General features: G+C 44.8%; 4 protein-coding genes and 1 pseudogene across 6 annotated transcripts; 2 read left to right on the top strand and 3 right to left on the bottom strand.

Annotated features, from left to right (window-relative positions):
- Window positions 1-26,593: 26,593 nt before the first annotated feature.
- Window positions 26,594-40,230, bottom strand: LOC120527068 (YLP motif-containing protein 1-like). Its single transcript, XM_039750106.1, has 5 exons — window positions 40,122-40,230; window positions 39,916-39,984; window positions 32,863-32,907; window positions 29,262-29,306; window positions 26,594-26,851 (listed from the first exon to the last, which is right to left on the bottom strand). The coding sequence occupies exons 2-5, from the start codon at window positions 39,967-39,969 to the stop codon at window positions 26,678-26,680; spliced, it is 318 nt and encodes a 105-aa protein (XP_039606040.1). The 5' UTR covers window positions 39,970-39,984; window positions 40,122-40,230; the 3' UTR covers window positions 26,594-26,677.
- An 11,918-nt stretch (window positions 40,231-52,148) lies between these two features.
- Window positions 52,149-68,362, top strand: LOC120527067 (sporozoite surface protein 2-like). Of its 2 annotated transcripts, XM_039750104.1 has the most exons (10): window positions 52,151-52,245; window positions 53,380-53,447; window positions 58,147-58,251; window positions 60,916-61,062; window positions 61,157-61,291; window positions 61,861-61,965; window positions 63,527-63,631; window positions 65,388-65,504; window positions 67,684-67,731; window positions 68,174-68,362. In XM_039750104.1, exons 2-9 carry the CDS (start codon window positions 53,394-53,396, stop codon window positions 67,714-67,716), a joined length of 801 nt encoding a protein of 266 aa, XP_039606038.1. In that variant the 5' UTR covers window positions 52,151-52,245; window positions 53,380-53,393; the 3' UTR covers window positions 67,717-67,731; window positions 68,174-68,362. The 2 variants fall into 2 exon arrangements, with proteins under 2 accessions (XP_039606039.1, XP_039606038.1); XM_039750105.1 differs by lacking the exon at window positions 63,527-63,631 and having other exon boundaries at window positions 52,149-52,245.
- An 8,035-nt stretch (window positions 68,363-76,397) lies between these two features.
- On the top strand, window positions 76,398-101,385 carry LOC120527066. Its single transcript, XM_039750102.1, has 17 exons — window positions 76,398-76,525; window positions 81,263-81,330; window positions 83,630-83,656; window positions 84,396-84,419; window positions 86,184-86,207; window positions 86,929-86,955; window positions 89,451-89,474; window positions 89,896-89,922; window positions 91,467-91,493; window positions 91,663-91,689; window positions 92,613-92,639; window positions 94,867-94,944; window positions 95,985-96,026; window positions 96,853-96,891; window positions 97,759-97,776; window positions 99,133-99,297; window positions 101,178-101,385. The coding sequence occupies exons 2-17, from the start codon at window positions 81,277-81,279 to the stop codon at window positions 101,241-101,243; spliced, it is 696 nt and encodes a 231-aa protein (XP_039606036.1). The 5' UTR covers window positions 76,398-76,525; window positions 81,263-81,276; the 3' UTR covers window positions 101,244-101,385.
- Window positions 101,386-103,368: 1,983 nt separating this feature from the next.
- On the bottom strand, window positions 103,369-110,634 carry LOC120527065 (annotated as a pseudogene).
- A 10,114-nt stretch (window positions 110,635-120,748) lies between these two features.
- On the bottom strand, window positions 120,749-136,171 carry LOC120527064 (calcium-binding protein P-like). Of its 2 annotated transcripts, none has more exons than XM_039750100.1 (10): window positions 136,069-136,171; window positions 132,738-132,820; window positions 128,710-128,754; window positions 128,351-128,404; window positions 126,117-126,500; window positions 125,980-126,027; window positions 125,754-125,879; window positions 125,377-125,415; window positions 124,007-124,099; window positions 120,749-120,971 (listed from the first exon to the last, which is right to left on the bottom strand). In XM_039750100.1, the coding sequence occupies exons 2-9, from the start codon at window positions 132,789-132,791 to the stop codon at window positions 124,046-124,048; spliced, it is 804 nt and encodes a 267-aa protein (XP_039606034.1). In that variant the 5' UTR covers window positions 132,792-132,820; window positions 136,069-136,171; the 3' UTR covers window positions 120,749-120,971; window positions 124,007-124,045. The 2 variants fall into 2 exon arrangements, with proteins under 2 accessions (XP_039606034.1, XP_039606035.1); XM_039750101.1 differs by having other exon boundaries at window positions 125,377-125,412.
- Window positions 136,172-144,179: the final 8,008 nt, after the last annotated feature.

Raw genomic sequence — 144,179 nt, 5'->3', positions numbered from 1 at the left:
GGCAAGGCTGCCTGTCCCTAACTGAAGCACGTTGCTCACTCAACGCTGTTAGAAATGGCAGGAATACACCAATAATACATTCTATTCACGGGGGATACAGGAACCTCCTATAGTCTATGCATTGTCATCTAGTAAAATATTCATGAATCTTATAGAACTAGGAAAATGGCTCCCACTATCATTTTTAGATCACCTACATTAAAGAACCATCAACAGCAAATCAAATGAATAAATATATTGAACAATTATGAATTTATAAATAGATTCTGAATTTTAGGAGAAATGGAGTTTCCGATTTAGAGTGACAAGTGATGTGTGGGAAAAAGACAACTGTGATGTATATATTAAAATACTTTGTGTTAACTATAATGACAATAGAAATGTATCTTTTACTTTTATTTGAGTTTGTGTATGCATTTTAAAGAAAGGTTCAGTTAAGTAAGGTGGAAAAGAAGAAAGTGCCGGAGACTGCATGAGAATCGAGGGAGGACTGGAGTACTGAGGGTAAAATGGCAGAAGAAACACAAAGCAAGTCACTTGTGCACATTGTTGGTCAGTTTGTGGAAAGGGAAGGTTTGGGATTTTAACAGATTTATACAAATGGTTCAAAAGAAACATCCCGTGACTGCTTCAGTATACGCTCCCATATTTCAAATTGATATTAAGAGAAGACCGACTGATGAGAACTTGTTAGTGTTTACCTCGGAGACGGTGGCATCAGGGTGGGTAGAGGAGGTCTGCCCAGAGCTTGGACTCATTTTGTTCTCATTCAGTATCTGCTCTATCGGGCATTTGTAATCAGAACATAAGTTTAATATGTCACTGTCCTCTGTGCCAATCTATCTTCTAAATCTGCACACATGCACAGTTGACACAGAGCCAGATTTAGCACAGGGGCTCGTCATTTAGAACTGCTAGGCAAAGCATAAGAAGACAAGACCGTTGGGGACAATCGGGCAGTCAGACCGATGACCACTGTAGACTATTGTTGTGTGTCAGAATCAGCTTGAAACTGGGTCCTCTCTGTGCCTTGTTTGGAGCGGCATGATTCACCAAAGTGGGGGTCTGCACGTGAAGAAATAGTATAAAGTGTTGGAACATTACCCGGCACACCTTTGAAGCTGACGTCATCTGATCCAGAAAATCCTTCCAACTCCAATGGCAAAAATGGCAGACTCTACACATCGGGCCCCCACTTCAGTAATAGTCTTGCCATTGGCTTCCTCGTCTGTTATGTCGCGTAAATCGTCATTCGAGAAAGAGAAGTTATTTCTCCTATGACCTTTCTAACCGCCGTATCACTAAGAGAGGGGTATCGCCTTCTAATATTATATGTATATAGCGGGGGTCTCCAACACGTCGCTCGCAAGCCACTCCTTTCCAAGTAGCTCGCCAAAGGGTTGATGAATCCTACACAAATTTGAAAACTTGATTAGTCAAATTAGGGGTGGGCGATCTTTCCAAAAATTCCTATCGCGATCCTTTTAACACAAAATCACGATCCACAATCTGAATTGCAATACACTTAAGAGAATATCCGGACTCAAACTCATCAAGACCCAACTAACACTTTATTTTAAATATCAAACAAAGTTATATTCAATTGTGTTCTCGTTCGCTAGCTAAGCGGAGTTCAGGCACCCCCCCCTGTAACTGGCGAGTGAGTGAGTGAGTGAGGCCCCGCCCCATGGATCTCGGATTTGCACAAATAAATCGAACTCTGATACATAGCGGAATGAGAGAAGTCGCAAAATCAACCGGAATGTTTAAGCAAATTCTAGAGAAAAACCCGATCTAATCCGTATTGTGAAAGCGGAGAGACATAAAGACAGACAGATGGACGTTGGATTTTATATATTAGTAGACCTTCAAAATAATCTGCAGTTAAAGTCTTAACAGCATTTCTGGAGCTTAGCAGAGCCAGATAACTAGAAGAATCTTCACCAAGCAGCTCTGAAAATGTCTGCTTTGTTTGGGTCTCCATACCTCTGTGAGTCTGACGTGAATGTCACGAAGTCAAAGATGAGAACACGACTGGCAGACGAACATTGAAGTGACTCCATCAGAGTGAACCGGAGTGGCTCCACTCCACCAGACACGTCTCCTGTTGAGTCATCTGACTCACTAAACAACACATCACACATGCGACTGGACCTGTGAATAAAGTGACACAGTGACATGTGACAAAATGACAAGTGAAGAAGTCAGATCTGTGGATTTGGAATTGCATTGTTTTGTTTTGACAGCATTCATGTTTCAATTCAATAGACTAGAAAATCCATACAGACTTACAAAATGCACTTGCAGGTGAACTCGATATTTTTTGTGAAGTTTGAAAGCAAAGTGTGAGTTGTGGACACCAACATTTTGTGAATGTTCAGGCAAAACAAGCGTATTCAGTTTGGGTTGAAATAAGCTACGAGAGTAAACGTTAGAAAACATGAGGGGCTCTCTGCCATTTTCATTTTGTAAAAGGAGCTCTCAGGGGGATAAAGGTTGGCACACCCCTGCTATAGGGGTGGCACGGTGGTGCAGTGGTAGCGCTGCTGCCTTGCCGTAAGGAGACCTTGGTGTGTGTGCCCTGTGGTGGGCTGGCACCCTGCCCGGGGATTTGTTCCTGCCTTGCACCTCATCGGGTTGGATACTGACTGACTGACTGACTGACTGACTGACCCCTGCTATGCAGAAACGGGCTAACACACCTCACTCACAAAAGAACTCATTCCATAAAGGGAGCTTACGCCCCCTGCTGGAGACAGCATTAAACCAGTAAATTCCAGATGAAGGCAAGATATATTAATAGAGATAATGCAACAGTTGTGGAAACTCATTTCTTATGGGTTCCTGCAAGTATAATAGGGAATGAGCTGAGAACTTGGCTAAGCAGTCACTTAGTAATATGCTTTATTGTAGGCACAGAGCTGGACAGTTTGACATCCGTGGCAGAGCGACGGGCGCTGAGCAGACAGGCTGCTGTCAATCATGGAGAATCCACGGCATCCACTGAACAGGATCATCTCCAGACAGAGGAGCAGCTTCAGCGACAGACTGCTGTCACCATCCTGCTCCACTGACAGACTGAGGAGACCCCGCACTATGCGACTCGGGGTAAACGTTAACATTATATAAAGTTATTATCTGTTATACCTGCATTGTTATCACTCTTTAATTTAATATTGTTCTTTATCAGTATGCTGCTGCTGGAGTATCTATCTATCTATCTATCTACAAATATAACTGTAACGGTGCCATTGCATTAAGGGGAAGTCAAAGCCTTAATGAAAAATCCATGAAGTTAATTTGGCAACAGCGCTGGCATAACACTAAGAAACAATGGCATCGGAGTGAAAGTCAGAAGGCAGTACAGGAAATAGAAGGTAGCGAGTCCTCATCAGAATATCACGGCTTGGGCACACAGGCTTAAACTCTTCACTGCTGAGAATAAACTAACGGGCAGTAAAGCATAAATTATGGAGTGCACTGCATCGAAGGAGCAAAGAAAAAATAATTAAATCTACGGGACAAGAAGTTATTACAGTGGAAAGTATTTTAGGACAATGTTGGCAATTTAGTGTCTCAAAATGCTTATTTGAATTTTTTTTGAAAGCTTGAAAAGTGTGTATATTGTAATCTTTTTTAGTTGGCCAATACAAGGAGTCATTTTGTTTGCCGTCTCACTACATTCATAATGGCTAACACGGCACAACACCCTAATATTAAAAATATTGGAATTATTGATCTTCAAATTTGAGCTTTTTTTTTGTGTGTGTGCTGCCACAGTCCAGCTCAGTAGGTGGCACTAATGCCCCATTTACATCAGTCGGCCAACCGCCACAAAAAAAACAGGATTACATGAGAAAATAGGGAAGAGGTTATAGAGTGGCATTTATTTATTTACTAGCCAAATACCCGCGCTTCGCAGCCTAGAAGTAGTGTGTTAAAGAAGGAATGAAAAAGAAAAGGAAACATTTTGAAAATAACGTAACCTGATTGTCAATGTCATTGTTTTGTGACTGTTGTGAGTGATGAGTGTTGCTGTCATATATATAAATATATATATATATATATATATATATATATATATATATATATTGTGAGCTGGAGGGCTGATCGCACCCCAAATAGAGACAGACGCCCCTGGGAAAACCACAAACCCTGAAACACTGACTACACATTGCTCCTTATCCTTGCACTATAACGCGTAATACAAGCCTCGCGCGGTACTCCGCCGACTTATAAGCCTTGCGCAGCGCCTGTCGGTTTGGGAATTGATTGTTTGCTTTTATCTCTCTCTGCTCCTAGCGGAACTGTTATATCTGACTTGTCATGGAGCACGTTTAAGCTCATGTGTTTGCGGTGTCTGAATAAAAATCCTTCTTTTTTTCTACGACCTTCTGTGTCTCTGTGCAAATCTGTGACCCAAGCGTGACAATATCCATACATATATACATATACACATATATATACACACACATCCACACATATATATAAGTGTATTTACATTTCTGGGGGAATGGCCTCCACAAGTCATGCAAAAAGACAATTTCCCCTCAAGGATTAACAAAGTATATCAAATCAAAATAAGCAGTTTAATGCTCATAACTAGATCTGCTCTCTTCTTTGAGCATTTCACTTAATAGCAGTTAATAAAATGTTTTATAATTAAAGCAGATTCTGCTTTTAAAGTTAATGTTTGTCACTAACACATGGACTGGACTAGACCAGCGCTTCCCAAACTCAGTCCCGAGGACCCCCGGTGGCTGCAGGTTTTTGTTCCAACCAGTTTCCTAATCCATGACAACACCTGATAGCACTGAGCTCATTGAATTAGCTGGGATTATTTTTCTTTTATTCTACATTCAGAAAACCATAGCAGGATGATTTTTACATTTATAAGACATTTAGAAATATTTCTGCTTTTGCTATCGATTTAAATGCTCAACTCTCTTTTGTTGATTTCTTTATATTTCACCCTTTCTCTGTGCAGTTTTTCCCCCTTCACTGCATCTTAATAATGACAATTTAAAACGAGCAAAGCAGACACCCAGGCGAGCAACACGGAATAATCAAAGGCTGCAACTACTTTAGAGTCAGAGCCACTAATTAGTAAATAATTTGTTAATTAAACGATTAGAACACCTTGAAAAAGTAGAAGGTCCTCCCTGCGTGGAGTTTGAATGTTCTCCCCGTGTCTGCGTGGGTTTCCTCCCACAGTCCAAAGACATGCAGGTGAGCTGCATTGGCGACCCCAACTTGTCCCTTGTGTGTGTGTGTGCCCTGCGGTGGGCTGGCGCCCTGCCCGGGGTTTGTTTCCTGCCTTGCACGTGTTGGCTGGGATTGGCTCCAGCAGACCCCCCATGACCCTGTGTTAGGATATAGCGGGTTGGATAATGGATGGATGGATGAAAAGTAAAATGAAAATCAAGATAAAAATATTGCTAAAAAGAAAAACCTACATTATTTCCATATAACTGCTTGGTACATTTTAATATATATATATACTCAGCAAAAAAAGAAATGTCCTCTGACTTTCAGTAAACTTAATGTGTTAATATTTGTATGAACACTAAAAGAGTCAACACCATAAGACATAAACTAAAAATGTTTCACAATGTGTCCCTGAATGAACGGAGGCTCAAAATCAAAAGTACCAGTCAGTCTGTGGTGTGGCCACCAGCTGCTTGAAGTACTGCAGTGCATCTCCTCCTCATGGACTGGACCAGATGTGTCAGTTCTTGCTGTGAGATGTTACCCCACTCTTCCACCAAGGCACCTGCAAGTTCCTGGACATTTCTGGGGGGAATGGCCCTAGCCCTCACCCTGCGATCCAACAGGTCCCAGACATGCTCAATGGGATTGAGATCCGGGCTCTTCCACCGCGAGGATGATCAGCTGTCCTTCCCGTCTCCCTGTAGCACTGTCTTAGGCGTCTCACAGTGCGGACATGGCAATTTATTCAGCAGTCCTCATGCCTCCCTGCAGCAGGCCTAATGCACGTTCACGCAGACGAGCAGGGACCCTGGGCATCTTTCACAGTCGGTAGACAAGTCTCTTTAGTGTCCTGCGTTTTTAGAACTGTGACCTTAAATGCCTACTTTCTGTAAGCTGTTAAGGTCTTAACGAACATTCCACAGGTGCATGTTAATTCATTGATTATGGTTAATTGAACATGCATGGAAAACATCGTTTAAACCCTTTACAATGAAGATCTGGAAAGTTATTTGGATTTTTAAAACATTATTGTTGAAATACACAGTCCTGAAAAAGGGACGTTTCTTTTTTTGCTGAGTATATATATATACACACACACACATATATATATATACACACACAGTCTTTGGGGTGCGAGCTACTGTTGCTGGGGGTGCCAGAATCCATGAAGGAAGAAAAATGAATTTGTACAAAATCTTAATTTATTAATCCATTCCTAAATAATTAAATGGGCAGGCTATTTCGTATCAGTGCAATACGCTGCTTGTTAAAACGGATGACAGAATATTATTCCGGAATAAATCAACTCAAACCTTAAATAACTTATAATATTTTGCTCTCCATAAAAATATATCCTGTCAAAATTATACAAATTCCAATATGAACATGGTGCATAACAAAACGTGGAAATATAAAGGGGACTCCTGTGTGCTGTTTTGTTGGTCTTCATGACTGAGAAGAGCTTCTCACACAGATCTGTGCTACCAAACATGCACAAGGTTCGAGCCGCATGTAGACGGAGCTGGAGCATTTCTGAGGTAATGGAGTGAATAAACTGTGCGGGCCCTGCAGTATCGTACTTTGCCTTCAGTGTGCCATTACACTGCAGCTCATCACCTCCATCTGAATCTGCACAGGTGCAGATTCCACATCGATGGCAAATGGGTTGCGAAACAACTCCAAATTCTTTTTTTGTTCTTCAAAGTCACCAAAGCGCCGTGCGAACTCAGTGTGCAGTGCGCTCAGTTTATCAGCAAAGTGCGTATTTGGGAACACCGTAGTGACGACTTGGTTTAACATTACTTGGCAACAGGGAAAGTGGGGCAAGGTGAACTGGTGCATTTGTGTCTGCCATAAAAGGAGCTTCACTTGAAATCACTTTGTGATTGTGCAGGGGTTAAAACGTCCGCTGAAGTGTCAGATTCTTCTTTAACTCTTCTGCTTTCTGTATCTTCTGCATTGCATTCAGGTCTTTCAGGTTACCCTGATGTTTTGTGTCATAGTGCCGTCTTAGATTAAATTCTGTAATTACAGCCACATTAGCTCCACAAATGAGACACACGGGTTCAGTAAACGTATACTAGCCTCCCATCGGTTTTTAAAGGCTCTATTTTCAGAATCAACTTTTCTCTTCAGCATCGTGTGAGCTAGCTTCGCAATAACTTGCAGCATCATAAGCTACACTTGATTAACGCGGTAAGTGTTCGGCAAGGCAGCTGAAGCGCTGCATTATGGGATCTGTAGTTTATTGTGTTACCAGCGCTTCATATACCCGAGCCATTAATAACAATAATATATAAAATGATCTCGCGGGCCGGATATAATTACACGCCAGGCCGGATGTGGCCTGCAGGCCTTGAGTTTGACACATACGGACTCAATAGAACTTGAAAAGATATATTTTTTCAAATGTGATCGCGCAATTCAGATCGAGTTGACGCGCACTACAGTACATCGAGCCCATGTGCTATTGTGGTTTCGCCTGCGTGCCTCAATAAGTTACCCTCCCCTCGCTCTTACTTTTTTACCGTTCATCTAATGAATACAATGAGTATGGCTTTACCAAAACAATCATTGATCGCGAATAAAGTATCCATTATTCATAAAGCTTCAATTGGTGATGTGCCTTTCTGCGTTAACCGCATATTTTTTTATACGTCTCAAACCAAGGGGATGGGAAGTTAAAATCAATCGGGAAGCACACGTACATATTCAGTGCCTGCCCTCTCGGGAATCGAACCTCGGACGCCGCTATTGCGCCACGGCGTGTGGTTTGTCTATTTGAGCGTAGAAGTGTAATTCAGTTTTTGTTGAGCACTCTTTGGAACTGTTGCTTTTTGTCTGCGCACTGCGTCAGTTCACGTGAGCCGCTGAATATGGTTTTATATGTCACTCGCTCGCTTCTAATTGTTTCGCTGCCTTCTTAATTATATAATGCAGGTTTTCTTCAGAGGTTTTTGGAGCTCTTCCTGGTTTTTTATGTACTGTGTGATTACGTCAGAGGCTTGATGATGTCACACGAAACTCCGCCCCCCACGGCTTTCAAGCTCAACTCTATTACAGTATATGCAGAAAAATAGCTTCCAGTTATGACCATTACGCGTAGAATTTCAAAATGAAACCTACCCAACTTTTGTAAGGAAGCTGTAAGGAATAAACTGCCAAATTTTCGCCTTCTGCCTACACAGGAAGTTGGAGAATTAATGATGAGTGAGTCGGTCAGTCAGTGAGTGAGTGAGGGCTTTGCCTTTTATTAGTATAGATTGTGAAAAGTTCCGTTATTGTGCTTGCTGTTTTTAATAAAGTACGACGACGCCTGTTGTAATCTGCCTCCCGTCTGAATTTGTGCGAAGACACAACAACTTATTTATTGTTCTGGCTTTTATGTTGATACCACCGTTAATGATTCACATTTATAGATCAGCGAGCCCAGGAAAAGGGATGCAGACAAGCGCCTTTTATTGATCAATTGATTGATTGAACGGGATTTCTGGAGAATAAGGATGGCAGCCTGGAAGTGACGTGTTGTAGCTGTCCGGATGAAGTGTCCGTGTACCCCTCAAACACCCGCTACTGAGAACTGAGGCGCACAAGACCCTCGGCAACATCAGAAATGAAGTTAAAGAGGATGTGATTGGCCAGTTAAAGGCAGGAATATTTCTTTGAAAAACAAAAATTCGTTTTTTTTTCCCTCGGGTAAGTCCGGTCGTGCGCGCAGCTGTCAATCAAACGTTTTGTCCTGCTGAAGGTTAATCCAGGCGGCGCTACAAATGGACAGTAGTTTTCATTATTTCCTGCGTTTATTTGTTTCCATCCATCCATCCATCCACTATCCAACCCGCTATATCCTAACTACAGGGTCACGGGGGTCTGCTGGAGCCAATCCCAGCCAACACAGGGCACAAGGCAGGAAACAAACCCCGGGCATGGCGCCAGCCCACCACAGCGTTTATTTGTTTTTCCTTACATATATATATTTTCACTTTTCAGCTCTTACCGGGTCACTTTTATTTCCCGCGATGACGCACATCAAAGAAAACAAGCGGCCGGGGTTGGGCGTGCAGTTTTGTCAAATGTCGTTTCCCGAGCCTGCTTGACTAAAGGGACTCCTTGATGGCCCCCTGGCGTCTTCAGCTGACAGCAGCAGGGAGGGACTGAGCATTGGAGCAGTGAAGGTGACGCCGGGCTGCAGTCGAGCGGGACGTGGAGACGACGATCATCAATGCTCCAACATTAATGGACTGAAAGCCAGAAGTCTACGTGACCATCATCATCAAGTCCTTCCATTAGAACCCTAAATCCAAAGAGGACTGTTTCACTTATGTTAGGTAGATTGCCCAGAGGGTACTGGACTGGGTGGTCTCTTGGTCTGGAATCCCGACAGATTTTATTTTGTTTCTCCAGCCGCCTGGAGTTTTTTTTGTTTGACTTATTCTATGTTAATTAATGTTGACTTATGTTTATTTTTTACTGTGTCTTCTATTTTTCTGTTCTCCATTTTGTAAAGCACTTTGAGCTACATTTTTTTTTGTATGAAAACACAACTATATAAATAAATGTTGTTGAGAGCGCGCCGGTGGGACTGGACGTTTGTGCGTCCCCCGTATTCGAACGTGCTTTTAAACATACATTTAGCTGCAGGTGGAAGCTCCACACAACTGTTGTTACGGCTCTTCCTTTGTCCAGAAACGGTTTCATAAGCTTTATGACCTTAATCTCGAAACATTTTTCTCCCGTGGGGTGACTGGGATCTTTTCCTGAATAATAAGAACAAACGCAGTTCGTGGCGTAGGGTGCGACAGGAGCTTCCACCTGCAGCTGACGTCACGTACTGTGTCGGCGTGTCGATCAAACAGAGGAAGCTCTGCAGGCTACTTGTGACTTTACGCTGTAGGAAGAGAAGTAAATAAATCGAGGATAATGACATTCTATCTGACTATTATACTGTATATACTGGACTTGTATACATGTTTGTATATAAAGACCACCACAAAATCTAATCACAGACAGGAGTTTGCACGATACCTTGGCGAGCTCTGTGCTGTGAAGAACAGGTGTGGGGTAGACTGACTGGCAGGATGACGCCCGACCTCTTGCTCTTGCCATTCAAAAGGTGCCATCTTTCGCCTTTACGCCTGGCGGGGCTCCGTTGTTCTTATGTGTGATTGGACGTTTCTTCTGTTCTCTTTCTCCGATGTTGACCCCTCATCACCATCTGAGTTCACCTCTACAGCTCGTCTTTATTTGAAAACTAACCGAGTCAGATTGGGGTTTACTGTGAACGCGACTGAGAGAATAAAACTGGATGATAACAACAACAAAAAAAAAAAAACAAAACAAAAACGCGAACCTTTACAAGTAGCAAAGATTTACAGCGGCCGTTACAGAGTCAAAGTCAAAGCGAACTTTATTGTCATCTCAACCATATACAAGTACACAGATAGACGAAATTGCGAAGGATCCACAGTGTAGCAACATTAAGTGCAAATAAAAATGACATTAAAAATAGAATTAAAATTAAAACACAAAAAAGACAAGACATTGTGCAAGAAGATAAAGAAGTAGCAGCAATATTGATGTGTAGTAAGCAATATGAACATTGATGCAATGTATGGTGTTCTGCAATCTACACACATAAATATAGTCAATAAATATGTAATATAATATCAATAATAGATCTAGATAATACAGAAATGATTAGTGTAAGATAGATAGATAGATAGATAGATAGATACTTTATTAATCCCAAGGGGAAATTCACATAATCCAGCAGCAGTATACTAATACAAAGAAACAATATTAAATTAAATAGTAATAAAAATAAAAAAAATTAAAATAAAATGAATGCTAGCATTTACTCCCCCGGGTGGAATTGAAGAGTCGCATAGTGTGGGGGAGGAACGATCTCCTCAGTCTGTCATTGGAGCAGGACGGTGACAAAAGTCTGTCACTGAAGCTACTCCTCTGTCTGGAGATGACACTGTTCAGTGGATGCAGTGGATTCTTCATGATTGACAGGAGTTTGCTTAGTGCCCGTCGCTCTGCCACAGATGTTAAGCTGTCCAACTTTAATCCTACAATGGAGCCTGCCTTCTTAACAAGTGTGTCCAGACGTGAGGCGTCCCTCTTCTTTAAGCTGCCACCCCAGCACACCACCGCGTAGAAGAGGGCACTCGCCACAACCGTCTGGTAGAACATCTGCAGCATCTTACTGCAGATGTTGAAGGATGCCAACCTTCTCAGAAAGTATAGTCGGCTCTGACCTTTCTCACATAGAGCATCGGTATTGGCAGTCCAGTCCAATTTGTCATCCAGCTGCACTCCCAGATATTTAAAGGTCTGCGCCCTCTGCACACAGATAATAGTTGTTTAAGACATGTAAACAATGACAGGTCAGAATGTTTCACAGCAGAAGGATATCAAGAGTGTCCAACTCCTTCAAGGTCGGTATGAGATTTTCAGTTCTTCTCTACCCGCCCGCTCGTCTTTACAGGAACGTGTCCTGCTGGTATAAAAGTTCTGTTTTTCGAGGTGGTTGAGGACGTGTGGAAGACCCCAGGGGGCAGCCTGGTGTTAAGGAGTCTGACAGCTTGGGGGTGAAAACTCTCCTGCAGCCTGGCAGACCTGGCTCTGATGCTGCAGTGTCTTCTCTTGCGAGTCCATGTGAGGGGTGTGAGGGGGTCCTGCTCAATGCTGCAGGCCTCACAGACACTGCGTTTGTAAAATATGTCCTGTAGTGAAGGGAGAGGCGCCCCAGTCATGTTCTCTGCCGTCTTCACTATCCTTTGCGGGCCCTTGTGGTCAGATATGTTGCAGTTGCCATCATACCAGACTGTGATGCAGCTGGTCAGGACGCTCTCAATGGTGCCTCTGTAGAACACGGTGAGGACTGAAGGGGGAAGACTTGCTCGCTTCAGCCGTCTCAGGATATGTAGTCTGTGCTGGGCTTTCTTGATTAGTGATGAGGTGTTATGTGCACACCGAGGAACTTGGTACTCCTAACAGTCTCCACATCTAAACCGTTGATGCTGAGTGGGATGTGAGCAGGATGTGAAGTCCGCTATGATCTCTAAAGTCTTGTCGACATTGAGAGAGAGAGAGAGATTGTTGTCTTTGTTGACACGTTTTCTATGGTGTTGTTTCTTGTGACTGAAGACAGAGAGATAGGACTAAAGTTCGTAAAATCTTTTATTCATACACACCAGGCAAAGGTTAAATGACAGAGAAGCAGAGTCCTAGGACACCTGCCCCGAGGGGTCAACAACAACAACAACATTTATTTATATAGCACATTTTCATACAAACAGTAGCTCAAAGTGCTTTACATAATAAAGAATAGAAAAATGAAAGACATAATTATAAAAAATAAATCAACATTAACATCGAATAAGAGTAAGGTCTGATGGCCAGGGGGGACAGAAAAAACAAAAAAAACTCCAGACGGCTGGAGAAAAATAAAATCTGTAGGGATTCCAGACCATGAGACCGCCAGTCCCTCTGGGCATTCTACCTAACATAAATGAAACAGTCCTCTTTGGATTTAGGGTTCTCACGGAAGGGCTTGATGATGATGATGGTCACGTAGACTTCTTCCTTTTAATCCGTCCATCATTGTTGGAGCATCATGAAGCTTTGAGTAGGTGGAGGTGGCGCAGGAAAAAGAAACAGAAAAGAGAGTAGGGGTCAGTACCGATTTTAGAGCCACCATGAATAGTTGTTATGATGAATTGAACATACAGAGTATCAGGATTAAGTTAAATTACGATTAAAATGAAGTTATTAAAAGGCCATGTTAAAGTAATGTGTTCTCAGCAGTGTTTTAAAGTGCTCTACTGTATCAGCCTGGTGAATTCCTATTGGCAGGCTATTCCAGATTTTAGGTGCATAACAGCAGAAGGCCTCGCCTCACCACTTCTTTTAAGTTTTGTTCTTGGAATTCTAAGGAGACACTCATTTGAGGATCTGAGGTTACGATTTGGAATATAAGGTGTCAGACATTCCGATATATAAGATGGGGAGATTATTTAAGGCTTTATAAACCATAAGCAGAATTTTAAAGTCAATTCTGAATGACACAGGTAACCAGTGTAGTGACATCAAAACTGGAGAAATGTGTTCTGATTTTCTTTTCCTAGTTAGGATTCTAGCAGCTGCATTCTGCACTCGATTTATATTTTGGGTAGTCCTGAGAGGAGTGCGTTACAGTAATCTAGTCGACTGAAAACAAACGCGTGAACTAATTTCTCAGCATCTTTCAGTGATATAAGAGGTCTAACTTTACTTATGTTTCTTAAGTGAAAAAATGCTGTCCTAATGATCTGATTAATATGTGATTTAAAATTCAGATTACAGTCAACAATCACCCCTAAGCTTTTTACCTCCGTCTTGACTTTTAATCCTAATGTATCCAGTTTATTTCTAATAGCCTCATTGTATCCATTATTGCTGATCACTAAAATTTCAGTTTTCTCTTTATTTAACTTGAGAAAATTACTATTCATCCATTCTGAGATACTAGTCAGACATTGTGTTAGTGAATCAATAGAATCGGGTCATCAGGTGCTATTGATAAGTACAGCTGTGTGTCATCAGCATAGCTGTGGTAGCTCACGTTGTGCCCTGAGATAATCTGACCTAACGGAAGCATGTAGATTGAGAATAACAGCGGACCCAGGATAGAGCCTTGTGGAACACCATATTGGATATCATGTGTCTTCGAGTTGTAATTCCCACAACTAACAAAATATTTTCTCCCTGTCAGGTAGGATTCAAACCAATTTAAGACACTGCCAGAGAGGCCCACCCATTGACTAAGGCGATTTCTAAGAATGTTGTGATCAATGGTGTCAAATGCAGCACTCAGATCTAAGAGGATGAGAACAGATAAATGGCCTCTGTCTGCATTTACCGCAAGTCATTTACTACTTTAACGAGTGCAGTTTCTGTGCTGTGATTTGTTCTAAAACCTGACTGAAATTTATCAAGAATAGCATGTTTATTTAGGTGGTCATTTAACTGCATAATGACTGCCTTCTCTAGAACTTTACTTAAGAAGGGCAGGTTAGAGATGGGTCTAAAATTTTCAAGAGCTGAGGGGTCAAGATTATGTTTCTTAAGTAGGGGTTTAACTACAGCAGTCTTAAGACAGTCTGGGAAGACCCCAGTATCTAGTGACGAATTTACTATGTCAAGAACATTATCAATTAGCACGCCTGATACTTCTTTGAAAAACCTTGTTGGTATCGGGTCAAGGACAGGTGGAGGGTTTTAATTGAGATATTATTTTTGTAAATCAGGTAAATCTATCCTAGTGAAAGAGTTTAATTTGTTTATAACAGGATGTTGGGGTTTAGGGGATCCTTAGTGTTGGGGAGATATACTATGTTATTTCTAATATCATTAATTTTTGATTAAAAATACAGCGACAGCCTCACAGGTTTCACTGGAAGCACTTAGGAGGCATTCCTTTGAGCTACCTGGGTTTAGTAGGCGATCAATTGTTGAAAATAAGACTCTGGGATTACTAGCATTGTTATTTATAATCTTAGAGAAATAGCAGCGTCTCTCAAGACGGACAGTGTTATTGTATTCTGTTATTTTGACTTTTAATATTTCGTGGTGGATAGTAAGTTTAGTCTTCCTCCATTGACGCTCAGCTCTACGGCATGTTCTCTTTAAATCAGACACTCTTTGGGTCTTCCATGGTATACCAATGCTAGAAGATTTTTTCACTGTCTTTTCAGGTGCAACTATGTCAACAGCAGCTCTCACTTTAGAATTAAATCTTTCCACCTTACTATTTACATTGTCCTCGCTATTATAGCTGGCACTATAAACGGACTGATTGCTTAAAATGTTTGTAAGTTTTAAAGCTGCTGCGAATCAAAGAAGCGTTTTTAACAATATGCTTCTCATGAGTGTTTTTATCATTATTTCTATATTAAAAAGTAGAAGAAAATGGTCTGATAGACCAATATCAATGATCTGTTTTATATCAACTTTCAGTCCTTTAGTAATCACTAAGTCTAATGTATGACCTGCTTTATGTGTAGGCTGATTTATGAGTTGTCTCAAATCAAAAGAATCCAGGAGGTTCATAAATTCTTTTACTTTTAGATCACACTGATTATCTATATGAAAATTAAAGTCGCCAACTATTAGGAGTGTGTCATAGTTAGTAATTAAAATTGACATTAAGTCAGAGAATTCCTCAAAAACGACGTTATATTTAGGAGGTCTATACACGGATAGTACTAGAACTTGAGAATCTCCATGAATAACAACGGCGAGATACTCAAAGGACTTGAACTTACAAAACTGACATCTTTACATTTTAATCGGCTCGAGTAAATGTTAGCCAATCCGCCCCCCCTTTTTCCCTGGCGGTTTGCATGAGTAAAACTGTAATCCGGAGGCAGATTCGATTAAAACTGCGCGCATCTGAATTCAGCCATGTTTCATTTAGTGCAATAAGATCTATTTTTTTATCACTAATAAGATCGTTGATAAAAAACGTTTTGTTAGTTAAAGCTCTGACATTTAATAGTGCCATATTTAATGTTTCGGAGGTGCAGAGATGAGTACTATGTGCGTTATTGTTATTTGGAATAGGAACTAAATTATTATTATTAGCGCCGCTCTGTGTATATTTTTTGTTTAATCTGTGATCTGTTTTTATAGTTCGGCGTTCCAGATTTTTTATAAGGTTTTTGTCTTATGACTTTAGTTACACAAGTATTTTAAAATATTAGCCTGAATCAGCATTACCAAATCCTAACGGTGGAGTACATCTGTTAGTTCCTTAGTTTTGGGGCTCGATGAGTTCACACCCCTGGCCTTCCATGTAGAAGCCCAGAAACAAGAAGTAGCACTTGTCACCTACACTATAAGCTGACTCCTGCCACATACACCATAGAACATGCTTTCTGTCACGTACACCAGATTTGTCAAGCACAAGTTATTGACCTGTATTTTTATTTTTTTACATCTTCACACCATGCGGACAGCCGTTCCACCTCAGCTCTGCATGCTGCTTCATCATCCCTGCTTATCAGTCCCAGCACCGTCGTGTCATCCACAAACGTGATGACGTGGCTGTGCAGTCGTGAGTCAGCAGGGTGAAGAGCAGTGGACTGAGCACACAGCCCTGTGGCGCTCCAGTGCTCAGTGTGAAGATGCTGGAGGTGTTGCAGCCCATCTGAACTGACTGGGGCCTCAAATTAAATGAATGTTTTTATTGTATAATAGTAACAGTAAGAGCAGCTCACTTCTCAAAATGGAGGCGTCTGGAATTGAACCACAAACGTCTTGATTGCCAGGCAGCAGTTCTTACCTCTGTGCCACCAAAGCGGTCATATTAAAGGCGTGTGAGTGTCGCACCGTAACGTGAGTTCATTTTCTGCAGTTATATTCTTGAACATACAGTAAGCGCACTTGTTCTGTTATATTTGTATCTTTTGTGAAAGTGTTTCTTTGATATCTGAACTTCAGGCTTCACACATTATACACTTCATGTCTACATTTTGTCAATTACTACTAAAACATGAAAATCGTTTCTGTTTTAGCGATGTGTTTAGATGGATTGTTGTAGACACGGATCACACATGACATGCACGTGTTCCAAATAACGAGATATTATTTCCTCTCTACAGCTGCAGGTACCTCACACCCTGATAAAGCGACTTCAGCTGAGAGAACCTTCTGCCCTTTCTGCATTGGTGGGGGTGATGGGACAGCAGGCTGCTTGTGCCGATCGACACATTTACAACACAAAAGACGCCGACGGAGAGGTGCAAAAGGATTTAAGGTGGGCCGGGATTATGCTTTGGTAATTCTAGTGTTAACAAAGTGGGGGTTGTGCATCAATTCAAATTAAATTTCATCTGTCACATACGCACAGCACAATAAGTAGTATGAGCTCTAGGGGGTGCCACAGAGCCCCCAAAACCCCAAACACAAGTCCCAGGTTCAAATACTTCATTTATTATACAAATATACCTTACCAGGTCCTTCAAGGTTACGCAATCCAAATGCAGTTCTTCCTTCTCTCCTTCGTCCTTTCTTTGTCTGCCCACCTCCCATCAACGAATGTTGATTTCCTTCCTTCCAGCTCCGACTCGCCGGACGGCTCCCTTTTATGTTGGACCCGGGAGTACTTCCTGTGTCAGGCGGCCTTACAATCCAATCCAATTTATTTTTGTATAGTAGCCCAAAATCACACAAGGAGTGCCGCAATGGGCTTTGACAGACAGACCCTGCCTTTTGACAGACCCCCCAGCCTTGACTTAAGGGAAAAAAATTTAAAAAGTCTCAGCAAAGGCAATTCATGGTGAGACCCCCTTTCCAGGTAGGTTGAGCATGCAGTGGGTGTCAAAAAAAAGGGGGGGTCAATACAACACAACACACAGAAGAGGACACAAGTCAACCTCCATACAATACAATAGTACAATAGAAATATTACAGGTACAGAGCAGAATGCAAGAGTCGATGACATCCCATAATACGATTACAATATGATAGCCTAAAGGAAGCACTTCCAGGTCCAGCAAAAGTCCCGAACAGCAGACATCGCAAATCTCTTCAGCACCCTCTAGCACCACTCATGGAACCCAACAGGGCTCTTCCATGAGACTACAGTTCCCAGCATGCCTTGTGGTTTATCTGTAAAGGTACCATAACCCTGGGGCACTGCCACCTAGTGTTCAAACCCAAATTGGCTGTCTTCCCCTGTCCTTCCATTACCTCCCGACCGGGTATACATCCTTGTACACTCCTGGCCATGATGCCAGTCCCTGGATGCCATCTCTTACATAGTGAAATGCTTAGTTGCTCGACTTCAGTGGCTGTGCCTATAAGAAGAATATAAAGAATAATAACAATATTACATAACTTTGCAAATATCAAAATCATTCTTCTTCTTCTTCTGTCAGCTGCTCCTGGTAGGAATGGAATTTAAATGTGGGATAAGCAATAAATAATAACTAGAAAGAACCTTAATAACTTAGTGTAAGAGGGTTCGCAATCGGGCCTGATGAAGGTGTAGACACTTTCCTCATTCAGGTTGTGAATGGACGGTGGTCCGAAGCTCCTCGTCAGTCTCTCTAAACTGACCACAGCACAGACTATTGTTGGGATGGCTGGTATTGTTGCTAATTTTCTTTGTCCTGATCTGATGTGGCTTGTTGTAGAAGTCGTCGTCACCCCACCCGACCTCACTGCTCTCTGCAGACCAAATAGATGTGTCTACTAATCGTGCTATTAAATTTGTTTTCTGTATGATTTCAATAATTTGGATCATTTTTATAGTCAAAATCACTGAATTTGCGCATTTCCTGATCAAATATAAGAGAGAAACGCAAGAAACCTTGGACTGCGCTCTCCCTCACTCACTGACGAGGTTGATGGGTGCGATTGGCGCGTGCCTGTTGCTGTCTCTCTGTATGTCGCCAATATAAGGCTTGCAGACACGTTTATTATTCATCCTGACTTTCCACAGTCTGCCTAATATCTTTAATGAATGTGTGTGACTTATTTAGTCTTACTGATCGGACATAAAACCGCAGTGAAAAGGCACAAGGCGAGGCAGAGAGTACCTTGTCACCCTGAAGGGGGCGCATGTGAGCCCAATAGGTGCTCGTCGCTGCTGTTCTTCTCCGCAGAGGTACCGATAAGTTAGTGACGTCGGAAGGTCAAGGGCACTGCAGCGGCCCGTTTCGTTTTCATATTTGTTCTGACTGCCTGCCAATATGGAACATTAAGGTTTTTAAAACTAAAGGAAAATAAGGAGGACTTTTACAAGAAAGTGACGGAGATTTTCGTGGAGACGAATAGGCGCATGGACTTCATTTACAAATAAAGGTAGGACAATAAATGGGTTTCAATTTTATAAAAATTGGGACCAGACTAAGAAAAAAAAAAAATCCAATATTTAAAAACCAAATTTTGACCTTAAATAAAATATTCTTTTTTTTTTATCCCTTTGTTGAACAGTCAGTATTAAAATTGATTAAAGCATCAGAATTAAAAGCTTTTAAAAATAACAATACAGTATTTCAAAATTGAAATCTGTTTTTTTGTACGCCACTTTATATGTTGTGATATTATAGCAATAACAGAAACCTGGCTAAATAAAATAGATAGGGATGAGTGTAACATAGAGGGATACACGTTATTAGGAAGGATAGACAGAACAGAACAGGAGGTGGGGTTGCTGTTTATGCCAAACAGGATTTAAATGGAAGTCCTCTGCAGTTGGATGATGAGCCCATCTTAGTGAGGACATCTGGCTTCACCTGGAAAATATTAGGGAAACAGGTCTTATTTTGGGAGTGTGTTATAGACCACCCAATTCAGACAGTAACTTCAACAAACATCTTTTTAGTAATATCAAAAAGGCAAGTTTACAGGGGGATATTATAGTCATGGGGGACTTTAATTATCCAAATGTTAACTCGGATAACCTTACAGATGGAGGAGCACAAGAGCAGGAGTTTTTAGAAGTAATCAGCGACTGTTTTTAACACAGCATGTTAAAGAGCCAACACGGGGTGACGCCTGTCTGGATTTAGTATTCTGTAATAATCAGGATAGAATTGAGGGTGTAGAGGTGATTGGACCACTGGGGTCACGTGACCAGAATGTCATACAATTCTCAGTATTTTGTAAGAGTGCAGATACAAAGTCTAAAATTGTTAAGTTGAACTTTGGCTAATTTTGAGCAGATGCCACAAAGTCTAAGTAGGATAGACTGGGATAAGCTTTTAAATGTGGAGACAGTCGAGGAGCAGTGGAACAGGTTTAAAAATGTAATGCAGGACAGATACAGACCTAAATGTGGAATTAATAGGAAACTAAGAAAAACGCCACGGTGGATTAATAAAGATTTAAAAAAGAAGCTGCAAAGGAAAAAACTGCTTTGATAAGGCATATAAGATTAATAATGACTGCAAAGTGAATCGTAGAGCGTATGAGAACATGAGGGCAACCATCAAGAAGGATATCAGGGAGGCTGAAAGATAATTGGAGAGGAATAGCAGATAAGGCGAGAGACGACCATAAGAGATTCTTTAAATAGTAAGAGAAGAGTCAAGGAGGAGGTGAAGAGCGTCAGGAAGAGTAAAAGGGAATTAAAAGACACAGACAGTGAAATAGCGGATGCCCTAAACTTACATTTTTCTGAGGTGTTCACAAGTGAGCAAGTGAATAACCTGCCAGCAGTAACAGGGACTACTAAGGAGGTGCTGAGGGATTTGGAAATTGTAGAGAGAGAAGAGCTGTGATGATTAAATAAGATGAAATCAAACAAATCACCAGGAGCAGATCAGATTTATCTTCATGTTCTTAAGGAGGCTGGCGAGTACAGATATAAACCCTTGAAACGTATTTTTAGGAAGTCACTGCACACTGGAGAGATTCTGAAGGACTGGAAAATGGAAAATATCATCCCATAATATAAAAAGGGTGACAGGGCAGATCAGAGCAACTAGAGGCCAGTAAGCTTAACGTGCATCACAGGAAAATTAATGGAAGGAATTATTAAGGACTAGCAAAATACCCACGCTTCGCAGCGGCGAAGTACTGCATTAAAATTTTTATTAAGAAGAAAATTAAACCTTTTAAAACTGAGGGAAAATATACCAATAATTATTTGTTAAGGATCTCTTTGTATGCCACATTGTGAGTTCGGCCCTCTGGTTGTAATCTGACCAAGCTGTGCGCTGAGCTTACTCTGATCATGTAACGTACAGTCGGCCATGTGAACAGTAATCTTGTCTCAAATCTCACAGCTTGGATTGCTGCTGTCATAATCGGTTTGAGTTTCATGGTTTGTTTCAATGACGACAGTATTTGTAGGATTTGTGTTGAAGTGACATTCAGCATCTGTCAAGCGCTGTAAGTATACAACCAGTTTCATCGATAACTTCACATCCAGCTTTTGAGAGTTTAAACATTCATAAACATCACAGTGTTCACTACTGAAATCGTCACCTGTGAGTCTAAGATGTTTAAGAGGCATTGGCGGTTGTCCAAAGGTGTAAAATATTTGGCCATTTCGGTACACTTGACAGCAACAACCGAACAATTCAGTGACAGCCATCAACTCACATGCAGATCCACAGGTGAAGGGCTTAAGCATTTCACTCTTCTAGTGCTCCTGTGTAGTCTAATTATCTCCTGTACGTCATCAGTCCACACCTTGAACCTGTCCAGTCATTCAATACATAAGACTCAATGGATATCAAGAGTGAGCCTGATATGGCCGTGCAATATGTAACACAGAGAATGGAAAAGGCAGGTGCCATCTCCGGGCATGGACACCACTCGGTAAGTGACAGTTCTTTGATCGATGGTGATCACCTTGATAGACATGTTAATGGGGGTACGGTTGGAATGATAAAGGAAATGGGGACCTGAACAATGTAAAGTAAGTCTAAAATAACTACACAATAACTATAATCGTAATAATCGAACAATAAAACAGCGGAGAAGCCGTGGATTAAATAAAAAGGCTGTAGTTATCAGCAGGGAGACGTGAATCCCATGGCAAAGCAAGGAAGGGAATGTAGAGACTGGAGCGACGGACGGCCTTATATAGGCAGGCAGCCAACAACGTGGGAGGTGATAAGATGGGGGACCCAACGCCGCCTCACACAGTGACCGAGCTGCAGGCTATGGACGTATATATGTACGTAAGTAGCATTCAGTTAGCGTTGGGAACCCGTGTACCAAATTTCTTGAAGATGAGTCCATAAGTAACAAAGACTGTTGAAAACTTCAATATGGCGGCCAACAGTGGCATCATACTACCGAAATAAGTACGTACATTGGTTTCAGTTAGCGCAGGGAAGCCGCCTACCAAATTTCGAGAAGATGGGGCCATAAATAAGAAAGTTCAACATGGTGGACGTTGTTGACCATTATGACTGTTACACATAGAATTTCGAATGAAACCTGCTTAACTTTTGTAAGTAAGCTACATGGGAAGTTGGAGAATTAGTGATGAGTCAGTGAGTGAGGGCTTTGCCTTTTATTAGTGTAGATAAGATTGAGCAACACATGGCAAGGACAGGAGTTATTCTGAACAGTCAGTGTGGGTTCAGAAGAGGGAGGTTGTGTTTTACTAACAGGCTGGAATTCTATGAGGAGGCAACAAAAGGAGACGATCAAAGTGGAGCAGATGAGATTATTAATGTGGACTTTCAGAAAGCATTTGATGAGGTGCCACATGAGAGGGTGGGCATCAAATTAAAAGAAGCGGGAGTTCAGGGTGATGTTTTTAGATGGGTGCAGAATTGGCTGAGATACAGGAAGCAGAGGGTGATGGTGCCAGGAACTTCATCAGAACTGGCCGATGTTCAGAGTGGTGACCAGCAGGGGGCAGTGTGGGGGCCGCTGCTATGTTTAATATCTATAAATGATTCAGATAGGAATATAAGGAACAAGCTGGTGAAGTTTGCAGATGATACCAAGATAGGTGGATTAACAGATAATTTGAAATCCGTTATATCATCACAGAAGGACTTGGACAGCAGACAGGCTTGGGCAGATTTGTGGACGATGAAATTTAATGTCAGTAAATGTAAAAAATGACACGTAGGAAGTAAAAATATTAGGTCTGAATACACAATGGGTGGTCTGAACATGGAGAGTCCACCTTATGAGAAGGATTTAGGAGTCGTAGTGGACTCTAAGCTATCAACTTCCTGACAGTGTTCAGAAGCCATTAAGAAGGCTAACAGAATGTCAGGTTATATAGCGCCTTGATGTGTGGAGTTCAAGTCACAGGGGGTTCTGCTCAGCCTTTATAACACACTGGTGAGGCCTCATCTTGAGTACTGTGTGCAGTTTTGGTCTCCAGGCTACAAAAAGGACATAACAGCACAAGAAAAGGTCCAGAGAAGAGCGACTGGCTGATTCAGGGCTACAGGGGTTGAGTTATGAGGAAAAATTAAAAGAGCTGAGCCTTTACAGTTTAAAGAAAAAGAAGATTAAGAGTTGACCTGATTGAAGTGTTTAAAATGATGAAGTGAATTAGTCCAGTGGATCGAGACTGTTATTTTAAAATGAGTTCATCAAGAACACGGGGACACAGTGGGAAACTTAAGGGTAAATTTTGCTCAAACATTAGGAAGTTTTTCTTTACACAACAAACAATAGACACTTGGAATAAGAAACCAAGTAGTGTGGTAGACAGTAAGACTTTAGGGACTTTCAAAACTCGACTTGATGTTTTCTTGGAGGAAATAAGTGGACAGGACTGGCGAGCTTTGTTGGGCTGAATGGCCTGTTCTCATCTAGAGTGTTCTAATGATAGACGGCCTGGAACCCTGCCCTGCTGGGATGCCAGGAGGAAGGAGGACCCGGGAGAGCAGCACTTCTTTTCCCTGGGTACCCGGCCGGTCCTTGATCCCTGGGGGACAGCACTTCTGAAGTGCTGACAGACCAGAGATGGTTTATGCCCGGAGTGCTTCCGGGTGCAAGGGTAGCACATCCGCCACACTGGGGAGCGCTGCCGGAAGTCCATCATCAGGCACCTGGAGCACATCCGGGGCTGAATAAAAGGGGCCGCCTCACTCCAATCAGGGAGCCGGAGTCACATAGAAGAAGGACAGAGAGTGCAAGACAGAAGTGGAGGTGACCAGAAGAACCAAGGACTGCATACTTGTAATTATTGTAAATAGTGGCTGTAAATAAATGTGTGTGTGGTCATCATTGTGTTGTTGTGTCTGTCTGTGGCCGGGCTATTATTTACAACGTTCATTTGTAGTTAATGAGTATGAATTGTGGAATTGCAACAGCAAATTTAGAACACATGGAGGGTGAGGAGCAAATGCAGTCTCTATCTCTCTCTCGCTCTCTCCATTCTCTCTCTCCGCTCTCTCTCTCCGCTTTTTCTCTCCATTCTCTCTCTCCGCTCTCTCTCTCCACCCTCTCTCTCCACTCTCCACTCTCTGTCTCTCTCTTTCTCTCTCTCTCTCTCTCTCTCTCTCTCTCTCTCTCTCCCCTCTCTCTCTCCTCTCTCTCTCCTCTCTCTCCACTCTCTCACTCTCTCCACTCTCTCTTAGCCAAATATGCGCCTTATCTGTCTATATGTGTGTAAAGACTGAGATATGAAACATAACCAGTAGTCAGCGTGCCAATTGAATAGTGAATAAGCGACTCTTTGTAACTCTGACTCTGAAGGAGTCACCAGCCATGAACCTCACCGCGTGTCACTGCCCTTCAGTCCTGGCAGCAGAAATCATCAACTTTCAGCCTACTGGTGCCCCTCATAGTGCCGAGGACCTCGTCTGTGTACCTGCATTACTGGCACTTGTCAAGTGAATATTTTTACTGTGTGGCTATCTGTGCAGTGGACGTCATTGCCACATAAACACGTCTCTCGAAATGGGTGCTTGTTTAAAACTTAACAGTAACGTCTTTGCACAGACTGGTTTCTTGGGTTGAAACATTTGATCCTGCCGACTACGCTCATTGGGCCACTTCATCTGTTTGATCTTTGATAGTCCGGCTGTGTTTAACGGCATTATGAACTGGGAGTGTGTTGTGTTGGCTCAAACATCAGTTACATTGAAATACGTGAAGGCCAACATCTGTGGTCTGGCGACAGAAAAATAAAAAAATAAAAACTAAAATGGTACTAATATTATGTAAAAAAGCCTGAGCTAAATCAAATAAAAACTGATTTTAAACACAGAACTGAATCAAAATAAAATTTGTTGACTCCACTGAAAACTAGAAGGAAATAAAAATTCTTTTTATAAAATAAAATAAAAACCAAAGCTATAATTAATATCCGAACTGAAATGTCACTGCATGGTTCTGTCCTGTGAAGTCTTTTTCATTTTGGGTCAGTTGGTGTCCAGTACTTTACTTTATTTTGCCTCCCACATCCCAGAAATGCGCCTGTTACTTTAACTGATTGTCGTGATGTGAAATTTTGCATACAAGTTGATAAATATTTTGTATGTCTTTATTTATTAGGGTAACATTAGTGAGGCGCATTCGTGTTCACCCCGCTAGGACGGAGTCTCTTTGTAATTTTACGGCAGGGTTGGGTGCTGAGCCTCAAACCAGTTTGGCCAGTGATTCTCTGCAGGACCCTCTCAGTCAACCCCCACAGGAAAGCCAGGCTGCCTAACTGGCAAGCTTCACCTTAACACGTGGTTTTGGGTGGTGGCAGATGCGAGGGTATTCTGTGCCCCATTGGTCTGAAGTATGGCTGTTTGGGATTGGCTCGTATCGGAAGCCTTTAAGTACCATTACACGCTATTGGCTGTAGGGGTTGGACAGGAAATCTATAAATGTGCTTGCTTTAACCCCCCTTACCAAACTGATGAAGGAGCAGCTCACACACTATGGACTGAGAAGGACAACACAATGGAGAGCACAGCTCACTTGGCGGCCATATCGAGACGGGCATGCGGCCTGTTCTGAAGAAAGCCGACCACCAATGATGACTTAACGAGAGACATTTTAAGTAACTAGCAAGTCAGAGTTCTGCCTGAGACACACATCACCATTTATCAGGTTGTATGGTTGCCAATATTCAAGTGTACTTTGCTTATTGTTATTATTTATGAATATTATCAGTAATGCATTGTTTAAAGTGTAACTCAACTCCTGCTTGTCTTTTACTACACCCAATTGCCTGAGGTTATAAATGTCAAAGGGAAGGTGGGGAGAAGTTATAAAGTACAATACCTTAGAGACAGTGGTGAGTCTGGGAGATTTGAGGAGTTCTGACAAAGGCTACACATTAATAATACAAAAGGGGAAAGTCGAGGAATAGACAACTCTACCGAGACAAACCAAAGATTTAACAGAGTCAGGAAAAAACGATAGAGAGAGCGAAGAGCTGCTTCGATTACAAAGGCTGACATTAAACGAGTCGCCCTGCAGGACCAGATAACGTTCAACATGGAGAGCTACAGGAGGCTAGCGAATACGTGAAGAAAGCCTGGATGAGTAGTTTTCAAAAATCACAGCACAACTGGAAAACCCGTGACTCTAAATGAGCAAATGTTGTCACCCAATGGGTGACAGGGCCGATGAAACGATTACAGATCAGAAGGCATAGCGTGCAATAGGACGATATTAATGACAAAAGAAGACCAAGTGTCACAGAGCAAGAATGGCCAAGGTTGGTGTGGCCTCTCACTTGGTGTCATTCGAGGGGACATCCTGCTCTAGGGGCCAGTGTCACGGTTATGGCGGGATGACACTGTTCGCCACTCAGGAAAGGGTAAAATAAGAACATGTGATGGCAGGTGGGTTGAGGCTGAAGTTGTGGAGAAGTTAGTTGGGCCCTTTTCACAAAGACACTCGTAATGTTCTTCACGTGGCTCATTTCATTAGGCAGCAACACACACAGACACGCACAGCAATGCAGCAATGTCACTTTATTGAATCTACAAGTCTACAAAAGCATCAAGATACAAACAGCCAACTGGTGCGGGAGGAACGTCTACTGTAGGAGCAGAGCCAGCCGTTCCAGAAGGGAGAGGTTTGGAGAAACTGGTGCCGATGGTAGGATACCAGGAGGAACAACAGGGGGGAAGACAGGAGGAACCATGTTAGGAACACCAGGAGGAAGAGCAGGAGGATACGGGTATGGATAGTTCATTGGCCTCCTGTATTTCTGCAAGGCAAAAACAGGGAGATTAATGCAGGGTTCGCTTCAAAATGAGAAAATGAAAGACAACATCATAGAAAACATAAGAGCGAGCTTGAAAGGACCAGGCCGCTAGGCCCCTCATGGAGGTCTGATGTTTGAAAACAAAAACCACATGGGGACCAACCTCAGGTCTGTCCTGCTGCGTGGACGTCTTCGACTTTGGCACAAATTGAGTTCTGTCTTGCAGTGTGTGGTGCAATAATGAGACCGTTAAACGCTCATCCCCTGACCTTACTGCCCTGACCACATCAGCTCCGTCAATTGATGACATTGGCACAGACTCCAGCAGCACGACGGCACCACTGAAATGTGACAGAATTGTGATGTGAGCAGGCACAGGAACTGCTAGTGCCGCCTCTCGGTAAGTCGGACATTTTGACAGAACACAGTCGAAACGGGCAAAATCAAGACATGCCCTGGTAAAGGACGTGAAGGTTCAGGGTGTGGTGTGTGTGGAATTGGCTCAGGCACAGGAACTGGAAGGCGATGGTGTGAAGAACCTCATCAGAATTGGCCGACGTTAAGAGTGGTGGCCAGCAGGGGTCAGTGTGGGGGCTGCTGCTCTTTTCAATATGGACTATAAATAATCTGGAGAGCGATATAAATGACAAGCTGGTCAAGTCTGCAGATGATCGAGAAACCTTAGAGTCATCACAGAGGGACTTGGACAGCAGACAGGCGCGGGCAGATCCAATTTAATGTCGGTGGATGTAAAGTATGACATGTAGGAAGTCAAAAATGTGAGTTTTGAATGCACAATGGGAGGGCTGGAAATGGAGAGTCCACCTTATGAGGAGGACTTAGGAGTCGTAGTGGACTTCCCAACGTGTTCAGAAGCCATTAAGAAGGCTAAGAGACTGTCAGGTTATATAGCGCCTTGATGTGTGCAGTACAAGTCAAAGGAGGTTCTGCTCAGCTTTATAACACACTGGTGAGGCCTCGTCTGGAGTACTGGGTGCAGTTTTGGTCTCCATATTATGAAAAAGACATAGCAGCACTAGAGAAGGTCCAGAGAAGAGCGACTAGGCTGATTATGGGGGCTACAGGGGATGAGTGATGAGGAAAGATGAAAAGAGCTGAGCCTTAAGGAGAAGAAGAGGAGACCTGAGTGAAGAGTTTAAAATGATGAAGGGGATTAGTCCAGTGGATTGAGACGGTGACTTTAAAATGAGGTCATCAAGGACACTGGGGGGGACACAGCTGGACACTTGTGAAGGGTGAACTTCACTCAAACATTAGGAGGTTTTTCTACAGATAGTAGACACTTGGAATGAGTGACCAGTGGTGTGGCGGACAGGAGGACTTTAGGGACCCTCAAAACTCGACTTGACGTTATTTTGGAAGAATTCAGTGGACAGGACTGGTGGGCTTTGTTGATCTGAGTGGCCCGCTGTTGTCCCGATTGTTGTGAAGTCCCACACCAGAGAGCACAGGCCCACTTCAGGTACTGCTGTTGGTGTTTTGATCAATGGCTGTAAATTCTGTGGCTCGATTTACTTTCCATATTTTTACTTTCTCGTATACGAAGTACAGGGAAAGTATTGGAATCGTCCAAAAATTTGATGTCGAGATTTTGACGAATCTCGATGTTTTAGACCTCCGTGAGTCTGAAAATACCATTTTTGGAATTACGCCTGTGTGTGTGTAAACATGATAACCAAAATTTTCATACAAGTATTTAGTACAAAACTTTGGGGCTATTTCTGCTAACCGATTTCTTCGGCTTCCATCATCCAACCCGCTATATCCTAACTACAGGGTCAGGGTGTGGTGTGTGTGAAATTGGCTCAGACACAGGAGCTGGAAGGTGATGGTGTGCAGAACCTCATCAGAAGCCAATCCCACCCAACACAAGGCAGGAGACAAACCCCAGGCAGGGTGCCAGCCCACCGCAGGGCACAAACACCAAGCGCACACAATTTAGGATGGCCAACGCACCTGACCTGCTTGTCTTTGGACTGTGGGAGGAAACCACGCAGACACGGAGAGAACATACAAACTCCACACAGGGAGGACCGGGGAAGTGAACCCAGATGGGTCTCCTAACTATGAGGCAGCAGCGCTACCCACTGCGCCACCGTGCCACCCCTTATTCAACTTGACTTTTATAATAATTGTTCAATGTATTATGAATTTGATTTGTTGTTGATGGTTCTTTAATGTCCATGATATAAAGATATAATCCTTGTCTCGTGGTTTACTCCTCAAATATCCATCCCCATATCTGAGGATACGAGAAGGTCGAGGGGAGCACTCCCAGTTTTTTTTTTATCTTTAGGAGCCTCCGTAAAGCTCATGTGAAAAGACAATCCCAGGGATTAATAAAGTGTACCAGATCCCAAAAAATAAATGAGGAGGAAATGTTAAGACTTACTTCTTTACTAGAGGATCGCGCTTCTCTGTTCAGCTTCTGTTCCACCTGCAATAAGGAGACTAAAGAATTACAACACATATACAGTATGATGACATCCAACACCAGCCAGCCTCCATTGTGGAGTTGGGGTGGGTGCTGAAACCTCTACTGGGAAAGTCTAGTCAGAAAAATAAATAGCGACCCACCATAAAAATAGGAATAGCTACAGATTATATGACATATTAGGGGGCTTCGCTTCCCTCGCCAAAACCCGGCCTGCTCTACGCACCATTGTGAACAAAGGGGGGCTGAACGCACCCCAAGGAGACGCGGCCGCTCCTCCGAGACCCCCCTTAAACGGTGATACAATTTTAACTTTACCTCCGATCCCCGTGACCCTGGAGTTAGGATATAGTGGGTTGGATGGATGGATGGATTTTTACCTCCTCTTTGCTCGAGCAGCTGCTGGCTTACTGCTCCTGTGGCCGTGGCGCGTGATCTGCATTGCGTGCGGCACTTTGCACGTTTAAAAGCCTTTTGTCTCACTGCCTTGTCTCTCTTGTCCCCCAGACATCCTCACACTCTATTCAATCTCTTTTCGCTGTTGTGTTATTTCACCGAGTAATGTTTTCCATGGGCAGCACGGTGGCGCAGTGGGTAGCATTGCTGCCTCGCAGTTAGGAGACCCGTCTGGGTTCGCTTCCCGGGTCCTCCCTGCGTGGAGTTTCCTCCCACAGTCCAAAGACATGCAGGTCAGGTGGATTGGCGATCCTAAAGTGTCCCTATTGTCTGTGTGTCTGTGTGCCCTGCGGTGGGCTGGCGCCCTGCCTTGCGCCCTGTGTTAGCTGGGATTAGCTCCAGCAGACCCCCGTGACCCTGTAGTTAGGATACAGCGGGTTGAATAATGGATGGATAATAAAGAGTAACCCACTAGGTGTCTTCAGCATCAATGATGAAAAGCACTTGAGGTTATGCAGGCACATCCACAGACACAAAATGGAGGTCGTTTTGTATCCAGCACTCTAGTTTTCCTCCCACATCCCAGAAATGCGCCTGTGACATTAACAAATTTAACAGATTCAGGAAAAAATGATAGAGAGAGAAGTGCTGCTCCGATTAAAGAGGCTGACATTAAACGAGCCGCCCTGCAGGACGGTCCGTGTACTTTTTGGTATTTGAAATTTCATTTTACAAACAAAAATGAAAAAACGAAAATGAAAGGAATTTTCAGATTTTTATTTTTGAGTAAAGAATAAAATGAGGGAAAATAAGGTCTTTTTTAATTCTGTGGTAACAAATAGCAGTCACAAACTTAAAATGACACATACTATTCTGGATTTATTTGTGATGCAAATAATGAAAGTGTAATAGCTCAAAAACAACAAAACAGACGTATTTTCGTTGTCTGAAACCAGAGGCATTTCTTCTTCTCTTGCGATTTTGGCGACGATGCGAACAGTCCTCCTCACAACTCATCGACCGACGGCCTAAGTTACACTGCATGGCATCAGCAGAGGATGGACCATCACGATGTTTTTCGGAACAGTAAAAGAGTGACACTCCGGGACGAGGACATGACTGCAGAAAAACTGAGTCGCATCTTTCCGGTAAAGAAATACAAGCTTTGCAAACTTTGCTTCATTGATGTTGCAGCTGTTTTATGAACGTTATTGTTGTTACTGACTGTGAAACAGCTAACACTTGGTGATTTCATTTACTAACACTAGGTCTGGCAATTTTTATAGTGCTAACATTTTGAATGGTTGCTCATTGACAAGTGTAACACACGTTAACACGTTGCTTTCCTAACGTGCTACACTTGTGCGCATTGTTAATACTCAAACGCTTACTAGCTTATAGCACTATAAAAATTGCTAGACTTAGTGTTAGTAAATGAAATCACCAAATGTTAGCTGTTTCACAGTCAGTAACAACAATAACGTTCATAAAACAGCTGCAACATCAATGAAGCAAAGTTTGCAAAGCTTGTATTTCTTTACCGGAAAGATGCGACTCAGTCTTTCTGCAGTCATGTCCTCGTCCCGAGTGTCACTCTTTACTGTTCAAAAACAACGTGATGGTCCATCCTCTGCTGATGCCATGCAGCGTAACTTCAAGGCCGCCGGTCGATGTGTTGTGAGAAGGAGGGCTGTTCGCACGTGTCGCCAAAAATCACAACAGAAGAAGAAGTACTTCTGGTTTCAGACAATGAAATTGCATCTGTTTTGTTGTTTTTGAGCTATTAGACTTTCATTATTTGAATCACAAAAAAATCCAGAATAGTATGTGTCATTTTAAGTTTGTGACTGCTATTTGTTACCACAGAATTAAAAAAGACCTTATTTTCCCTCATTTTATTCTTTACTCAAAAATAAAAATCTGAAAATTCCTTTCATTTTCGTTTTTTCGTTGTTGCTTCTAAAATGAAATTTCAAATACCAAAAAGTACACGGACCGTCCTGCAGGACCAACTAACGTTCAACATGGAGAGCTATAGTGAGTACGTGGAGAAAGCCTGCATGTGTCCTTTTCAAAAATCGCAGCACAACTGGGAATCTCCTGACTGGAAACAAGCAAATGTTGTCACTTTGTCCCCATAGTGTGACAGGGCCGAACAAGGGATAACAGACCAGTAAGCTTAACGTGCAGTAAAGGGAAATTTAATGGTGGGAATGACTAAGGAGAAGATGAAGAAATGCAGAGCAAGAGCTGTGTAGGCTGGTGAGACCCCCTCACTCGGTGTCACTTGAGGGCCAGTGGACCAGGGGCATCCCGCTATAGTAGATGACACCGTTAGCCATTCACGAAAGGGTGAAATAAGACCACACGATGGCAGGTAGCATTTCACTTTATGGGCACATTGAGGTTGAAGTTCTGGAGAGGTGACCTCGGCGTGTGTTTAGGGGTGACGGACTCACCAACACACCCAGACACACATCAGTGTCACTTCACTGCAGAAAACAATGGGCGTCTGTAATTATAGGCACGTGGAGTGTCATCTTATGCCTTATTTGATTCTTTACCGGTGGTCCCAGCCCTTTAAGACCCTCACCAGTGGGGTACATCGTGACAGATTTCAAAGGTAAGCATGTCGGGTATCGTTTTAGATTATTTCAAGGTCATTGATTACAAATATGAGGTTATTTTTGATTTGTGATACTTCGGTAGCCCTCTACGGACTTCAACCAGAGGGTGACAAGTGACAAACTTCTGTTACCATCGAGGAAATTTAGACTTTAAATCCATTTCAAATATCGGACGCAGTTCTTCTCGTTCATTACCTCCTTCTCCCTCATGAAGTAAATCCTAACATTTCTTATGGACACCACAAATTAGGGCAGACACTTTTTAGAGGGTTACAAAAAATGCCTTTTTATTGTACAGACGAGAGAAAAATGTGGCTTAAATGTTTCTTAAAGAAATCTGTGTGGTCAGGCTGAGCCATTAATGGTCTTGAGCAGGTAACAAGTGGTCAACGGATACGCAGCATTCCTCTATGGAGACCACTCTAGGGTTTTGATCAGGGGCCGCAAATTCACTTGCTGTTTTATTTTCAGTTCTTTAATTTATGAAAGGATTATCAAACCTACATAAATAAGGAAGAAGAAAGATTAAGACGTACCTCACTGCTAGAAGTTCCTCCTTCTCCATGCCACCACTCTTGCACCTAAAATAAGAAGAGCAAAAAATGATGTCCACCTTAATAAAAAGACAAGTGTCTGTGTATCTGTGTGCCTGTCCGGTTGCTATGTCTCTGTTACATGTCATTCAGTATGGCATTTGTAAAAGTAGTGTTAATGTTTGCGATGTACCATCTGTTGGAATGAAAACCGCAATGCATTACACATACATTTCAATAGATGGTGCACTGCAAACTTTGATTTCAAGCTGTCTTAGATAGTCAATATGTGTGTGTGTATAAAATCAGACACGTTGGCATAGGATGTGCCATGCAGGAACGGGTTTAGGGTAAAAATATGGGGAAGACTTTGAATGTAACACCTGCTTTAACCGGATTTTTGTTTGCCAAAGACTGAAGGAAGACTTATCCGAGGGTCTCCGACATCACTTCTGCTCATCATCCCACCTCGAGGGACCACGCGAATTCAGATAATCAAACCAATGGACAAGACATTTGAGAGAGATAAACAGCTGAGGCTGCCGAGGAGGATGATCGCCCCTCAACAGACACCCTGACCAGTCCTCCCTCTCATCCCTTATTGAGCCTGCAGTCACCCTTTCTGTGGAGTGGCGATTCCTTAAATTACACAAGTCGTCGCTGTAAACCGGGCTCTCACCTCAGACTCCAGACCGCAGGGTCCGTGACCTTTAGTACAGAGCAGCAGAACACCAGGGTGACATGCTCCAGGTCCCTCGCCCATGCCACCATGAGGTTTGTCGACTGGCACACACCAATCTAGTGGGTGAACATTGGATGAAACCCTGGAGTCAGGGATTATTGAGGAGGTCTGAGGATTCTGTGCGCATTCCCTTCCATCCATCCATTTTCCAACCCGCTGAATCCTAACTACAGGGTCAAGGGGGTCTGCTGGAGCCAATCCCAGCCAACACAGGGCACAAGGCAGGAACCAATCCCGGGCAGGGTGCCAACCCACCGCAGGACACACACAAACACACACTAGGGTCAATTTAGAATTGCCAATCCACCTAACCTGCATGTCTTTGGACTGTGGGAGGAAACTCACACAGACATGGGGAGAACATGCAAACTCCATGCAGGGAGGACCCGGGAAGCGAACCCGGGTCTCCTAACTGCAAGGCAGCAGCACTAACCACCGCGCCACCGTGCTGCCCTTCTTGCATTCCCTTGCTTGTCATCAATGTTCTATTCAAACACATAGGAACAGACATTTTTGGACTCCTTGGGCTGTTCGTCGAGGGAAAAAATATATCCTGGTAATTGTGGATTACTTCTTACACTGGAGCCATTCCATCTCATCTGGCTAATGCAAGTTAGTTAGGGTGTTTGCTCCAGTCGGGGTCCCAAAAGAAAGCCTTACAGATCAGGGCACCCACTTCATGTCAAAGACATTTAAAAAACTCGCCAGCCTCCTACACATTAAACATATCCGAACATCTGCTTATCACCAGCAGATTGATGGTCTGGTTAAAAGGTTCAGTCAGATGCTTAAACAGACGTTAAAGAAAATGGTCAGAGTAGTCAGACGGGATCGTGATCGGCTTCTTCCATATGTTCTTTTAATTTATGGAGAGGTGCCCCAGGTCTCTACAGGCTTTTCCCAATTTGCAGGTGACAGCCGAGGGGAATTCTGGATCTGGCCAAAGAAATGTGGAAGATTTTTCATCCATCCATCCATCCATCCATCCATCCATTATCCTACCTGCTATATCCTAACTACAGGGTCACGGGGGTCTGCTGGAGCCAATACCAGCCAACACAGGGCAAAAGGCAGGAAACAAACTCTGGGCAGGGCGCCAGCCCACCACAGGGGAGATTTTCAACTTGTTTATATATATATATATATATATATATATATATATATATATATATATATATATATATATATATATATATATATATATATATATATATATATATATATAATGTATATTATAGCACAAATATTAAGAATATATAGCACAATTGTGAGTCCAGAGCCATCTAGAAGGTGCACAGATGACCCCCATGAAGCCCTATTATCACAGATCCACTTTTATGAATTCTTGTCAGGGGACCACATCATGATTTTGGTTCCCTCCATTCAGTCAAAATTCTTATCACACTGGCAGGGTCCCTATGAGGTCAAAGAGCAGAAAGGATTTGTGGATTATTGGGTGAACCTGCCACTTTCATGTAAATCTACTCAAGCCCTTGATAGACCAACTGAAAAGATGTCCCACCGATCCTAATACCCTTGCCTTCTTTGTTGGGTCTCTAAATTATGGGCACATGTTAACACCTGACCAATGAGCTCAGTTTCAGTGAATACCTGAGCTTGACATTGATGATATCGATACCAAGCCAGGGTGGGCCATCGTGATTTTGCAGACCCAGCAGTGATTGCACCCCTATCAGTTACCCGTAGCTAAACATAAAGAGGCCAAGCAGTTAGTCCAAGCAATGCTAGAACAAGGCATTATTGAAGAGGATAACCGCCCATGGTGAAGTCCTATCGTTCTGGTACCAAAGCTTGATGGAACTGAAATGCTGTCCACCAGCTAAACCAGGTTTCTAGATTTTTGACACGTTCCCCAAGCCCAGTGTCAAGAATTTGTTTGAGAAGCTTAGGAAATACACGTTTCCTCACAACTTTAGACATGACCACGTGGTACTGGCAGACTCCTCTAACCCCGGAAGTCAAAGAAAAAATTACACTTACACCTTTTAGTGGCCACTAGCATCATTGTGTCCTTCCATTTGGTCAGCACAGGGCATCAGCGACTTTTCTGCATCTGGTGGACTGACTGTTACAACCTAACCAGACATGTAGTGCTGCCTACCTGACCTGGACGATGTCATTGTCTTTTTCAGCATATGGGAGGGACATCTACAGCAGGCCTTGGCCGTGTTCCCCACTTTCCAAAAAAGTGGAACTTAATCTTAAAAAATGTTATTTCTGGTCAACAGAACATCGTTTTCAGACTGTTTGGTGGGGCAGGGCCAGGTCAGACTTGAATGGTCAAAATGGAAAGTTATATACAGTAGTCTTGGCATCAACCTAAAATGAAGCATTCTTGAGATTAGCCAGCTACTACCATCCATTTGTGACAAATTATTCTGAAAAGGCTGCCCTATTAATGGATGTAAGAAAGACGTTTGCCTCACTACTGAGGTCTGGAATCCTACTGCACAAGCTGCATCCACTGACCATAATCAGGCCCTCATGACCTCTCCTCTCCCTTTATTCTCCAGATGGACATCTCTGAAATGAGCCTAGGAGCCATGGTGGGTCAGAAGATCAATGACGGTGAGCATCCCATTCAATATCTGAGCTGAGAACGGGAAACAGGGTGTGCTGCGTTGGAATGGGAAGCCCTGGTGATTAAATGGCAGCCTTTGGGAGTTCATCCTCATTATGGATTATACACCACACCAATGGATGGCTACTCACAAAGAGAGTAATCCCGGGGTCTTCTCTTCGCCAACATGGATGTCTTACCCATGGCCCACAGCCTCTTGGCCAGGTCCCATCCACCATCTAGCTATGAGCTTAGGTGCGGGACCCCATGTCAAACACTGGAGACTTTTTATGTTTGATTTAGACAGGAGGAAGTCTTACCTGAGGGACTAACGCGTCACTTCTATTGATCTTATCAATGTCTGCATAAAAGCCATCCATCCATTTTCTAACCCGCTGAATCCGAATAGGGTCACGGGGGTCTGCTGGAGCCAATCCCAGCCAACACAGGGCACAAGGCAGGAACCAATCCTGGGCAGGGTGCCAACCCACCGCAGGACACACACAAACACACCCACACACCAGGGCCAATTTAGAATCGCCAATCCACCTAACCTGCATGTCTTTGGATTGTGGGAGGAAACCCACACAGACACGGGGAGAACAAACTCCACGCAGGGAGGACCCGGGAAGCGAACCCGGGTCTCCTAACTGCGAGGCAGCAGCGCTACCACTGCACCACCGTGCCGCCCGCATAAAAGCCACCTGACCCAAAAGGAGGTTTGTGTGACCTCGAGTTCAGGGAGAACAGATATTGCTGAGAGCCACCCTGAGAGCCACATACGTCAGTCACACTAGTGAAACCTGACAGCTGGATTTTTTGCCAAATTCTTTCTCTTTTTGTTTTGAACATTAAACGGGTCATTATGGTGTGCCAACGCTTTTTCTTTGTTTCAGAATCATATTTAGTATTGATAGATAGAATGATAGATAGATATGAAAGGCACTATATGATAGATAGATAAATAGATAGATAGACAGATACACAGATAGATAGAAATGAAAGGCACTATATAATAGATAGATATAAATGAAAGGTGCTATATGATAGATAGGTGAACTGAAAGGTGCCGCAGTCATATGAAAATGTTTGTGACCCCCTCTCAGCCTGCATAATAATTGACTCTCCTTTCAACAATAAAGATAACAGTGGTGTGTCTGTCATTTACTAGGAACATCTCAGTACTGCGGTGTTTTCCGAACAAAGATTTTTAGTGACGCAGTATTTAGTTATGAAATTAAATCAAATGTGAAAAGCTGGCTGTGCACAAATGTGGGTCCCCTTGTCATTGTGCTGATTTGAATGCTTGTCACTTCTCAATGCTGATTACTTGGTATGATGAGCTCGTCAAGCCTTGAACTTCACAGACAGGAGTGTCCAATCATGAGTGGTCAAAGGTATTTAAGGTGGTCAATCACAAGTTGTGCTTCCTTCCCTTTGACTCACCTCTGAAGAGTGACAGACAGCATAGGATCCTCAAAGCAACTCTCCAAAGCTCTGAAAACAAAGATTGTTGAGTCTCCTGGTTTAGGGGAAGGCTACAAAAAGCCATCTCAGAGGTTTAAACTGTCAGTTTCAACTGTAAAGAATGGAATCAGGAGATGGAAGGCCACAGGCACAGTTGCTGTTAAACCAACCTCAGGTCTGGCAGGCCAAGACAAATACAAGAGTGACATATGATCAAGATTGTGAGAATGGTGACAGACAACCACAGATCTCCTCCAAAGACCTGCAAGAACATCTCACTGCAGATGGTGTATCTGTACATCGTTCTACAAATTAGCGCAGTTTGCACCAAGAACATCTGTATGGCAGGGTGATGAGAGAGAAGCCCTTTCTGCACTCACGCCACAAACAGAGTCGCTTATTGTATCAAATGCTCATTTAGACAAGTCAGATTCATTTTGGAACAAATTGCTTTGGACTGATGAGACAGAAATGGAGTTATTTGATCATCACAGAAAGTGCTTTTCATGGCGGAAGAAGAACACAGCATTCCAAGATAAACACCTGCTACCTCCTGTCAAATGTGGTGGAGGTCCCATCATGCTGTGGGGCTGTGTGGCCAGTTCAGGGACTGGGGCCCTTGTTAAAGTCGAGGGTCCGATGAATTCAACTCAATATCAACAAATTCTTCAGGCTAATGTTCAAGTATCAGTCACAAAGTTGACGTTACTAACGCAGGGGTTGGATATTCCAACAAGACAATGACCCAAAACACAGTTGGAAATCTACAAAGACATTCATGCAGAGGGAGAAGTCCAATGTTCTGGAATGGCCGTCACAGTCCCCTGACTTGAATATCATCGCCAATCTATGGGATGATTTGAAGCAGGCTGTCCATCAAATTGAACTGAACTGGAGAGATTTTGTATGAAGAAGGTCAGAAATACCAACATCAGAGTCCAGACACTCATCACAGGCTACAGGAGGACAGCGTCTGGAGGCTCAAAGGAGCAAAAGGAGGCTCAACTGAGTATTGATGTCAGATCTCTGTTGGGTGCCCACATTTATGCACCTGTCTAATTTTGTTATGATGCATATTTCATATTTTGTGTTAATCCAATAAACTTCATGTCACTGCTGAAATCCTACTGTGTCCATAAGGCATGTCAGATATTAACAGGAAGTTGCTACTTTGAAAGCTCAGCCAATGAGAAACAAAAATACAGAATTAAGAGGGGTTCCCAAACTTTTTCATATGACTGTATATGACAGATAGATAGATAGAAGTGAAAGGCGCCATATGATAGATAGATAGATGTTCAAGTTCAATGACCAAGACGGACAGGGAGTCACACCAATACAGATGCCCTCTTCTGGGTTCATGACCTCTCTGCCAGGTCCACCTGCCCCTGGGGGCAATGCTAAGTGGGGGCATGTCATACATGTGCATCAGTGGGTCACATTCTGGGTTCATCTGAGGTAAGCTGTATTAACCCAGTGACAAAAGGGGAGCCTGTTGATAACAGTATTGTTTTTATCCTTTGCCCCCTACAGTTGGGGGGCTATATATTCGAGGCACTCATGTGTCTCATTTGGTCGCAGACTCAGCACAGGATGGCACTGAAGTTTAGTGGTTCTTGTGCTGTTTCTGTTGTTGCTATCAATATGTTGGCACCCAAACATTTATTTTAGGACTCGTGTTGTGCCTCACTTGACCCCTATATACACTTCTCTAAAGGCATTCAAGTTTTTTTTGCAACTTTATATTAACCATCCATCCATCCATCCATCATCCAACCTGCTATATCCTAACTAAAGGGTCACAGGGGTCTGCTTGAGCCAATCCTAGCCAACCCAGAGTGCAAGGCAGGAAACGAACCCCTGGCAGGGCACCAGCCCACCGCAGGGCACACCCATCCACACACCAGGCACACACCAAACACAATTCAGGGTCGTCAATGCGCCTAACCTGCACGTCTTTGGACTGTGTGAGGAAACCCACACAGACACGGGGAGAACATGCAGACTCCATGCAGGGAGGACCAGGGAAGCGAACCCTAACTGTGAGGCAGCAGCGCTACCCACTGCGCCACCGTGCTGCCCTTTATATTATTATTATTTTTAGTGTTGTTATTTCAAACAGATTGATAAAAAGCACAGAAGTATCACACATAAGCACCTAAAGCACTTCTTTCGTTATTTCATAACTTAAGTCATCATCACTTCTTCTGTTTGACTTTCTAAAAGACAAATAACAAAAGCCCAAGATGGCCACTCAGACACATACCGGCAGGCAGAGGCTCACAGCCAGGAGGCACATCAGCACCACCACGCACTTCATTGTCAGCTGCAGTTTCTGTAAGACAATGACAGGCACATGCAGTTACTCCCTCCAGACCACAAGGGGCGCTCAGCCGTTCCTTCCCCAACATTCATCTGTTCTTTCTGACACGGCGACTGCACAAAGTCATCACAGGATGAGTGCTTACATACCTGCGGACACCGAGAAGATGAGACACCGAGAAGCAGAAATGTCACCAAGCCCTCGACTCTGTGAAGCCTCCCATCCAAAGGAGTCCATTTAAAGTCAAGACAGAAAGTGACGCGCCAATCATCTCATGTTTTCCTTTCAATTATGAATCACATTGTTTATCGCATTGCTGCCACCTTCAATGGCACTCTTAATCCCTGGTGATTATGGTGAGATGTGCACGCCATCGAGGATTAAATGGCAAACTTTGTGCAGATGGCACTGTGTGGGTGAATTCCAGGAGAAGAGCTTTGCACAATCAAAAGCAAATCAAACATTTATGAAATTTGCATTTACCTGTTGAAACATCTTCAGGGTAAAAACTTATTGGCAAACCAGACTTTAACTTGTAGCTGTTTATTAAAAAATGAAGATCCGCGCCTATTTAGAAATCGATTTCACCTCCCAGATCGTAACCACACTGTTTTGCAATGATGGATTTTGTGCATGTCGGCTCATTTCTTTGTGTGTCACTCACACAAACTCGCCATCCTGGTTTCAAAGCCCTTCAATTGTTTGTCAGTGTGGGCTTTGCACATTTCCTTCATGTCTCCATATGTGCTGCCAGCATTGCACCACGCCGGACCCTCATCTTCATCTCCCACTGCCACTCCTCGGCCTTATGCGGGAGATCACCCCAAATACCCCAGGAAATGCTCAGCTGGAGTGACCCTCTCAAGCCCCCCTGAGCATTCATCAATCCCCTTTCCTCTGTCATGCAGGCTCCTTTGTACGTCCTGATTGAGAGCAGATGTGACCGTCGGCCCACTCTGAGGTGTGAATGAGGAACCTCCGCCCGAATTTACACGTCAAGTGCCGCAATCAACCCTGGAGTGGTCCGGTCCTCCTATGATCCGGATGTCCTGGCCAGTTAAGGGCCCCAGGGGTCCGCCACAAATATAAATATATATAAAGAAGATCTAACTCTCTAATCCTGACAACTATGTTATCTATCTATCTATCTATCTATCTATCTATCTATCTATCTATCTATCTATCTATCTATCTATCTATCTATCTATCTATCTATCTATCAAATAGTGCCTTTCATCTATCTATCTATCTATCTATCTATCTATCTATCTATCTATCTATCTATCTATCTACAGTGGTGTGAAAAACTATTTGCCCCCTTCCTGATTTCTTATTCTTTTGCATGTTTGTCACACAAAATGTTTCTGATCATCAAACACATTTAACCATTAGTCAAATATAACACAAGTAAACACAAAATGCAGTTTTTAAATGATGGTTCTTATTATTTAGGGAGAAAAAAAAATCCAAACCTACGTGACCCTGTGTGAAAAAGTAATTGCCCCCTGAAGCTAATAACTGGTTGGACCACCCTTAGCAGCAATAACTGCAATCAAGCGTTTGCGATAACTTGCAATGAGTCTTTTACAGCGCTCTGGAGGAATTTTGGCCCACTCATCTTTGCAGAATTGTTGTAATTCAGCTTTATTTGAGGGTTTTCTAGCATGAACCGCCTTTTTAAGGTCATGCAGGTTATAGCATCTCATTTGGATTCTGGTCAGGTCTTTGACTAGGCCACTCCAAAGTCTTCATTTTGTTTTTCTTCAGCCATTCAGAGGTGGATTTGCTGGTGTGTTTTGGGTCATTGTCCTGTTGCAGCACCCAAGATCGCTTCAGCTTGAGTTGACGAACAGATGGCCAGACATTCTCCTTCAGGATTTTTTGGTAGACAGTAGAATTCATGGTTCCATCTATCACAGCAAGCCTTCCAGGTCCTGAAGCAGCAAAACAACCCCAGACCATCACACTACCACCACCATATTTCACTGTTGGTATGATGTTCTTTTTCTCAAATGCTGTGTTCCTTTTACGCCAGATGTAACGCGACATTTGCCTTCCAAAAAGTTCAACTTTTGTCTCCTCAGTCCACAAGGTATTTTCCCAAAAGTCTTGGCAATCATTGAGATGTTTCTTAGCAAAATTGAGACGAGCCCTAATGTTCTTTTTGCTTAACAGTGGTTTGCGTCTTGGAAATCTGCCATGCAGGCTGTTTTGCCCAGTCTCTTTCTTATGGTGGAGTCGTGAACACTGACCTTAACTGAGGCAAGTGAGGCCTGCAGTTCTTTAGACGTTGTCCTGGGGTCTTTGTGACCTCTCGGATGAGTCGCTCTGCGCCTTGGGGTAATTTTGGTCGGCCGCCACTCCTGGGAAGGTTCACCACTGTTCCATGTTTTTGCCATTTGTGGATAATGGCTCTCACTGTGGTTCGCTGGAGTCCCAAAGCTTTAGAAATGGCTTTATAACCTTTACCAGACTGATAGATCTCAATGACTTCTGTTCTCATTTGTTCCTGAATTTCTTTGGATCTTGGCATGATGTCTAGCTTTTGAGGTGCTTTTGGTCTACTTCTCTGTGTCAGGCAGCTCCTATTGAAGTGATGTCTTGATTGAAATGGTGTGGCAGTAATCAGGAAATTGAACTCAGGTGTGATACACCACAGTTAGGTGATTTTTAAACAAGGGGGCAATTACTTTTTCACACAGGGCCATGTAGGTTTGGATTTTTTCTCCCTAAATAATAAAAACCATCATTTAAAAACTGCATTTTGTGTTTACTTGTGTTATATTTGACTAATGGTGAAATGTGCTTGATGATCAGAAACATTTTGTGTGACAAACATGCAAAAGAATAAGAAATCAGGAAGGGGGCAAATAGTTTTTCATACCACTGTATATACACACACTACATACACTATATATATATACAGTGGGTACGGAAAGTATTCAGACCCCCTTCAATTTTTCACTCTTTGTTATATTGCAGCCATTTCCTAAAATCATTTCAATTAATTTTTTTCCCTCATTGATGTACACACAGTACCCCATATTGACAGACAAAAAAAAGAATTTTTGAAATCTCACCTGGTCCTAAGTATTCAGACCCTTTGAACCCTCAGTATTTAGTAGAAGCCCCCTTTTGAGCTCATACAGCCAGGAGTCTTCTTGGGAAAGATGCAACAAGTTTTTCACACCTGGATTTGGGGATCCTCTGCCATTCCTCCTTGCAGATCCTCTCCAGTTCTGTCAGGTTGGATGGTAAACGTTGGTGGACAGCCATATTTTAGGTCTCTCCAGAGATGCTCAATTGGGTTTAAGTCAGGGCTCTGGCTGGGCCATTCAAGAACAGTCACAGAGTTGTTGTGAAGCCACTCCTTCGTTATTTTAGCTGTCTGCTTAGGGTCATCGTCTTGTTGGAAGGTCCCAGTCTGAGGTCCTTAGCACTCTGGAGAAGGTTTTTGTCCAGGATATCCCTGTACTTGGCCGGCCGCATTCATCTTTCCCTCGATTGCAACCAGTCGTCCTGTCCCTGCAGCTGAAAAACACCCCCACAGCATGATGCTGCCACCGCCATGCTTCACTGTGGGGACTGTATTGGACAAGTGATGAGCAGTGCCTGGTTGTCTCCACACATACCGCTTAGAATTAAGGCCAAAAAGTTCTATCTCATCAGACCAGAGAATCTTATTTCTCACCATCTCAGAGTCCTTCAGGTGTCTTTTAGCAAACTCCAAGATAGAACAATTTGGACTAGATTGTTAATAAGTTCATTACACAAAGTTACATAAACAAACATGAAACCCTCCAGACACACACACGGACTTCTGGCTTGTACAATGAAGCGCTGCTGCTGCTGTCAATGGCAGGCCTGTACCTGCAGGTGGCGCTAAGATGGTGAGAGCAGCCCAGATTGTACCACAGATTCACTCTGACAGGCCTCAGAGACGGAATGAGGTGCAGCCTGCTGTCTCCCCTGAAGGACCAGGCCAGCAGATCCCAAGTCACCTGCTTGAAGACACCAGTGATCAGAATGGAGTAAATTGTCAGCAGTTAAAACGTCAAATTAAGGAAACGTTACGGGACTTGACGATCGGGGCACTGAAGGAATGGCTGCTGAAAGTGGGGCTTTGCAGTCCAGTGTGAATAATCAATTAAAAGTCAGGTTCTCCAAGCAGGGCGCCTCGGCTGTATTTCAAAACCAATTTAATGGTGTCTTCATAAAAACTCTCACCTTTAAACTAGCAAACTAACATGAACCGTCCCGAGCCTGCCCAGACGTTTGCCTGTAATTTGGTTATTTCAAAACGGCAGCACAACTTTTATGTGAACGAGGAAACCCGTGCCAGTGTGCAATTAGAGCCGAATTAGTAATTTGCCTGAAGGCTTAGGAGAGAAAACTGAGGATTACTTCTGTGGCATCAGTGGAATGAAAATGGAAAACAAACAAAAACACAAAGTTCATAACTTGGCCTCTTTAGAGCTGGATTAAGACCTTCAGAGGCCCTGGGCAGATTTTGGTGCCCCCACATATTTCTAATTCAACACATAAACAATAATAAACCGGATAATAAAACTGAATTTCTCAAAATGAAACTTACAAAACTTACAGTAAGATGGGAAAATACTGTTTAATAATTTGTAGTTTTGCACCATACGATCCACCGTAGATCCGGCAGTGGAAAACATCTGTGGTGCCCCCCATCCCATCCCGTGATGCCCTAAGCACAGGGGCGGACTGGGCAGGCGCGGACTCTCGTGTGGTGACGGGCCGGCCGTTTCATGAAATACAGTTGATGTACTGGTTACTGTTTGACATCAAAATGTATTTTCTAAACTACTAAACATTATCTGTCCGGTACTGTGATTGCTGTAGTCCTATATAATAGGCCGTATTATTTTATAAAGTTATTTTAGTTGTCAGTACACAACGTTGCAGCGAAAAATTTGGTCCAAACTGCCTTTTGCCGATTTCTGTCTTGATCCCGCTACATTTCGGTGAGCATCTACATTACTGCAATTTATTTGATCTAATTCTTCGGCACTATTAAGTAGTTTAGATTATGTATTATGCATCTTATTGTTCTCTGGTTGTCGGCGTGAGCGCTAATAGTGTTTTTCAACTGCGATTATTAGTATGAAGAAATAAACTTATAAAGCACAGCATAGGAATTTTTCATATTAGGACGGAACATTTAAGTCATGTGAGGTTTTCATTCTAACCTCGGTTATCATTTATTCCATTGTAAAGGAGCAGCTACTAGGGTACCGGCACTTGGACATGACATTTGACTTGTACTCTAATAACGTGTAAGCCGCGTTACTACACTTTTATTTTTCATTCAATTCTATCTCTAAGCATGTCATCAAATTTTAAGTTGTGTCTAAACAACGGTGTGCAGATTAAGTTTGCCAAGAGTTTAGATATCTTAGGCGAATAGCGAGTAGCGAGCCGCGTACTCATCACAATGAATAACGGGCCGAGTGCAGGGTCGACCTCGTCACCTCACTTGTATTAAGTTCCGCTTGGCCAGTTTTGAGACGCAGTCCGCTCCTGCCTGAGCACCTGCTTATTTTGCTTAATAGTCAATGCAGCCCCGCTGCTGACGGCGTTTTAAGAGAAAGTTCGGCTGTTTTATGTGTTAAGGGATCTTCAGTCGAATGCTGAAGCTCTGCCGGACATGAAAAGGTTAATGGACGTGACCTGACGTGTTGTAGTTTTCAGCTCTCCTTTCTCTCTCTTCAGTGAAAGAAAGAAAGAAAGAAAGAAAGAAAGAAAGAAAGAAAGAAAGAAAGAAAGAAAGAAAGAAAGGACGATTCGGTGATAAATGTCGGCTTTACTCTCGTAGATTATTTCATCATTAAAGTGGAATGTCGTAAACTCCATCTTAAAATCGGGGATTCATTTCCTCGAGTTTCACAAGCCCCATCATACGCGCCTCATATTCGAAGTGCCCGCCTGCCCAGTCGCTCATCGCTACGGGCTTCTTAAACGGCCAGCAGAGGAGCAGCGGGCAGCGATGACCACACAGAAGGCATTAATTAAACTCATCATTTAGAATTTCAAGATTTATACTTGAAATCATTTTCATGATGAAATGCATTAAAGCAAGTATATCGGATTTTACGGATAAATTAACTTTATTGAACAGTATGGTGTTGGGCATTATGGATGTAATGAGAAGTCAAGCAAAACGACTCCTTGAACAGATCACAATGTGCCAGCTTGCCAGGCCCCTTCTTAAATAATTGATACTGTTAATAATTAGACACGCGGATGCCGCAGGCGCTGCTGCCTCGCAGTAAGGGGGTCCCCTGCCTGGAGTTCGTATCTTTTCCTGGTGGGGTTTCTTCCAAAGACCTGCAGGTTAGAGGATTTGGTGACTCTCTACTCGTGCACAAGTGTGTGTGTTTGTATTCACCCCGCGATGAGCAGGCGCCCCGTCCAGTGATTGCTCTTGTGTCCGATGCATGCTGGGACGGCTGTGACTCTGGATAGATGGATGAAATAATTGCACATGTATAACCAAGTTTTTTAATGTTATTTATAAGTTTTGAAGAATCGGTGTTCTATCATTTATAGCTAGTCTTACGTTCACGAAGTAGATGATATCAATTTTAAGATGGAGTTCACGACGTTCTACTTTAGTGACAAAATAAACTACGAGATGAAAGTTGAGATTTCGACTTTAATCATAAAATGGACCCATTTTTATTCACTTTGTCCCTTTTCCTTTGTCCTAAATGCTCGGCTATGACGACTTTCGCTCTTCAATAAACCTTTCAACTTTTTTCTCTTCCATCACGTGAGTCTCTCGGCCGAGTGCCCGCCCACCTCCCGCACCTGTCAATCAAGCGTCGTGTCCTACCGAACTTGAAACCCGTGGGCCCTACAAGGCGCTCTGTACCTTCTGGAGTTTTTAGACGTTTTTGGATTTGGTTTCTTTATTTCTCTGTTTATTTGTCGATCAAGTTAAACAAACAAACAAACAAACAAACAAACAAACAAACCAGGCTGTCAACTGTGCAGCGCTTACCGGATTACTGCTATTTCACATGATGGTGCGCTTCAAAGAAAACACGGGGGCGCGCGCGCACGCGCGAGTGCATTTTGTCAGACGTCGTTTTCTGGACCTGCTTGACAAAAAAAAAAAAGGGCCGAGTGGCTGGCAGGCCCCCTGCTGGTGTCCCACCTTCTTGTTCTAAACCTTTGGATGATGGTCTGTAGAGTAAGCTCGACGTTCTCAGGGTTTATTCATTTGCCTCTTTTGAGAGTTGCTTTGGCACATTCGTCGAGGCACGACTCCATGTGGCTGTCACCTCTAAAGTCTTTGATGACAGTACGATGGCCCTCCTGTTGGATGTCATTTCAGGTTTTCAAGTCATCGATGTATAACAAGTGCTTGATGACTTTGTTGCCTGCTTTTTGTACCCTTTTGTTCAGAAGAGGACAGAGTGGAGCAAAAGTAATACAAAGGAGAGAAAGAGAACGAAAGAGAGAAAGAGAAAGAGAATGAAAGAGAGAGACCCCCTAAAAGATCCCACTTTTGGTATTCATGTTAAGGGTCCCTCATTGTGGTCGAGTTGGCGGGTCATCTCCCACTTTGTCATATTGGCTCTCATGTGAGGGTCCGAGTCCGAGGCTCTCTTAACCCAAGCTGCTGTGTGGTTTTTTTATTCCCACTCTGATCTCCTTCGTTATTTCTTTGTTGATCAGCCGGTGCTTCTAGCCGTTCATATCCGAGCGATGCTAATGGCGAACGCTTTTGGTTCCCAGATGCACCGTCCACATGACGGTTCCAGAAAGAGCCTTTTAATTTAAATCGACGACAAGTTCCATGAATGAAAACGAATTCCCAGTGGGTCCCTGTTACCACACACCATATCTCAGGTGTTCTTGATCTGTTCATATCCTGCTGGTCGGCCTGGCAGACGTTAAACATTTCTCTTTGGTCCCCATAGTAGGAACTTTTTTTTTTGTAAAGCCATTTCCTATGCTGAGACCCCCCTCCCTAGAATGATGCGGCCCCTGGCCCAACAAGGGTGGAACCACTTGATCCCGTAAAGTGTTTTTAAGAGTGTAAGGCCACTTTTTGGATTATCTCGTCTCGTTGCCCAATGCTGTCTAAATGCTGAGGGCAGGGCGACTGGTATTACGCCACACATGGCTTTCAACATTCTGCTTGTGCAACTGGAGGCGATGGAGTAACGGCGGAGGGGCTGAAGATCAGTCTTCTCAGCCAGCTCACCTTCTGACCTCAGCCTCACGCAATGGAGGGGCACAGCAGGAGACTCACAGCTTTAACATAATGGGGTGGCACGTCAGTCTGCCATCTCTGGGCTCACATCCTGGCCTGGGCAATACCTGGGTGAAGTTAATTCTAATTCTTTATATTTGTATTGCACTTTCCTCACTGCCCTAAGGGCTCTCCACCCGGGATGTGAGCCCACGATCTCCTTACTGTGCCAACTGCATGGGGGGCACAATCCTCTCCAAGCGGCTTCAGTTTTTGTACACTACTCTAATTTTCCTCCCACATCACAAAGATGTCTTTCTTTCTTTCTTTCTTTCTTTCTTTCTTTCTTTCTTTCTTTCTTTCTTTCTTTCTTTCTTTCTTTCTCTCTAATGCAATACAATTTATTTTAATGTAGCCCAAAATCCAGCATGGTGATGCAGTGGGTAGTGCTGCTGCCTCACAGTTAGGAGACCCGGGTTTGCTTCCCTCCCTGTGTGGAGTTTGCATGTTCTCCCCGTGTCTGCGTGGGTTTCCTCCCACAATCCAAAGACATGCAGGTTAGGTGGATTGGCGATCCTAAATTGGCCCTAGTGTGTGCTTGGTGTGTTTGGGTGTGTTTGTGTGTGTCCTGCGGTGGGTTGGCACCCTGCCCAGGATTGGTTCCTGCCTTGTGCCCTGTGTTGGCTGGGATTGGCTCCGGCAGACCCCTGTGACCCTGTATTCGGATTCAGCGGGTTAGAAAATGGATGGATGGATGGATGTAGCCCAAAATCACACATGTGGTGGGTGCCGCAGCGCACAATCAGCATACACACCCAACCTCCTCCTCCTCCTCACCCTCCTCTTCCTCCTTTATTAACTCAATTGTCTTTTTGTATGACCTTAGGAGGTCAGAGCACACTGTAATTTTCAGGTGATTGTCTTTGCCCAACAGAGTACAATACAATATCATTTATTTTTATGTAAACCCCAAATCACCCAAGGAGTGCCGCAATGGGCTTTAACAGACCCTGCCTTTTGACAGACCCCCAGCCTTGACTGTCCAAGAAGACAAGAAAAAACCCTAGTGGGTTGGGCATGGAGTGGGCATCAAATAAAAGGGCAACAAATATAACACAATACAGAACAGAACACAAGTCATCCTCAATACAATATAATAGTAAAATAAAAATATTTCAAGTACAGAGCAGAAGTCATCAGTAGATGATATCCCATAATAGGATTTGGATTTGGAGTCCTGGAGACCTCGGCCATCAAGCCGCCTCCCCCATTGGGCCAACCCACAGCTGGGCCAGCCAATCCGATGAAAGGACCTCTTTATCCCAAGATTCCCATGATCCTCCATCAGATATGACTTTACCTTTCTTTCTTTCTTTCTTTCTTTCTTTCTTTCTTTCTTTCTTTCTGCTGCTCCCATCTCTTCCTGCCCTCGTCAACCTGCTCTGTCACCCCCGTCACCTGCATGTCCCCTCTCATCACCTCCTTTTAGCCCTTCCTCTTCTCCTCTTCCCTGTCAGCTCTATCCTTAGCACCCTTCTCTCATTATACCCCTCATCTCTCCTCTGCATCTCTCCAAACCAACACCTCTCTGACTTTCTCTCCCAACTGTCCCACCTGAGCTGACCCTCTAGAACTTTCTATATTTTTGCATAAATTTGACCTAAGACGGGGGTCCTCAATCGCGGTCCTGGAGAGCCGCAGTGGGTGCAGGTTTTTGCTCCAACCCAGTTGCTTAATAAAAAGCACTTATTGCTAAAGTAACACTTGGGCTTCACTTTAGTGATTTTGAGCCCTTATTGCTTCATTTTGTCTTAAACAGCTATTTGAATTGCTCCTTATTATCAATGACATGCAAATGACAAGAGAGAGCAGCATTTCTCCATTTAGCTTCTTCACATTTACACCTGTGTGTATTTATCTGCACTATTGGGTTTAATTAAATACTTGGAAGAAAAATGAAGAGAAAAAAGTGAAGGACTGAGAATTACTCGTCCATTTTAGCCTTCAAATCATTTGCATGATAGAAAGGGAAAGAAAATCTAGGATATGAGAATGAGCGGACATAGCAGAGTTAATTTAATTTCATAGCTTGTTAGTGCTTTATTGGCAAGAATTGCTTTCTAATTAAGCAACCAGGTCAGAACAAAAACCTGCAGCCACTGCGGCCCTCCAGGACTGGGATTGAGGACCCCTGAGCTAAGACATCATCAGATTTTCACTCAAGTCCTAAAAGTAGATAAAGAGACACCAGTTAAACAAATGAGACCAAAATATTATGCTCTTCATGAATAGGATCAGATTTTTGACTTTTGATTCTTAATGGTGGTCCCAGTCCCACGAGGTTCAAAATGACGCATTTCCAGCACAAGCATGGAGGGCATCTTGTAAACTACTCCAAGGTTAGTGATTATGAACATGGCATTATTTTTCATTTTTGATCCTTTAGTGGGGACCTCACCCATTACAGAAGTGTGTTTGGCTACGAATACAATGGAAAATGTCTACTCTTTAAACATTTGAATTAAAGTACATACCCGAATATTTCAAATATTTGACACGACTCTCTGCTCATTTATTATGCACTTCTACCTCATGAAGTTAATCAGGACATTTCTTAGCTTACACTTTTTTATTTGCTGTATATCTGGTGGCTCACTGGCTCTCAATTCGGAAACGCCACTCGTTAGATGAGCGGATTATAAAAACGGAGAGCGCAGGAGGGCCTGAGATTACAAAAGGAAAAGGCTGCCATCTAGTGGTGGAGTAACGGCACTGGCGCTCTGTATACGCGTGCTGGGCGTGCTGGGCGTGCTGGGCGTGCTGTGCGCGTTCACGTTTACCGGCACTTGCTTAGCAGACACTTTCAGCCTAATCGACAGAACGTCACTGTGGGGACACAGGGCAAGGGTGCAAAATTAATCAGCACAAGTGAAGACCCCAGAGAAAAAGGCAAACTACAGTAGTCACAGGTACAGGGCTGAAGAAAGGCTCACCACGGATGTCATTTTATGTTAAATTGCACTGAGGACTTCACAAAACACAACTTCAAAATGTGAGGGCCACGTGATGGGCACGATAAGAACCAAAGCTTTAGGCCTTATTAGCCCCTGAGTGCACCACTCAGATTTCTGGTGGCCGATTTGCCCCAACATTAATCTCAGGTTGGCGGAGAAATCGAGTGTCTGCTTTTTCCAGGTCCAGGTTCTCTTCTTCTTTACTAAAAATGTTAAGGTGTTCACAGGGATGGTGGGATTAAAGTTATCCATGACAAGAGCATCACTGGATTAACCCATCATGGTACCTGGGCTGTGGCATTACTGTACAAGACGACCACCATCACTTGATTGACCAACCCAAAAGTGGAGCAAAGATGGATAGAAAGATAGAGCTGAAAGACACTATATAATAGATTGATAGATAGATAGACAGATAGATGAAAGGCACTATTTGATAGATAGATAGATAGATAGATAGATAGATAGATAGATGAAAGGCACTATTTGATAGATAGATAGATAGATAGATAGATAGATAGATAGATAGATAGATAGATAGATAGATAGATAGATGAAAGGTGCTATATGATAGATAGATAGATGGATAGATAGATAGATAGATAGATAGATGAAAGGCGCTATATGATAGATAAATAGATTTTCTGCGAGTTGTCAGAGTGCTGCTCAGCTCTAACAGCAGTTATGGGTCAGGGTGAGTTGGCGTGAGATGCCATGATGGAGGGTCACAGACGCAGTATTTATCCCCACTTTGTTAAGGCTGATGGTGTCACCTCAGTGTCACACAGATGTCAAACGTGAAGTTCATTTTAACAAGTTCTCCCTCCCTCCTGTAGTAATCCTCTTTTTTAATCCCTGCCATCAACAACAAGGGCCATTTCAACAGCCACCCACAGAGTGTGTTGCACAACAGCAGCTTAATGGCAGCTTGAAGCCAACGACCATTCGGTTCATAAATAGGACACTGGAGTCGACATGTTGGTGTCACTTTCTTAGGTTCACAGCAGCAGAGGAGCCGTCTGGTAGAAGGTAAGTCTTGGGAATGGAAGCTGTGTTTGTATTGTGACTGCAGGAATTTGACTTGTTCATTTTTTAAACAGGCCACCTTTTTATTACGTTTTGCTTTAGCTTTGTATGACGTGATGATCTCTGAGTGTTTGACAATGGGTGTCAAGAGAAGTAAGTCAAGCAGTAGACAGGGAAGGAGACCCTAAAGCAGAGTGTGTACTCAGAGAAATAATAGAAGCCAGGAGCTTCTCTGGACTTACAGCAAATAAGGAACTGCCACCCGTCTCCAGCAGAAGGCGCTGCTGTTCAGAAATGCAATAAACAGAAAACGTGTTTCAGTAATTAAAGGGATTGTTAAAATGTTTACAGCAAGTTTAACTTAACTGTCAGTTTCTTATTCAGAACAAGAATTTGTTTTGGCATACGTGGTATTTTCTTTCTGCCTAATGCTGCCCACCTCTTTTTGGGCTGGACCCTCCAGTGTTCTTGGTGTACCTTTGAACATTTGAAGCCTAAAGTTTTCAGTTTTACGTGAACACTTGGAAAGTGCAGTTTACTACATGAGGGCACAAAGAACATTAATTATCAATACAAGATGGGCGCTACAAGAAGTGACCTCTGAAAAGGATTTTAGGGTTTATCTATCTATCTATCTATCTATCTATCTATCTATCTATCTATCTATCTATCTATCTATCTATCTATCTATCTATCTATCTATCTGTTATATGGTGCCAGTCATATCTATCTATTAATAAAGATGAAGTGATGTTCCTCCTGGTGCCCGAGTGTGGTGACGTGCTGCCCGTTGCTCAGCTCAGGCGAGTTTTCGTTTCGCTGGACTCTCTACACGTGACAGTAATGATCCCCCCAATCCTATAAATGTTGTGTACCCCCGAGTAATGGCCAGTGGGTGGCTTTCTTTCTGGTGCTCATTGCTGCCAAGACCCCCAGGGCTCCCCTGATGGTCCTGCTCTTGACGTTGAAGACCCCAGGTGTGCGTCTTATTCAGATCTCTTCTGTTTGGTTTATTTTTTTATATTTGAACCTTTAATTTTTAAGTCACCATGGAGGCCGTGTGGCCCTCACTCTCTGCTCCTGTCCCACATGTGATGTGCCCGCTGTAACTTACGTTTCTTTTCTCTCTTATCACAGCGCCTGTTGCCGTCATGAAGACCCTCATATTCATTGGCTGCCTGCTCTCTGTGGCGTTGGCCCACCCTGTAAGTTCACTTTATGCTTGGGTTTCCTTTTTGATTTTTCATTTTGTTCTTGTTTTCTTTTCAAATTGCCATGTGATGGTGTTCTTTGTGAAAGGCGCTATATGAAATGAAGCCTCTTCACAACTTTGGCTTTCACTTGGCCAGGCTGCTGGTGTCATCTCCTGACATCAGCCTGTCCAGAATATGAAGGGCCAGAGCTGTGGTCCTATTTAGTATAGAAGGGGACCACCTGAGAGACAAGGCCTAATGGGGGCCGGGTGTCAGGACAAGGTGGTCCAAGCCAGAGCAGCTGCTCATCAGAGACACCAGGGCTTGAGGTGATTTGCAGGCCAGAACAAGGAGCGGCTGGTGTGAAATTCAAGGGTCTGCCAGGTGGCAGTGCCCCTCCATGTGTTGTGCACGTGTCACTAGATTATCACCAGCATTAGTTTCTGCTCCTCTCCATTTCATGTCTTTAAATAAAGAAGCCCCAGCGCACCGTGCTGAGCTATGAGGGGACCCCCCACCCTTAAATGACCAAGCGGGGGCTTCTAACTGCAGTTATTGGGGTGTCATATTACGCTTGCTTGCTTTTCAACTTTGCTCTCATTGCAGAGGAGTACAGGCTGGGCAGCCAGCCACCCAATTATCGGTGGGTTAGGGGCACAAGTCTCATCACTGCATTGGGGGCAAATGGGCAAGAATTTGCATTGTGCAAATTATGATAAACTGGAAAAGAATAATAATGATGAAGACTAACTTGAATCTGATGATAAACATTTTAATATTTAAGTTCTCTTAGTGAGGGGAGTTCTGCAAAATGTCGCCATCTGCTGGAAGAGGAGGGCAGTGCACCTCTGGGCTGTAACGTGCTGATGCCACTGGCTGCCACCAGCTGTATCCGTCGGCAGGTTCTCCCCACAATTCTTTGGTGCAAACCCTTGGACAAGCACTAGCGCCCCCTGTTGGTGGCCACATGAAGCCCACCGAGGTATCCTTCTGTCTTGCATGGCTTCAGAGGTGATCATTACTGGTGCCTCAATCAGAATCACAAAGAGTTGACGTTTCAGATCTGATGATGAGCTCTTCCTCCTGCCGGGGACCTTAGAACTTTCTGGAAAGCCTCCAGGTGCCCCACCTGAGCTGATCGTGCGTCTCTTTGTCTTTGCGATGTGTTAAACAAACCGCGGCTGTTGCCACATTTACTCTGCTTGTTGTCGGCCCACCCGTCCGCCTGCTCCAGCCTGTCTCTCTCGTCGGATTGCAGATTTAATTGCAGGGATTTTATTTTGGATGAGACGGAGGCTGTAAACAAAGCGTGTGACATCCTGGTGTTGAAATCACCATCTGTGCCCACCGTTTCAACACGTCACAGCAGCAGGCCACGCTGGCTCCTCAATGCCAGCGGGCAGTGGGGGGGTCTGTCACCTGTCCTGAAGAATAGACTACTAAGAGACACGAATGATCAGCAGCTCAAAGTGTTTCAGCAGGTCGTAATATGGCGCCTTGGCTCACAGGGTCTGCCTTCTCCTGATGCCCACTAAGCAATCTGAAGGGCACTCAGCTCATCTGCCAGGCCACACCTGTGAACATTCATTTGCTTTATGTCCCTTTGGCCCGCTTGGTGCCCTGGGCACTGCCCTCCTAGTTCTTCCCTCTCAGTTGAGGGTCTGCTACTCCTTGAAACTCAGATCCTTTCAGATGTGCCCTCCATGAATCAGATGGCATCTCACCAGCTGAACCTCTATGTACCAACTCAAATGAGAACAAGGCAGATGTCATGAGAGGACACGATGTGTTAACTGGGATATTGACACCACAAGCCATGTGATTACATCTGATGGGTGCCGACATTTTGGGATGTCTTGTTTTGTGGTTGCTATGCCAGGCTGTTGTGACCTGTGATGTCACTCGTGCGTCTCCTATCGCCCGAGTCTCCAGATAGCCGCCAATATCTCTCGCGGTGTTTAGTTGTGATTTAATGCCGTTTGATTTTTATTACCCAGCATTCCCTTCAATCACATTTCTGACTTTTGTTTTTAAACTTGGCCTGTTCTTTGTCAAATGATTTCCAGTTGCTCTCTCCCTTCTCGTCCCTTTTCCAGTTTGCTTTTTCTATCCAGGCAGTTCATGAGGGGGTGAGGGTTGCCAGGGCGCTGGTTCTGCTATAAAAGTTCTGTACAATTCTACTTAACTCACTATACTGGCCGTACTCGATAAACTGTAATAAACTGACTTTGAGAACCGTTATTGACTTTTTTACGCTCCAGCCACCGTTAAACACGTCCCACTGTCCTAGTGTGGCACTGAGGTGGCACTCGGGTTCCAGACCAGGTGGCTCGTCATGTGGTGGGTGCAGCAGCAACCTCCTCCTCCTCCTCCTCTTCCTCTAATAAATAAGTGTTCTTTTCACATGACCTTTGGAGGTCAGAGCACACAGCAATTTTCAGATGAATGGCTTTGCTCAAGGGAGCCCAACAGAGTACAATACAATACCATACCATATCATACAGTACAATACAATACAATACAACACAACACAATACAATACAATACACAATATAATACAATACAATACAATATCATATCATACAATACAATACAATACAATACAACACAATACAATACAATAAATACAATACAATATAATATAATATAATACCATATCATACAGTACAATACAATACAATACAACACAACACAATACAATACAATACAATACAATACAATACAATACAATACAATACAATACAATACCATACCATATCATACAGTACAATACAATACAATACAACACAACACAAAATACAATACAATACAACACAACACAACACAATACAACACAATACAATACAATACAATACAATACAATACAATACAATACAATATACAATACAACACAACACAATACAACACAATACAATACAATACAATATCATACAATACAATACAATACAACACAACACAACACAATACAATACAATACAATGCAATACAATACAATACCATATCATACAGTACAATACAATACAATACAATACCATACCATATCATACAGTACAATACAATACAACACAATACAATACAATACAATACCATACAGTACAATACAATACCATATAATACAATACAGTACAATACAATACACTACAATACCATATAATACAATACCATACAGTACAATACAATACAATATCATACAATACAATACATACAATACAATACAATACAATACAATACCATACAATACAATACAGTTTATTTTTGAGTTGCCCAAAATCACACAAGGAGTGGGCTTTAACAGACCCTGCCTCTTGACAGCCCCCCAGCCTTGACTCTCCAAGAAGAGGAGAAAGCCCTAGTAGGAAAAAAAATGGAAGAAACCTCCGGAAAGGCAGTTCAAAGAGAGACCCCTTTCCAGGTAGAATGGGCGTTCAGTGGGAGTCAAGAATAAAAATGGGGGTCAACACAACACAATACACAGACCAGAACACAAGTCATCCTCAATACAATACAATCCAATAGTGCAATAGAAATATACTAAGTACAGAGCAGAATTCAACAGTAGGTGACATCCCATAATATGATTTGGATTTGTTCAGAGAGTCCTGGAGACTTCGGCCATCAAGCTGCCTCCCCCTATTGGCCATTCCACAGGTGAGTCAGTGCTGGGCCAGCCAATCTGATGAAAGGACCCCTTTACCCCACGATTTCTGTGATCCTCCATCAGAGGTGACTTTACCTTTGGCAGGCAGGTGGGCTGTGGCACCAAGTGGCACATCTGAGTACCAAGAAGAGAAACAGAGCAGGTAAGGGTGAGTAACGAATTCAAACTGTCATGTCACTGATGTTTAGTGCTAATGACTAACAACAGAGATGCAGTCTGCACAGTTAATCAGCAGCTCTAGTCAGGGTGACCTAAACTGAAGTTGTGAGTCTTTAAAAGCTGAGACTGAAGGGGCATCTCTAATAGTGGCAGGCAGACCACCGTACAGTTTAGGGGGGTCCTGTAACTTAAAGCTCGACCTCCTACTGTTATTTTATTAATCCTTGGAGTCACAAGCTGAGCTCCATCTTGAGATCTTAATGTTGGCTCAGGTTTGTAACTCATAATAAGTTCAGAGAAGTAAACAGCGCCACCATTTAAGGCTTTATATGTTAAAAGGAGGATTTTGAAATCAGAGTCGGATCCCTCCCGGCCGTAACCTTCCAGATACCAACGCAGATCCTTTAGCCTCAGAGTCACTACTCAGGAATCATCACAAACCCTTTCATTTATAAACCAATGAGATATTTCCAGTCCGTTAAACAAGCGAGCCTCTACTTGGGTCCTACAGGCTCAGGCCGATGAGACCCCCAGAGGCGTCCTGGCTGAGGCTGAAATCTGAGGTCTTAGAGCTTTTTTTTTCTGTTATCGAAGTCACTTTTGTGTCCCGATGTCGAGGCTGCATTCTGGGTTTCTAAGGGGAGTGGCCTCGCATTAAGCAGCAGACGAGATTAAAGGTCAGCCTGTTGCATTCCGCAGATTAAATCTTCTGGGACGTTTTGAATTTGTTTTCAGTTTACTGCCCCTGTTTATTGATTGTGATTCTTGTCCCCCATGTGGGCTTTGGCCGCTTTGTTTTATCTTCATTTTCATTTCTCCTGGTTTAGGCTAAGTCTGGACACACAACACATTCATCTTAAATTTACTGATGATGTTTGTGCTTTGTTTCCGCAGGGCAACTCGAAGAAAACGCCGCCAGAGCGACACCCGGACAGGGAGCCGTGGGAAACGGAGAAATTCCCAAACGTCCATCAGCACGAGCCTGGATTTGGGAGAACGGTACTGTCAGCCCCCTTTGGTTCTCATCCCCTGACTGTTATGTGATGAGTCATCAGTGGTGGGCGGCGGTCAGCCAGAGGGGAGGGGCATCAGGGGGTCTCGATATAAAGGGGGGTGGTCACTTGTCGATTTGAGAAGTAAAGACGCTAATCAGACGCACACACCGTTTTTGTTGTTAATCTGCTGGGTGAGTTCACTGTCATGGATCCGCTCCTTTTCCTTCTCTTACTTCTTATTTCTCCCTAATTGTTCACTACTTTTAATAATATTAAAATTCATCCATCCATTCATCTATATCCTAACACAGGGTCACGGGGGTCCACCAGAGCCAATCCCACCCAACACAGGGCACAAGGCAGGAGACAAATCCTGGGCAGGGTGCCAGTCCACTGCAGGGCATATTAAAATTAATAATGTTAGTAAATAATATTTTTTTACATAATTCATTTGCAGCCAAAAAGGGAAATGAGGGGCAGGGTCCTCAGGTACTGAAGCAATTTAGGCCGCAGTTAACCTGAAGGAGCCATCAAAGACCCCCAGTGGCTTTGCCTTCAGCCTTCTGCTCACAGTGAGTGTCTTTGAATGAATCAGATTGGGTTTGGGTTTCTGGCTTTGGGGTGGCACGGTGGCGCAGTGGGTAGCGCTGCTGCCTCGCAGTTAGGAGACCCAGGTTCACTTCCTGGGTCCTCCCCGCGTGTAGTTTTCATGTCCTCCTCGTATCTGTGTGGGTTTCCTCCCAAAGTCCAAAGACATGCTGGTTAAGTGCATTGGTGATATTAAATTGTCCCCAGTGTGTGCTTGGTGTGTGAGTGTGTGTGTGCCCTGCGGTGTTTGTTTCCTGCCTTGTGCCCTGTGCAGTCTGGGATTGGCTCCAGCAGAACCCCGTAACCCTGCAGTTAGGATATAGCGGGTTGGATAATGGATGGATGGATGGATGGATTCTGGCTTTGACTTTGTCTTTTTGGGGGGTTATGCTGTTATAATTGACATCGTTGCCTTTTGACATCAAAGACCACCAGTTCAAATTTCTTGGCAAGTGACCCTAGATATTAAAGGATGTGGTGACTTGCCAATTTGAGAAATCAAACCAATCCGAAGCACCGACATTGAATTTTGAATACGCGGCCTGAGCGCACTGGTCATCATTCCTGCCTTCTCCGGGGCTCCGCTCTTTTTCCGTTACCCTTTGTCCTTATAATTGTATTTTACTTACAATCGGATGTGAAACAAAAGGGGGAAGAGGGTGGTGGGGAGGGATTGGGGGGCTTTGATTGAAATCAGGGTCCTCAGGTGCTGCAGTTAACCTGAAGGAACTATAAAAGACCCCCATTAGCCTCTACGCCCACTGTGCCTTGGCCTTCAGTCCTTTGATCCCACAGAATAGTTTTGATGTTTGAGGTTAGCAGTCTGGTATTTATGGTGTTGTAGTCTAAAGGGCTCAACTCCTGACTGCTATGAAAAGTGTCATCAGTAGGGGGCACAGAAGTAGGCGGGCACGTTGAAAGAAATGAAGGGGTGAGAAAGAAAATAAATTAAAAAATCAATCAATCAGTCAGCGGCATTTTAATGATCAGTGTGCCAGGTGAGTTCGGGTCAGGGCCCCATGTGCCCAAATGGTCAGGTCCTCATTCACACCTCCTCCTTGGCACGACTCCTTTTACCCGCTTGTTGGCCTTTTTATTGTTGTTTCTTTTTATTTTAATATGGAAGCAAAGAGGGAGAAGGATGGGCTTTGTTTAAATCAATCAGTTGCACACACATTCTCATTTTTAATGACAGTGCCCTGTCATGGCTCCACGCTTTCTCTTTCTCTTGCCTTTTTGTTTTTTATAATATTATTATTATTTTTATTAATAATAATAATAACAACAATAATAATAATCATCATCCATCCATCCATCCCTTATCCAACCTATACTATATCCTAACTACAGGGTAAAGGGGGGTCTGCTGGAGCCAATCCCAGCCACCACAGGGCACAAGGCAGGAAACAAACCCTGGGCAGGGTGCCAGCCTACTGCAGAATAATCATCATAATAATGTTAATTCATAATATAACTATTGTACATAAATAATGTGCAGCCAAACATAGTTAAAAAAGGGGCTTTGTTTGAATTTAAGGTCCTCAGCTTTCGCAGTAATTTAGGCTGCAGTCACCTGAAGGACCTACAGGGTGGCACATGGAAATGGGGAAATTTTCAAGTGATGTTCAATGCACGAGTACAAAATACACTTAATGATGAAAAGTATTGTACAGGATGTGCTGGAGCGCTGCTGTATGATTAACGTTGTCATGAGCGTATTTTGTGCTGTGGCAGACAACCAGGGACTTTGCCTCACCGGGACGCCTGGAGCAGGGAAGGATTGGGAGAGGGGCAATATCTCCCCTGGGCGCAAGAGGGCATTTCTAATTGTTTGGCTTTCACACTTCATATTTCTTGATTTCAGTCTTTATTTTCTCTTACTCCCAGATTAACATTTCTTGGGTTTTGCATCAACTGGCAAAACTACTCCTTAACGTTTCCAGTCTTAGCCACTAGGGGTCAGCAACATGCTGACTAGAAATGGGTCTCCTTCTGGGCCACAATGTGAATACGTAAGTCGGCTTGTCGTGGTCGGCGGGCACAGGGTGTGACTCTCACTCTCAGTCTGTTTATTAAACAGGAGAACTCTACCGTTTCAAGCAACAGGACGATGACCAACAGTTCATCTCATGAAAGATCGGAGGGCAGGTGGCCACCTCACAGGAAGCCATGGGGTGTAAACAAGCCGGGGCAAGGCTGGCACAGCAAGCCAGAACACACCAGACTGGTAAGGCAGCTGCTTTTCAGTTGATATCCACAGCCTGATTTCTTGAAAGGTCTTTTTTTTTTTTACTTCTGCTAATATTCTTCTTTATTTGTAGAACAATTCTTCAACTTTAGCCAATGGGACTGGAAAGTTGACATCTGAAAAAGGAGGTCCGAAAGGGCCACACTTCAGTCAGCATCCAGGGGTCTTCAGAGAATGGGAGAAGAAGATGTCAGGGCCAAGTGGAATGGTATGGTGCCAGGTCTCATTGATGGGTTCAGGGCTACCATTTAGATGTTGGCCGTTTTAATGTAAAATCACACAATTGAAATGGGATGAAATCCAGGGAAACGATGTAAACCTGAGAGTTAACATTTGAAGCGCACCATGCAATGCACATGTCTCTGTACTATGCTATTTGGAATAGGATTAGAAAAGGCAGTGTTAATGTTTGTGAGGCACCATCTGTTGGAATAACAAATGTAATGCATTTTCTTATTACAAATATTTGTGAGGCGCCATCTGTTGGAATGACATATGCAATGCACATGTCCCACTTATATGCCATTTGATGCAGAATTTCTTAAAGCAGTGTTAGTGTTTATGATCTATTGGAATGACAAATGTAATGCATTTTCTTACTACAATTTTTTGTGATGCACCTTGCCTTTTTCTCCTTGACAGTCATAATGCCGCCAGTTTTCATGATGATAAGAAGAATGATTCTGGGGGTGCACTTTCTTTTACACAGAGTGTTTAGCATACACATCGATTGGTTAAATAAAGCAGTTGCCCTCATCAGAGGTTTTATTTTTTCAGAATTCAACAAAGGCAGAAAACGGGACCAGGAATGAGAGACCAAAGCTGGAGCACCAGAGTCCTGAAGAGCCCAAGAATGAGAAGAAACAGGAGAAGAAGCCAATGGCAAGAGAGTCCAGTTGAACTTATTTCAATGGCTGATAACTTTTAGGCTGATTTAGATGACCATTATGAGCTGTGATAACAGACAGTCTGGCACACATGTGGATTAAGCCCGACTTTAACACTTTCTGATCATGTAGGGATGCTTAGAAAGTCCAGAGCTGGCATTGACGATGACCATGACAGTTGACATCACCTCACAGCAGACGAGTCAAGGAATCACTCAGTCACCCAAAACAACCTCACAACTCTGACAAGCGAGAGGCGACCATTGAGTCCATTTGTCCATCCTTTGCTTAGCTTATAGCATTTTGTGATGTGCCATCTGTTGGAATGACAAATGCATTACAAAATCGTTGTGATATGCCATCTTTTGGGATGACACAGACACATAGCAACCAGACAGCCACACATACACAGACACCCAGACACTTGTCCTCTTATTAAGATGGACTAGCAGCAGCACCTGTCATTCCACGGGTAAATCATTTCAAGCTCTGGTCCATTTGTCTGCTTGTCTGGTTTCAATCTGTTCTGGTGGTTTACTTGCTCTGAGCCGCCAAGGTCTAAGTTTCTGGCCGGGGCTGCTAAGCTGTGTGGATTTGTATTCTGAGCACACACACACACACAGACTATGAACTTCATATGGTAGAGTTCACCTTGTCTACAATTTCATTGATGTCATATTGTGATTGGTGTCATTTTCTGATGGTCTCCTATGGTGGCACTCATGTTGTTGTTGGTGACGATTGCTTTATGTTGTTACCATGTGATCAGCATTGGCATTATGTGTGATGTCATCACGTCACCACTATATAAAATGGCAGCTCACTATCTGATGCATCCACACTTTGGATCTGAAACACTTCAAGATTAACTTTTTAAAATCTCAGTTTAGAGAGGGAAAGGACATTAGATCCGCAGTGCAGGCTTTTTGGAAAACACTTTGACTTCAGAAGCTCAGTGTGGTTTGGTTTCTCTTGGATTTTCAATTCCAGCCTGACTCTCAGCTCCTCATTTTTGTCTTCCATTTAAACCAACTCTTCATCCATCCATTTTCTAACCTGCTATATCCGAACACAGGGTCACGGGGGTCCTCTGGAGCCAATCCCAGCCAACACAGGGCACAAGGCAGGAACCAATCCTGGGCAGGGTGCCAACCCACCGCAGGACACACACAAACACACCAAGCACACACTAGGGCCAATTTAGAATTGCCAATCCACCTAACCTGCATGTCTTTGGGAGGAAACCCATGCAGACACGGGGAGAACATGCAAACTCCACGCAGGGAGGACCCGGGAAGTGAACCCTGGTCTCCTTACTGCAAGGCAGAAGCGCTACCCACTGCGCCACCGTGCCGCCCCCAACTCTTCATGTCTCAGTCAAATCAGTCAAAAACTTGCCATTCGCCATTGTCAGTCTGATGGCCATAACACCGCCAGTTTTCATGGTGATTGGAAGAATGATGATGGGGTGCACTTTCTTTTTCACAGTGTGTTTAACTTTGGTGTTGATTTGTTAAAAAAAAGCAGATTCCCTTATTAAAGTTTTTATTTTTCAGAATCCAACAAATGCACAACGCGGGACCTTGAATGAGAGACCAAAGACGGAGAACCAGAAGCCTGGAGAGCCCAAGAATGAGAAGACACAGGAGAAGAAGCCAATGGCAAGAGAGTCCAGTTGAACTTATTTCAATGGCTGATAACTTTGAGGCTGATTTAGATGACCATCATGAGCTGTGATAACAGACAGTCTGGCACACATGTGGATTAAGCCCGACTTTAACACTTCGAGATTGCGTAGGGTGCTTAGAAAGTCAAGAGTCAGCATTGACGACGGCCATGACAGTCAACATCACGCCACGGCAAACAGAGTCGAGGAATTGCTCACTCAGCCATAACAGCATTAGAACTCTGACAAACAAGAGCAGACCATTCAGTCCATTTGTCCTTCCATCTGTTAAGCTGATAGCATTTTGTGATGTGCCATCTGTTGGAATGAAAATGCAATGCATTTTCTTATTACAGAAGTTTGTGATGTGCCATCTTTTGAAACGACAGACACACAGTATCTCTCTCTCTCTCTCATCCAGATCCTTCTTGATGGTTGTCAATGTTTCTGCTTCACCGCCACGTCGATAGTTTGTTGCAGATTCCCCAGGCTCTGTGTACACAAGTGCTTCGTGGTTTCCGTCCCCTTAACTTCCATTGGGGTCCTGTAGTTCATGAAGGATTCGTACAGTCGGACATGAACTTCTCTTGGACAATGTCCAGTAGCAAATGATCAGCCACCTCGTTTCAGAAGTTTCTTTGCATTACACTGTAAAATGCTCCACAAAATGCATTGTGGTGACAGGAGTGGGATTGTATGGGGCCTTTCATGATGGCGGTCATCATAGCATTCTTTTTCTTTCATACAAATGAGTCATACAGTAGAATATTCAGATGCATGACCAATCAATTAGGTTGTGGAATGAGCCAGCAAAACTCATGGCATGGCGTCTTTAATGGAGTCAGCCAACAAGAAGGGTTAATCAAGAGCAGGGTGCGGTCAAAATGAGGACATCTGATGGAAAGGGGTGGAGCCTAGGAACATAATGGGTGGGTCTCGCGTACGAGTGACAGGCAATGTTCAAAGAATCACCGGGGTGCCAATCTGGCCACCCTCTTTAGTTGTGAGCAAAAGACAAAGGACTTGGTGACAAGATGAGCAGGCACAAATAAAGCAACCAGTGGAACTTTAACCATGGATGGTGACCACCCAAAGGGTCTGTCCGTGGAGCTCCACCTGAGACTGACTGAGATGCCTCCTTCTGGGAACACCCACCTGTATATGGTTCATACCAGAAGGGGCGGGGCATTTCAGAGCGAGTAGGGCGGAGTCAATCTTCCTCTCGGAGCTGTGGAGAGAAGAAACAAGACTGTCACAAGCAGTGCCCCCTATCATCCTGGAGGGGTAGCATGACAGTGACACTTACAAATGACCTGACGCCACCGCATCATTGTAGGTGTATACAGTAAAATTCTTATATGCATTTGCTAATTGATGTGCCATTGTTAGACTCGGGTGTTTCTTAAATAATACAGCAACTTTAACTCAACACATTAAAAGAGAAAGGAGCTGATGGACACCAAAGGTGAACTGACTGCACCTCCTCAGTATGGCGGGATAAGAAACAGCAAGAAGGGGCGGGGCTTCAGGCTTAGTCTGAACAGGAGTGGCGCCCCCTAAAGGGACTGGGAGAGACAGCAACACATGTCTGTAATAAACAGTAAGGGGACATCTGACCCAGAATCTGCCAAATACTATTCAAATAAATTAGGAGCTGGAGATCAGTCTCATGGCAATTATTGTGTCCCCCTCCTTGTCTGTGACGCTACTTATTTTAATGTCATTAATTAAAAATATGCCTGTTTTAACAGAGCAAGCCAGGAAAAGGTGGCGCGAATGAGAAGGAGAAGACAAATCAAAAGCCACCAAATAAACCACAGTTTGTGACCAAAGGAAAAGGGCCAGCAGTAGCCGGGAACACCAGACAGGTAAGAAGACTCATCCTCTACCTATCTGTTGCTATCTGTCTTCTATGGATCCTCACACATCTCTATATAGCGCCTTTGACCCAATGTGAGAGCAACATGTCTTCATTTATTTATTAGACTGCAGTTAAGTGACGTTGATGGGATCAAAAATCAACTACTTAGTCGTCGTAAATAGGCACCTCAGTCACTTCTTTATTAATTGTGACCACAAGGGGGTGCCAGAGAGCCCCAAACCGCAGGCACACTAAGACAGTTTTGTCCACTGCCACCCGACTCTGACTCACCAGTGTGTGCCAGGGGGCTTCCCTTTTGCCAGACCCAGGAATGCCTCCGGTGCCATTCTGTCTCCTCAAGAAACACTTCTGGGCCATAGACATAGTATGGGGGTCCTCTCTCATCAGAGCCCCCTACTGATCCCCTACAGGGCTGCACTCTCTTGCACCCCTACAGGTGTCCCAACTGGGTTCTCGTACCACCACTCCCAAGTTCCTGCTTCCGCTGGTCCATCTCTGATTTTATACCAGCTGGACACGGAGTTATCTTTCTGCCCTGCCCGCCATATCATCCATCGTTCCTCCTGGGCCTCCTGTCCAGGTAACAACCCACACACCTCTCTGGCCGGGATGCCCATTCTTCTCCTACACCATCTATTATTTATATGACGTGGATTTAGAAGGTGCTGAGATCATGTCACTTCCTGCACACTTGACTGTGATGTAAATCTCATTTTAAAGGGATCATTTTGGCCCATCTATGTGCACTCAATAGCCCGTAATGACAAAGTGACAGCAGGTGACCAGAAAGGTTGGCATCTTTATTAAAAATCCCAAACTGAAATTTCTCCTTCATAAATTGTGCTCAGATCAATCCTGTTTGCTTTAATTCTTCTTGAGATGTTTGAAGATCTTGATTGGAGTTCAACTGTAGAGCAACTGAACTGACAGGACATCACGTGGACCTCTGCAGAGAAGGTCCCACAATTCGCACTGCATGTCATCAAAGGGAAGAAGTTTGGAACAACCGGCACTCTTCCTGGAGATCTCTGTCTGGAGTAACCAAGCAAGAGGGGCTTTGATCAGGGAAGGCAGGAAGAACCCAGTGGGCACTCCAGCAGGTCTTCAGAGGTCCTTTGCTGAGATGGGACAACCATCTGAAAGGCATATGTGAAGGCATGAGTGATATGACAGGTTAATGGAATCTTAGCGCGCGAGGTGAATGATTCTCAGGTTTGATGAGGCAAGAAAAGAACTCTTTGGACAGAACTTAAAACACTCAGTCTGGAAAAGACAAGACGCTGCAAGGCACCTGCCTAATGCCATAGCTATGGTGGCAGCATCAAACTGTGGGGACAGGGAGACTGGTCAGAATAGAGGAAAGGCTCAATGTAACCAAATATAAAGAGGTCCTTGAAGGAGACCTGTTCCACAGTCCACCTTGGACTTGAGTGACGGTTCAATAACCCAAAGCATAAAGCCAAGACGGTGACAGAGTGGCATCAGGACAAGTCTCTGAGTGTCTTTGAGTGGCACAGCCAAAGCCCAGACTTAAACCCCACAGAACATCTGTGGAAAGACCTGAAGATGACCATCCTGTCCAGTCTGATGTAGTTTGAGAGGATCTGCCAGGAGGAATGGGATAAACTGTCACTAAATCCACTAAATCCAGGTGAGCCAAACTTGTAGAGACTTAGCCAAGGAGGCAAATGAGTGTACATTGATGGGCAAAAATGGCAAATTGATTAATTAAAAATAAAACCAACAACACAACAAAGTTTGTGAAAAGTAAAGAGGTCTGAACACTTCATGAATCCACTAAATATGTGCTTGAATTCATCTATTATATAGCGCCTTTCACACTATCTATCTATCTATCTATCTATCTATCTATCTATCATATAGCGCCTTTCACATCTATCTATCTATCTATCTATCTATCTATCTATCTATCTATCTATCTATCATATAGCACCTTTCTATCTATCTATCTATCTATCTATCTATCTATCTATCTATCTATCTATCTATCTATCTATCTATTATACAGCACCTTTCACATCTTTTTATTATATAGTGCCTTTCTATCTGCCTAACTTGTTAAGCCAATAATGTTGTGAGTTAAGATCTTAACGTATTTTGTGATGGCAGGACTCCTGATCATCCTTTCTGTTGTCTCTCCTTAGCCCGGGACTGTCACAGGCTCCTCTGTGGTTTAAGCGGACCCCCAGTGTGTACGTACATTTTTCTCCTTCAGATGTGTGTGTCTGCCTGATGTCTTTTTATCCTTCTGATCGCAGCAGCAGTTTCTAGTGTGGTAGTTAAAATGGCTGCCTCAGGTGTCTGGGTCCCTGGGTGTGTCCCTGTCCCTGTCCCTGTCCCTGTCCCTGTTGGTGTTTCTTCTGACTTGAACCCCAGTTCCAAAGGCATTACCATTAGGTGAGCCGGTGACTTGAACTGGTCCCAGTATGAGTGGGGGGTGGGCTCTGTGGACTGGGTCAGTCCCAGCCGTGATCCCACTGTTTCTGCTGTCCTATGAACTTATCATCATCATTTATAATATTCTAATATCATGTGAGTTTTTTTAGTCCGTTATCTCCTTGCTGTATTCAAGTTCAGGTTTGTGAGACTTCGTATTTTTCACTCGTTTTGTTTGTCGTCTTTTCTTTCTTTTAGATGACCCTGCATAGTGGAGCAGTGGAGCTGACGGCGGTCGATGCCGAGTGACTGACGTGTTTATTTTGAGATCTATATATTGATTGTTCAGCCGTGTATTCAGTCACAATTATGTTAACCAAATGCATGAGCTGATTTTGATTTTTGTCAGCCGATCTTTGCTATAAATAAACGCTGACATTGCATGACTCCTGTGTGTCCACTCACCTCTATGAACTGCGCCGTCTCTAAACTGTAAATCCTTCAAACTCTGTGACATAAAGATGACGTTTTCTTGCCCCGATAAGAGAAGCACCGCTGGCTACAACTTCACAGCTTTGTGCCCGGTGGCCGGTCCTCCTCTGTGTGGTGCCTCCGTGTTGTCCCTGTGTCCCTGTTGGCATTTCTTCCGCTCCATCCTTCTTCCTCCCACATTCCTAAAGGTGCATGTCAAGATGTCCGTGTGTTTGGGTGGTCCCCGTCCACGTTGTGGCTCAGATTGCACCCATAATTGTCAGTTGTGTTGTTTTATTTTCAGCACAAATTCAAACGCAGTAAACATCAGAGGACTGGGCAGAGAAAATAATAAAAAACCGCTAAGGATAAACGACAGACTCCACTTCAAAGTAATGCAAAAAAATAAAAAAAAACAAATGTGACAGAATTGTGTCATTGGTCTCACAGGGACAGTCGAGACGATTGTATTTTGAGACAACTGCACATAAATTTGTCCCAAATGTGGGCGTTGACAATTAGACAAATCCCTGAATGTGACATTTCTAAGCCAATCCAAAGCCTCGTGAAGGCGGAGCTCAAAGTAGAGGGTGGGGATCTAAAGAGCAAAGCATAAAGGCATCTGACCAATAGCAGGCCTGTGTGTACAAGACGGACAGAAAGACAGAACAAGCTTCCTGCACAGACATTTAAACGGTTTGTCGTGTGTACGGAGGACACGTTATTGAGGGTCGTCTTAACGTATGGGCACCATGGGCACTTTGCCGGGGGTCCCCAGGATGTTTCTGATTTTGCTATCAAAAACAGGGTCCCAGTACGCCACTTTGCCCGGGGGGGGCCTATGGTGCTGGTAAGGTGGCCCTGAATTACATTTGTTAAAAATGAACAGAGAAGGCCGCTAAGGGAAGAGCACGACGAGCCAAATGAGCATTCTGGGATATCTCAATAGGAACAGCAAATGCCCCTTGTCAAACTTCCAGATGTCTCCAAGTACGTTCCTGTACATTGTAATCTCTGGGGGGCCGCGTCCCACCTGAAAACCTCAAGACACGACTGTGCAGACACACGTCGCAGGTTCAAGTGAATATTTTATTTAAAGAAGTATCTCCACACACTTCAATACACTCACAAATCCCTTACTGTCTTCTCCTCTTCCTCCTCCTCCTCTGCCTCATCCCAACTCCGACTCTCCGATTGAGGCAGAGAAGCCTTTTTTTGCTGAATCTGGGGGTACTTCTGGTGCCGGACCACTGTAATCAGGCGGCACTGCTGGGTGTGCTGGGTCAGGGGGAAGTCCTTCTCCAATCATCGCCCTGTGGTGGCCCACAAAGAACCCAAAAGGGCAAACCAGAGCCATGCCAGAGGAACTCTGCCACCGACCCAATACTGGCACAAGTGTTACAGTCTCCTGGTGTCCCTCTGCCATTCCTGGGCAGGCAGCATCTCGGTCAGGATGCCAATCCAGTCTGGCCGTCTGTCCATCATGGTGCTCTCCTGGCCTGCCCATCTCGGCCTTTTTAAGATATCTGCGATACACTCTGAGATACAGAATGTTCAATGAATTCCATGATATCTCAAATACATGTTTAGATATGGGAACAAATTAGAATGAACCCCGACTTCTAGAAGAGTGCAGAGGTGACCACCAGTGAAGGGGCCGCTACACTTTTAAAATGAGGGACAGAGAGACTCAGGCTAACACCCTGTCATCGAAATATTAACAGCACACCAAAAAAATGACCAAATGCATTAAGCCAATATAAGAACTATATCTTCATTATTTAATTGACAAAAAGTAAGAAAAGGAACACCACAAACAAACCCCCTGGTGGTCCTGGAAAAGTCTTTACGGTGAGTGATGAAGGTCGATCTCAATGGACAGAGAGATATGGCAGACTACGCCCCTTCAGTAAACTGCTTCCCAGAACATGGACAGTCCTACCACCAGAGTTCAGTTGGTATAGATGGTCTCTTCAAGAAACAGAGCATCGGTGGACTAGTTTGTGGGATAAAAAGAACCCACCGCCGTCCCCAAATCCGGTGGCCGCACACAGTCCTTCTCTGCTGCGAGTCGAAGGGGTGCAGGTGCCGCTGAAGATGAAGTCGATCAGAAAATCGAACAAATCAGAAGGTCCACCTCATCCGGTTTTAGGTGTACGGTGCTTACAAACCCCAAACTACAAATCCCACAATCCTCTCTGCATCCGTGCAAACCTGTTTAAAGAGGCAGACCCCACATTTACATCTGTTGCCATCCATCCATCCATTATCCACCCAGCTATGTCCTAACTACAGGGTCACGGGGGTCTGCTGGAGCCAACACAGGGCGCAAGGCAAACAACAACAACAACAACAACAACAACATTTATTTCTATAGCACATTTTCATACACACAGTAGCTCAAAGTGCTTTACATAATGGAGAATAGAAAAATAAAAGACACAGTAAGAAAATAAAATAAGTCAACATTAATTAACATAGAATAAGAGTAAGGTGGTCCAATGGCCAGGGGGGACAGAAAAAACAAAAAAAAACTCCAGACGGCCGGAGAAAAAAAATAAAATCTGCAGGGGTTCCAGGCCATGAGACCACCAGTCCCCTCTAGGCAATCTACCTAACATAAATGAAACAGTCCTCTTTGGATTTATGGTTTTCACGGAAGGATTTGATGATGATGATGATGATCACGCGGACTTCTGGCTTTTAGTCCATCAATGCTGGGGCAGCATGGTGCTTTGAGTATATATATATAATAATATATATAATATAATATAATAATATATTAAGTATAAGGCGGGAAACAAACCCCGGGCAGGGTGCCAGCCCACCACAGACTTTTAAATCTCAACTGAAAACTTTCCTCTTTGATGAACTTTTGTCATCTGTGTCATTTTTTACTCTTGGGTTTGTGAAAGGTGCTCTATAAATGTAGCTTATTATTATTATTATTATTATTATTATTATTATTAATTATTAAAAGGCACTATAAAAGCGCCCGACCCGACACAGATTCACACTAGAGGCACGTCTAAAATAAAAAGACTTTTATTGTTCTTCGCCTGTGGGGTACGTCTTCCCCGTAATCCCCACAGGCACAACACAGTCCCAAGTGTACAAATAAAGCACTTAAAACACACCACACTCCAGTCCTCCTCCTCCAAACTCTGGCCGACGAGTGCTGGTCGCTGGCTCCTTTTATTGGGCACCTGGAAGTGCCCCAGGTGCTTGATTGCAGACATCCGGGTATGGTGAAACTAGTGCCCAGCTCCTGCTGCAGCACCCCCTGGTGGCGCCTGCTGAACCCAACAGGGCTGTCAAAGACTCCAACCCCCATGAAACCCTGGGGAAGTCCGAGGCACCGCTGCAACCCAGGGAGGCTGCCATCTAGTGTCCAGGGGCAGGTATTGGGTTTCCCCTGCCTGCTCCCCCAAAACATATCCCGGTTGGGCATGGGCCCCAGCTGCCTGCCACAACAGGAATCTGCACGACTGCCATTGTCATTACAGGACATACCAAATGAAGCGCCACTCTACAATAACAGCAACAAATGACGGAGCTCAAAGAACGAAAGGTTTATAACAAATAAAAATAAGATTAGGCAACACTAAATAACAAAGAATAAAGTAAGGACTGCTGGCCAGGAGGACAGAAAACACACACAAAAAAAAAAGCCTGCAGGTGTTTTCGAGTCCACGAGACCACCGAGCCCCCACTGGGCATTCTACATGACATGAATGATCTCAGTCAGTCCTCATGGTTTTCAGGCTTCACATGCATGAGTCTGATAATGGTGGTCTTGTGGAGGTCTCTGGGCTGCTGCCTTTAAGCCATCAATGGAGGAACTGCACGGTGCCCTTGAGCAGGTGGTGAGGGTGCAGATCACCACCACACAAAACAAGGAAAGAACAGCAGAGAAGAGTAGGGGTTAGTAGAGACTGCTGAGCCTCGATGATAAGCTAATTCAATGCACGTCCAGAATATCAGGGTGACACTAACCTGAAGCCCTCTGAGAGCCATGTGACAATGACTCACATTCCTGATTTTAGGTGCCTAACAGCAGAAGGCCCCGCCCGCCCGCCTCACCACTTCTTTTAAGTTTAGCTCTTGGAATTCTAAGCAGACCCTCATTTGAAGATCTAAGGGTCCGATTTGGGAGTGTAAAGGTGACAGGCAGGACGGAGATATAGGAGGATGAATGAAGTGAAGTGCAGGAGCTCGGCGCCAAGCCGTACCTCAAGTCCTGGGAGAGTCCTACCCGACGCTGGCCTGTCAGGCCCTTCGCCCGACTTCACCACACGCAGAAGAAGAAGAAGTTCCTGAAATGAACTCGGGTTCGGCGGCTTTCCCTCTTTTCATGTCTGGATGCTCCCTTCCCTTCTTGTCCCGCCACAGCTTTTTAAGTGCGTTACAGTTTATTGGGCCCTCCTAGTCAGGTGCTCCCTTCCACAGGAACCATTGGCTGGCACTACAAATCCAGCCATTCCACTAATAACAGGACTAGTGAAAGGAGACCCCCACACATACGCACAACAGCCACTGCTTGTGTCAGCGGGACATCTCGGTTTTTAATTTTTAATACATTTGCAGAAATTCCTGAAATCCTTCTGTCTTTGGGGTGTTACGTGTTGCTTGGTGAGGGAAATAAATCAACTTAAACACTTCCAGCTGCGGACACTAGGTGGCACTGTTGCCCCCTTAAACCCAACAGACGGCTACTCAGGACACCAGATAAAAGCACCAAGAAGGTCTTTTAATAATTTTCTTCTTTTCTACGGACAAGCAAATCATAAGCACGATTTTTCTCCTCCACACCTCCCAGCAAGCTTGGTCCACCTCCTCCCAACTCTGACTCCCCGGCTGGGTTCACAGCAGTCCTTTATATTGTGTCCGACCTGGAAGTGCTTCCATTCTTCCGATCACGTGACTTGCCAGCATTTCTGGGTCGGAGAGAGAACTTAAGTTTGTCTTCAACCCCGGAAGTACTTCTGGACTTCCGTTCCCGTAACCTTCTAGTACGTTCCGGGTTAGGTCGAGCACTTCACCTCCCATCCTTGTCTCACAGCACCCCCTGGTGGCACCCACGGTACCCAGCAGGGCTGTATATGTGATCTCCATGTCCCATGGTGCCCAGCAGTCCAGGAAAGTTGTCATCTAGCGTCTTGGGAGGAGGCAGTGTCCCAAAGTAGTTGCCTTCCCCATCCTTCCACTCTTTGGGTGTCCCGGCCATCCATCACACAGTGTAAGGCGACAAATATAACAAAACCGATAAAAAATGAAGGGTTTGAATACGATGAGGAGGAGATATCTTGAAATACCATCGAGAGCTGTGTCACTTTTACAAGGAGCCTTCAGCATTGGAATTTATGTGCTGACAGGTGTCATTCAGCGGTGACATCAGGGTGACATTATTGTTTTTATGGTATTTAAGAATATTTATGTACTGTCTTTATAAATTATATTCCCTGTATTTTGGGTGTGGATCTCCAAGAGATGGGACACCCCTGAACCCCCCCCCGTCTATCACGGCTAGGGACCGCCCCCAGCTCTTAAAAGAAGGCGGGGCATTGAGTCCCATGTGGCTCTTTTGATTGCACTCGGGTGCAGTTTGCTGCTCTTATTCTAAGTGTTGCGTTTTCATTCATTTTCATTTCCAGCTTTTGGCATTTTCTCCTCAGACTGACGGATTCTTCTTACAGATTATGGGTTTTATTCCTTGGGGCTGCTATGTAGGTAGCTCCTTTTGCTCTTTTTTTATTTTTGTAAATTAATGTCCTTTTTTATAAAGTTTAAGTGGGATTTGTCACTTTTACAAACCGGAGTTTCTATTGATTTCTGTGGAGTCTCTTTTGTCAATTTTGAACGGTAGTTCATAGCCTGTTCCCCACTTGGAGGCCCAAAGCCTCCCATTTTCCTGGACTGTCAGGCTGACGGTGAGTGAGCCTTATATGGGGGTCTGCTTCGTTATTTTATAGTTCTGTTTTGGATTCCTTGCTTATTCTTTTGCCGTTCTTGTGTGTGAATTCCAACCTAATGAATCCCGGAGAACTCACAGCCCGGCCTTCTTTTATGGGCTGGGGGCGGTCCTTAGCAGTGATTGACAGGATGGCCCCACCCCTTGGGGGTTCCATCCCTTAAAAACGAAAATGGAGAGAACATGAAACTTCTTAAACTTACCAGACACATTTAAAAAGATTTGCTAAATCCTCATTGGACAGAAAAACAATAACAAGTGAACAGAACTGAAAACTGAGTGAAAAAGACAGAGAAGGAGCACAAACAATCAGAAAGGAAAACGGTGTTTCAGCAAATCATCTTCAAATGAAAATTCTTCAAAGCTAAAGTAAAAATGACTAAACATAACCGTGAAGATGATGCCCCCTTGTCTCCCAGAGGTACAGATTTAGATCTTTACCAGGACACATGCCACCCGCTCTTAATAATCACTTCATTATCAGGTGTGAGCTGGCATGATCTGCGCCTGATCACTACAGGGGACACAGGAGCAGCCAGTGCCAGTGTCAGTGCCAGGGAGCCACCACCTGCAGCCCCAGGCCCCACTGCGTCATCCTTCACAATGCAGGCACAGATGTCATGACTGGAGCTTTTGAGAAGTCTCTGCAGAAGACCCCCACATTTTGGGACAGAGAATCACCTGTAGAGGAGAGTCCAACTCTACCTGGCTGGCATTTTCACACTCCGGCTATACTCTGGTTCCATTGCCAAGGTCTGTGGTGTAGGTTCTTGTTTCCAAGCTGGCATGGTCCCCAGTCTCTATTGGTGGAGGCCATGATCTGAGCTTATGTGGATTGCCCATCATGAATGCCATGTTGGAAGCCAGGCTTGCACATACAGTAAGTACTGTGGGTCAAAGTCAAGTCAGGTCAGTTTGTTTTTTTTCACTGAAAGGGGTCAACGATCAGCTTGATACCCCCATCCCCTAATCTGAGCTTTGCATGCCACAGGGTCACCTTCTGGGCTCATCCGAGGTAAACAATGCCACTCTGGAACACGTGGGGGTACCGTCGCTAATGGTATCATCTCTTTCCTAGTGTTCCTTGCTTGACCACAGGGTGTATGTGTTGGTCTCTCGAGAGATTTTGAGCTGCCAGCTAATCACAATGTAGTGCTTGACATGGCCATAAATGGAGAGAGTGCCCACTGTGAAAGACGCTATATGAATGATTGATCTAGTAGTGCAGTTTTATTCACAACCATGCAGGGGCACATACTTTTGCACATTGTTTTGAAATGTTTATTAAAAGTCTTGACACATTCACATTGGCAGTTGAACTTTTCATCATCATAGCAGTGCCATTTATCTTTAAGGTGCTGTAACTAGCTGGCACTGTCCCAGTGGGCAGTAGTTCGATTTGAATTTCAGGAGCTGAAAGTTTAACATTTTGTGATAATAATCAGCAAGGGGGATCCCAAGGACGCTCTCTGGGCCACTAGGTGACAACAAGAAGCTTTTTAAAGAACCATCTGGCACCCTGATGCCTAATGCCAAGAACAGTATGGGCAAGATGGGCATGGGGTGCCAGACCCCTTGAAAGAGTATCTCAAGGCCACATCCGAATGGACAGATCACTCCATGGACTACCAACCCCTGAACTTGAACATCACGGTCCACCATCCAAAACCTGGGGTGCCGCCAGCCCCTCTGCTGCCCGATGGATGAAGTCATGCCCGTCGTGTTGCAATCTCACCTAGCGAGGTGAGTGTTCTGATTGAGGCTTTACGCCCGCCTCTGTCTCAGGTCTCACAAACACGCAGCTCATTAAGAGCTCATCTCCTGCTGGATTTGGTGTTGGTGACATCAGGGCTGCAATATGCAATTAGGGAGCCTCAGGGCGGCCATTAAGGACAAAAACAACTACTTTGTAAAACTGCTGGAATCCTTAAAATGCCTCCAAAAAGAAATTAGGGATTAAATTCTTAACATTTTTTTTTTTTTTTGCAAAAACAGTTAAAGTAATGAAAATAACAAAAGAATCAAAACAAACAGAAGCCGCCGGGTGACTCAGAGGCCGGGCGGCCTTATAAATGCAGGAGGCCTCACTCTGGGTCATCACCGGTCGGCCATTCCTCAGAGCGACGTCCACAAGTCAGCGAGTGACTCGATCATCTGCTCCGCTCTCGGTGAGTCGTCTGCACGTTCTTCATTGTTGGCTGCTCTTTGATGATTGTTTCTTATTCACGTCGCTTCTTTCCTGGTGTCTAATGTCGCTACTTCAAGCTCACGGTCATTATAAGCTTGTCCTCTGAAAGGCGCTATATAAAATAAGAGATTGATAGGCGGCCTGAAGGCTCTGTCATTGCAACTCTCTGCCCAGGATGCTTTCTGTGTGGAGTTGCATTGTTTGCATTTGTGTTTCCAAGAGGACTTTTGTTGTCCCCTCTCAAGGAGGTCTTCACTGAGGTGGGATCAGACATCAGAATCTTACCATATAAGTCCTCATTGTGGGTCATAGGATGAGGCCAGATCTGGGCATACATGGGCACAGCCAGATGTCAGGCTCTTACTATAAAAGAGAAGGTCTTCGCTCTGGGTCATGGGATGGAGTTGGGGTCAGGTATGAGCATATATGGGCAGGTCAGGGGTTACAGGTCAGGGGTTACTTCACTGTGGGTCATGGGGTTGAAGTGTGGATGTGTCAGATAGCAGGCTCAGCATGTCAGAGAAGGTACTCCCTGTAGGTCATGGCATGGAGCTCGGCCAGATATGGGCATTGCTTGAGATCAGGCTCTTCACGTTTAAGAGGAGGTCAAAAGCCAGAGGCCTTTAAAGACTACCAGAAGCAGGTCAGATACAGAACGGTGATGGTCAGGGGTGCTTGCTATCCCCCTCTTCTTCATTTATTTGCTCTTCTCCCTCTTCTATATTGTGGGGTTGATGTCCCTGGCCATCCTTTTCCACACACCTCCTCATCACTCGGGCCCCTAACCTCCTTCAGTTCTTCTTTTGCTTTATGCGGTCATCTCTGCTTCAGTCCCTTTCTCTTTCTCTCCCCCCTGTAATTCCATTCCCATCCCTCTTTTGCCCTCATCTTCCTGCTCTCTCATCGTCACACACATCCATGTCACTTCGGCCTCCTTTCCTGTCCTTTCTTAGACGTCTTCTCCCACATTTGATGCCCCTCTGATGGTCTCATTTCTCATCCTGTCCTTTTTTGTAACTCCACACCACCATCTCCACGTCCTCATTTCTGCCACATCTCACTTCTTCTTCTGCTGTGCTCCCTTCACTGCCCACCATGTCTCTCAGCTCTATCAGTTGTTGCTGGTTTTATAAACCTTTCCTTGAGCCTTCACCTCAATTCTTTGAGCTCACGACACTCCATTCACACTGCCTTCTGTGGGCGATCTCTTCATTTAATTCATCTCATTCTCCATCTTGGTCTACCTCTGCTCCCAGATCCTTAAACTCCCCCTCTGTTCAATGGCTCCCCTGCAGGTTAACTTCTGAATCCTGATTCTCATTAAACCTCAGATATTTTGTCTTCTTCTTCCTATTTATCTTCAGCCCTCCATCTTCCAAAGCCTTTCTCCATTTTTCCACTTCCTCCTTTCTGGTGCCACACAACACTATCGCATCTGTGAGAAGCCTGCACCAGCGTGTGGCTGGATTTTTATTCCATGACTGAACACACCCATAACCAGACCAAAGAAGATCCCTGGAGCCGGACCTCCTCTATATGGGGTCTTGTCTGTAACCCTAACCCCAGGTCCTCACTCCCTCATACACGTCCTGGACAATCCTCACACACTTCTCTGGTCCCCCTTTCTCTCTCCTGCACCTCCAGACCTCTTGGCGTGGCATTCTGTCATAATCAGTGCCCACCATATGCCTGGCTTTCTGCTTATCCTAATTAGGATTCTGGTTGGAACAAAAATCTACAGCACTCTGTGGTCCTCCAGGACTGTCATGGTACATTGACACTATAGTGTGAATTTCCCATTGGGATTAATAAAGTATCTATCTATCTATCTATCTATCTATCTATCTATCTATCTATCTATCTATCTATCTATCTATCTATCATATAGCACCATTCACTCTATCTATCTATCTATCTATCTATCTATCTATCTATCTATTATATAGTGCCTTTCACTCTATCTATCTATCTATCTATCTATCTATCTATCTATCTATCTATCTATCTATCTATCTATCTATCTATCTATCTAATGAATGTGTGTGTGTAATCAATCAATCAATCAACATTTATTTATGTAGCACATATTCATACAAAAAAATGTAGCTCAAAGTGCTTTACAAAATGAATAGAAAAATAGAAGACACAATAAAAAAAAAAAACATAAGTCAACATTAATTAACATAGAATAAGTAAGGTCTGATGGCCAGGGTGGACAGAAAAAAAAAAAACTCCAAAAGCTGGAGAGAAAAAAATAAAATCTGTAGGGATTCCAGACCACGAGACCACCCAGTCCCCTCTGGGCATTCTACCTAACATAAGTCAAACAGTCCTCTTTGTATTTAGGGTTTTCATGGAAGAACTTGATGATGATGGTCACGTAGACTTCTGGCTTTTAATCCATCAATGTAGGAACATCACGGTGTGTTGATTAGGTGGTGGTGCAGATCGCCACCACAAAAAAACGTGAAAAGAAACAGAAGACAGAGTAGAGGTTAGTACGGATTTTAGAGCCACCATGAATAGTTATTTAATGAACTGAATATACTGTACAGAGTATCAGGATTAAATGAAGGTGAAGTTCTAAAAAGGCCATGTTACAGTAATGTGTTTTCAGCAGTGTTTTAAACTGCTCTACTGTATCAGCCTGGTGAATTCCTATTGGCAGGCTATTCCAGATTTTAGGTGCATAACAGCAGAAGGGGCCGCCTCACCACTTCTTTTAAGTTTTGTCCTTGGAATTCTAAGGAGACACTCATTTGAGGATCTGAGGTTACGATTTGGAATATAAGGTGTCAGGCATTCCGATATATAAAATGGCGCAGATTATTTAAGGCTTTATAAACCATCAGCAGAATTTTAAAGTCAATTCTGAATGACACAGGTGACCAGTGTAGTGACATTAAAACTGGAGAAATGTGTTCGGATTTTCTTTTCCCAGTTAGGATTCTAGCAGCTGCATTCTGCACTCGTTGTCACTGATTTATGTCTTCTTTGGGTGGTCCTGAGAGGAGTGCGTTACAGTAATCTAGTCGACTGAAAACAAACGCGTGAACTAATTTCTCAGCATCTTTCAGTGATATAAGAGGTCTAACTTTACTTATGTTTCTTAAGTGAAAAAATGCTGTCCTAATGATCTGATTAATATGTGATTTAAAATTCAGATTACAGTCAACAATCACCCCTAAGCTTTTTACCTCCGTCTTGACTTTTAATCCTAATGTATCCAGTTTATTTCTGATAGCCTCATTGTGTCCATTATTGCCAATCACTAAGATTTCAGTTTTCTCTTTATTTAACTTGAGTTACTATTCATCCATTCAGAGATACAAGTCAGACATTGTGTTAGTGAATCAAGAGAGTCGGGGTCATCAGGCGCTATTGATAAGTACAGCTGTGTGTCATCAGCATAGCTGTGGTAGCTCACGTTGTGCCCTGAGATAATCTGACCTAACGGAAGCATGTAGATTGAGAAGAGCAGCGGACCCAGGATAGAGCCTTGTGGAACACCATATCGGATATCATGTGTCTTTGAGATTTGATTACCACAACTCACAAAGAATTTTCTACCTGCCAGGTAGGATTCAAACCAATTTAAGACCCTGCCAGAGAGGCCCACCCATTGACTAAGGCGATTTCTAAGAATGTTGTGATCAATGGTGTCAAATGCAACACTCAGATCTAAGAGGATGAGAACAGATAAATGGCCTCTGTCTGCATTCACTCGCAAGTCATTTACTACTTTAACGAGTGCAGTTTCTGTGCTGTGATTTGTTCTAAAACCCGACTGAAATTTATCAAGAATAGCAGGTTTATTGAGGTGGTCATTTAACTGCATAATGGCTGCCTTCTCTAGAACTTTACTTAAGAAAGGCAGGTTAGAGATGGGTCTAAAATTTTCAAGAGCGAGGGTCAAGATTATGTTTCTTAAGTAGGGGTTTAACTACAGCAGTCTTAAGACAGTCTGGGAAGACCCCGTATCTAATGACGAATTTACTATGTCAAGAATATTATCAATTAGCACGCCTGATATTTCTTTGAAAAACCTTGTTGGTATCGGGTCAAGGACGCAGGTGGAGGGTTTCAGTTGAGAGATTATACTTTGTAATTCAGGTAAATCTATCCTGGTAAAAGCATTTAATTTGTTTATAACGGAGTACCGGGGCTTTGGAGGTTCTGCAGTGTTGGGGAGATATACTATGTTATCTCTAATATCATTAATTTTTTGAGTGAAAAACACAGCAATGTTCTCACAGGTTTCACTGGAAGTATTCTGGGGGCATTCCTTTGAGTTACCTGGTTTAACAGACGATCAATTGTAGAAAATAAGACTCTGGGATTACTAGCATTGTTATTTATAATCTTAGAGAAATAGCAGCGCCTCTCAAGACGGACAGTGTCATTGTATTCTGTACATGATTGTATTCTTGTAATGAGCAGATGTCACACAAAGACAGAGACAACATACGTGTGATGTCCCATCTGACCTCATCCAGTCACCCACTCGCCCCTCGCAGCCCAAAGACCACACTGATGACGACTCATTAAATAAGTCCACTGTGACTGAGGTGTCTGTGTGAGTGTGTCTTGTTTGGTTGAGCCCTTGGTCCCCTGTAACCCTGACCAGATAGAGATGGTCACTAAGAAGATCAACTCCAGCGTCCCCCTGACCACAGCATTAAGAGGTGACCTGAACGTCTTTTCCATTTCCTCACAGGTTCATTTTTGATAATGAAGGTCCTAATTGTGCTCGCTTGTTGGCTGGCTGAAGGCCTCGCTGTCCCGGTAAGTGACAATTGATTTTTATCTCTGAATTACTTATTTATTTTATAATAATAATGTGCACCAAGCACCCTCCACTCCACAATACTCATATAATAACCAATACAATAATTACAATAACCAACCCTCCAACTCCCAGGCGCGTTGCCACCCTTCCTCCCGACTCAGCTCCACCCAGGGATCTCCCACCGTCCTTTATATAGTCCGTGACCCGGAAGTGTTTTCTATCTCTGTCCATGTGACTGGTAGCACTTCCGGGTCAGATAAAAACTCCTCTTCTTCAACCCGGAAGCACGTCATTTCCTCTGTCCATGTGACTAGGATGCACTTCCGGGTTGTAGGGGAAACAATCGTCGCTCCTCCCTTCAGCGCCTTCTAGTGGCCCCTGTGGTATCCAGCAGGGCTGTGGATAAAAACTGCATTGTCTATAATTCCCTGCTGGCATTCGGGGCACCTCCATGCTGCAGGGAGGGCTTCACCTGGCTGCCTGGGGGTATTGGCTGGGATAACTGGCTGGCCATTTATCACACAACGTTTTTGTTGTTTTTGGATTCTTTTTCTTTATTTTTTTATCTTTGTTTTATAGTCAGGTTCATTTTTTTGTAAAGCAGCAACATAAAATTGTCAAAAGGGTAAGCAGGGCCTCTGAAATGTCATCAGCCAGACTGGGACTTTATTTGAGACTGACCCTCAAATAGGCCTCATCCTAGGTGGCCTAACCCCAAATTCAAAGAGCAGGCTTCCAGGCCTGCACAGGCCCAAAACGGGGCTTAGGCTTTGAAAAGTTCAGAACCACTTTAAATGCTCAAAATGCCATTCAAGGGTGAGGATAACCATAAACCCCTGACAGAGGGAAATGAAAACAACTCTATAAATGAAGAATGTATTTATATAAAGAAAAGGGGAACAAACAAGGGGGAAAGTGCAAAAGGAGGTAAAAGGGTTTGCCTAAAAATGCAACCCAGTTCAAAGAGGTCCAAACCCACACATCCGAGGAGGAAGCCATAGCTGGCTGTACTTTTCAGGTGAACTAGGCAGTCACCTCTGGGGGGCACATTTCCTGAACCATCATTGACCCCATCTACAGCCACTCAGGCCCAATACAACACTGAGATTATTTGGTGTCTCCACATCAGGCACTCTGCGGTGGGCTGGCGCCCTGCCCGCCGTTTGTTTCCTGCCTTGCGCCCTGTGTTGGCTGGGATTGGCTCCAGCAGACCCTCGTGACCCTGTAGTTAGGATATAGCGGGTTGGATAATGGATGGATGGATGTCAGGCATTATCCACTATACGGCCATCTGTGCTCTTGAAATACCTCGAGGGCATGTGAGATTGGCTTTTGTAATAGACAACATGGGTTGGCTGGCATCTTGGCAGGGATGGATGGCTCCTTACCTGCTTTTTAACAGAAGGATGTTGATGGACGGGCATCCTGACCAGGTTTGTTGGTGGCACCTTTCTTAGTTGGGATGCGGTTATAATGGATGGACAGGGGGATACTGCTCCCCAGGGCCTTGTGCTTCCTCAGTACACTGGGTGGCAATATCCATCTGGCATGCATCCCATTCGGTCACCCACAGGGCTGCATAGAAGCTGTAGTTTTGGTTAGTGGCCACATTGGGTACCTCAGGTGCCGCTAGGGTGGTCTGCACGGTGAGGTAATTCCTGACCTGGAAGTGCTTCCTGGATATAATACAGGGAAGCTGCTGCACTTCACCTGGGGAGTCCGAGTCAGGGGAGGAGTTGGGCGAAGCCCACCTGGGTGGAGTGGAGAAGGGAAGAGTTTGTATGGCATGGGAGTTGTAGAGTATGTATAAGGTATTTGTGGCATCAGATCCATTTATTAGCATCTTGAACTGTGTCTGTGCTGTTGTGTCTGAGGTTTGGGGTGCTGCAGTGCCCTCTAGTGGTTCACACCTCAAAACTCCAAAGTGTGGCATCGCCTGTCAAAAACTGGTAGAGCTGCCCGGGATACAACACATGGCACAGAAATGAAAGAACCTCTGAGGGCGTCGTCTGCTCCAACTCAGTATAAAGGCAGGGGCGGTCCCTCACACGTGATGTCATAGTGGGCCCGCCCCTTGTGAGGTTCCACCCACAGAACACATCAACACAACACATAACCATTAAACAAGAGTGACAGCAACGCATTTTAAATGAAAGTGACTTAATAACAAAAAAACATGAAAAATGATCTTAAAAAAATAATAATAAGGAAAATCACCAGAAGCCAGGGAGCCACAGAACACCTGCCTGTATGACACTCAGTTTGTCATTTTGGATTCTTTTTTTTTAATTGTAGGTTTTGAACAGGATGCCCACAATGCAGGTAAAAAGTTCATTTTGTTTTGCCATTTTTCTGTTGACTGGGGCGTAGGATGAAACAATAAACCGCAGATTAGGGTGTGAGGGGGTCAGAAGAAAACAGAAAGACACCTTCAGGGTTGAACTGCCTTTAGTAAAGGTGGCCAGATGTCTGAATGAGTCGAAGTGAGGCTGAGACACAACGCCAGCTCTTCTTTGGGTTCCTTCTTGGGCCTCATTGATCAGAAAGGGTGGTCTTCCCTCGAGTGAGTCTTCTTCGTCTGAGGACAGAAATGGAGCCGAGCTTAGCAGTGGGCGGACGTGTGCTGAAATCGGTGGAGTAGGAGAGCCAGCAGGCTGCAGTGTGTGACGGAGGGTCTGCTCGCTCCTGCACATTAGATGTCTTCTGCTTGCTGTTGTTCACATGATGGCCGTCTCCAGTTGTCTGTTTTCATCCTTGGTTTTTACTCTTTTGCTTTGGTATTCTTCACGTCCCCTTTTGTCATTTTTGTACGGCATATTTAGATTCTAAAGGTAGCAAAAATTTAAAAAACGCAGTGCAGGCAGTAATCAGACATAACCCTGAGCCACCATCTCCTACCCGTAAGCCTCACACCTCCCAAGAGGAGACGTCTGCCGTCTGAGTGTCAAAGGCTGCGGGGGCTTCTCTTTGTGCTGCTCGTGGATTTCACTCACCTGCTCTCTGAACAGCAGGAAGAATTAAAACAACTGAATAGTAATTCTGGATTTTGATGTCATTCCAGGGTGGCAGAGGAGTGCTGATGCAGATAAGCCTCTTGCAACATGACATTAAAATTTCTGACAATCTGCTTGACCCTCAGCACTGGTGTGCTCAGCCCCATCCTTCTCGCACTTTACACCCACAAATCGTATCGTTAAGTTTGTGGACGACACCACAGTGGGGGGGGGGGCTCATTAAAACCGGAGGTGCGTCGCTGGCGAGAAAAATACTTGCCTGCCATTGTGACAAATGACATTCCAGGGTGGGCGTCATTTAATACAGCCGGCCATGTGAAGAGCACACTTCTCTATAGCATGACTGGTTTCATTTGATTTCATTTAATGGGCACCAATCATCACAGAGACAAATGGCGCATTCCAGTAAGATCACAATGGCACTCCAACAACAACCAGGCACTCAGAACCCTTAAAACCAAAGAGCTGATCATCCGCTTTAGAAGCCAGGGTGACAAATTATACATTCATGGGGACAGTTTTAAACTCCTGGCCCCCTCAAATTCTGAAGACCTCCACCTCTCTGGTTGAGGAAGGCCAGTTTGTCTGATCAGCTTCTGGTGTCCTTATGTCGTCAATCCACAGAAAACATCAGGACTTAGGGTGTCTCGTGGGGTACATCAGCTGTTCTGTGGACAACAAGAGGGCCATCAGATCAACACACACCTTTGTATGAAATCTTCAGTTTCTTGGTAATCTGCAACATGGAATAAGCTTCATTCTGCAAAAATAATAATAATCATCATCATCATCATCATTTTGGTCATTTTTGAGCCCAGGATTAGGAATGCCAGGGCTGGAATGCCAAGTGAACATAATAACTGGGGTCAGCGGTGGTAATGTAATCACAAAGGTTTCTCTAATAACCAATTATCGTGTATCGAGGACTAATGATAGATAATTTAAGGGAGTTGACCATTAGCACACTGAAGGAGTTGCTACTAAAAATGGGGCTTAGCGGCCATATTTGAATACCAAATTAAAAATCATCCATTTCAAGCAGGAATAATGGAAACGTTAGGAATGCCTTAGCTACACGTTTAAATCAATTTCATTGTATCTCAATAAAAAAGAAGCAATACATGGAACTTTCCCTCCAGATGCCTCTGTTATATACTATTTGCTATGGAATTCGTAAAATGCAGTATTAATGTCTGTGACGGTGCCATCTGTTGGAATGAAAAATGCAATACATTTTATTAACACATGCATTAATAAACACATTCCAGTAGATGCTGAGGTTTACGTTGATTATTTTGATTTCATTTCATATGAATATGTGTAAGTGTGTATAACAGAGTTAAATGCTCATGAGGGCTCAAGAGTCAGTCCACTGCTTGGCACAGTCATTCACACACACACTCACAGGTGGGGCCACTTTGGAATAGCCAGCTAGCCACATAACACACTCATATATGTTTGGGAATTTCAGAATGTTACGCTATTTTATTAATTTACATTGCACAAGCTGTGCTACCAATGATGCACCATCTGTTGGAATTTCAAATACAATGTATGCATCTCTGTTGTATGCCATTTGGTATTGGACTCATAAAAGTAGTGTTAATGTTTGTGATGCCCACCCAGTCAACATGTGGCATGAGGCAGGAAGCTGCCAGCTAATTCCAGATGTGTTTATCATGTGATATTACATTGGATATCATTGGATCATAGAGGCACCCATACCAACCCCTGTGCCACTCATATTATTTTGAATCACGGTTTCTCTTGTGCGACTCATTTTCATTTTGCATGTCCCCTTTATTGACCATCTCACACATTTTGTTTCTTTTCAGGGCATGAATGGATTCCCAGTGCAGGTAGGTCGTTTCTGATCAAATGGACCTTTCACTTGTATGCATGCCACATGTGTTTATTCCCCCCACCTTACCCTGTGTCAGCATTTACTATTAAAAAAAAGTGAAATGAACTCATGGCACCAGTGGTGGTCCAAGGGTTTTGAACAAGTTGGGGTGAGCTCATCAGTGGACCCCCCGCAATAAGCACTCAAGGATTTAGTGCACGATCCACACTTGGAGATCCATCTCCTCCTCCAAGGTAGAGAGATTTTCCTTTGTGCCCCCCAAAACTGGCCCCACCGCTACACGTGTGATGACTTTGACTTGTAAGGCTAAGGTGAGGAAGATCACAGGCCCCTTGAATTCCATTGTCTGCCCTCGTCCCATTCTCCATTTTTATTTCATGCTCTTTTCTTCCTCTGTGCCTGTTATGGTGGGCTTGTTTGTTTTGGAGGTCTTTGGCCTTCATTATTTCTTTGATGGACAGCATAGAAGGTCCGTTTGGCTGGGTTTGAGTCTTCAGCCTTTGAGGTTTTCCATGTTCTCCCAATGACCAGGTGGGCTTCCCTCCCACATCTCTAAAGACATAGGTTGGCTAAGTCGTGACCCTAAATTGGTGTACGAGTGAGTTGGCATCTCATCCAGGGCTGATCCTTCCATTGTGCCCACCACTTCTCCAGTCTGCCATGGTGAACACGTTAGAGCTGAGAATGTTAAACGATTTCTTTTCATTATTTTCCAGGGTGGAAATGGACTCAACTTTCAACAGGTAAGGTGATGAAGCCATTTTGTCTTCTGCGTAAACTTTAATAATCTGAGCAGAGACGCTGCCGTCCAGGCCGGGCCTGCTGCTGTCTCTGGTCTTCTTGTCTGTCTTTATCCATAATGGTGCTTTGTGGTGTTTCCATCAAACTCCGCCATATTTGAGATCTAAACCCAAAATTTAAAGGGGACTATTCTGGGAATTCATCATTACAGATTGGATCTCCCTGGGAAGGCCTATGCCAGGGTTCAGGAAGGGAGGGTCCGACTGTTGGGTGAGACTTGTGTGGTGTGAGAACAAAGTGGACATCGTCCCATCTCAGAACACTCGACTCTCCAAATAGGTTCTGGAGGCTTCATGGCAGTATAGCCAGCCAGACTATGTGTGTTTAGTGGCCTCGTCCCTCGGGGTGTCCTATGAGGAGTACTTCAGGAGGATGGGGTATGGGGTCTTCTGTTGTAGGCATCTCAATCCTCATACAACCGGATGAGAGTTTGGTTTTGTGTTGTCGGCAGTAAGTCACTCCTGGTGGGTGTGGGACTCTGCTAGGGCTGCCCCCTGCCACCGACTCGGTTCAGAATGTAATGGAGAGAACAGCTAAGGGGGGTCCAGTCTGGTGATCTCAGTTCTGCTTTTTGTGGATGATGTGGTCCTTAATCAGGGCTGTGAACTTAGACAAGCACTGGGGTGGTCTGCACCCAAGTGTGAAGAAGCCAGGATGAAGATCAGCACCTCCAGCACCAAGGTCAGGGTGCAGTGCCCTCTCCAGGTTGATGACGCGGTGCTGTCTTGAAGTACCCTGGGGTCCTGCTGTCAAATGAGGGGAGAAGGGAGTGGGAGGCTGACATGCAGAGGGGACCAGCGTCTGCCTTCATGTGGACGTTGCACTGGTCAGTTGTGGTGGACAGAGAGCTGAGCTGAAAGGCAATGCTATCGATTTAGTGGTCTCAGTCTACGTGTCTATCCTCACGTGTGGCCTTGAGCTGTGGGTAGTGACGAAAAGAACTGAATCACGGATACAAATGCCAGGGATGAGCTTCCTTTGCAGATTGCTCAGCCTTGGAGATATGGTGAGAGAAGCAGACAATCGGAAGGAGCTCAGACTAAAGTCGCTGCTGATCTGTGTCGATAAGTGACAGTTGAGGTGATTCAGGAACCTGATAAGGATGCCTCCTGGACAGCTCTCTGGGAAAGTTCTTACTTAGGGCAGCAGTCCCATGACACGCTGGAGAGATGACATCTCTCTGCTGGTCTAAGGAATGACTCGCTGTCCGTCCCTGGAGAAGTTGGAGGAGGAAAAGGGACATCAGGGCTGACATTATGGGCTGCTGCTCCCATGACTTAGATCGGGATAAGTGGCGAAAAATGAATGGATGGATAATCAGAAATGTGTAGGGAGTTAGTTGTTCAGAAAGAAAGGTCTGGTGGGACAGTGGTTGTGCTGTCCCTTCCCATACCATCTCCTTCATTTGAATCCCTTGCTTGTCTATTGCAACTCGGGGGCAACACTGATAAATAAATAAATAAATAAATAAATGCTATGGACAAATGATGCAGACAAGGCGTGCGATGTAAACTATTTAACAGAGTGCCAAACAAACACTGCTGTGCCAGCGGTAGCCTAATAATAAGAGCGTAGGAGCCGTGAACGTCCCCTAAGATGGGCGGGGCGAAAATGCTTGAGTGGCAGCGAGACGGGGGCGCGCATTCGACAAGTTTCAAACTGGTTTTCGGCGCGTTCTCTCAGCGGGTTATGATTTAAAAAAACGCAAAGGGGAGACTTGAAGAGTGGAATAAATCGGAGAAGTGGATGGCGCCTGCTCAGCGGGGGATTTCAGACATATTCCGGTACACGATCGGAGACATCGGCCATATCACATGACGGGGGAACGGGGCGAGAGTGGCCAGGCGTCCTGATTTGTTATTTTAGGGGTCTATTCCCAAGTGTAGTCAAGGTGGAGAAGTACGACACGGGACGTTATGCTTTTTAATGTACGCTGTTACGCTGTTTGGTGAATGCCTTAGTCTTTCCATGCCAGTTTTCATTACAATATTTCTCTTAATCTTTTTCTTTCCATTTATAGTTTAATCCCAAAACTATCCCACCATATACACATGCGCACACGGCATGGGTGGGCGCCTCGGGTGCGGTTTAGGTAAGTTAAGGGATGCGCGCCCCTGACACTTAGAAGGATCCCCTCGATGTCTCGTGGTACTGACGGCGCGCTCTTGACATCGAGGAGCACCGATTAGTAAATTGTGGGCCGCGTACTCCGGCAACCTTCTCGTCCATCCCGCCGTCATGACCGTCACTGCACGAAATTGTAATAAAGAGACTCAAAGGGTGGGCAGCCTATGACATTGGCGGAATCTGATTCTTTTGTTTTGAAAAAAAAAATAATAATAAAAAATAGAGACATTCGGGAAATCCATTATCTGCAAAAACTGTGAGCCGTCTAGTCATTTTCTTACTGTCTTTGTCTTTTTTTTTCCTGGCACAGGGCTTCAACATGATGCCTGTCATGGTAAGTCTGCTTTGTGTTACTTTATGTCTTGGACGGCCGCCTTCAGGCTGAGATCTGAGTTGGGTTTGAAAGACACCTCGACCCTCATCCGTGATCGGAGCAACTGCAGCCACTTCACTCGGCTGGCAGGACCAGGTGGGGTAGCGTGGTGGCGCAGTGGTGTGGGTTTGCACAGATATGGGAGGGAGAGAAGGGCGTGGCTTCTTCAGGAGTCTCAGCTTGTCCAGGTGGGACCCCCTTATTAACTCTTTAATGGCCACAGGTGATCCGCAATGGAAAGGCGGATCAAAGCGCCTCACTTCTTAAACAGTCAAAAAAGAAATGACATGAAATGAAATGAAGATCTTAGACGTCCTGAATATGTGTGAGGAAAGAGCAATGGGCTGAAACTGACTAACCCTGTGGATGTTCTTCTTTTTAGAGAGCAAACGGAAACGGCCTGCAGCAGGTAGGGAGAGGACTCTGTCTGTTACAGTCCGTGTTCTGTCTGCCTCCATTAACTTGGACTTTATGTTGTGATGCTGTAGACACATGTATTAAAAAAAAATATCATCTAAGATAAAAACTGAAACAAGAATAACCTGGAATAAGTAAACCAAGATATTACGATGTAGATTATGAAAAATAAAGATTATATTTAATGATAAAACTTAAAGATAAAAATAATAGTCACTTTTAATATACTGTGTACACTTAGCTGGTTTATATAGTGTCTTTAAACTCCACAAATACATGTCATACTGCTCTACTGTATATTTATATAGTTCCTTTATTATCATCTTACTATTTTATATAGTGCCTTTCACACTCTCTATACTGTATCTTTGGCTAAATAGCGTCTTTCATACCCATCTATGTATGTATTATATAGTGCCTTTCAAATCTATCTATCTATCTATCTATCTATCTATCTATCTATCTATCTATCTATCAATATAGTGCCTTTCATCTATCTATCTATCTATCTATCTATCTATCTATCTATCTATCTATCTATTATATAGTGCCTTTCATCTATCTATCTATCTATCTATCTATCTATCTATCTATCTATCTATCTATCTATCTATCTATTATATAGTGCCTTTCATCTATCTATCTATCTATCTATCTATCTATCTATCTATCTATCTATCTATCTATCTATCTATCTATTATATAGTGCCTTTCATCTATCTATCTATCTATCTATCTATCTATCTATCTATCTATCTATCTATCTATCTATTATATAGTGCCTTTCACATCTATCTATCTATCTATCTATCTATCTATCTATCTATCTATCTATCTATCTATCTATCTATCATATAGTGCCTTTCACTCTATCTATCTATCTATCTATCTATCTATCTATCTATCTATCTATCTATTATATAGTGCCTTTCACATCTATCTATCTATCTATCTATCTATCTATCTATCTATCTATCTATCTATCATATAGTGCCTTTCATCTATCTATCTATCTATCTATCTATCTATCTATCTATCTATCTATCTATCTATCTATCTATTATATAGTGCCTTTCATCTATCTATCTATCTATCTATCTATCTATCTATCTATCTATCTATCTATCTATCTATCTATCTATCTATTATATAGTGCCTTTCACTCTATCTATCTATCTATCTATCTATCTATCTATCTATCTATCTATCTATCTATCTGTTGTACAATGCCTGTCAATCTTGTTATTATATACAGAGTCTTTCCTATTGATCTCTTTTATACTGCCTTTAATGTCTATTTGTCTATTATATAGTGCCTTTCAATTCACATCTCTCATACCTGTCACACTCTTTGTATTCCTCTGTGCTTTTCCTGTCCTTCTTTCGCATCTCACTTTGTAGAATATCTGCTCATCTTCATCCTCGATCATCCTGGTATGTCCCTGCCAGCACTGATTGTAGTCTTCAGGTTCCCATTTGATGCCCATGAGTTTTTGTTTCTTGTGTTAATACTTTTATTTTATTTTCTTTTTTCAGATTTTCCGCATATTTCCTTTCCTACAGGTATTTGTTATTTTCTTTTACTTTTTTTAGTTCGGTGCTCAAACATCATCTGCTCCTTCCTTAATTTTTTCCTTCATTGATTTTTTTCACATTGACTAAGCTTCTTGCTCTTTTTTTGCTGCTGGTGCTGACATTGAGTTGCTCATTCTGCCCTTTTCTGTTTTTTCAGAGTCAGAATGCTCTGCCCACACAGCAGGTAATTTTTTTGTTCTTCTCATGCCCCTTCTCTTTCCTTTGACTGTGCGGAGCTCAAGTGAAGATTTCCTGTTTGCCATTTGTGTGTCACTAATCTTTATAGCTAATCAGCACCTTGCCATATGGGTTGCTAACTTTGCTTGTGGATGCCATAGCCATGCCGTCTCCATGTCTGGTTCCTGTTGCCCTGGTGCCCGTGTGGTGCTCAGAGTGCCTCTGAGTGTCTTAGTGTGGATGTGTTGGGCGAGTCACCAGTCCACTGAGCTCAGACTTCAAGTGACCGGCGTCATTCACAGTCCAAAGAAAAACTCATTTTCATTTGTGTCATTTATCACACTTATAATGTAAATACTCTCCACAAGGTGGCGCCCTGAAGACCCAGAGTCCTGCTCTCTTTCTTATGTGACTGTGGACCCTGCATCTGGGTGCCTGATGAACTGCCTGTTTAATTGGCATGACTGTGAAAGTTGCAAGTAGTTGCTTGAAGTGTAAGGCGTGATAAAAAAAAAAAAAAGAATGAATTTAGAGATTCATGGATGCTCTGTGGCACGGTGGCACAGTGGGTAGAGCTGCTGCCCCGCAGTTAGGACACCTGAGTTTGCTTCCCGGGTCCTCCCTGCATGGAGTTTGCATGTCCTCCCAGTGTCTGCATGGTTTCTTCCCACAGTCCAAAGACCTGCAGATTAGGTGCATTAGCCATCCTAAATTGTCCCTAGTGTGTTGTGTGTGTGCCCTGCGGTGGGCTGGTGCCCTGCCAGGGGTTTGTTCCTACCTTGCGCCCTGTGCTGTCTGGGATTGGCTACTGCAGACCCCCGTGACCCTGTAGTTAGGATACAGTGGGTTGGAAAATGGCTGACTGACTGACTGACTGACTGACTGGATCCTCTGTATGGTCATTGAAATTACTTGTCTCTTTTCTTCCAGACTTTGGAGGTCAGCCCCCAAAATCAGGTAAAGAAGTCTTCAGCTTTTCATGTTGTGAATTTCTTTTGGTTTTATTTTAAATGTATAGATAGATTGGTGAATGGCACTATATAATAGATAGATAGATAGATAGATACAGTGGTGTGAAAAACTATTTGCCCCCTTCCTGATTTCTTATTCTTTTTCATGTTTGTCACACAAAATGTTTCTGATCATCAAACACATTTAACCATTAGTCAAATATAACACAAGTAAACACAAAATGCAGTTTTTAAATGATGTTTTTTATTATTTAGGGAGAAAAGAAAATCCAAACTTAGATGGCCCTGTGTGAAAAAGTAATTGCCCCCTGAACCTAATAACTGGTTGGGCCACCCTTAGCAGCAATAACTGCAATCAAGCGTTTGCGATAACTTGCAATGAGTCTTTTACAGCGCTCTGGAGGAATTTTGGCCCACTTATCTTTGCAGAATTGCTGTAATTCAGCTTTATTTGAGGGTTTTCTAGCATGAAGCGCCTTTTTAAGGTCATGCCATAGCATCTCAATTGGATTCAGGTCAGGACTTTGACTAGGCCACTCCAAAGTCTTCATTTTGTTTTTCTTCAGCCATTCAGAGGTGGATTTGCTGGTGTGTTTTGGGTCATTGTCCTGTTGCAGCACCCAAGATCGCTTCAGCTTGAGTTGACGAACAGATGGCGGACATTCTCCTTCAGGATTTTTGGTAGACAGTAGAATTCATGGTTCCATCTATCACAGCAAGCCTTCCAGGTCCTGAAGCAGCAAAACAACCCCAGACCATCACACTACCACCACCATATTTTACTGTTGGTATGATGTTCTTTTTCTGAAATGCTTTGTTCCTTTTACGCCAGATGTAACGGGACATTTGCCTTCCAAAAAGTTCAACTTTTGTCTCATCAGTCCACAAGGTATTTTCCCGAAAGTCATGGCAATCATTGAGATGTTTCTTAGCAAAATTGAGACGAGCCCTAATGTTCTTTTTGCTTAAAAGTGGTTTGCGTCTTGGAAATCTGCCATGCAGGCCGTTTTGCCCAGTCTCTTTCTTATGGTGGAGTCGTGAACACTGACCTTAAGTGAGGCAAGTGAGGCCTGCAGTTCTTTAGACGTTGTCTTGGGGTCTTTTGTGACCTCTCGGATGAGTCGTCTCTGCGCTCTTGGGGAATTTTGGTCGGCCGGCCACTCCTGGGAAGGTTCACCACTGTTCCATGTTTTTGCCATTTGTGGATAATGGCTCTCACTGTGGTTCGCTGGAGTCCCAAAGCTTTAGAAATGGCTTTATAACCTTTACCAGACTGATAGATCTCAATGACTTCTGTTCTCATTTGTTCCTGAATTTCTTTGGATCTTGGCATGATGTCTAGCTTTTGAGGTGCTTTTGGTCTACTTCTCTGTGTCAGGCAGCTCCTATTTAAGTGATTTCTTGATTGAAACAGGTGTGGCAGTAATCAGGAAATTGAACTCAGGTGTGATACACCACAGTTAGGTGATTGTTTAACAAGGGGGCAATTACTTTTCACACAGGGCCATGTAGGTTTGGATTTTTTCTCCCTAAATAATAAAAACCATCATTTAAAAACTGCATTTTATGTTTACTTGTGTTATATTTGACTAATGGTTAAATGTGTTTGATGATCAGAAACATTTTGTGTGACAAACATGCAAAAGAATAAGAAATCAGGAAGGGGGCAAATAGTTTTCACACCACTGTAGATAGATAGATAGATAGATAGATAGATAGATAGATAGATAGATAGATAGATAGATATGAAAGGCACTATAAGATAGATAGATAGATAGATAGATAGATAGATAGATAGATAGATAGATAGATAGATAGATAGATAGAGTGAAAGGCACTATATATAATAGATAGATAGATAGATAGATAGATAGATAGATAGATAGATAGATAGATAGAGTGAAAGGCACTATATAATAGATAGATAGATAGATAGATAGATAGATAGATAGATAGACTGTGGATTGTTTAATAATAACTGGAGAGATTAGTCAGGCCGTCCAGATCGGAGCTTGTTGTGCTGCGGCCCGAGTTCCTCTCCTGTACTGATTGATCACTGAAGTGTCCTTTAGCTGCTCCTGAGTACATTGGGGGTGAAGGTGGAAGGCTGCACTGCTGGCGCTGCCAATCTGAGGAGGGTCAGCACATAAGCCCACCCTGTCTGGAGGTCCTAACATGCAGCCTCTTGTGTTTTGTTTCTCTCCTGTTTGCAGTATGTGAGTCCACTCTATCCAAACTACGGGGGCTACCAGCCGATCTATCCCACTATGCCCAGATATCCTTCTCAGAAGGTACGTTCCTGTTGCTTTATTCACTTTCTTAACATCATGTTCTTTAAATCGGGGTACAACTGAAAACACAGTCCAAGGGTTCAGAGAAGTTGAAAATGGGGACCAGGCAGCCCAAGCAATCTTCATATTTATAAAAGAACAATTGGGGGGATGTCAGGGTGCTGCATATAAAAGATGAGCAATCAGAATGAATTCCAGACATAAGTAACAAAATGTGAGGTTTTCCTGATATTCCATGGACCTCCATGTGCTGTTTATAATGGACGGCTCCTCGGGGACCCTGAGTGTATCAATACAATACAAGGTTATAAAGTATGAAGTGTGGGCTCTAGGGGGAGCTCTCGAGTTATGGAGACCAAGAGGACCAAATGTCTAACACAAAAAGGAATTTGTACTTTAAAGTAAAAGTTTATCCAGCAGGAGAACATAATAGGAGAAACAACATCAAAGACTGAAATTTGAGAACAGCAGTTAGCGTTTGAGTCCACATGTTGTTAAATTGGTTGGCTAACAGCTCCTCTGTCCCCATATTTCCTCCATGTCACAGTTTAAAAGTCATGACAGTACCTGACAATCTAAAGATGTTGAGGTCCCTAATTAAAATGTGGGGTGGCTGATCCACCTGACTCTTCAGGCCCATAGAGGGCTGTTAGTTTGCAGCTCCCTCTGGTGGTTTCAGCAGAAGATCATCACTTAATTCCCACTGGTCCAAAAATGACATATGCTGCCCTCTACTGGATTAGAGAGCCTGCTAAGTTCAAATGGAGGTCTCAGTGGGCCAAAGCTTACTGGATGTTGGTGGAATTGTGACGCAGCTAAGGCAGCTACACTTCACGGCCCCTTTTCAGTAGCCCACCCTGAGCAGTCAGGTAGAAGAGACAAAGCGAGATGTGAAACAAATATAAGGGCACTGAGGGCGATGCCAGTTCAGCCATAGAGTTGTTGGCATCCATTAGGGGTGAAAGAAAAGGTTTGGTTTACAGGACCAACAAATGGCATCTGCTGCATGACAACTGGATTTGTTTTTATTCTTTTCACAGCCCGTTGAATATCTGAAGATCAAAATCAACGCATCAAGCCAGGTATGTCAGATGAGACTGTCTGCTGGATGGGGCCTTCCTCTATACCTACTGTATCTGTGGGCTTATATAGCGCCTTTCATATTTCTCTGTTATTTAGCACCTCTCATCACTATCTGTCCATTTTTCATATAGTGCCTTTCACATCTATCTATCTATCTATCTATCTATCTATCTATCTATTATATAGTGCCTTTCTCATCTACCTAAGGTATAAATGACAATTCTTTCTGTCCTCCCCTCCATTGTCTTACTGGTGCACTCCATTCAGGGTCATTGGCACCCCAGTATCAGATGACTGACTGGTGACCCCAGTTTTTAACGTGTTGCCCTCCACACCCAGAACAGTGGGGCACACATCTCTTTTTGACCACTAGAGGGCGCTCTTGAGCAAGTCTTTTTATATGAGTTGGTATTTTGCCCCCCTACCCCCCCAACCCCCCCACAATGGTAACTTGTGTGCTCACTGCCTGCATTTCTCCCCTGGGATGCTCTTAGTGTGGAGTCTGCGTGTCCTCCCTGTCTATCTTATGAATTCCTCCTTCAGATTCTCCAGTTTTCCTCTCCCCCCTCGAAGACTCACAGATTAAGGAGACTGAAACCTTTCAGTGGGTCCATAGTGAGTCTCCATGTCCTATCATGTACTGACAGACTGACAGCCCACCCAGTGCTGCTGCTGACTGACTGACTGAACTCCTTCAGTTGCTGGTCCAGTGACGAACGTTAGATTATCTGGACTCAATGAATAGATGGGCTGGTTTCTCTTCATGTGTCCAGTATTTCCTGTTTGTCGTTTTTCTAATTCTTGCATTTTTTTTCCCTTTTGCAGCCCCCCACCTACGCCTACGAGTATGGAATAATGCAGCAGGTGAGTACCTGAAACACACACCTTCAGGGTCAGAGTGACTGATGGACATCCAGACTGCATACCCAGTAGTCTCAGTGCCTAATTTCTCTCAAATTCCTGTCCCTACGTTCCCATTGTTTAGGAAGTGCAATTCCTTCATAGGCCGCTAGATGGCATCGTTTGACTGTTCAGCAGTCTCGGCAGCCGTCTCTATGAAGAACTGAGCTGAGCCTCCGCTGCCCATTTTCTGCGCCTGCTTAGCCAGAGAAGCTGAAGCTTAACCTGGCAAGAGTCGAACACAAGGCAGGAGCAACACCTGGGCGGGGTGCCAGTCCATTACATTTTGAACACACACACCCACCCACACAGGGGGTCAACTTAGCTTCACCAATGTTTAAAACTAAATTGTGTTTCCTTCCACCATCACAAACAAGTGGATTTGGGTTCAACTCTTTATGACTGGCACGGCCGTTTATGACCCTACTGTGGCATTTCGGATTGCAGACTTGTCCCCATATGTCACACTTTGCAGATTTTCTGCAGCTCTCCCTAAATTTCTTTTTTCAAATGATTTTTGATTCTAATAGGTTAAGCACTGAGTGATGTCAATTAAAGGCGCTATATAAAATATCAGTTTGTCTGATGGTGCACAATAAAGTTTTATTTTATATTATGTGTATTTATTATTGTTTTAATTATTATTATGGAATGTGCTACATACATTTATTACTATGATTTAGTAATGTATTTTACTCTTTAATTTGTATGTCATTTGTGGGTAATTGTAATTTTTGTAAAGCAATTTGAGCTGCATTCAATTTATGGAATATGATGATGATGATGATGATGATTATTATTATAACCATCTTTGATTTTTTCTTCACACAGGCTCCATCTTTCATGAAGGTACGTCTCAGACAGAATCCTGTAGGCCACGTCATGTATGACACCCCCATTGTCACTATGCTTAATAAAGTCAAACTTTGTGCCACAAATCTGAAGCACCTGTTCAGCATGGCACCTCCCCAGAGGGCACCTTGAGCTCTGGGCAGGAGGGCAGTGGGATGTGGCATACCTGTGGCACTAACAGGAGGGGATCCTTTAGTGTCAAGGCAGAGGCCGTGGTGGTGACACTGCATTGGCCCCTGATGATGGTGGCATGGGGAAGGGACGGCCGATGGGCCGAGGGTGTAAATGTGGTGGTGCGTCTGTGGAGGAGTACAGGGACTGAGCAGCATGTCGTGTGACCGCACGGTGGCCTTGGAGTTGGACTGTTGAGCATACTAATTGAAAGGTGCCACATAGAACATGAATGTCCCCAGCACTGGCTCCTTGGGTGACCCCAAGTCAGCCAGCTCACCTTCCAGCTCTAGTAATGTGAAAAGAACTGCATAGTGCAGAAAAGGAGAATGGAAATGGCACTGACTATGAAAGGCGCTATATCACATTTTAAAGTCCCAGATTGAATTCCTACACCCGACTCCTGTAGAGCGAATTCCATTTCTAGCATTCTAGTCGTGAAAAATAGAAATCACGTAATGGTGTCCGTAAACAGCCTTGGCATAATGCTCATTGTGAAAGGCGCTAAAAAATCCAACCAGAATTTGACAGTTGAAGCCGTTGCCTCTGATTTCACTCCAGACTCCCAGCCTGTCCACCTGGCTTTCCAGACCCGATCTCGGACCACCGGCAGGGCTGTAGAGGACTGTGTGCCTAGAGCTCCCTCTGGTGGTCCCAGGTGCTCCAGCATTTCCAAGGACTCATTTCGAGTGGACGCTGATTCTGCCGTTGCCATCATTCATAAACAGAACTGTGCCTGCGAAGAGCCTCGGGGCAGCGTACACTATGGGGGGCATTGTGACAAAGCATAAGGACACGGGCGCAGTCACCATCAGGCCTATGAGCGACTCATTTACTGGAAACAGTTGGATCTTTAGATTCACTTTATGTTTCAAATTTACTCCATGAATCACACAATGGTCCGATTATATAGCGCCTTTCACTACTGCCTCTGCTCAGCTAGTTGTATTTGTCTGCTTAGGGTTTCTTGTTCAAAGCATTCCAGCCTGTTCTGGTTCTACTGTAGGACCACCCTGACTGTAATGGAGGAAGGTGGGTAGAGGGGTGTGGAGACCACTGATGTGACAATGACATGATGATCGGGGTGTCACCCATTTGTGACCTGACACATTTTTTTCACATCTGTAATGCATATAAATGTTCAAATTAAAGCTGCTCATTTATCCCACTTATCACTTTCAGGATAACTCAACTGGTGCAGAAAATGCCACAGCAGCCGCAGACCCCTCAGTAGGTGCAACTGGGCAGCAGGAGGTGGACAGCAGACCACCTCAGACCCTCCCGACTCAGTGGTGGCCATTGGAGGATGATAGCATTGAAGTGACAATCAACAACCAATGGACAAAGGTACAGCAGGGTCTGGGGTGTAAGGTGGTCTCCCATCTCCATGACCTCACACTTGGCCTTCAGGTGTGACCCTCACGTTCACCACAGCTGGCACCCCCTCTGTCTTGTCCTGAGGCTTCCTCATACAATGAAAGCTTATCTGACTTCTCAACTCTATGAGTTTCATAATCCTCCTTCTCACTTAAAGGCGCTTTATAATTAAATTGAGTGGGATAGAAAATGAATGGATGGACAGATGGACAGGTGGCTCTTTCACCCTTTCTGATTTATCACGTTGATCCAGTGGATTTCTGAGGCACCTCATCGCTTCTATGAAAGCTGCCTTATTAGTAAAAATACGTGTTCACTGTGAAAGGCGCTATATAAAAATAAAAAACTCATTTATTTTGGGGGGGGGGTAAATTTTTTATTGCACTGTCACAATTTATCATAACTCTCTCAGGTGTCAAGCTATACAATTTAAAATCATCCTCTCTCATATCCTAAAGTCAAGGATGGTTTGCATTCCACAAACCCCCTGGTCCTTGTAAAAGGACAAAAACAGAGGAAAGTTTGGGGTTGAAACTCCGAGACCCTCACCTAACATAAAGATGGTAAACGTAACAAAAAAAGGATCTTGGGGATCCTCTAGTGGTGACAGGAGGGTAACTGCAGGAACGAAACGGTGCCCTCTAGTGGAGAGTGAAAAGTAAACGCAGAAGCTAAATGGTGCCCTCTAGTGTTGAAATGGCATCAATTGCACATTCTAAAGGGTGCCATCTAGTGGTGAGCAAAAAGTAACTGCAGGAGCTAAACAGTGCCCACAGGGTAATTCACAATACTAAACAGTGCCCTCTAGCGTTGAAATGAAAGTAATTGCTTGAGGTAAATAGTGCCTAGTGAGTAATTGCAACAACTAAATGGTACCCTCTAGTGGAGAGTGAAAAGTAAACGCAGAAGCTAAATGGTGCCCTCTAGTGTTGAAATGGCATCAATTGCACATTCTAAATGGTGCCATCTAGTGGTGAGCAAAAAATAACTGCAGGAGCTAAACAGTGGCCTCTAGTGTTGAAATGAAAGAATAAGGAGCTAAACAGTGCCCAGAGAGTAATTGCAACACCTAAACGGTGCCCTCTAGAGGTGAGCGGAGAGTAACTGCAAATTCTAAACGACACCCCTAGTAGTGACTGGAGAGTAATTACAGGAGCTGAATGGCACCTGCTACTGGTGAAGAGAGAATAATTACAGGAGCGTCTTTTTTTGGTTTTGTTTTAGCTCATACACTTCTGGTCAAACCAGCCATCCTGCTTTTTGAGATGGTCGTCTCTTTTCTTTTACTTTGGCCAAACAAAATGAGTGGAGCTTGAAAGGGCAGGTGACTTCAGGCTTCTTCTGGCTGCTGTTCCTCCACTGTGATAAACAAGAATCCCCTCCCCTGGCGTGTACCCTAAATTATAAATCCATGTAGGAGACTCACCATTCCTATGAGTGGGACAGCCCGTGGCCACAAGAGGGCGCTCCAGACTTGTGGTTCCAGGGTTTGTATGTGACATTTGGGACCCCAGATGTGACTTGCAGAATGTACCTGGAGGTAGCTGGTCAGTCTGTAGGTCACCTTAGTTGTTGACAGGCCAGGGGGTGAGGAAGGTGGGCAGGAAATGCTTGTGAGAAAGTGGACCCCCCCCCACCCCCCAAAAACACGGTAGTTTGCTATTTTCCGTTTCCCTTTGTATTTTCGGCTCCATTGCGTATAATAATTTTTTTGAATATATTTTTGGCCTACTTTGGATTTGGACACAACAGAAGAGCGTCACCTACAGATCTTCCAGGTCACAGAATTGAAGTGACCTTTTTGTTTTACGCACCTCTGGATTTATTGAGATGTTTAATTTTGTTTGCAGACGCTGCCAAACCAGGAAGACGTGGAAGACAAGATGAATGGCCTACAGGTCTTGGGTGCCCAATAGCTGCTTTTCTCCACTTGGAAAGCTCATATTGATGGCTGCAATTAGGATGATTTGGTTTATTTTGTACAATTAGCTCCAAGGAAGCTTCCAGTAGTGTAATGGCAAAGTGACACAAAATAAAAAACAAGTGTTGTCAACCTTCTGTGTGACTCTGGTGACTTTCCAATAGGAAATAAAAGGAAGGAGTCGCAGGTTTCATAAGTGGCGCCACCTGCTGGCTGTTGTGTGAAAGAGCCCATGACATTTCTGATTTGGGTCACAGATGCCACTCTGCAGACATAACCCCAGGAGCAGGTAAACTCCGGGCTCTGATTCCAGGGTCCGACTCCGCTGAAGACCCCTTTAGGTGCCAAGATCCCTGGTTGTGGGATGCCTTTAGTCATAAATGCACCCACAATGGTGATACTTACAGAACATCACAAAATAGTCAATTAAATTCCCAAAATGAAGATTCCACCTGCTCAGCTTAGGACTCCATGCCACCTTCAGACTGCCAGGCTTGTCTTTATAGACCAGAATTGTTCATCAAGAGCCTTGTGAGTGGCACAGTCAGGGCATTTCCCCAACTTTTTGGGTTAATCCTGAAGTGCTGCCCCCTAGTGATCCAAGCTGGGCACCAAAGTGGCACTGGGAGCTGGAAAGGGCAGCAGGTGTGGCACCAGCCAAAAGTGTGGCAAACCACCTACTCATCACCTTAATCGACAAGGTGGCACACTACTTGAGAAAGTGACCTGCATAAGTGTGCCCCCTGGCCCTCTATGTCTACAGCCATGCTGTCCTAAAATGGGCTCAAGAGGGGCACACAAAGAAAAGCACCCTAGGGCCACCTTGGGGGTGGAGGACCAGAATGGGTGCAGATCTCCTTGGCCAGTGAAAAAATAAATGGAATGAAGCCATTTGTGAGGTGATCTTCTCAAGTGCCTTTCACAGAGAGCACTAAGGTCAAAGGTGATTGAAATGAAGAATCAAAAAACCCCAAAATCTCACAATGTGGACGCGCACTTTGGACTCCAGAGACCAAAATGAGCCATCCAGGGAGATCAAAGTCGTCGGCTGAACAAAACGGTACCACCCTGTTCTGTAACTGCATAGACGTGTCCCCCGAAAACGAGAGGCCGTCATCCTGCACCGACTTCATCATCCCCCGCTGGGTGTACATTACATTCATCCCTGTAGGGGGCGCCAGTCCATTGTAGGGTCCATGCACACACACACACACACACACACTCCAGGTGGGGAGTCTTCATGTCTTTGGGTGTGCGAGAGGACCACCCAGGCAGAACATGCAGACTCCATATGGAGAAGAAGCCAGTATGGGATTTGAACCAGTGGAGCCAGAGATGAGAAGCAGCTGCCATAAACATTGCGGAAGGTCTGAGCCCTGATACAAAAGGTGGAAACTGAGACTTAAAATCGAAAAATCAAAAACCAGAGGAAACACACCTGAGAAAAAAAAAAATCAAGAGAAGAGAGACCCCTACAGAAGGGTCACTGGCAGGGCAGAGTGCCGCAGAAAAAGAATTCAAGAGGACCAAACGGTAGGAGAAACTCCAAACAAGTCTCCACTGGTGGGCTTCTCATAAACACGGACCATCCAAAGCAGCAGACTGTGGATTAAACCACTTGAACTGCAGACGTGTCGGTGGCTGCAACACACACACACACACACACAAGGGAAGACCTGCGCCGGGGCCTTCACATGGTTGGCTCGTTTTTCTCTTTCTCTCAGGCGTGTGCCCTCTACTGGCTTGAATCAGTAAGTGCAGCAGGCCCAAGTCAGCCAGTGACTCACACTGGAGCGCCTCCTGCTGGTCTGCACTGGTAATGTCGAAGTGATGGATGAGCTCAGTTACAATGAGACGTGTAAAAGTATGACGGTGACACTGGGCGCCTGAGGTGGGGTGGATGGTCGGTGGTCTCCACCGCTTTTTGTGGATTGTCTCTGTTATTCATGTTTAAACACACAAGTCATGCACGTCACCCACTGTGAGGCTCGAATGTCTCCTTATTCATACCAAGTCCCCTTTATTGAGTGCGCATATTATTTTATTTGGTGAAATAAAAAATCAAATGACAAACAAAAGTCAGATTATTAGACAGTTGTAAGACGCTTATGTCCATCGTGGCGGGTTTTGTTCCAAATGTGCTGCTTGTGAGTCACCACCTTTCTTCAGTTCTTCAGTTTGTATGAATGGCACTTCATATTTCAGGCATCCTTTCAAAGAAAGAAAAAGACAATCAATTCAAATTCAAATTAAACTCTAATGTGACACTCGGTGAAGCCAGTACTTCAAACCTCAGTCTCTAGTTTAGAGCATTGCCACTGATGTCACCACTGTCACTGTCATAGAGTGCTGGGGGAGCTTAGTGAGTGCGGATGGACACCCTTGATGGGACTTACTGGTGACCTGACTGGACCGTCTACGGTTATGAAAGGATCTGCACAGACGGGACAAACCGCAGCTGGAAACTCGTTAAGTTAAACTGTGCACAGACGGAAGGCCCGTCCGTTCCTGCAGTCCGAAGTGTCTTACTACCCTAATAAGATGGCCATTCTCCCCTTCCAATGAGGATCATTGTGCTCAGTAAGCGCTCACTTTGGAACGTGAAGCCGTCAAACGTTAAATACGTCTTAATATGAGTTTGTTTCTTGGACAACAAAACTTAAAGATTGGATCTTTCGATTCTTACCGGGGCTCTCCTACGGCTGGAAAGGGAGCAGAAAGCTTGGCAGAGCCTGAAAAAGAACAAATAGGAAAGCGGAATAAGTCGATAAGACACGTCACTTCATAACGGCTCTCAGCTAATTGATAACAATACGTTTCATTTATATAGCGCCTTACCCGTGCTCAAGACGCCGTGACAAAGTCATGTGACATCGCTGCATAGTTTAGCTATTTGGATTTTCATGCCAACGTGTATCTGAATGAGTGCCAAGGATTTGGGTTCAATGCCCAGCCTGGCTTGGTCTAGCGGTGCCACAAAAGGGGCAGCCGTGCTATATTATTTAAAAAGCTCAGACTGTGCACGGGGGGCACTGCGTCAAACCTTGTAAACAAACTCCATACCTCATCGAGCACAGCACGAACTCCTTCAAGTGCCGATGGCGTAGCGGTGCCTCCAATCGTCAGCATCTGGTCCTAAAAAAACACATTTCAGAGATTAACTACGCCATGCGACGGCGCTCAGTTGCCGCGTGTCAGACACGCCAGGTGTCTCCATTTAAAGGAGGTTCACTCGGCTAAGCCCGCTTCACGGAGTGTCCCGCCTCCCGACGACGTCACTAGACGCGTGAACGCGCACGATTTGCCTCATAGCTCTTAACTCCATCTTGTGGATGGACACGAAATTGCATTTCAAGCCAATGAAAGCGGATCGGAGCCGCGGCGCCCAGGGGAGACAGAAGCGAACACCACGCGCCCCACACGGTCACTGCGTTTAAATTGTTGCTTTTTCCGTCGTGCCGGTTGATGTGCTGCATTGTGTAGCTGGCCGGTTCATACCCTGCTCATTATCGTCTGGACATTAAGGGCATCGTCTTATGACTGGTAAGATTTGGACTTCTGTTCAGTGTTGTCCAGCATGATGACTTTGGTCGCCACCCTGTAAAACTTCTTCATAAGGTGCCAACCTCAGAACTGCGCTATATACAATTACAAGGGCCAGTTTGTGTTTTGCTCTTTAAGATTATATGTCGATTATTGCGTATAGATACTAAAGTTCACACGTGTCCCCTTAATGTCCTTACTAGTTAAACGTAAGGACCACATCATCCCAGAGTTAATTAGTGGCACTAAGCAGGAAGGTGTGTGTGTGTGTGTGTGTGTGTGTGATTGCGATCTCCGGGGTAAATCCTACCAGCATGGACTCCCACTTTGTAAAAAGCAGGCCAGGAAAGGATGGATGGATGAAATAATGGAGGAAGGTTTGAATTATTATCGAACCAAAGTCTCATTGATTTCTTAGTAAAGCGCCAATAGCCCATCACTAAAGGCGCTATATAATATAAATACCCAACCCACTTAATCCTGAGCAGGGTGGTGGCAGCTTACCACAGCAAGCACAGGGCACAAGTCAGGAATAACACCTGGGCAGGCCACCAGTCCATCGCAGGGTTAACACACACACACCCACGTGGGCCAATTTCGTGTCACCAGTCCACCCAACCAGCATGCCTTTGGACTGTGGCAGGAAACCCCCACAGACACGGGGAGAACTGTGAGGAATCCTGGCATTTGTACTGTGAGGCAGCAGTGTTTGTGCCACCGTGCCACTGTGCCACTCTTATTACATAAACGCTGATACATTATGTCACTTTGGGTCTTCCTCTCTCACACACCACATCCTTATAAGTTTAAATGGCATTCAGTTTTCATTTGAGAAACTCACCAGTTCAGCTTGACCCCAAGGTTTTGGAGTCACGTTCTTAAAAAAGAAAGAATAGTTAAAACAGAATATAAACTTCAGACGGGTAACAAATGGGCATTCACTGATCAGTCCGACGTTTCATTTCAGTTCCAGTCTTCCTGTGGAGGTCTGCAGTGATTTCTACATGATGTTATCTAATCCAGCCATTTAGTTTATTTGACATCATAGGAGTCACAAAATGCTGTGACAGCTTTGGGTAAAAACACTAGTGGGACCGAAGTGGGACCAAAGTCCATCTGTGGGCACATTCAGTGGCACTGGGGCAACTTGGAGTCATCAAACACACACAACACCCACGTCTATGGTACATAAGCTGAGCACCTGAGCCACATGGGCATGGAGAGAACACACAAACTCCAGACTGGCAGGGACTGCACATGAACTGAAATCCAAGATCTGTGTGGCCACAGCCATTTCCACTGGGACACCATGCCATGCTCTCTGAAACACCTCGAAAAATAACAAAATAACAGGACATTCTGAAGTCGGATGGGTTGCTGTGGGAAAGTGACTGTCCTGGTGGCACTGGGTACAAATCAGCCACCATTCCCGAAAGAAATGCCAGTCCATCACAGGGTCCACTCTCACGCTTGTGGAGGTAAATCGGAATTGCAAATCATGGGGACACAGTTGAAAATCCTAAGCACCCTGAGGAAACCCATGCAGACAAGGGGACAACGTGCTGAGTCCACAGTGACAATGACAACGTATGAGAACCGAACCCAGAACTCTGATGCCATCATGCAGCAGCACTAATTGTGCCTTATTATATTATATTATATTATATTATATTATATTATATTATATTATATTATATTATCCTAACTACAGGGTCACGGGGTCTGCCGGAGCCAATCCCAGCCAACACAGGGCACAAGGCAGGAAACAAACCCCAGGCAGGGCGCCAGCCCAACGCAGGGCATGCACACACACACACACCTAATTATATTATATTATATTATAAAATAATAAGTATCTTTGTGTCTGTGTTCCTGTGTGGCCATATGGTTGCTATATCTCTGTCATTATAATAGATGGTGTATCATAAAAAAAAACTGTAGAAATAAAATATATTGCCTTTTTCACTCCAACAGATGGTGCATAACAAACATTAATACTTGTTTGATGAATCCCAATACCAAATGTCATATAACAGAGACATTTGTATTGAATTTCTAATTCCAACAGGTGGAACATTGAAAGCATTTTTCTGTTGAAATGACAAATTTTATTATGATATACATTACAAAATACACTCCAACAGATGGTGCAAATGCTGCGGTATATGTTAACTTTTTAGATTTCAACCCAACTTAGCACAGCTTGCATTATATTATATTATATTATATTATATTATATTATATTATATTATATTATATTATATTATATTATATTATATTATATTATCCATCCATCCATTATCCAACCTGCTATATCCTAACTACAGGGTCACGGGGTCTGCTGGAGTCCATCCCAGCCAACACAGGGCACAAGGCAGGAAACAAAACCCAGGCAGGACGCCAGCCCACCACAATATTATATTATATTATATTATATTATATTATATTATATTATATTATATTATATTATATTATATTATATTGTCCACACTAATAAAAGGATAATTGTCTGTGTGTTACTGCACCTGTGTGTCCACCCAATTGCTACATCTTTATCAGTATAATAGATGATGCATTTGTCATTCCAACAGATCAGAATCATTTTTAGCAAAGCATTTTATTGCTGCACATGTTTGTGATTCACCATCTGTTGAAGTGACAAATGCAATGCAATTTACTACCACGTGCATTACAAAATACACTCCAACAGATGGTGCACTGCAGACTTTAATGCAGAGGTCTAAATTGAGTACTTAGATTTCAACCCTTCTTAGTACAACTAGTATTATATTATATTATATTATATTATATTATATTATATTATATTATATTATATTATATTATATTATATTATATTATAATCTTAAAAGAAACCCACTCACCTGCATGGACTGCTGTGGCCTGAGCACCGCCGGCTCCATTGGCTGCTGGGTTTGGGTTCAGTGGCAGCTGCTGGACTGCTGGCTGTTTCTGAGGTGGGTACCCATAGGCAATGAAGAAGGGCCTCACCTGTCAAGGAGTGAAAAATAAAATTGAAATCCGGGACATCAAGGCTCCTTACCTGACACTTTAGCAGTTTATTGGTTTGTAATTCATTTTTCATTTTCTGATTGAGTATTTAGAACATCACCTGTCCTCCTGCTTGTTGGGGGAACATAAAGGATGGATAGTATGAGGGCAACACCTTAGGGAAGAAGAAAAAGAAGAAGAAGAGAAATTGAGCAGGGAGCAGAGAAAGTGAAGAAAGAACAAACAGACAACATCAAATCAAGGATCCCAGTAAAGCTAATAAAGCTCACCTGGTTCGGCTGCAAAGGGACACCGGACTCCTGTGGGGACAGGGGCTGCTGTGGCACAGAGATGGCTGTCTGGTCACCTTGAACTGCAGGGAGGAGTACCTGTGGGGGGACGCCACTCTGAGAAGGAACAAGAACTTGAGAGGGCAGAAGGACCTGAGATGGCAGGGAACCTGTTGGCTGCACGGACCCCTGGCCGGAAATGCCTACTTGAGGGGTGAGGGTCAATTGAGGAGGAAGCGCCATGTCAGTCTGCTGGGGCTGGAAAACAAATGAGGGGACAAAGGGCAGAGGCTGGGGACAAAGACAAGAATAAAGTTCTGTTAAAACATTTGAATTCAGGTCTGAATCTACCTGACCATTGATCTGTCTATTTTATAGTGAATTTCATATATACTGTATTATGTATTCTGTAGTGATTTTATATTTGCATATATTATGTACGTTTGTTCATATTTGCCTATTACTCTCTCTATGTATAAAAGTACTTGCCGTGCCCCGTGGCTTCGCCTGCATATTAGTGAAACAGGACAGCGAGGAGCGCCCCACCCGGCTCACCACTCCTGACGTCACTCCATTCACCCCCCCTACACACAGCTTCTTTCTCGGATCCGCGCAATGCTATTGGTGCCGCAAGCAAACTCTGATAACTTAGCACGATGAGAGAAGTCGGAAAATCAACCGAAATGTTCAAGCAAATAAAAAACCGATCTAAATCCGTCAAGTCGTTCTCTCGTCTAAAGCGGACAGACAGACAGACGTTGGATTTTATATATTTATGTACTATCTGTAATAAATATCTAGTATTCATATTGTTCCTTTCATAAATAATAATATATTTTATATAGCGCCTTTATGTCTGTTGTCTGTTACTGTATGTTTCACCTTTTTACTGACAGCCTCATCAGAGCATCCCTACAATAATGAGCACAAACTCCAAAGAAGCCCACGCTGCCCACACTGCCCACAGTGCCCACACTGCCCAGTATATCTGAGTTTTTATTCGAATGCCGAGATAAAGAGAAGCCGACAGGACACGCCCCCTAGCAACCCCTTATGGCGTTACAGCAACAGGTTGAGCGCAATGGCGATTCGGGAAAACTGAAAGTGAAGAAAGAATTGTAGCCAAATAAACGCTTAGCAGCTTGACGGGCCGTTGGAGCCGCGGAGGACTGAAGGAGGTACCTGCTGCTGCTGCTGCTGCTGCTGTTGCCCAAATCCAAGTCCATTGTACGGGAGTCCAGGCAGACGCAGAAGCTGTGAAGAAAACCAGAATGAAAACGATTTCTTTTTAAATCGGCTTTTTTTTTTTCTTTCCAAAATAGGACTTTTAAGTCTGTAAAGTCAAAGCAAAGCAGATGACAATAATGTCAGTAAGACAGAGTCACAGACATTGACAGACAAGAAACCCAAAGGAATTCCAAATTCAGATTCTGAACTGTTAACGTCATGAATGGTGAGCTCGACTTGCGTCCCTTACTTCGTTGCTGTTGCTCGCAGACAATCCAAGCAGACGCGGCACCTGCACGGCAAACACACAAAGACACACACCGAGTGAAGGCCACCTCCATGGGAAGAGAGAGAGAGAGAGACGGTGAGCAGACAGAAACGAAACTCACCGGCAATGCGTGGCCAGCGCCCACCAGGCAGAGGACCACCACGAAGAGCTCCATCGATGTGAAGTGTTCTGAGACCAGAAAAAGGCAAAAGTCACGGAACCTTAAGAACTTAAGAGGAGAAGCCTAAAGGGAGGTGACCAGCAAGGGGACACACAGAGGGACTAGACACAGAAATGAGCTACGGGGTCCCAAAGCTCTGAGGGGGACACACAGAACAAGCGAGACCCTCATAACAAGCTCAGGCCATCATGGTGGTGGCTCTCAATGGCACATCCCAGAAAACAAGATGGAGACCCCACTAAAAGAGGACCCGAGGGTCCGAATCCTCCCGCAGCCTCCCCTGCTCTCCCAGCTCTTCAGATAGTTCTAGGCCGGGACCTCAAGAACATCTTTGACGAGAACAAACCATTTAGCCCAACGAAGTCTGCCAATCCTCTCCAGCTAATTTCTTCAGATGTGAAGACCCCTAAAGTTCTGTTCTCCTCCACACGGCTTGGTCACTTTTTTTTATTGTGTCTCTGGTGTGAAGCAAAATGTTCTATCATTTGTGTGAAATTTACCTGTTACAAGATTCAAACTGTGTCACCACCACCCCCCGTTCCCATTAACCTCCTTTCATAGTAACGGCCGGGACCCCCGATATGAATTCCTTTCTAAATTTAAAAGCCACGTAGCCTCTTAAACTGTCACTCTGTCAGCCTCTTCAGCTGACCCTCTGCCCACCAAACGCACGCCTTGCATGTCTGCCGTCCTCTTAACTCCTCATTTTGAATTTTCTACCACAGGGCCCGATAGTCGGACCTTCTCTTCTCAACATTTGCTTCCTGGTAAAAGAAAACCTCAAATCGGTACCTTTGGCTGCTGGATGAGCTTCTCGCTGTTTCAAGAGTGGAGAGCCTTGACTGCAACTTGTGAGGTGACCTGCCTTTTAACCTGTCACCAGCTTTGAGGCCCACCAATCAGGGTCAAGGAGGCTGCGGTGATTCATCTCGTGTGTCAGGAGGCTGAGGTGACCTCACCGTAGTGGTCATTAGCTGATCACAGCGTCACGCGGGCAAGGAAGACGTAAAGAAGGCAAAAAGGAATCTGAGAAAGCGAAAAGAGCGCCTCGCAAGCCGTTATTATCTTTCGTGGGTAGGAGACGTTTTTAGGTGGGGTGTTTGTTGTTCAAACATGTCTGACAGATGTCCGAAATCTGTTATAAAATAAGCTGCACTGTCAAAGTGCCCAAAAAGATGCCAATCAAAAGAGAACTTAAACCCAGCTAAAAACAGATTATCTGAAAATGTGTCAAATTCAAATGTATTGCACTGATAGGCTTGGAGTCAAGCGCCTTATGAGTTAAATAGCATGAGGACATCATCAGGACAATCTGGAGGAGGACAGGCCATGCCACCCAGCACAGCTCGCCAGCCAATCCTGTCCACTGAGTTCTTCTAAAAAGAGCAACAGCAAGTCGAGTTTTGAGGGTCCCTAATGTCCTCCTGTCCACCACACTATTTGATCACTTACTCCGTGTGTCTGTGGTTCTCTGTCTGTAGAAAAACTTTTGTGTGACCATTCACAAGTTTCCAACTGTGTCCCCGTATTCTTGATGACCTCATTTTAAAGTCACCGTCTCGATTCTCGATTCTTAAACACTTCATTCAGGTCTGCTCTTCATCTCTGTAAAGGCTCAGCTCTTTTCATCTTTCCTCATAACTCATCCCCTGTAGCCCCCCATAATCAGTCTAGTCGCTCTTCTCTGGACCACCTCTTGTGCTGCTATGTCCTTTTTGTAGCCTGGAGACCCAAACTGCACCCAGGACTCCAGATGAGGCCTCACCAGTGTGTTATAAAGGTTGAGCAGACCCTCCTGTGACTTGAACTCCACACATCAAGGCGCTATATAACCTGACAGTCTGTTAGCCATCTTAATGGCTTCTGAACGCTGCCTGGCAGTTGATCATTTCGAGTCCACTACGACTCCTAACTCCTTCTCATAAGGTGGACCTCCAACTTTCAGACCCCCATAGGTGTATTTAAACCTCCCATTTTACTTCCTATGTGTAATTCTTTACATTTACTGACATTAAATTTCATCGTCCACAAATCAGTCTGCTGCCCAAGCCCCTCTCTGATGATTTGATGGATTCCAAATCACCTGCCAATACATCTATCTTGGTATCATCTGCAGACTTAACCAGCTTGTTACTTATCTTCCTATTCTGTATATTAAAAATAGCAGCGGCCCCCACACTGCCCCCTGCTGGTCACCACTCTTAATGTCCACCAAGTCAGATAAGGTTCCTCACACCATCACCCTCTCCTTCCTGTGTCTGAGCCAATTCAGCACCCACATACCCACACCACACCCTGAACTGCCACTTCTTTTAGTTTGATGCCCACCCTCTCATGTGGCACCTTACCACCTCACTCAGGTCTCCTCTTCATCTCCTAAAGGCTCAGCTCTTTAAATTGTTCCACATAACTCATCCCCTGCAGTCCTGGTATCAGCCGAGTTGCTACTCCCTGGACTCTTTCTAGTGGTGCATTGTCTTTATATATTGGTGTAGCTGTCTGTGCCTGAGTTCTAGGAAAGGCGCTATATAACGATAAATGAAAGTAAATCAGTGCTTGAATTGGCTGCGAGCAACAGCAACGAGGTAAGAGACGCAAATCGATTTCACCATTCGTGATGTTAAGAATTCAGAACCGGTCTCTCAATTTTTGCTACAGACAGATTTTGTTTTTTCCTTTGTGCTATGCGGGCAAACAAACAACAATAATGGCAAAGTGGTGCAGCATTGACACATGGTGCCTTTTGTGGCCACTAGGTGACGCTGTGGCTCCCCAAACCTCTGGCACAAAGGCTCAGACAAAGTTATAAAAGCACACAGGGTCTTTATTGTGGGAAACTCTTCCTTCAAGCCTTTCCCACGAGTACGATTAAGCACAACGATGAGCACCGAGCAGCTCTCTCTTGTTGCTCTCTCCATCTCAGCCCAGCAAGCTTCCCGCTCCATCATCCCGACTCTGACTCCCAGAGTTAAGGCAGCTGGCTCCTTTTACTGTATGTGACGCCAGCGAGTCCTTCCAGTGTCCCCTAAGTGTGGTCTGAAAGCACTTCTGGGGGAGGTGGAAGCCCCATGAAGTAAGGTTTCCCAGTCCCTTCAGCAACCCGGTGGCATCCACAGAACCCAACAGGGCTGAGTGGGCAAGCTTCAAGTCCCATGATGGTCCGTGGGAATCTGGGGCACAGCTGCAACCCAATGCCAGCTAGGGGTCCTTCCATTGCGGAGGTATCCCAGCTGGGTGAGGATCATAAAAGATGGCATCTAAGCTTTCAAGCCGGATTGATCGTTTGCTTTAGACTCCCCTCTGCCCGCTTCATTCGTGGATCATTTCTGCCCAACAACAGCTCATTCATTGGCTCCCATCACGTGAGATCTTCATTGCTGAGGGTGGTCTGAGAGGGGAGTGCAATTAGAGAGTAAAAGGTTAAGAAAGGCGACCAGAAACATTAGCAGGTGGGATGTGTGCCTCCGGTTTGTGAGGGGCTCCAGCTTAGCGGTGGCTTTATGAGTGATTAGGGAGCAGCTAAAGGACCCGACGAGCAGCGTGAAACCACAAGGCAGGGGACGGCGACTGTGTACTAACCGCGCTCTCTGTATTGCAACAGGAAAGACGAGAAAACACCGCCCTGAAGTCGCCTCCAAAACCCAGAAGTCCGAGGCGCTTCCGGGTTCCGTTATTTCCTGCAATGATGACGTCACTCTGTCCCAAGATCCTCAGCGCCTCCTTTCCCAGGATACCCACCTCCTAAAATGTCCGTGCTTCACTATACTCATTGTCTCTTTTGATGAACTTCATGACGGACCGTTTGTTATTTGGAGTAAAGGGGACGGAATCCCCAACCCTTATAACGTGTTTTCTGTGTTTCCTTCTCAGAGCGTAAATGTGACAATCAATGAACTTTATTTATTAGATTGTCACCAACACTACAAAAGCAAAGCAAAATCCGTACGCCACGAATAAGAGTGATAGAAGACAAAGAAATGAATGAAGAAATCAACTCCTCCTAAACCAGCAGGTGGGTACAGCGCACAGGGCAGGGCAGGGCCGATGGCTTGGCGTCATCCGTAAAACAAAGGCGCAGTGACAAGGACATTGTCAGGTGACATGCGTTGTAGCGCTGCTGCATCTGTGAATCGTGTTTGGTTCAATCCGCCATTTTAGTCTTTGATCGCCGAGTTATCGAGTTGGGCGACTCTCACGAGCTGTTTTCTTATCTTTGGTTTTTTTTGTCAATGATTACCTACACTAATTGTGATTTATTTTTAAATTTTGCTGAGAGTTTTTTACTTAGTAGAAGAATTTGGAAGTTTGCTATTAATGAAAGTGTTGGACAAATTAAAAACAAAACGAGGAGGAAAGACTTAAAGATCGTTACAACGCAACGTTTAGCCCATTCAGTGACTCGTTTAGACGGGCGCTGACTTCACAGAGGCACACAGCAGAGCGGAGGACTGGCAGAGGGTGACAGCAAGAGTAGCAGGTTTGGGGGTGGCAAGTTGGCGGACCACCCCAGACGCCGCTTTTGAGGTCCGCCTGTCCCGTTCGAGCACATTTGTCAAGTTATTTTATCTAGTTATATTTTGATAAAGTTCACGTGTTATCTTGCAAAAATGTTGGTGAATACCGCAATGCTAAAATCCTTATTTTGATTAAATCTGCGCGCAGGTTTATACAGCGTTTGACGTAACCGGACCCCCAACGTGGGGTTGGTCAGTCCTGAGGCCCCGCACACCCCTAATGGCCATCTCTGTGGGGACCGGAGTGACGCGTGTGCGTTTGGTGACTGCATGACTGGTGCGTGAAGCCTCCCAGTTCCACTTTTCCTGTTGATGGCGTCACTTTCCATACGGGGGCACAGTTTCCATGCCCGGTCACGTTAAACTTTTAATTAATGACACACTCGGTCCACTCAGCAGCTGCTAAACCTCCAAGACTGTGCATTTACGAGGAATGCGGAGGGCAACAACAACACGCCGTGACTTTAAAAATGTCAATCAAAATCATTATGTTAAACGGCAAGCTTTATAAGAGAATTATAAAATATGAAAATAATAAATAATCCAATATATTAACCCCTTGTGGATGTGTGTGCTTCTTCTTTATAGAATTCCACATCCCTGGTTCAATGTCAACTTATTTTGCACACACGTATCCCACTTTGTCAGGAAGGCACACTTTGGGCAGGGGGTGCCATCGGCAGGGAATGGGGGGTCATTTTCATTACGGTGACTTTTAAAGAGAGCGCCACCTGGTGGCTCAGAGTGTCACCTCTCAGCCAGAAGTTCCTCCGCTCCTGCATTTCTGTCTGTTGGGCAAAACCATTCATTCCAGTGAAACGCACAAAGGCTTGGAGATCTGAACCCGTACTTCAGTGTGTTTGAACATTTATGTATTTTTAAGCTGCATATTCAAGCCTGGGTGGCACAGTGGGTAGCGCTGCTGTCTTGCAGTTAGGAGACCCATCTGGGTTCGCTTCCCGGGTCCTCCCTGCCTGAGTGGAGTTTGCTTGTTCTTCCCGTGTCTGCCTGGGTTTCCTCCCACAGTCCAAAGACATGCAGGTTAGGTGCATTGGCGATCCTAAATTGTCCCTAGTGTGTGCCAGCGCCCTGCCCGGGGTTTGTTTCCTGCCTTGTGGTGGCTGGCATTGGCTCCAACAGACCCCCGTGACCCTGTACTTAGGATATAGTGGGTTTGATAATGGAGGGATGGATATTCAAGCCCTAATTTTTGTATAATTTGACAGCCCTAAAAGGATCAATAATAGAAAATATGCTGCCCGGCTCTTTATAGCGAAATCTCAAACTGCCCCCATGTGAATGTGTGCATTCTGGGGGTCCTGTGATGGGCGAGGGTGGCCCCAGAGGCCCTAAATTGGATTCAGCAGGTTGGACATCCTGATCAATAGCTGACATCGTCCATTTTTAATCAGGTGATGTCCTCCACATGTAAAGGACTCTCAGACTGGCAGCGCCTCACTTCCAGGGATCACCTACTGTGCATGTGGCCAGGGCTGATGCCACCATTATGGTGAATTTGGCAAATCATGGGGGTGACCAAACAGTCAGTTGGCACACTAATAAACTTGGTCCAGGGCACAAGATGACTTTGCACTGGCACTGCATGTGGCATGACGTCATGGCACAGAACTCTGAATTCTGCCCAGCAGTTCTATTTTAAACACAGAAGTGAATGATGTTGCCATGCTGGCGTCACGCTGTCCGCAAGCTGCTCACCCCTCCATGGTGTCCCACTGGTTTGTCTAAATACGCTCAGATACGCTTTGTGTGGTCTCGGCCCGGCCTGGCACTAAACCACAAGTGACGACGAGGCCCACAGTTTGACTGTCTGTGACATTTTCAGTCTCAGCAAGCAAAGCTCTTCAAATATGACATCAGGCAGCCGACAATTTGTTGACAGGGATCTCGGTGGGACGCGTCATGTGAAGGACCCAAATGTGCTGTGACCCCCCTGAAGTCAGCAGCCTAATCCCTCAATGAGAATGAAATCACTTCAGAGGTTAAAAACACCGTTGGGACTTTGTCATCCAGTCTTCTGGGCATAAACAGGACAGCGAGACAGCGGGCGCGTCACCAGACGGCCAGCCAGAGGTGCAGGCAGCGTCAGCCGCTGGATTACTCCTAATACTTTAATGGTGTGTTGATCCACACGACTTAACCGACACATCGGTAAACACAAACGTCTGACTGACATAATCCAGGAAAGCCTTGCAAGCTGCAAAGTCTGCACTTTATTTATCTTGGAGGAAACATCAGCTTCAGAAAAGCCGCTTGACACACCGAGACGGATCAAAAGAAAGCGCTGGCACCGCTTCAGTGGTCCGCCTGCTGCAGGCCTCCCGCACTTTCTCTGGTTGTGGACGTGGACTTCAAGTAAAGCCATCAGCCTGGCCTCCCCGCTGCTCTCCCCGTGTCCCAGTATGAGTTTCTCCAGGTGCTCAAAAACTCACTTGGCTTGGCATCCTAAGCTTATCGAATTGTCTGGCAACTCTGCACTGGACTGGCATGAGCCACTGTGCCCTGCAGTGCACTATGGAGGTTTGGTTCCTGCCTGAGGGTCAGATCATTATCAGCACTTATGATGCCAGGTGAGCAGGCTACACAATCTCACTTCTAACTGGCACCCTGTCCAGGGCTGGTTCCTGCCTTGAACCCAGAGCTGTCCGGATAGACTCCTGTGTTAAATTGGATTAACCAGGTCTGTCCGCTGAGAGAAATAAGACATCAAAATCTCCAGACCCGACGGAGTCATCCATTAGGATTCAGTTTAACTACAGCACTGCACCTTTTAAACACTAGAGGGCACCGTGTGATAATGATGCTCTTCTCCTTTCCATTCAGCAGATGCATTTCCACCCATGACGTCACTTCTGGGGTCAGATCACCTAAGACCCACCTCTTCCTCCCAGAATCCTTCATCATTGGAAACACCACCATCTTGGGCAGTCTGGCTGAACCTTAGAACGACTCAACTTGTTTTTATTTATGCCTTTAGCCTTTCATTTAATATTCAGGGTTTGTCGATGCGGCCCCAGACCTCTTTCTGTGGCGTAGTCGGCAGGATCATCATAGGATAACACGATGAGTAGGTCTGTCCGCTGAGAATAATAAGACATCAACATCTCCAAACCAGATGGAGTCATCCATTAGGATTCAGTTTATCTTCAGCACTGCACCTTTTAAACATTCCATTGCACATCCCCAGAGTGTCCACTAGAGGTCTCTTCATGAGCGAGGAGGTCCCCACTACCGAGGAGCAAAACCCGCTGCATTCGCTTCACCTCAAGCCTGGCAAACTCAAAGAAACTTGGTGCTGCCATAGGACTGAAGTGTGCCACTGTGATCTGTGAAGTTTATTCCAACACACACACATGAAGTGGAAACCACACCGATCAACTGACAGGGTCAAACTTCCTGTGACACCCAGTGTAGTGGCAAGGTTGGCACCAGCCTACATGGTGGGATCAGAATCGAGAGATGGCAGACATGTAGGCACAGACACAAATAGATGGTGTTTCAAAACACACACAGACACAAAGCAAAGCCCCAATCAAAAGGAGTGAAACGTATTTACTGTGCTTCTTGCCAGTCTCAAAATGAAAATAATCGAAGAAAAATATGCAGAAAAAAAAAAACAGGAAGAAGCTACACAAACCAAAGCCGAAATAATCCCAAAAATATTCACAAGAAAAAAAAACATAGTCAGTCAGTATCCAGCCCGCTATATCCTAACACAGGGTCAAAGGGGTCTGATGGAGCCAATCCCAGCCAACACAGGGCGCAAGGCAGGAAACAAACTCTGGGCAGGGCGCCAGCCCACCGCAGGGCGCACACCCACACACCAAGCACACACTAGGGACAATTTAGGATCACCAATGCACCTAAGCTGCATGTCTTTGGACTGTGGGAGGAAATCCATGCAGGGAGGACCCGGGAAGCGAACCCGAGTCTCCTAACTGCAAGGCAGCAGCGCCACCGTGCCGCCCATAAAACACAGTGTATATGCAAAAAACAGACAAACAAGTGCACCGCAAACCCAAAGTATAAAATCCCTCAAACAAGGCACAAGCCGCTCTGCTTGATATGCTGTAGTATGGATGATAAACTGGACTGGACTGCCAAGACTGACGGTCTGTACAAGAGAGGACAGAGTCGACTATACTTCATTAGAAGGCTGGCGTCCTTCAACATCTGCAATAAGATGCTGCAGATGTTCTACCAGACGGTTGTGGCGAGTGCCCTCTTCTATGTGGTGGTGTGCTGGGGAGGCAGCATAAAGAAGAGGGACGAACTGGTGAGGAAGGCAGGCTCTATTGTAGGCACGGAGCTGGACAGTTTGACATCCGTGGCACTTAAACGTGAGTATATATGGCAATTCAATGACTTTGAGTTAATTATTCAAACAAATTGCCCAAAGTTTTAATGAGATGTCCCACCCGTGTGCTTGGCTACCAGCTTAAGGACTTATGTGAGTGTGAGACATGAGGGGGCACTGTGTGATAACGATTTCTCCTCTCCTTTCCTTTCTTTAGAAAGGAAGTCTGACACATTTCCACCCATGATGTCTCTTCAGACCACCTGGACCCACCTCTTCCTCCCAGAATCCTTCACCATCTTGGACAGTCTGACTGAACCTCAGAACGACCGACTCAGCGTGTTTTTAATGTATGCCTTTCGCCTATCATTTAATATTCAGGCTTTGTCTGTGCTGCCCCAGACCTCTCTCTGTGGCGTAGTCGGCAGGATCATTGCAGGATTACCTGCCACAAGACGTCGGAGAGATCATACAGGTGGTGGAGATTCGATCTCTGAAAGTCCAGGTGAGGCAACAGCGGACCGTGTGTTTCAGTTGAAAGTGTGATTGTGTCAGTGGCCTTTTGCATACCATTTAATATTCACAGTGGGTATGTGGGGCTCTTTCTGTGTCTCTTGTGTCAGTTTATTTTTTTCTCCAGCCGTCTGGAGTTTTTTTTTCTGTCCCCCCTGGCCATCGGACCTTACTCATATTCGATGTTAATTAATGTTGATTTATTTTATTTTCTTACTGTGTCTTTCATTTTTCTATTCTTTATTATGTAAAGCACTTTGAGCTACTGTTTGTATGAAAATGTGCGACAGAAATAAATGTTGTTGTTGTTGTTGTTATTCCCATGGTTATTGTTGGGAAGCCATTTTTAAAAATATCAGATTTTCATCAGGAAACCCCAACCATTCATTTCCTACATTTCAGTTGGTTAAATCAGACCCCTCGCCAGCCTAGGTGCCCTCTGTCACTTCTGCCCTCATGATGCCCCAGGGAAGCTTCTGCACACTAGAGGGCCTCACTTATAAAACTTTGTGTGGAAAAATTGCATTTGTCAAAATAACGGGAAAAATGTGTATGCCAAAAAAAAAAACCAAATTGCATTTATAAAACGTGCCGCACGCACATCTCTACGCCATTTACTGTTTAGAAATCACAATACCTTTGTAAATGTGCATACGTGAACACGCCTCAAACACCGCCCTGAGACAGCCATATATGGCGTATGCTAATCAGCCTCATGCATATACAATCAGAACGCCACAGAACTTCATTGGCCGGTAGAGCAGCCTCTCCCAGCTGACTGGTTGAGACTCCACCCCCTGCATTCAAAACCATCTGTCTGAGCTCCACCACTGAGCACACCTGGCCAGGTGCATCATGTGTTCTGGGGGTCCGGGAAAGGCACCGGGTAGCCACTGCCACCTGGCGCATGTCATGGCGTGATTGCTGTCACAGTGAAGAAACATTGGGGGCTCAGCCAGTGACCTCGCCATCACATCATTCACCATGGCCAGCGCCCCTATGTCTGACCCGGATCACTGAGACACGACGCTTGTCAGCCACATCTTGGATGACTTGTCACTTAATGGAATGTCACGGCTCAGGGTTCCCCAAAGCAGCCTCATCCTCACCAGGTGCCCTTTCTGCAGTACGAGGGCTCAGATCACATTAGGAGAACTGGACTTTTTATGTGGGTAGAAACGTGTTATGTGTGGATGCGCCTTATTACTTCGCTAGTCCGGAGTATCAGGATGAATAAAGCGTGTCAGGAGGATTGGGGACTTCTGTGTGTGCTTTGCATGTCCTCCCCTTGTTCCTGTCAGCCTCACACCAGTGACCCTACTTGGACCTTCTCTTGTCATAGACTGGTGGCTGACCAGGGTGACTTCCTGCCTTGACACTGTGGCTTGACCAGCAGAAGATGGAATGAAGTGAACTCCAGGAGACAACAACGTGACAAAAACAAACAAACAAACAAACAAACAAATCAACTGCAAATCGTCTCGTTTGACCTTCACGCCCACACAAAATCTGGAGTTACGGTTTTAACACTCCGCTCTTCTTCAGTTGGCATTGGCAGCAAACCATCATTGAACCAGTGAGCATAAAACTAGCCGACAAATCAGGCATGGGGACACTGAAGGAATGACATGGGCAAGGCATGGCATCACAAAGCTGGTGACCTTTATTTAAGCATAAATTAATAAAATGACACTTTAATATTGAAAGCATTGCAGTTAGTTTGGCTGGCATGGTGTGGCACATGATATTCAATGCCCATGTGCTCTTCACTTCTTGCAGCCGTTCTTCATGTAAGTCAACACTGGCCTGCTCTTAGGAGTGGCGCCCCCCTGTGGTGATGGTGGTTCCATTTATCCACACCTCCTGTATGAAAGACATAAAAACAGTTAAAAATGTGTTAATGTAGGCTTATGAACCCCAAACACAATTATTTATCAAAGGCTGGCACCAGAAAAATGAAATGTGGTCAGTGGCGCGACTTGTGTCTGGCTGTATCCCCTCCATACCACCTTGCAGTGCTGCTTGCGGTTTTGCTGCATTTATAAATTAAAGTTGGTTTTGTTTGTTGACTGCCCAATTCAAGGAAACACAGAAAATACAAATTGATGCCCTTTATAAAATGTGAAGGCTGGCATACAAGGAGCCACTGAAGCCCAAAAATGACACTTGGGGACACCTAGTGGCACTTGGAGACAGCGCACATGGTTATACTACCAGTGATGCCCTAGAAGGTCCAATGACTTATATGAAAAAAAGGAATAAAATAAAATGACAATGTTGGAGCCCAAGTGGAGTGCAAGACTGCCATGACGAGGACTTTCCAGGAGTCAGGCTGCAGCACTTAGAGGACCACAAGGGGGCGCCATCAGCGGGGTGGACATTCACTATGAAAGGTCACGTGACAAGTCAAAGTGCTACCAATGTCCACCAACCTGTCTCAGTGCTCCCTAAAGAAAGACGTGTCAGGTTCGGTTTGCACCATTGGCACACTGCTTGTCCCTAAATGTGTCACTTCACTTGCCAGTTCAAAATTGCGGAAGAAAACGGACCTCGCCACCCTGGGATGATTGTCATTGCAGAAAGGCACCTTATAAAATAAAACCCGTCCATTAGCCTCCACACTCACACAGCTCTTGGGTTCTCAATGAGTCGTTTCACAAGGCAGCACTCATGTGGCACAATGGGCACGGAAAGACGCTATATGAATTAGAAAGTGTTTGGGGGTTTCAGTTGGCACCACTGGCTTGGGGTTTGAGGAGTAAATTCACCTGCTAGGACTTCTGGGGTGGCCTTCCATTGTACCAAGAGGTAAGTCACAGTAGAAAGGCATTATATAAAATGAAGTTTGATTCTCCTCCACTTATGAGCTGAAGCGACTGCATTGTGCTGACAGACAGACAGACAGACAGACAGACAGACAGACAGACAGACAGACAGACCTGACCGTGTAGGTGACGGTGACGGTGACAGTGTACGCCTTTCCCATTTTATGTAAACGTGCAAATGATTTCATTTTGGGATTTCAAAAAGGTGGTTTGGCCATTTAAATGTTTGAACTGACAGCACCAGCTGCCCAATGCCAGCTTCCTCAAGATGGCACCCTTATTTCAGTGTCCTCCTGATGGGGTCTTCTCTGACTCTAGAATTCACTAACAGATTTCCAAATGATTTCTGAATCAAATAGGCCAGCCATAGAGGAGCATGTCAGTCGTGTGCCCAGTGGTGCCCAGCGTGAGGAGGGATGCCATTCATTCATTCTGGCGGTCTTGAGGATCTTGGAGGAAGGAGGGAATGCCATCAGGTCCCAGCGGTGACCTGAAAGTGGCTGCCCAGGACTATGCCAGGACACTTGGCATTTCTCTACTGTAAATCCTCCTCATTTTGCCTCATGGTGCCAATGTACCTGACCAGATTGAGGTCACCTTTCATAAAGATGCCAGCCTTCCCTTTAATATGCAGTGCCTACAAAATAAAGAAGAAGACCATCCAGAGCAGCAAAAGGTGGCAGCAGCCGTCACATGCAGTCAGTAGGACACCACCGAGTGGCATCGGACTGCACAGGAGGGTCTGACGTCAGAGGGGTAAGTTGTGAGGCTGTCGGTTCAAATGCCCTTCTTGTGTGGCCCCAGAGGACTTTCAGGTAGGTGGCCTGCTTGTCCTTTGAGGTCACCATCCCTTCAGCTGAGGAGAGTGACGCAGCTTTGCTTTTTGAACCTTCCCAGCCCTACATGCCTAAAAAGGTGATGGACTGGTACCAGCACTCTGGGGGCAAGTGAGGTGAGGCATGCCATAGCTGACCACCCGGATCAAGTGATGAAGAATGAAAGCTATAAAGATAGAAAGCTTCATAGAATGCCCAACTGGCATGTAAGTCGGGTCATCATTAGCCACCCAAGACCCTGAATGCCCACCTACTGCTCTGGAAATTTGTTGATTCTATTGAGCGATTCACAGGCTACCTGCTGTGTACCCGGCTGCCATTACTATGCTTGCCCACACCCACTCATGTCTGCCTACACTATGCCATGCCCATGACCAAGGAAGTGAAAAGAAGAAGAGGGTGGTCGAGATCTCCAGCCATTCTTAAGCTCACTTAGTCCAGGTCAGCATCATGGTGGCTTCATAGGTTACCATGACAGCATTGGGCACAAAGCAGAAACCAACTTTAGAGCTGTTGCCAGTCCATTGAAGGAATCACTCATGGCATAACATTCTCAAATCTACATTATAGGGTCGGGGAGACTGTGCCAGAATCAATCCCAGAAGCATCCGGCACAAGGCAGGGAAAAGCCACCAGTGTACCCCGAGGCCCCCCTCACCCACATGCCCACCTTCAACTGCATTGCTTTAGGGATGGGGGAGAAAAACCCACAGGGAAACCATTTAGAAGTAGAAAGTGGGTGATCACAGGATGTGAAGAACACTTGAGGAAACAGTGCCAACCACAGCACCAGCATGGCACCACTATGCCTCCCACACACAGTGGACCAGTTTCAAATTGAAATTGAACCAAACCTGAACAACTTTGTGCAGAATACCTGGAGAAGAACCCACCGAGGCTCAGGGTGAACATGCAAGCTCCACATAGTTAGTGGATCCAAGGGGCAGCAGGGCTGAACACCACGCCACTGTGCCACCCATGCTTGCATAGGACCACCACCCTGCTGGAGTAACCTATATGCCCTTGTGATGTGGATGATAAACCAGTACACCCAGTGGGAAGCCCAACAAGACACGATGAGAGCATGCAGACTCCACCCCTAGACCTGAACCCTGGGTGTGTGGCACAATGAGACAGCAGTGACCATAACCCCTCTGCCAACCAACAGCGGGAAGCCCTATTGAACTTAAATTCACAACACCCCCCCAGAAATGTGAGTTCTGCAGGCATAACCCACCATTCCATTCAGTGAGACCTCCATAGCTGAGTGGGCACTTTAGGCTTGGGCAGCCTGGGCAACTTGTCCTCCATCCCCAGGAATGTCGAGCTTCTGCAGAAAGGACATTAAAAAGAAAAAAAAAAAATGGAAGAAGACCATTTAGAAAGAACAAAGGGGGCTTTGTGGTGATGAATGCCATGCCAGCCGCTGCAGCATGTCAAGGACTCTGCTGGGGACGTTGGCACTCCATCCCTGCTGGCCACTGTGTTGGGTGAGGTACCTCCTTGCTGCACGCCAGCTAGTGGGCATCACAGTCCCAGGAGGTCCCCACATTTCCTCCTTTTACTCCTCCATTTCCCAACTCGCTCTCATCTTTCAATGATTCCTTTTATCTCCAGCTTAGGGTGGGGTGAGCCGGTGGGCTTCAGTCGCTTGTACGTCTTCTTAGTTTAAATCCCACACGGTGTGCAGGTGTAGCCAGTTAGTTGACCTTCTAGTTCATGGAGGGGTCTGTCATCTTAGATTGGACTGTTCATTGACATAAGTGAGTGCGGCCTGTGACCATTTGGGTTCCCAGTTTAGTCCCATCCCACCATCCCCCCGATTGTTTTTCGTGTAAAAATCTAAGCTGACATCTGTCTGACCAGTGACCACACTCTGTTGGGCATATTCCGTAGTCCCGTTGGTGACGTGCCATCTGTTGAAGTGTATTTTGTACCCAAATACCCTGTGTTTTGTATTCCAACAGGTGGCGCACCACAAGAATTAAAACGGGGCTACCAAGTTGGTACCTTAGTGATTTTTGCTGCTTCACCCTGATTCTCTTCTCAATTGTGAAGTGACAACTTGGACTTGAAAAATGTCAAACTTATCCTTTAAAAGCCCCTTCCTGTCACATGACCATCGAGTGAGGAGGGGAGGAGTCAGACCTGGGATCAGCTGGCCAGAGAAAGCACAGCTGGGTTTCTCTTAAAGAGGGTAAGGTGGGTGTGAAGGTGGGCAACTGCTGAAGGAGTCCCATCAGATAGCGAGGGATGCGCCTTGAGCAGGGGAAAGGCGCTATATGAATAAAATGGGTTATTATTATTATTATTATTATTATTATTATTATAGGCGGGTCTACCTGCGCTTTTGTCCATTTACTTTGATGCTTTATTCCTTGTTGGCTTTATCTCCTTAAAAGTTTCCTTTTTATTTATTCCCCGCTTCCTTTGACTTTTTTAATGTGTCAGGGGCTCATGAGCTCCCTCTGCTGGGCACTATATATATGATACAATTGGCTGGATGGAATAACGAGATCAGAGTTGGCATTGATTGTGGACAGCTGGGCAAGGCAAGACATTTAAAACAAATTTGAAAAAAATAAAAGACACAGGATCCAAACTCACCGTTTCACTTTGTGCCTCCTGATTTAGTGGGGTTTTCTGCTGAGGAAATGAAGAGAAATGCCATTAAAATCTGGCAGGCTGCTCACCCAGGGTTGGCATCACACGGGTTTGGCATGCAGAGCTTCATTCCCACGCCCACGTGAGGCACCAAGGAGATGGCGTTCACATTGCAGGTGCCTCACGTGGACATTAGAGGACCCGAGTGCCCATCGTGGCATTAAGACAATGGGCAGCGGGCTTAAAGGAAGGTCACAGCACCCTCTGGTGGTAATTACAGGGACAGCGTGGACCAAGTAGTCACCACCATATGTGTCACTGATGATTCCATTCAATTTCACACAAATCATTTCACTCATCACTAGCGGGTGTCTCCATACCTGCAGAGGTCCGGGCAGCACCACCTTCGGAGATGGCAGCGTCGGGGCAGGCTGCTGCGGATTGCTCAGCTTGATTTCCTGGGTTTGTTGCTGAGGGAACCGATACTGAAAATAAAATGGATATCCCTGGAAAAGAAGGACAAGGATAAAAGATAAAATAGCTGACAGGCCAATGGAGAAGGCAGTGTACCCAGACTCAGGTCGACGGGCTGGCGCCTGGCATTACCTGCTCGGTTTGTGAAGGCAGTGCCATCGTGGGGTTGTTCGTCAAAACCTGCAACAGCAAAACCAAAGCAATTCAATGAATGCCACAATGTCGGTCGAAAACGCAAACTGACCGGGCAGTGCCCTTGGTTTTAGTACCTGCTTGGGCAGCTGAGGGGCTTGAGGCTCTTGTCCTGCCGGCTGATTGGTCGCCTGCGGAGAATTCTGATCGGGCTGAGAGGGCACGACCACCGTCGGCTTAATCTGCGGGATCTGATTCATCTGGGGCGTCTGGCCTCCCGCGTGCTGGATGTACACGTTGGGGGGAAACTGGCCTTGGCCTGGCAGGAACACGGTGGGCTGCATGGAACCAGGTGCTGGCATCAGGATTTGAGGGGTCCCTGGGAATTGAGGGGGAAATGCTGCCAGTTGGGGAAACTGTGAACCAACCACCTGAGGCTGAAGGGGCAGTTGTGGATTCAGGACAAAGTCAGGCGTCTGCTGGTAGAAACGGGAGAACGGCTGCTGGACGTACGGCAGTGCCTGGCAAGAAAAGGAAGGGAGTTTGTTATTTGTTAGGTTTTGAAAACGAGAACCTTACATGATAAACAGGAGCCCACAGAAAGGATAAGCAGGCCCTGAAGGGTCTGCTGCTGTGATGTGTCCAGCCATAGGCGAGCGTGTAAGAGTCAATGAGACAAGGAGGGCCACAAGAGGGCGCTGTGCTCTGTAACCCTCTGGCCAGATCAAGGAAGAAATGAGTGAGACCAGAGTGACCACAAGGGGGCGCTCTCCTCTGTTACATAAGCTGCTATTGATGGACCTGTCATGGCTCATATCTCATGTCATGGAAAGGCAGGAATCCATGAGACAAAAGGGGCCACACGAGGGCGCTGTGCTCTATAATATTGTGCCAGAGAAAAATGTAAACCAATAAGACAAGGATGACCACACGAGGGCGCTGTGCTCTGTCTCACTCTGGCAAGAGAAAGGCACGAACCAATAAGACAAGAGGCCACATGGGTGTAAACGTATGAAACAAGACTGACCACAAGAGGTCGCTGTCTGCTGGACCATTTTGTTCATGGAAAGGTTTAAACCAACAAGACAAGAGGTAGCCGTTCTCTACAGCATTTTGGCCAGAAAGAGGTGGTGGTCCTCGTCTTACTGGTTTACAAAGGAGGACGCTGTTCTTCTGGCTAGAGACGGGCTTCACCTTTGAGACGGGGTTTGCAAGAGGGCAGCACTCTGATCCTTCTGGCCAGTAAAGCAGTACAGTAGAGTGCCCCCTAATGGCCAAACAGTGGCACACAGCTCATAGAATATCACTCGCTCACTCATTCAGTAATTATCGCCATGTCTCTCATCTGGTGAAGGCTTCCATTTTGGAAATAAGTGTCTTATTAATGAATCCCTAAATGTCTCCTTCATCTTGCATCAGAGGGGACCCCCTTTCAGAGGGTCTAACAATCTCTGATTCTTTAACAACAAAACCTGGCCCCATTTTAGAGACCACCCAAGCATCACGAGCACAAGACCAGTAGCAATTGGGGACGGGGTGCCCATCCTTCAGTGGGTCCATAGGTATGCCGTTTCAAGCTAGAGGTGTCATTAAAGCCAATCAGCCCAAAACACTGAACCAGATTAGGGATGAGCACACAAGGTTGGGGTGGGGGTCTTGAACCCAGGGCACTGGCTCCCTGTGGGGGCATCACTAACAAACACGCCATTGTGCTGTCTGGACACCTTCATACATCAGGCTAAATGATAAAAGGTTAAAGTTCAAGGGGAGATACAAAGAAGCAGATGAGACCCCCGACTCCACCCTGGTGGCTCCCTTTATAAAATCATCCCTGAGTCCAGTTTCCCCCGCAAGAGTCAGCCCAAGGCAGGAGCCAGTCCTGGGCAGACTGCCCACACTCACTCAACTGGTGCCAGCCAGCCTGCCCAGCACATCTTTGGCACATTGCTGGAAAACCAGAATACAAGAAAAATGGCACAGGGAGAACATGCAGACATCACACAGATAGGAGCCAAGCCAGAAGTGGAACCCAAGTCACTCAAACCGAGGTGGCATTACCAACCACTGTGCCAATCTGTGAATTAAAGGACAATGACCTGCTAGGAGTAAGAGCGCCCCCTGGTGGCTCTCTGTATCTCATGTGCCCATCTGTTCTGTTTGCTTTCTAAATCTGTTAAAGCCCAGAGACGTGGTATCCGTGCCCAGTCCTGGACAGGGTGCCATGTGTTTGGCAGACTCACTTTTAGCCAATCGTGGGGCCTCAATCATGTTAAGACCAGGAAGAGCAGGTTAAAACTCACCTTTGGATTTAACCCACGTAAGGTGCCATGCCCACCAACCCACCCCTTGACAGATAAAGAGGAATAGTCACCAGCGTCTGGCCGTAGCCCGCTCCAGTGTAGCCCAGTCCGGTGTATCTCAAAAACTACACGAGGGGAAGAAACACAGAAAGAGTTACTTGAATAAAGCCATCAAAACGAAAAAGAAGAAACTTAAGACGGGACCCCCGTCACACAGCCGTCACTTTGTTTGGACCTCCCCAGAACTCCCTCTGTTGACAGGCATTGGCCTGTCATTTCTGTCCCCCTCAGCCTGTCACTGGGGTCTCAGAATCTGAAGTGGGTCACAGCTGCATGAGAATCGGGGACCCGAGAAGGAAGACGACACACAGCTGGCAGCCGTGATGTGCCAGGACGTGCCCGGACGTGCCAGGAGAGAGCTTCAACGTACCTCCATGCTGTTGCTGATGGGCATGGCGTAATTCCCCTGGTAGAGCTGGAATCAAAAAAGAATTGTGTTAGTGACACTGAAGAGGCTACGGGTGTGTACCCATCCAGTGGGCAGCATGGATCAAGTGCCTTTCACAGTGAGCACCGTCATGGGCAAACAAGGCAAGGCAAGGCTGAGCCCACCGGGATTCATTAGAACTCAGATAGGTCACATCTGACAAAACAATATATAGTGCCTTTTGCATTGATTACTAGGACCATCCAAATGATCTTAACTTGCAAGTTCTCAAATCTGTCACCTGATGGTGCCACCAAAGTGAAGCAATGATGTTACACATTAGCAATGATGACACATGCATTAGGACACTTATTACACCAGTGACCACTAGATGGAGCCACTTAACTAAAGCATTGGTGCAACACAGGGTGCTTATTACAAAAATGTCACCACCAGATGGAGCTATTTGGTAAAAGCATTGAAGCCAGCCTGCTTACTGCGAAAGTCACCACCAGATGGAGCCACTCATCTGAAGTAAGGATGAAACACATGTCAGGCTGTTTATTACAAAAGCCACCACCAGATGGTGCTGTTCTGCTAAACTAGTGATGCTACATGCGTTAGGCTCCATATTACAAGTCACCACCAGATGTAACTATTTTACTAAGCAATGATTCTGCTCTTGTTTGGCTCCATCTGCTGCTGACAACCTTTTGACTAAATGACTAAATGATGTCACATGATGATGGCATGTCCTCTAATAGGCTGGATGCTTCCAGCCTTGGATCCAATGTGACATCTCTGTTGCTGGACTGCACTGGAATTTCAGAAAACTGATGGAAGGGATAACATGGAATCTGTCCAGTGGCAATGGTCTCAATGTGTGGCGCCCTCCCAAGGCAGGTGAAGGTAAAGTGAGCCTGACTAAGCTCCCACCATGCACTTATTAGAACAAATGACATATTGTTATAGGAAAGCCCTCATTAGTCTGATGTTCAACTCATGTTATGGCAGTAGGTACTGTATTACAGACGTGACCACCAGATGGTGCTATAGGGCTAAATCAAAGATCCTACAAATATTAGGCTGTTTATTACTAAAGTGACCACCAGAGGGGACATTTTGACTAAAGCAATGGTGACACATGCCTTTGGTAAATTATTACAAAAGTCACAACCAAATGGGGCCACTGAGCTGAAGTAAGGATGAACACGTCAGGCTCTTTATTACAAAGGTGACCAACAGATGGCGCTATTGGACTAAATCAAAGATCCCACTCATATTAGGCTACTTATTACTAAAGTGACCACCAGATGGGGCTATGTGACTAAAGCAATGATGACCCACATGTTTGGCTTTGTAATAAACAACCTTTAGGCTAAAGCAATATTGCCACATGCGTTAGGCTGCTTGCTAAAACATTCACCACTAGATGGAGCCAAAGCTATTCGACTGCAGCAGTGATGCAGCACATGTCAGGCTATTAATTACAAAACCCAGCAGCAGATGGAGCCACTTGACTGACCCGTTGATGCCATAGACGTTAGGCTCTGCTTTATAAAAGTCACCAAAGGGTAAAGCCATTCAAGTGTGGCATTGTTGCTTTAGTTGATTAGCTTTGGCTCCATCTGGTGGCGACGTTTGTAATTAACAACCATGCGAACTAAAGCAATGATGACACATGCCTTTGGTAACTTTTTACAAACGTCACCACCAGATGGAGCCACTGAGCTGAAGTAAGGATGAAACACATGTAAGGCTCTTTATTACAAAAGTCACCACCAGATGGTGCTATTGGACTAAATCAATGATGCGCCCCCCCATATTAGGCTGCTTATTACTCAAATGACCACCAGATGGGGCTATCTGACTAAAGCAATGATGACCCACATGTTTGGCTCCATCTGGTGGTGACTTTTATAATAAACACCCTTTGTGACTAAAGCCATAATGCCACCTGCTTTACGCTCTTTATTACAAAAGCACCACCAGATGGAGCCACTTGGCCTAAGCAGTGCAGCACACACACATTCGGCTGTCGGAGGAGCCGTGTGAAGGACAAAGCCAAGAGGCAATGAAGGGTAACAAGTGACATCAAACGTGAGGATGGGACACCCAGATTGACCTGAGATAAAAGTAATCACAGTAAACTGTGGTGTGTCCAAAGCCACATGTAGACTCTGGAGCTCGGTGACACTGGGGATTAATGGGGGCTTTGAATGGTTTCTCTAGGGTGTCTATAGGGTGACACTGAAGCCACTTCAGTGCTATGGTGTCACAGCAGGCAGAACTACATGCTAATCCAATCCCCCCATCACAGATTAATCCCACCATAAAACTCTTTCCAAGCCTCGGCCTCCATCTGTGGGGCTCATCCAGCTGAACCAGCAGCCTTCACACGGATGAAGCAACTGGCGAGAAGTTAATGGAGCGGCAGCTAAATGTGCATTCGTGGCATGAGAGGAGCTGATCCCCTGGCATTACAGAGAGTCAACGGAGAATGCCAGGAATTTGCTACATTGGCAATTTTTAAAACTGGGATAAGAAACCTGGCATCTGAGCGCTCTTAGACAGCCAGCCGGAGAATCGAGGGCTTTACATTTGGACTAACAGAAGGTCGTCAAACGCAGCTCCTGGCATTCAGGCCCTCAAGAGCTTTCAGACACAAGGGAGGAGTCGAGCCTGGAGGGGGCGCCAGTGCACAGATGATTTAGAGCCTCATCATGTAATGCGTGCGTCTTTGGGAGGTGCCAGGAAAACCTGGAGCAGATACGGGCAGATAGAGTGGCATGTTGGACGGGTGAGGAGGCAGCAGCACTAACCGCTGTGCCACCTGGGCAGATTGCTGTCGCCGTGTAGTTTGCATGTTCTCCCCATGGCCATGTGAGATTTCTCCTACTGCCTTCCCAAAGAGGCATTGCTTTGGATAAATGGGTGACTGCTGATTGGCCAAGTCTGAGGTGGCATGGCCTCTAATAGGCTGGATGCCTCCAGCAATTGATCCAATGTGACTGGGAGGCGTCCCATATCTCTGTTGCTTGACTGTAATAACATTTCAGAAAATGAATGGAAGGACAACGTGGCGTCTGTCAGGCAGCAAATGGTCCTAATGTATGGAGGCTCTGGTTGCATGAAGCCTGACTGAGTCCCCACCTTAAATGTTTTAGACACATTGTGTTGGGAAAGCCTTCATTAGTCTGATGGTAAACACAAGTTATTGGGGGTCCCAACCTCACATCACATGACATTCGGAAACCTGCTCAGACCAGTTCAGAATCTCAGGGGGTTTAGGCCTATCAAGGCAACACAAGAAAAGGCAGGAATCAACCTTGGATGAGATGCCAGGCTATCACAGACTTAAGACCTCTGTGACGAGCTTCAGTCCAAAAGAATCGTTAATGGGGTCAGAATGGGAGGCAAGAACCATCGTCCAGTCCTCCCAGTTGAGGGCACCAGTGAAATGAGGCGGCTTTTCATTTCTTAGGATCAAACATCGTAGGATTTGCAGAGTAATTGAGAAGGCAGTTGCTGTGGCGATATGGGTGGAGTCAGATGTCCTACATAATTCTTATTTGTACGGATTAAAGGGAGTGGGTTGGCACAAAGAAAATGGGATTAGGTGGGCTTAGTTTGGGGTCTTATTTGCTCTCATCCATCCACATCTAAGTCTGCAAATGAGGCTAACGCTGCATGGGCGGAGTCTGACATCTAACCCCGGCCACATCTGGCCACGCCCCATTCTGCAGCATAGGGTAGTTGGTACATGAAAAATGACTGCCCACCATGACTGTGTGACATTCACTATGATTGTGCAATAATGGTACCCTAAGAAAAATAACTGAAAGGAAGGAACAGAATATAATAATACTAATAACAAAAATAAAAAACATAATAAATAATATTAATAATAATCATAATTAGAAGAAGAAGAAAAGTGCACCATGGTTTACGTATGCAGTACTTATCAAACAATTTGGAGAGTTTTAACTTTTAACAAATAACACCAAAGTAAAAGTGCACTTGATACTTACTGGCAATGCCACAGTCGCCCCCAAGTGGCAGATCAAAATAATCGCAAGCTTCATCTTCAATGCTTTATGCAGTCAGAAAACACCTGGAAACAGAAACACGAGGAGCTCACGTCTGGCTGTCCAGGAAACGTCACACCGTAAGGCTGGTGTGCAGGAACGAGCAAAAGTTACCGGAAACGTTTAGTGGCAGTTATTGAGGGTCACAGCAGATGCTGAAAGCAAAGGTTCACAGACTTTTGCCACTCACAAAGATGTAATATTCCATCATTTTCCTTAATAAATAAATGACCGAGTATAATATTTGGGTCTCATTTGTATAACTGGTTTCTACTTTTAGGACTTGAGTGAAAATCTCTTAATGTTTTAGGTCGTATTTATGCAGAAATACAGAAAAGGGTTCACAAACTTTCAAGCACCACTGTAGATATACACACTCACACACACACACTCACACACACGCACACACACTCACACACCTATATGTATGTATATATATCTTACTCTCTCTATATATATAAAATCCTAAGCCTCAAAGTATAACAATTTTATGTGACATTTTTGTGTCACTTTTTTGTCACGCTTTTAAATCAGGCTTATTTTAAAACCTACATACTGTATATATGTTTGGTATTTTCAGAATTTATCGAACTTTAATGTGATGTTGTTAGATTTTCAGATTCTTATTCCATTTACAAATTCTAAACTAAAAAATATCAAGAACTCACATTCTGCGAGATGAGGCTTTGTGCCAAGAGATTTAACCAGGCCCGGAGCAGGAAAATAAAAGACAAAGAGTAGCTGACAAAGACAGCCGCTGTACAGGCTTTTAAACATTCGAAGCACTGAGCGAGGTGAAGATCACCCGGCACGGCAGCAGCAGCAGCTGATCGAGCAAAGAGGAGGTTAAAAAAAACGGTATTTGTTTCCCATTGTCTGCGAGATTTTAAAGGGGGGTTTTGGAGGAGCCACTGCGTGTCCCCCCTCTTCACAACACGAGCGGCAGAGACGCGAAGAGGCTGGCGTGTAGCACAGACCGGGGTGTTGGTGAGCGAACTGAGCAGGGGACGAGCCCCCTAGTATTATAAATATATATATATTACATACATACAGTACACACACATGTACACAGCCACATATACACACAGAAACACACACATAAAGAACAATAACAAACAATAAAAGACATAACATTGTGATAACATTTTCTCTCCTTTAGTGATAGGCACATAACTTCTGAATTCTGATCATTCAGTTTATGGTGTTCTTTATCCGTCTCTTGTCCTCTTTTCTAGTGTCTGCACCAGGAAGGTGCCTTTGATTTACTCACAGCTCGTCTGAACTGACTTATCGTGCCCTACATGGACTTTCTGTGTGTGTGTGTGTGTGTGTGTGTGTGATGCTGACTCTGCACTTACTTGTTGGATTTAGGTAGAAACTTCTAAAAGCCACAAATCCTCCGTCACGAGGTCATCACCTGTCAGTTACAGTGACACCAACACCACAATTCATTGGCTGCCTCTGCCCGAACTACCAAGTTACAATTAAGAGTTTCCAGAATCAAAGTACGGGTCCTTGTGGTTTGGTGTCTGAGACGCTTTGCTCCTTTCCTGCTTGACTTTCTCCAGACAGGACCTTCAGTGCGCTTTTCTTTCTTTGGTCCATCTCCGCGTGTGTCGCACCTTCTGGTTGTGGGTGGTACTGCAGTTTCCCTTTGAGGTTCAAACACACCGTGTCGGTCACCTCATGCTAGGAAATTCATGTCTGCTGGACAATCGGGTTTTGTTTTCAGCGAGACAAACATTTGGCTCTACGCAGGGTCTGCCTCGACAAGGTGCAGACGAATGGCACCCCTCATCAAACTCCTCTAATGGACAGTCGTCCACGTTTCCCGTCTTATTAGTTGCCATTTGGAGCAGATGGCTTTGCTCTCGCCTTTATTACAGAGACACCCTATAAGCACGGGGGTCTCAGCTATGAGCCGATGTTACGGCCTTGGCAGAGAGCTGATAGAAGAAGTCCAGATTTGGGGTGTGCAACGGGTCTTAAATGAAGGAATAGACGTCTCCCTGGTGCACGGAAGCCATGATGACCGTGTCTGTGTGGGTTTCCTCCGGGGGCTCCGATTTCCTCCCAAAGTCCAAAGACAAGCCGGTGGATTGGCGATTCTAAATTGGCCCTAGTGTGTGCTTGGTGTGTTTGTGTGTGTCCTGCGGTGGGTTGGCACCCTGCCCAGGACTGGTTCCCGCCTTGTGCCCTGTGTTGGCTGGGATTGGCTCCAGCAGACCCCCGTGACCCTGTGTTCGGATTCAGCAGGTTGGAAAATGGATGGATGATAAACCAAAGCTTTGCCCATTAAGGCTGCCAACTGATGAGTTACAGCTCTGTGACGTCACTCTCCTGTGATTGATCGTCTTATCAGATAAGGCACCGAAGTGACATTCTGAAGAGAGGCCTTGTATGGAGGACACCTGAGCGGACATTAAAAGGGTCTGACCATGGCAAGACTGGCATTCCAGGCATAGTGAAATGGATCGTGCCAGTCTGTCCTCCCTCTGAAGTCGTTCTTATCTTTCTGCCCCCACAGGCTCTCAGATCACCCACACGCTTTCCACATGGAGAGGCAGTGTGAAGAGATGCGAGTCCTCATCTTCTCAATCCATCACTAATGTGTGTGTGTGTGTGTGTGTGTGTGTGTGTGGAGCTGCATCAGGTCTGCTAGCTCTTTGCTTTCCGTCTTTGTGCTTCATTTTGATGACCTCAACATTACGCCCCTCTGTGGCCACACAACACACTGCAGATCCAAACAGCTACTGCCGCTCAGTTATGGCTTCATGCCACTGCTGACACCATTTCTCCTAATCCTGATGGTGTGGACACCTGATTACGGATCAGGATGCCTTTCCCTTTCATAAGGGTGTTTTCTTTGCTGACAAATTAGTGTTTTCTGTTAATTAGTTTGGTTCTTCATACCATTTAATGCAACATTTCTGTCTTTCTTAAAGTACTAGGGTGTTGTAACTTGTTAGCCATTATGGACGCTCAGGAATAGAGAAACTTTATTCTAAATATGCCCTGTGCTTTAAAGAGCCGAACGCACAGCCCAGTCTAGCACAGTAAAGCCGTTAAACCCAATCCCATGTGACGCTCCTCGTGAGGCAATATAGCGCCTTACAATAATGACTCCGGATGCCGGTCAGTGCACATGACGCAGCCCTCAGTCCGTTTTAGTATCTAAAAGCTAAGGTGCGCTGAAGCTCCTGTAATAACAGGTGACCTCCAAACACAAGTAACGCAGTCTATAGGCTCCGATCGTCGCCGTTTCGGGACTTACAGCTGAGCTCCTCACGCACTCCTTCCCGTTGGGCGGCTGGCAAACCTGCGCGCTTCTTCTCGCCGTCCTGGCTGGTGCGCTTGAGTCCCGCAGCCGCGTTTTTAACGTCCTGCCCGTCGCCGCGCCAGCCAATCCCGCGAGCCGAGGGCTGGAAACGTTAATTAGGTTTAACTCAAATCCCGCATTACTACATCGTCTGTCTAGAGAGGGCCGTGTTGACGATTTGGCGATGGGATGTTCATCGTAATTAAGTGCACCACGTTAATTACCGGCCAGGAAGCGACAAGAACGTTATGGGGACGCGACTCGGGCGCTGCGTCACAGTCTTATTAGAACGAAAATATCGGAGTCCGACGACACAGCAAAATGAGATTTAAAACGTGTTAGCCGTTTAAAATGTCGGGCCGTTTCTGACTCGCTCAAAACACTACGTGGTGGGCTAGGGGGGTCTCTGATGGGGGCGATTAGAACCGAACAAAACTTGGACAGGACACCAGGGCGAACACACAGATATACAAACACACCAAATACACACTTGAGCAAATCTAGCGTCTCCAGAATACCTGATGTGTTCGGACTGTGGGAGGAAACCCACGAAGACGCAGGGAGAACATGAAGACCCCACGCAGGGAGGACCCGGGCCGTGAATCGCGATCGCGTTACTGCGAGGGGACAGCGCTGTGTTAGCAAGTCCTTGGAAGAAATTTAAGATTGATGATGATGATGATGATGATGATGATGATAAGGATTACTCAGTCAGTTATTATGATTATTATTATTATTATTATGAGGATGATGATTATTATTATTTAGTCAGTCAGTCGGTCAATCAGTTATTATTATTATTATTATTATTATTATTATTATTATTATTATTATTAGCACCCACACTGGATTCAGAAAGTACTGCGACTTCTTCACTTTCTGCACAATTTATGGTGTAACGCATTTAATTTCAAATAACAAATGTTCCATTTTTGCCCCTCAATCTACACTCTATTGCCCATAACAACAAAATGAAAACATAAACATCAAAAAACTGAAATATTGATTTGCTAAAATGAAATTCCTTAATTCCGTACATTGTAGACCCTCTTTGGAAGCCATTTCAGCTTTGTGTCTCTATAAGCTTTGCACACCTGGACTTGGGCAGCTTTTCCCATTCCTGCTGCTGGTTTTTTCTGAAGCTGATTTGATTGAATGGGTGGCACGGTGGCGCAGTGGGTAGTCCTGCTGCCTCGCAGTAAGGAGACCCAGGTTCCCTCCCCGTGTCTGCGTGGGTTTCCTCCCACAGTCCAAAGACATGCCGGGTAGGTGCATTGGCGATCCTAAATTGTCCCTAGTGTGCCCTGCCCAAGGATTTATTCCTTCTTTGCGCCCTGTGATGGCTGGGATTGGCTCCAGCAGACCCCCATGACCATGGGTTGGATAATGACTAATGCTTTGGATGAATACACCTGTGTGCCCACCTTGGTACTAACCTCTCTCTATTTATCCAGGCTTGGAACGGGCACTGAATTGGCCTGGTTTGTCCCCATGGTGACAAATTTTAGATATGTATGAAAAGTACAAGAAAGTAGGTGGAAATGCCGTGGGAATGTGATAAGGAGAGACCAGGAATATGTGGGGAAAAAATTGATGGGAATGTCCGGGAGAAGAGAAAGTGAGGGAAGCAGAGAGGGTGCACTGCCAGCTTAAGGGTGGCACTTGGGGGTTGGATGTATTCAGTTGCAAGCACCCAATAAGAGACTTCCAGAACTGAGTCCCTCTTTTAGGTCTACAACTGAAAGTGGCAATGGAGATTGGCACCCTTGTGATCACTCAAAATTAGTTATAGCGACATATATTGGGTATGGAGCCCCTGGTTGGTGCCTACTTGGCCAATGCCTACAGCCAGTGCCAGGTGGATGTAGAAAGTAAAGGAAGATTTAAGGAAAAAGTGCACAACTGGGGAGGAGGTGAAGAACTGAGCTGTGTGGATAAGGCTGGTCAGGCACATTAACCTCATGCAGAAGTGAGAAAAAATGAAGAAGAAGAAGAAGAAGAAGAAGAAGAAGAAGAAGAAGAAGAAGAAGAAGATCTCATTCATTCTGGCAGATCCTCTCGACTCCATTAGATTGGGTGGAAAGTATCTGTGAATGGTCATCTTCAGGTCTCTCCACAGATGTCCTATGGGACTGAAGTCCTGGTTTTGGTTGGGCCCCTCAGGGACACTCAGACTTGTCCTAAATCCACCACTCCAGTGTTATCTTGGCCATGTGCTTCAGGTGGTGTGCACTCTGGAGCAGGTGGTGTTCAAGGACCCTTTAGTGTTTGTCAGCATCCATCCTACCTTCTGACCTGCCATCCTGATCTCACAGCCTGACGCTGCCACCACCAAGCCTCAATGTATTGATGGCATTAGGCGGGTGACAAGCAGTGCCTGGTCCTGGCCAGATGTATTCCTTGGAGTTCTCGCTAAAGAGTTTCATTTTTGTCTCATCAGACCAGTGAGACTTTTAGCACCAGAGTCCTTTAAATGTCTTTTTACTCAAGAGGGGGGCTTCCATCAGGCAAGTCCACCATAAATGCCTGATGGATGGAGGGCTGCTCAGCCTCTTATATCATCAGAGGACTTCTGACCACTGGGTCCTCGGCCACCATCCTGACCAAAGCACTTCTCATGCTGTTTTCTCAGCTTGGTCAGGTGGTCCACTCTATACAAAGAAATATGGTGATGGTACAAAGTTCTTCCATTTCACAATGTTTGGGTTCCTGGGGACACTCAGAGCTTTACAAACAGTTTGATCTCCTTGGCCTGATCCACACCTCACCACAATCTCATGGCGGAGGCTTCTTGGACTTCAGGGTTTGTTTTTTTTGTCCTGACATGCTGTTTGAATTGTTGGACCTTCTAATCCACATGTGGACTCCAAGTTCTAGAAACATCTCAGTGAGAGCTAAAGCATACAAGGGGAACCCGAGGACAATTTAGAGGGCCACAGTGAGAGTCAGTTTCAGCTTTGGTCACATGATGTCACTTTGTCACTATTATTAATTTGACTGATGCTTTAATCGAATGAGACTTACAACATTTGAGGTACAAATGGTTACTTTCTTGTTTTTCCTTTTCAGGTGAAGTGACTTGCTCGTGGTCACTTTGTGTCAGCAGTGGGATTTGAACCCAAAACCTCCAGGTGTGCAGGCCAGAGCCTCAACCTCTATGGAACAACACCTGCCTCTGGGTTGTCAGGTGTGGATTGCTGGGCGACAATATTAAAATTATCTATTAAAAATGAAATCTACAGCATGATAAAGTGACAAGGGGTCCAAACCCTCTCCGAATCTGCTGAAAATGCCAATAAAGTGATTCCTGACAAAAATGTAAAATAGAAAGAAAGAAAGAAATCAACATTTAATTAGAAAGTTGCAGGGATCTTCCTTATAACGTCAAGCTGAAGAGCCCCAGAGCGGGTGCCATCATCACCAAAGGCTGACAGTGACATGTCATCCTAGTCCCAGAAGTAACCCGCGGGGTGTTTTTGGGTGGTCCAAGTCGGGGGTCTTTAATTACATCCAAAGAGGTCTACTGTGGCTGTAGGTTTTTGCTTCTTAATTAGAACTTGTGCATTTGCTGCTAAAGTATCCATCCATCAACCCATCCTTCTTCTAAACCCGCAGGGTCGCGGGGACGCTGGAGCCCACCCTAATAAACATAAGGCGTAAGGCAGGAACCAACCCTGGACTGGGCACCGGCCTTTTCTGTCGCAGTTTTCTTTTTTGGGCTTCGTTTTGATGACGTCACGTCTTATAATTTAGGAGCCTTTCATTTAGCGGCACTCAGGCTGGAATGTCATCCCCCGTTTTCGTAACCCGGCAGTCATTCATAAGATGCAAGTGACAAACGGAGCAGCAGCTCTCGGTGCCATTTACACCAGTCAGTGTGTCTGTACGTTTCGTGTTTAAACGTTTAGAAACGAACGAGAGAGAAGAACCCCGAAATACAAACTCATAAAGCACGTTCGTGATGTTTTCAGAAAAGGAAACTCGAAGGCGATGGAGATTTGACCCTGCAGAGTAAAAGCGCTATGCAGCCCTACAGTTCAAGTTTCATTATCAGCAAGATGTGATGGACTGCAGTTGGGAGAACTGGTGGAAACGAAAACCTGACGCCTCTGCGACCCTCCGAAGCCGGCACTGAAGACCCCCGATCTCAGCGGTCTCCTGGATGGTCCTGACAGTCTTCACCTAATAGTATGGGGGTGCTGGCCCATGTAAACGTTTTTACAAACGGGATTTTAAAACTGATTGTAGAAGAAACCCGCGGCTAATAACGCGACTTGAGAACGGGAGACGCGCGCTGTAATGCGGGGCCTTCTGGGCCGTCTGGAGCGGAAAGCTGGCAAAAAACAAAAAAAAAACGGAATCCCCGTTAAACCAGCCTGCTAGACACAAAGGCTGCACGAATAAGCGTCTCAGTTTGGAGATGTTGCGCAAAGTTGGAAATGCGCACTTTGACAGACATCGCTGATGAGTAAAGCTGAGATCGCAGTCCGAGGCAACGTCCACATTCGCCAGACGATAAATAACATGAATCTTGATTTTTAACGGTGTGTCTTGCCATAAATTACAGTGTTGATAAATATTAAGGGTGGCGCAGTGGGTAGCGCTGCTGCCTCGCAGTTAGGAGACCCGGGTTCGCTTCCAGAGTTCTCCCAGCATGGAGTCTGCATGTTCTCCCCGTGGGTTTCCTCCCGCAGTCCAGGGACATTGCAGGTTAGGTGCATTGGCGATTCTAAATTGTCCTTGGTGTGTGTGTGCGCCCTGTCTGGGGTTTGTTTCCTGCCTCGCGCCCTGTGTTGGCTGGGATTGGCTCCAGCAGCCCCTCACCCTGTAGTTAGGATGTAGCGGCTTGGATATTGGATGGATCTTCATCTGAAGAGTCTGCTGTAAATATGTTTTTTGATGCCCAAGGATTTATGTTCGTTTTACAGACGATTCACCAATCAAAAACATAGTAGCTGGTCGTACACTTTTTAGTTTTTTAAATAGCATCGCATTTCCAAACCCTCTACTTTCTATTCCAAGTTACCACGGCATTGGGTGAAGACAGAGCTCAGCGCTAAACGGGAGTGCCAGTCCGTCACCAAGCGCTAAGTGAGTCGACTCAGCTCGTTGTTTTGAACCTCATGAAATGATTTTTTCTTAAAAATAAATGAGATTGCTCTTAAATGGCGTGTCCACAGTGCTTCTCGACCCAAACAGGCTCGTTTTCCCACCTAACCGAACGGTGGTTGTGGTTTCTTTGTCTTGTTCTGTTATCCCTTTTGACACCCGAGGTTAGAAGACACCTGAACTGTTCGCCGGTGGCTGACTAATTACAGGCTGTCATTTTGCTTTTCTGTCTCGCCATTGACAGAGAGACTGGAAAATGAAATGACTGCGGTGTGGCGGCTTAGAATAAACTGTGCGGTGGGTGACTCGCGCCGGCTGACGGCTTCGGCGGTCCTGTCCTATCCCGTCTCTCGCGCGGTGTACCGAATGTCGCAAGTGCATCGCACACCTCAGCCAGAGGACATCGCGTCGGAATGCTAACCTTAGCAAGAGCTGAGCATCGACTCACGAAATGTGTGCTTCATGGGCTACAATCGCCGAGCTGAACCGAACCGAGCCGCGCCACCGATCGCGCTGCATTCCGTCTGAAACGTCAAGCTCCCCGAAAACCGGGAAAAGTCGAACCGGGGCACCGCGGCTCAAAACTGCGTGCAGGAGTTTGGTAATCGCGTGGTGTTTGGTAGAAGATCAAGAAAACGGCCTGCGTCGTAAAGCGTGAGTGCTGAGGCAGCTGAATGTGCGGTGTGTGCCCTGCGAGGGACTGGCATGCAGCACACCAATAGAACACCGGCATACTGTGGTCTGCTACGATTAGATGGGAGGATGGACCTGCTGCTCAGATGAGTGTTATCAGTTGTCCCCTCTCCGCTGTCCTCCTCTGTTGGAATAAGCCGGGATATCTGGGAATGAATGAATGAATGAATGAATGAATGAACACGTTTTAGTTGGATAGTTTCAAATATTCTCCTTTTTTCTTAAATGTTCTAAAACAGTTATGCAGACCTTGACACCCAAGGATGAGGTCGGGTAAGCCCACCTGCCCAGGCTGGTAGCGACTCACAGTTACTAATTTGCTATACTCGCCAGCCGCACCCTTGAAATTCCTGGTTCTTTAATGGCGCTTTAGAAATCTTTACTGGATTGTGTGCTTCCTCGTTCCTATTGAAAGCGATATTTTATTCATTCTGGGAAGGGTTCTTCCCATATGAAGTTTTTCTTTTGTGTGCTTTGAAAAACTGCCTAACATGTAGGAAAACAATATGGTGGGCTACCTATGAAGACGCAAACAGATTATGGAAAGCTGAACTTAGCCTGTAGTATTGTCCGCTCTGTGAGGTCATCAAAGGGGCTGGAATCAGAAGTGAGGTCATCAAAGGGGCCGGAGCCTTGCAGGATTTCCCGGGAAAGGTCTGTAGGGAACTGGGAAGGACAGTCAGCGCCCTGTGCCACCCCCTGGTCAGATGTTTTATTACACTTACTCAGGCCCTTTAGCCATCTCCTACTGGCACATATGTGACAGTGCTTTTTACTGGGATGTTTGGCGTCTGTCAGAGTGATTGGTTTGCCAAGCGCCATTTCACTCTGGGTTGGCCCTTTGTGCTACAAAAAACTTCCTAATATGTAGAAAAAAAAAAAAAACTTGAGATCTTTAATGTGTGGTGGGCTACCAAGCAGGACACAAACAGATTAACAAAACCTGAAGTGAGCCTGAGCTGCTGTGAGTATCCACCTTTAAAATCAGGAGGCCGTTGGCATTTCACATTGTAATGGACAGCTGGGATTCTCACCTAACGGAAAGGACCAGGGGAAGGAGCTTACACGGGGCAATACCTCCCCCCGGGACGACAGAGGGAAGCCCCCCTGGCTTGTTGCGGGGTCACATGTTTGGAGCATGGAAGCTCAATCGTGCTGTAGCTCATGGCCTCCACCAGGGGGCACCTCGGCTTGCTTGCAGCACTTTGGCCACATCCAGAAGTAGGTCACCAAGCACATGGAGCTCTTCCAGGTGCTTTATAAAAGGAGCCAGCTGCCACCCCTCCACGACGACGAGTCTGGAAGATGAGTGGAGAACTGAGAGAGAGAGAAAGAGACAAGAGAAGAGGACGGGTAGTTATAAATTTGGTGCCTTGCACTGTGTGCTTCTGTGGGGAGTGAGACAGAAGCGTTTCCCACAGCTGAATGAAGGTGCCTCGTGTGCTGGACTTGGCCTCTGTGTCTGTTGTTTTCTGGGGTTTGGGGAGCAGTAGGCCCCCTAGTGGTCCACACCATCTGTTCCTGGTTATCAAAGGTCTTATGGGTGCCACTCTGATCTGTGAGGTTTGTTACCAACAGATAAGGGAGATTTGCTAAAAACACACAAGCCAGCTGATGAGGTCAGGCAAAGACCCTGACAAAAAAGAGATGACAATCAGGCCTCTGTCAGGCTATTTGAAAATGATCAGTATAGGTGGCCCGGGTCACCAGGGTCACTCTCAGCTATTTTGAGGTCTCCTTGTGCCACTTCCTATTCATGTGAAAAAATGGTACCCACGTTTGGAGGCTGTATACTCGATGAGAGGAAATAACAGCCGGACAGCTGCAGTTGAAAAGGCAATGTAGTATTTATGTGCTGTTGTTTCCCTTTAATTAGTTGTCATCCACCTTGAATTATTAGTCATTGTGATTGGCCTGGGCAGAGTTGGGACTTGGCCAATCACAGGGCTTCACTTTGCACCTTCTGGATCAGTTTGGTGGCGTCTTAACAGTGGAGTTGGAGCTTCATTTGTTAAATGCGAAAGTTTGCATAATTATATATAAAGTAAGTGGAATTGAATTGTTTATTCTTAAAGTATATTGTTTATGTGTTTAAGTTTGTAATTTGGATATATATCTATATATATAATATAGTAGTACAGTACAGTTTCAGTACTAAAGCAAAGTTGAACAGACGCTGTTTGGAGTTTCACACATATAGTTTGTTACAGAATTACAGTAGATAGATAGATAGATAGAGTGAAAGGCACTATATAATAGATAGA

The sequence above is a fragment of the Polypterus senegalus genome, chromosome 4 (assembly GCF_016835505.1).
Source record: "Polypterus senegalus isolate Bchr_013 chromosome 4, ASM1683550v1, whole genome shotgun sequence".
NCBI classification, from domain to species: Eukaryota; Metazoa; Chordata; class Cladistia; order Polypteriformes; family Polypteridae; genus Polypterus; species Polypterus senegalus.
This window is presented reverse-complemented; position numbering and strand designations above follow the sequence as displayed.

What these genes read in the sequence shown, in the direction of transcription:
- LOC120527068 (XM_039750106.1), bottom strand. Translation starts at nt 39,969, where the DNA reads ATGAAGTGCGTGGTGGTGCTGATGTGCCTCCTGGCTGTGAGCCTCTGC. An exon ending in GAGGAACTTCTAGCAGTGAG is followed by an intron (nt 29,307 to 32,862) that starts GTACGTCTTAAT and finishes TCCTTATTGCAG; the next exon opens with GTGGAACAGAAGCTGAACAG. An exon ending in CGCGATCCTCTAGTAAAGAA is followed by an intron (nt 26,852 to 29,261) that starts GTAAGTCTTAAC and finishes TTTGCCTTGCAG; the next exon opens with AAATACAGGAGGCCAATGAA.
- LOC120527067 (XM_039750104.1), top strand. Translation starts at nt 53,394, where the DNA reads ATGAAGACCCTCATATTCATTGGCTGCCTGCTCTCTGTGGCGTTGGCC. An exon ending in AGCCAGAACACACCAGACTG is followed by an intron (nt 61,063 to 61,156) that starts GTAAGGCAGCTG and finishes CTTTATTTGTAG; the next exon opens with AACAATTCTTCAACTTTAGC. An exon ending in TGTCAGGGCCAAGTGGAATG is followed by an intron (nt 61,292 to 61,860) that starts GTATGGTGCCAG and finishes TTATTTTTTCAG; the next exon opens with AATTCAACAAAGGCAGAAAA.
- LOC120527066 (XM_039750102.1), top strand. Translation starts at nt 81,277, where the DNA reads ATGAAGGTCCTAATTGTGCTCGCTTGTTGGCTGGCTGAAGGCCTCGCT. An exon ending in ACAGGATGCCCACAATGCAG is followed by an intron (nt 83,657 to 84,395) that starts GTAAAAAGTTCA and finishes ATGTCATTCCAG; the next exon opens with GGTGGCAGAGGAGTGCTGAT. An exon ending in ATGCTCTGCCCACACAGCAG is followed by an intron (nt 91,690 to 92,612) that starts GTAATTTTTTTG and finishes CTTTTCTTCCAG; the next exon opens with ACTTTGGAGGTCAGCCCCCA.
- LOC120527064 (XM_039750100.1), bottom strand. Translation starts at nt 132,791, where the DNA reads ATGAAGCTTGCGATTATTTTGATCTGCCACTTGGGGGCGACTGTGGCA. An exon ending in CCATCAGCAACAGCATGGAG is followed by an intron (nt 128,405 to 128,709) that starts GTACGTTGAAGC and finishes CCCCTCGTGTAG; the next exon opens with TTTTTGAGATACACCGGACT. An exon ending in CCCCTCAGCTGCCCAAGCAG is followed by an intron (nt 126,028 to 126,116) that starts GTACTAAAACCA and finishes TTGCTGTTGCAG; the next exon opens with GTTTTGACGAACAACCCCAC.